We start from the raw sequence: 120585 nt of genomic DNA, 5'->3' as shown, positions 1-120585 counted from the left end.
AGGCATACAGCATCACACATGGGTGCCCAAAGGAGTTTTTCCAAGGGGGTGCAAGAATGCAAGACAAGACCTGACATATCAGTTTATTCAAAGCAGATACTGTATATACATCCATATAAAAGTTGATCAATTATAATTGAGTTACTATCAAGTACTTTATGATGAGCAATATCACTTATCAGTGTTATTACCAAATTATCAATCACTAAAATTATCATAGGGTTGACCTTAAACATTAAAGAAAAAAAAATTATTCATTTTATATCATTAATCCCCAAAATCTAGGAATGGCCAATGCTAGCTGTCTGCCATGATGGTAACTTGCTCAGAACATTAGCAGTATCATTTCAATGGTTAAATAAATACTCTACTGCAGGCAGCGCTTATCAGCTCCAAAACAACCAATCCCGCCTTCAGTGAAGGCTTTCTTTCTATCTAACACCTTTTGGCGACGCACGCTGCACATGCACAATCCATACAAGTACTGTATTCAGTTGACACTGTTGATAGACGCCATGCCTTGACACGTCTCAGCATGGTAAATGACTGCTCTACTTCACAAGTGGAGGCTGGAAGTGTGGAGATCAATAGGGCTTCTAAAATAGCAGGAAACAAATCACACTACTTTACAAGATCCGTCTAGGACAAGGTTGGACCGAAATAATATGCATATTTCTTCTGGAAATGTTGACACTGGCCACATTTTAAACAGGACTGTGACTCCTCAGCAAAATTATCAGTGTTGTAGATATCATTTAACTTTTTTTTTTCCCACATTCAGTAACCAGTTGATATTTCTTCATATTTCCACCAGAACTTGGTTTTGCAAGTGACATGCTTGGTAAACATAAAGGCATTGCAGCAAATTTTTGAAGCATGCTTATAATTGTTAATAATTTTCATGCTCCTATTTTCATTTATGAATAATAATATGAACAGATATTACATACAGTAGTTGTAGGTTATGCATCTAAGCTACTGTGCGGTAACAACATTGCCCCGAGGTTGCCATATGGCAAGGCAGCCTCAGTCTGACTGTGTGAGCCGTGCATGGCATACGCGAGTCACCACTTGTATTTCTCTCATCCATAATAAACGGACTTTAGTGTTACACGGTGTTTCCCTACCCATCACTGCATTCTTCAGGGAACACATGTAACCATCATGGCGCAGTGGCTAGGATCTGTGGACTTACAAGTGTGTAAACAATGCCGAGACAGTTACGTCTGCCGGTGATATGCGTCGACTCATAGTGTGTTGTGTTGTGTTGTGTTGCGCTGTGTTTCGCCGCGATGTGCAGTGTTGGGCCGTCACAGTGCTTTTTAGTGACGGTGGCAGTGTTAGTGTCAGTGTATTAGTGTGTGTCTAGAGCTGAGAGTTGAGCATTGGCCTGTTTTTTGTGGTACCCACGGAGCACGCAGGCGTACACCCTTCTCGTGTGACATCCCGGGAGACACTGACGGTCTTGCCTCGCCCATACGCTCGCTCTGAGACACACACACACACACACACACACACACACACACTCCTCTTGAGACAGAACAGTGGACTCTTATGCTTATTTCTGCGCTGTTTATGTCATATATATATGGTTCGAGCTGTTGAGGCGCCACTTACATACTAAACAGTTGCAGTCACGCACACACAAAAGATGGGCGGTAAGAAGGACAACGTCATAATAGAACCGACTCCCCCTCCTTCCTCCACCTCCAGTGACGGACATTGCCACAATTCTGAGGTGGATGGGCGACGGAAGGCGGCGTAGAGATGGAACTTCAGAGGAGAACCACGAAGGAGGAAAAGTTGCGTTTTGAGGCACTATTGGCGACCCTGGCGCCAGTACACTCCTCCTCCACCACCAAGCGTCCTCCAGGTACTCTTGCCTCCAAACAAACAGCTCCCAAAGCATCTGTTCCTTCGCCCTCACCAGGCGCCACGTTTCAGCTTTTCGGTGGGCGGCGTTGGACAGATTACTCCACGGTGGTGGTCTTGACAGCATGCCTCGAACAAACAGCTCATCCAACTGCGGATGTGTTTGTCGCTGGAGACCCAGAGGGTTTTGGAGCACTGCGTTGCAAGTGCCTCCCGATTCTACCTCTTCAGTGACGGATGTGCTCGACCTTTACAGGAGCATGTTAGGGTCGGAATAACGAGGCTTTGCGTCACGCGCTTTCACCAGCTGCAAGCAGGCGGAGAACGAATCCTTTGACGACTTTTTTGCGCTTGAAGAGTTTGTCGGATCGGCGTCTGCAAGGCGCACGGCGGAATGTGAGAGGCTGGATCAACCACGGGATCTTGGCGGGTGTCAGGCAGGAAGAGTTGGTGCAGCGACTCATCCCCTGAACGCTTCTTCCACCTCCAGGTGGTAGTGACTGAATGTCGGTTAAATGCCGGTACCCAGAGTCCCCACCTCTGCCTTCGGGCCCCTCCTGCTGTGAGCAATCTCTAGTACAAAGGGTAGAAGGCGGCCAACAACGAAGGCTGCCACACGTTCTTCCGCCTCCGCCTAGTGCCTCTGTGGCAGCTGTGGAAAGCAGCATGGCCCCAAGACATGCCCGGCCACGACGCACTGTATGCGTGAATGGATGCGTGAAGGCCACTGGTCTAACACAGACAGGTGCCCTGCACGAGGCCTTAGTGTCAGGCCTGCGTGCGTTATGGACTCGACAAGTGCTGCCGTAACCCAAACCCAAAAAGCCCGAGACAGGGAAAGCGGCGCACTTCCTCGGGGTGGTTATGCAGCCCCTCCAGATGGCCCACGGCCCCAAGCAGCAGGCGGGTCACATCAGGAGGGTGGAATCGCTTCCCTGCGCCCCAGGGCTACCCCTTCCCCACCATCGGCATCGCCGTCCACCTGATGATGTCCGGGTCACATCAGGTGATACCGACACGGCGCTGATCTCACGGTGATTGGGTTGAAGCACCTCTGAAACTGGGCCTCACCAAGACCTGGGACCACCGCCGCAGCTGCAGTACTACAATGAGTTCCCAGATGCCGACGTGTGAGCTCGCTTTCGGCGGAATCACCTACGGCGACAGGTCGTTCACGGATGGATGCGGCGTGCCTTCTCTCGCTATACCCTTGCTGTCGTGGGAGCACTGCAAGGAGTTAGGCGTGGTGCCCAGAGACTTTCTGAGCAGATCCTAGCTGCTCGGTACACCGCCAGCAGGTGTGTGAATCAACGAGGACGCGCCTGGCGCTGCCGCACAGAGCTGCCAGAACGGCTCACTCCCACCCACAGGGCGCTCCCTGCCCAGATCCTGTCGTCATCCTCCTCACGCTCTTAGTTCCTGCACCGCCAAGGCCTTGTGAAGGAGCAGAACTCTGACCACTGTATATTCTGTATTATGTATGCTGTATTATATATTATGTATGTATATGATGTATGTGCTCCATTTATATATATTATTATTCAGCCTAGCTAGCGATGTGGCAATATTATTACCATGTCACATGCTTAATTAATGTGCCTGGCAACATATGGAAGCTGTTAATGTCTCACTTGCCATCGTCGCCTATAGAGCATGACAAGCAGACAGGTTGACGCTACTCCCCTTGTACATATCTCTTATCCATCAACTCGAACCTACAAAATCTATACAGGTGTTTGTGTTCGCTCCTGTATATTGAACTTATTACCCAGAACATGAACAACCACCGGGCCACGACCGTGCCCAGGGCGTAGGCTCGGTATGACGACTGCATCCCGCCCTCTTCAGCGCTGGAGATTGGTGCCCTTGTCGCGTCCAGGACCCGAGGGCGACACGTTGGGACAAGGTGGGCAGCAGTGATGGGCGCGGCCGGTCGCGGGACTGCAAGGTCAGGATGCCGGCGGCCGTGTCTGGTGGAGAACCCCGCTTCCTCCGGCCAGTCCCACCCTGCTGCTGGCCCCTGACGAGGCCAGTCCCCTACACCTCACGAGGATCCGCCCCACAGTGCACCTTGACACTCGGAGCAACTTAGGACTAAGAAGTCCGCCAAGACAAAGACTATGGTGAGGGGGAGGAGATGTAGGTTATGCATCTAAGCTACTGTGCCGAGTAGCAACCTTGTAAATAAGCTACTGTGCCGAGTAGCATTTATATATATAATTACGTGGCAACACTGCACGTGTTATGTGGCAACATTGCCCCGAAGCTGCCATATGGCAAGGCAGTCTCAGTCTGACTGTGTGAGCCGTGCATGGCACACGCTAGTCACCACTTGTATTTCTCCTATCCCTTAATAAACGGACTTCAGTGTTACCCGGTGTTTCCCTACCCATCACCGCATTCTTCAGGGAACACTTGTAACCATCAGTAGTGATTATAGTTATTTGTCGTATTGTACTAGATAAATTGTACGGTTACCCAAATATTGTACAGTATGTACCAGCAAAAAATAAAAATAAAAAACCACACCTACAAATGCAAAGTATTTCTGAAAATTGCTATTAAACTAACTGTAAAATAATGCATACGTGGTCAGTTTTGATGACAAGTGGTCACGGCTTCATCATCACCTAACACCAGGTATACATGGTTTCTCTGTGTTGTCGACATCATGACGGTCTTATCTGAGTCAACCAGCCAAGCCCAGCTTCCAGAGGAATTGTGAGAAGTACCGGCTTAACAAAAGTGTCCGTTACGGGAACATTAAGGAACAAACAATTCACTTAAAAACTTGCAACATTGTACACATGTTGTGAACGTGAATTAAAAAAAGAACATTTATCATTTTCTAGGGAGTGCAAGTGTACTCCATTGCACCTCCCTGCAAATGCCCATGGCCCTCACAGACATACAGTACATCGTCACAGCAGCCTCACAGACCTTCACACCTTTAAACCTGCATCACACTCTCACACTATGTCCAGACAGCTGCATATTTTCATTTGTAAAAAGAAACTGTATTAAAAAAAAAATTATTCACCCAATATTTCTGGGCCTGTCAAGATCTAGGGCTGGGAACAAACACCCTGTTTGCCCCAGCTATAATCCACCACTGGCATCATCACAACACTGATAGACTGTTTAGTTTAAAATTCTCACTCCGACAAAATTGGCCCGGACTATTTTCCGAATTTGTGGCTTCTTTAACCTCGAGCGGTGACCCATAGTGGGGTGGACATCAGCCAGTTCCAGATAAGGATACTCAACTGATTAATGCCCCCTTAGATGTTTATAAACTTCAATAAAGTTACCTATTACTCAACTATAGTGTATACAGGGTATTGATAATATGAAAAAAGTTTATTTAGCCAGAAAAATAGATACAGAGTGGACAATAATAACAAAAATGACATGGCTGAGCCAATTGAGAGCCTGAGCTCTCAATTAGTTAGGCAATTGCAGGCTTTCTAATCTCTCCGGGGAACTGAGGTGCCGTAGTGCAGGCACCAGTATGGTGGCCCTCCTTTGGGCTTTTTCAGTCAACTGACAGTCTCTAGCATATTTTTGGGACCAGACTGGGTGACAGTACTCCAAACACTCAGCACTTTGAGTAATTGTGTCAAGCAGGAGTGGACTGGCATAAAATCATGTTGGCAGAAGTTTACAAGATTGTTTCGTAGTGGATGTTCCCTTATGGCATCTCTTATAATGCTCTCTAGTTCTTTACACACAATGCTGGTCAGACCCACTGGCCTATGATTATTCATGGCACAGCATTGGCCCTGCTTGAATACAGGACTCACATACCGTATATCTCGGCTTATAAGACGGAATTTGAACATTAAAAAAATCTGCCCAAAGTTAGGGGGTGGTCTTAATCACCAAGTATAAAATTCTTACCTCTTAAATATTGTGGTTTAGTGTGTCAAGAGTGGTGATGGAAACATCGTAAGCCACTCACAAGGTCCTACCACTAATTATTTTATACTGAAACTTATGTTTGGCAAGCTGGATTCAAATTAAGATTACCGGTATATTAAAATAATAAAAATGTATTATAAACCTGTCTAACATACCGTAAAAGAACATTATACCCCTGTAATAAACACAGCTATCATCACACACCCCTCCCCACGCCCCCCCCCATTTGCCAGTGAGGAGACAAGAAAGGGAAAGTGACCGCGAGATTGGGCTATTTTTAGCCGTGGAGGTGATCAGTAATGCATATCGGTATATTTACTGATAATAATACTTATCTCCTATAATTAATTTAAAATTTATTTTTTCACAAGGAATATTCAGTAAATGACTGCATTAATTCTTGAAACTACCGACAGTTAAATACAGACGCTTAAGTGACGTCACTAGTGTTTACACTACACCAGCTGGTAACATTTGATGCCATTACTTGAAGTGAAGTGAAGTGAAGTGAAGTGAAGTGAAATGTGTGTGTGTGTGTGTGAAGTACGTACCATAATCTTTTTCACTCAAATCCTAATGAAACACCACAATTAGAATACGGTGGTAGCTGTTGTATAAACAGTGGGAACACACTCCCACCACCGATCGTCTCATGCGAAGCAAGCATATAAATTTAAAAAAATACTTGCAGTGTGTTTAACATGTTACAGTATATTATAAATAAATAAATAAACAAATAAATCAGTAAATCCATTTCAAGTAAATGGAAAAATTTTACTCGACACCGACATTAGTTCCAGTTACTGGTAAATAGCAGACGCTTCAGTGACGTCACTAGTGTTTACACTACACCAGCGGGTAACATTTGATGACATTACTTGAAGTGAATTGGCCTTATTTTAAAAAACCAAGGATGGTTGGTAAAGGACTACTGAGTCAGTGGGTAAGTGTCACATTTGGGGTACTGGTCTTATACAGCAAATAGAGCTCAAAAGCTACTTTTTAAATGGAAATTTGGGGGGCCGTCTTATGCACCCCGACGCCTTATAGGCCGAGATATACGGTAAGCTATTTTCCAGTCACTGGGGACCTTTTCCTCATCCAAGCAACTACAGAACAGGGTCTTGAGGGGCTCAGCAAGCCCAATGCAAAACTTTCTTAGCATTCTGAGATGCACCATGTCTGGCCCAGGGCTCTTGTAAACCTTTAGCTTTGACAATTTGTTTCTTATACACTCTTCTGAGAACACAACATGCATCAGCAGTGTCAAACCGCCTTTTCTCAAATGCAGGACGATTGTTTGCATCCATTCTTGTTACAGCGAGGAAAAAAAATTGGCTAATGCCTCCGCTGTATCCTGATCTGTGTCTGCATAACTACCATCTTCAAGCCTCAGATCGGATACTCCATCACGTTTTTAATTTTGATTTTGTGTAACAGTAGAAAGCGTTTGGATTTTACATGACCTCACTTGCAATCTGCCTCTGTAACTCTCTTTTTAGCCCATCTGCACTGACTTCACTTGGTTCCAGACCAAATATACATCCTCCTGTCCTACTCATCATTTGGTATAACTCACCTCACGAATTTCTGACATTGTAGCACTGCACTGATACCATTGTTTATTATTATACAATTATTTAAAAATAACTAAACAATGATGGAAGAAGTACTACAACAAGTTGAGCTCCATTAGAATATGTACCATAAAAAATTTTCATGGAAAAAATCATAATGATCAAGATGATATAAACAAATCTGAATAAGAAATACGATGTAATGAAATAATAAAATTTATTATCTGAGGATTTAGGGATCTTCTCAGTACTGTACTCCATGAATACACAAGTTTTACAATTCTATACTAAATTACAATTACTGTATGTACAGTGTACAGGTCAAAGATCATTTATCTGAAAACCTTGGGCTGATTACATTTTGGTGTACAGATATTTTCAGTTTTCAAATGTTTAGGCCTACTTACATTACAGTACACTATTCTAAAGGCCCGTCCACACGATCGAGCAGTGCCCGGCGGGCACGCGCTAAATGCCCGTTATCGGGCAAAATTGGTGGGCAAACCAGCGGAGTGCCCATGCCCGTCTTTGAGCGAAATTATGGTCCGCCTGCCTGGTGGTTTGCTGCCGGATATGGAGCGACGACTCTGCCAGACAATCGAAGCTGACCCTGGGACCCTGGCTGTCAGTTTCTCAGTCTCGCCACAACAGTCACCACTGTACCATGTCTAGCCCTCCGTACACCAAAGAACAAAGAAACATTCATTGGTCTAGAGAAGAGACCATGCTGTTAATTGAACTCTATTGCCAGCACCCTTGCCTATGGAATGTCAAAGCGGACTTGTACAGGGAAAGGGACAAACGTACAGCGGCGCTCAATGCGGTTACCTACTAGCTACCAGCGCCCGACTATGACTGCCGCCAACCACCCTCGTGTGTACAACAACACCCAGGCTTTGCCCGAAAGCCCGCTGGGCACTGCTCGATCATGTGGAAGGGGCTTAAGCCTACACCATAAAGGCACTGATCCAGACCTTAATGTAACCAATCCAATTCTTCTATTTACACAACTGCTTCCTGCCTCTTCCATTGAAGATATTTTTACAGTAACCATGATTTTTTTTGGGTATTCTTTTATACAGTACTTTAAGCTTTGGTAATGTTTGGTTTAATTTACTGTTGTAGGATTGTAGATAAAACAGTGAGTACGGTTTTGGCAATGACATTTTCTCACACCTGGTAGCACCACTTTTTCTCGCCACATTTTGTTGTTGCTGGTTCAGTTGTATTTATAACTTTAGAACAATTTTACAGTACATATGATTTTTCCTGGGTAATTTTTGATACTAGTGGCAATAGAGAAGTTTGTGGGTTAAAAGTTAATATGCAAGGACACAGCTGCATACAGGTCAGCAGTCTGGCCCAACCAGCTGCTCAGCAGACACAAACTGCATTTACCTATGCTGTTACCTGGTATGTATTTCATTGCATCACACAATATAGCACGTGTTGAAAATGTAAATTTCCCCAAATAACCGATTTCCTCACAACCAGAATTTACATGATAAACTTGTATTTACACATACAGTACAGCTTTTCAATCATAAGTTATTGATGTAAATTATCTTATCCTTCATTCAAGATATCCATCATTATATGCCTTCATACTTACACACAGCTTTCTGTATTTTAAGACTACACGACCTATATTTTCAGTCTTTGGAATTTGGAGAAAGGATCCACAACCTGTACAAAAAGATTTATGTTTTCAGCCAAGATCTTAGTACAGTACTGTACCCGAACCATAGAGGAAGAGGTAGCCAACAATCAGTTTCTTGTTTAACCTTACAATCCATTGCACATAACCACCTGTTTTTTTTTTTTTGTTTTTACTCTACACAAGTGACAATGATGTAGCTATAATTTACAAAATCAGAGAACTAAAAATGATAAGATTCTCCACATATATTATTACCACCAGTTTCTAATACCTGTACAGTAGGGTAATTGTACTAAATTTTAATTTTGGTGCTAAGTACTTAAACCAAGACTTAACATTAGGAAAATGTTGGGATAGCAATACTACAGGATGTATATACAGTATATATATTGGGGGAAACTTCAAACTAAATATTATCAATATTCCTTGTCATCATTTAGGGTCATTGGGAAGTTTAAACCCGACCATGTCTGCAGTTTCTTTAACCGTCCTCTCACCACGACCGTGGAATTCACTGTGCAGTTCAATATATCTGCAAAGATGATGTGTTTGAATATTAGAGAGATATACAAAGATAGAAAGCTGTTGTTTTGTCATATATATGGTGTACGTGTAATCTTTAATGCAATGATGCGTGCAAATATCCTTATATGTTTAAGAAAAATAATTCTTATCCTTATTCTGAACAAATATGATTATTTCCTTGATACTGGAGCAATTTGGGGATAATACAGTGAAAAATTATTACCGTAGTCATTTTAGACACGCCCAAATAGCCAGTTATTGCCCAGAAGGAGCAGAATTAGTTACTATGCATCTCTTGCTATGTTAGGACTGTGCTGCAACATTCTGTACATCATCATGGGCATCTAAAAGGGGGTTCATTGCACACCCTCTGGAAAATGAGAAAAGTTCTTTTTTTTCTGCAATCCTTGTTCACAATGTGTGTATGATATTACAAGTTTTTAATTGAATTGTTTGTTCTTTAACATTACCACAACAGACACTTGTGGTAAGCCGGTACTTTTTACAACTCCTCTGTGTGTTAGAATTACAATGTCATTGGCAATAGCAACAACTGGTGCCTGAGCCTGGCTGGTTGACTCAGGTCAAACCATCATGATGTCCATATCACAGAGGAACCGTGTATACCTCGTGTTAGATCATGATTAAGTCGTGACTGCTTGTCATCAAAACTGCCTCAGCAATTTTCAGAAATACTTTGCATATCGTAACGTAACTTAACTAATTGTGGGTTGTTCCTTTTTTCTCAATTTTTGATAACTAGTATGATATTTGGGTAACTGCACAATTTTTTTTTTTTTTTTTTTAAACAGGGATTATCCCACCCGGGCACAGGTCACTGACCCATATCGGGGCCTGGAGGGCAAAAACGTAATAATAATTACAATAATAATAATAATAATTAGTTCAAAGCAATTACAATTTATAATACCGTATATACTCGTCTATAACCCCCCTTCGTATATAGGTCGACCCCGATTTTTTGACCAAGAAATCGTTAATTTATGATATTCCTCGTTTATAGGTCGACCCAAGTTTTTGAGGGTAAAGGAACAACAAGGCCTTCACAAAAACACAACATCCTATAAACTTGTTTACCATTTATTATTACGACACTTTACACTGAAAAGCGGGTAGTTTCAACAAAAATATTGTATATTTCCATTCAAGTATTTATTCAAGGCAATTAGGAGGGAATATTATTGTAATACAATAGTTTTTTAACTGAAAACCATTCGAAAAGCGATTACGGTAACATATTTTGAACGAAAGAAAGCAAAAGTCATTGTTTTCGTCACAATTTTATCTCACTTTCCACTGTAATACGTACGTCATTTCAGCAAAAAATATTACATTTCCGTGAATGTATTATATCAACCACAGTATAAATAGAATATCACTAATATAACAGTATTTTAACTGAAAACTATTAAAAAAACGAGTAACATATCTTGAACATCGGAAGGTTTGGTAAAGTCTTTTTTTTTCATCATGTAGTTTATCTTAATTTACATTGAAATACATCACGTTTCGGCGAAACTACTATTTATTTCTGAGAATATGGAAATGTAATATTTTTGCTGAAATGACGTACGTAATATAGTGGAAAGTGTGATAAAATCGTGACAAAAACAATGACTCGCTTTCTTTCGTTGAAAAGATGTTACCGTAATCGCTTTTCGAATGGTTTTCAGTTAAAAACTGTTGTACAGTATTACCCCGCCTAACGCGGTTTCACTTAACGCGTTTTATCATATACGCGGTGCCTCGCCAGAGCTGAACTTTCACTTAACACGGATTTTTTCCACATATACGCGGTGAGTGTCCGGCTCGAGACGCTATTTTTAGATTTGCCCCACCCTGCCTGACTGCCTGTTTTAGCTCATAAAATTCATACAAATTACCCGGCCAGAATATAATTTACATTGCTGGAATTCTTATAATTTGGTGATCATTTTGAATATAAACATCATATTTTTGCATTAGACATACAAATTTTAGATAAAAATTTTTCTCAAATTAACTATGTTATCTTTTGTGCAAAATATATGACATTTATATTCAAAATATTCCTGGTCTTACAAGGAATCCAGCAATGTCAATTATATTATCCTAACTTTAGTTTGAGGTATTATTTATTAAAATTTAGTGGTTATCCCACACATCTCCTTGGGACGGTTGGTGGGGGGAGGGAGGGACCGACCGACCATCTGTTACCCTGTGAAGAATTATTTTTTTTTTTTATTAACTGAAGATATTTGTTTTAGCTCATAAAATTCATACAAATTACCCGGTCTGAATATAATTTACATTGCTGGAATTCTTATAATTTGATGATCATTTTGAATATAAACATCATATTTTTGCATTAGACATACAAATTTTAGATAAAAAATTTCTCAAATTAACTATGTTATCTTTTGTGCAAAATATATGACATTTATATTCAAAATATTCCTGGTCTTACAAGGAATCCAGCAATGTCAATTATATTATCCTAACTTTAATCTGAGGTATTATTTAATACTAAATGTTAAAAACCCTGGAAGGGAGGATTGGTGGGGGGTGGGGGGGAGGGTTGGGACTGACCGCGCGGTTGGAAGAGGGGGGGAGGCAAGGTGGGGTACTTTGATTGACAGATAGTGTTGTGAAGATTATTTTTTTTTTTATTAACTGAAGATATTTGTTTTAGCTCATAAAATTCATACAAATTACCCGGTCAGAATATAATTTACATTGCTGGAATTCTTATAATTTGATGATCATTTTGAATATAAACATCATATATTTTTCATTAAACATACAAATTTTAGATAAAATTTTTTCTCTAGGTAACTATGTTATCTTTTGTGCAAAATATATGACATTTATATTCAAAATATTCCTGGTCTTACAAGGAATCCAGCAATGTCAATTGTATTATCCTAACTTTAGTTTGAGGTATTATTTATTAAAATTTAGTGGTTTTCCCCCAAAAATTTCTCTGAGAGGGAATAGCCAGCGAGTGTAGTGTGAGAGAGGGAGGGAGTTGAGTCCATTATTTGAATGGACATTAACTTGGCGACTGTATTTCTCTTAAGTATTAATTGTGTACATGTACCATCATAAAATTAAGATGTTATTTTTACTACAACATAGGTATGTGCCTTCAAAAAGTGGAGTTTGGGGGTCAGGCCGGTTTCTATTGGAATTAATCCCATATGTTCTGTTGTTCACTTAACGCGGATTTCACTTAACGCGGGACCCTCTGGGTTCAATTGACCGCGTTAAGTGGGGTACAACTGTATTACAATAATATTCTATCCTAATTCACTTGTGATGTAGCAGTTTTTTAACTGAAAACGATTCGAAAAACACGTGTACCGTCTAGCTCAGTGGTTCTCAACCTTGTTTGCCCCATGCACCCCTTTCACCATATGTCAGAATGTCATTCCCCCCTCCTTTCCAAGATTGTCTGCCTCAAAAAGTGCATTCCAAATAATATGCATATAATACTGAAAATCCTTTATTTTTTCCATATTAGTACATATACATTTACAATTTTACATGGATTATTTTTATAGTGGAGTTTTACAAATTAAATGCCAATTGAAAATGTTGATGGATTTATAAAACTTGAATAAAAGTAAAATAGTTTTTTTTATTTAAAATGAATTACTTAACAGACCAAACTGAAGCATAATGCAATAAACAAAAAGTTCAATAGAATACCAGGATATTGTAAATTTGTAATTAATTTTATTCAGATGAAGATTACAGTCAATGAGAAATCTGTGATTGTTTTTTCTTCGCCAATTCTGGGATACGCGGAGGAGTGCTTGAAAGGGCACAACGCAGGTCATTTTCTACCTCTAATCTACTACGTTGCTTCGTTTTAATTTGCAACAGAGTTGAAAAGCCTGACTCACAAAGATATGTCGACACATACGGAAGCAATGCACGGATAGCTCTTTCTGCCACTTTTGGGTAGGAATCGCACATCAAGGGCCAAAATTCTGTGATTGATTTCTCATCGAACATATCTCTTGCTCCCGAATCAGTTTTCCCCCCTGAAAACCTGAATTCCCCCCCTAGGGGGAATTCCCCCCTGGTTGAGAACCACTGCTCTAGATCATGCTGTGTTTACTGAGGGTTACGTTCCCCCAAGAAGCATGCATGCATATATATATATATATATATATATATATATATATATATATATATATATATATATATATATATATATATATATATATATATATATATATATATATATATATATATATACATATATATATATACAGTGGGGTATGCTATAACGAACGGATTCTACTACGAATATTCCTATAAAATTGAGAATGCTATAACGAACAAAACTCCTACAACGAACATTATTTAATTTTTTTTTTTTCTAATTTATTGTTTTTTTATTACAAATATTAATGATATTCTTTATTTCAGGGGTTTAGATGCATATTTATGCACTTTTTTACATTTTTTACAATTTTATATTATATTTTTCAGTGTTAAGTGGTTGTATTTGGGGGCCTGGAACGGATTAATCCTATAACGAGCGAATGCTATAACGAACAAGGTTCTAGAACCAATTAGATTCGTTATAGCATACCCCACTGTATTCATTTTGAAAAATACAGAAGACACCAAACAAATACCAGTACTTCAGTTATTTGCGTGACTCTCCCGCCAAAAAGGACCAAACAGCTGGTACTCTCTCCCTCAGCCCTACCAAAAATAGCCCAATGACATCTTTCTTGTTTATTCTCTTCCAATTTCTCACTTTAACTGGTATTTTTTACTTCATATTGCCTACATCAGATAAACTACAGTAATTGAGGTTAGACACTGTTATAAATTTGATTACCGGGTCCTGGCAGGTGCCGTTAGAACCACCTGACCCTACCAACAGTGTTGCAAGTCAGACAGCATTTTTTTAATCATCCATGTGCACGAGAAAGGATGGATGGATGAAGGCGGCATACAAATATGGCTTAAAAAAGTCTGGAACTTTAGACCAGGGGGACTGCGCAAAGAAAAGGGTCTTTTTGTGTGGGATATGTTTCGGTCACATCTTGTTGACAGTGTTACTGCTGGGATTAGGAAGGAAAACACTGATACAGCTGTGATTCCTGGTGGATTAACAAGTCTTGTCCAACCACTGGATGTTTCCATAAGCAAACCATTTAAAGATGCGGTAAGAGTGAAGTGGAACAACTGGATGATAGAAGGCAATAAGACATACACAAAGGGAGGCAACATCCAAGCTCCATCACTAGCAACATTATGTGAATGGATTGTAGAGGCCTGGGATGCAATCAGACCAGAAATTGTGGTGAAATCTTTTAAGAAATGTGGGATTTCGAATGCTCTTGATGGAACAGAAGACGACTTGTGGGATTATGAGGCTAATGAGAGCATGAATGAGGATGAAGATATTGATGATCCTATGGCTGATGATGGTGTTGATCCATATGACGATGCTGTTCAAGGAGAGGACTGGGAGGAGCTGTTTGGTGCTGCAGATGATAAGGAAAATGATTTTGATGGATTTTAATGAAAATATTCAGAAATATGGTATCGTAGTATTTATTCAAGTCAATTAGGATAGAATATTATTGTAATACAACAGTTTTTTAACTGAAAACCATTCGAAAAGCGATTACGGTAAAATCTTTTGAACGACGAAAGAAAGTGAGTCATTGTTTTCGTCACAATTTTATCCCACTTTCCACTGTAATACGTACGTCATTTCAGCAAAAATATTATATTTCCATATTTACTTCTGAGAATATATTCATTCAGGCACAGTTAAGGTAAAATATACTTGTGATGTAATATTTTAATGAAAATATTTAAAAATAAGGTATCGTATTTTTCTTTTGTTTCAAATTTAATTAACAAAGATTGATGTTTCAAATTTAATTAAAAAAAATTTATGTATCTATAAATAAAATTTTAAAAAAGAATACTTTATGTTTTACATACTCCTGTGCATACCATACCATGCATTTGGCTACTTTGGGCTTGCTATGATGACGCAAGAGATCTGCCCTGGCAACTGTACCGACACTCACAGCGGGTGGTGCGTTGGTGCGTCGTTTCCATTGTTTACTGGTAGTTACTGGTAAATATTTTTCAACCTAACGAAACTATTACCCGTATAGAGGTCGACCCCCAACTTTTTGCCAAAAAATTTGGTCTTAAGAACTCGTGCTATACACGGGTATACAGTGACCCCTCGGTTAACGAACTCAATCCGTTCCAGAAGGTTGTTCGTTAACCGAAAAGTTCGTTAACCGAAACCATTGTTTCAATGGGTTTTGGGTAATTGGTTCCAGCTCACCGAAAATTTCCTAAATTCAACAAAAATGGTAGAAAAGTTCACTTACTTTGAGGTGTGTATGTAGAAGGCTCCTGGATGATGATGATGATGGGAATTAGAATGGGGGTGGAGGAGAAGGAAGAAGAGAAGGCATTGGGGTGGAAGAGAAGTCACCCCATGGCACCATTTCACCCATAAAATTTTAGTTCTCTTGGTGTATTTCAAGATTATTTTCTTTAAATCAACACTGCACTGCATTATATAATGTCAATATGTAAAATATATTTCAAAATGACCAATAATTTGCTTGGAAACACAGAAAAAAAGTGTTTAGTTGAAGAGAGTCTCAAGCAAGATGTTACCTCCAGTGAAAACAGAGAGAGACTAACTCCTGTTTGCTGTGTTAAGAGGCTGGATGGCATGCCAGAAACTAGTTTCTTTACCTTCAATTATGTTCAATAATTGTTAAAATGACTAAAAAAGTTAATATTAAACTTTTAAAATTATTGAATAGTATAAACTTCTTGATATTTACTAAAATAGTAAGGAATTTAAGCCCTAAAACCAATTACTGTATTGGCAGACCGATACTAAAGCTGGTTTCCCGGTCAGTGCAAGCGAAAACATGTTGAGGTCGGTTCGTAAGAAATTTGTTAACCGAATTTTTGTTCATTAACCGAATTGAAGATCCTTATGGAAGGCAGTTCGTTAACCGAAATTTCGTTAACCGAGGCGTTCGTTAAACGAGGGGTCACTGTATACGGTAAATGCAAAATTAAAAGAAGAAATCATAATAAAAATAATAACTCTGATAATAATCATAACAACAACAACAACAATAATAATAATAATAATAATAATAATAATAATAATAATAATAATAATAATAATAATAAAGAACTATAAAGATATGCAAAAATTAAAAAAGATCAACAGTGAGAAACGCTATACTGTATGTACAGTATGTTGAGTTGTCAAAGAAAGGGGAACAATTGAGACCCTGCAATTGTATGTAAATGAGGCAGAAAGTCAGATCAGCAACCTGGAACTTGGTCACAATTTTCGTGATGCCATATGGCAGCAGAGTCTAGTACAATATGACACATTTACGAACAGTATACAATATTCGTTACTACAGGAAGTATTATAATTCATAGATGAAAATAAGAGCAAAAACAAATATACAGTATAGTGGAAATCTCTGAGCTCAGTATCGTTGGGGACAATTTGTATTACTTTTTCTTTAAATTTTAACACACTATTACCAGGGAAATTATTGAGTTATAAGCGTGTTTCGAAGATCTGCTACGATGCCTTCATGTTTACCAAGCATGTCACTTGCAAACCAAGTTGTGGTTGCAATGAGAGAAAATATCAACTGGTTGTTGAATGCATGAAAAATGGCTTAGTAAATTGATATCTATAACACTGATAATTTTGCTGAGGAGTCACAGTCCTGGTTTGAAATATGGAGTGTCAAAATTCCCAGAAGAAAAATGCATATTATTTCGGTCCAACCTTGTCCTAGACGGATCTTGTAAAGTAGTGTGATTTGTTTACTGCTATTTTAGAAGCCCTATTGATCTCCTTCACACTTCCAGCCTCCACTTGTGAAGTAGAGCAGTCATTTACCATGCTGAGACGTGTCAAGACACGGCGTCGATCAACAGTGTCAACTGAATACTTGGCTAGATTGAGCATGTGCAGCGTGTACAGTATTGCCAAAAGGTGTTAGATAGAACAAAAAACTTCATTGAAGACATGATGGATTGTTTTGGAGCAGATAAGCTCCACCTGCAGTATTTATTTAACCATTGAAATGATGCAGCTAATGTTCTGAGCAAGTTACCATCGTGGGAGACAGTTTGCATTGGCCATCCCTAGATTTTGGGATTAATTATATAAAATGAATTATTTTAATTTGTTTTTTAATGTTTTAGGTCAACGCTATGAAAATTTTAGTGATTGATAATTTTGTGATAACACTGATAAATGATATTGCTCATCATAAAGCACTCGATAGTACAGTGATATCTCCGTTAGCCGGAACAATTGGTGCAGAGCACTTCCGGAAATGAGAGATTTCCTGGCAACAAGACGACTCTGTCAAAGCTGGAAAAAATATCCCTCATCCCTGGAATTTTCCGGGAAACGGAAAAATTTTCTCGGAAGTTCCAGAAATTGTCGATTACATTATCTCTCAAACCCGGAAAAATATCCCTCATCCCCGGAATTTTCTGGGCGACGGAAAATTTTTCTCAGTTTCCAGAAAATGCCCAATTTTAAACTCGCAAACCCGGAAAAATCTCCCCATCCCCAGAATTTTCCGGGTACCCGTACCAGGAAAATCGTTCCCAAAGCCGGAATTGTCCGGAAAATTGCAGCTTTGGGAACGATTTTCCGAGAAAATTTCAAATCCGGCTATCGGAGAGTTCCGAGTTTGAGGGATTCCGGCTAATGGAGATATTACTTTAACTCAATTAAATTTGATCATACTTTTATATGGATGTACAGTGGGTCCCCGACTTACTAACGTCTTACTTACGACGCCCGCCAATACGAACTAGCAACCATAAGGCCAATTACTTTAAGAATCCGACGTAAGTACAACTGATTCGTAGTACAGTATTTATGTACAAGAACTAGTTTACGTGGCATAGACGTAAGGCAGAGCGGCGGGTTAGGAGTGAAGCGTTGCCCAGCCATACACCTTGAGGGAGTGTTAGCACGCTTTACCCTCATTGCATTAACGTGTGTGATCTAGTGCAAACTGTAGTTTTTTTTTTGGCTTATTAACTCTCCTTTTTTGCCCTCGTCATGGTTCCCAAATGCAAACCTGATGCAAGTACTGTAATAGTAGTGTATCCAAGAGAAGGAAAACAATTACAATGGAAGTGAAAGTTGATGTAATTAAACGTTCTGAAAAAGGCGAAACACCCTCAGTCATTGGTAAAGCATTGGGCTTCAGTCGGTCAACAGTCGGAACAATTTTGAAAGACAAAAAGAACTTTCTTGAATATGTAAAAGTATCTACACTCAATTGTGATAACAAAACAAGGAAGTGGATTGTTAAGTGAAATGGAAAGATTGTTAGGGATAAGGGTGGAAGATCAAAATCAATGGGATTCACCATCACCTAAACAATCAGTAAAAATTAACTGGCACTTGTCTATTAGAGTACCGTAGCATTATGAATTTATTGAACTAAAAATAATCTACCCTGGTAAGTACAATAGTAATATACAATTCAATACAATACTGTAATTACTTGCCTTCTGCTGGATTCTAAATAGGTGGCACAAGTCTGGGCAAGGTGAGCCATCTCTTCTTGTTCACGGCAATACAGCTCATCTGTGACAGCATTTTGACGGTACTGGTTCATTATGTATGAATAAGTAGGGGAGTGCTGCACCCTCTCGTGTTTGGGGAGAGACCTGCGTAACTCTCTGACAAGGCTTCGCAAGGTATGCATTTTTTTTATTGTGGATGCCATGTCTGGAAAGAAAATATCATAAATTAATTAATTTGTTCACTGCCTCCTCCAAGTTCCTGCAATATATATTGTTTCATAATTGGAAAATTTTAAAAAAAAATTTGGAAAATTTTAATAAAAAGATGTGGATACAAGTACAATACCTAGGTATAACCTCCATTCTTTTGATGGAATCTTCATGTACAGGATTGTATAACTTTTGGAATTTATATTCTAAGAAGAAAAACCAGGAAATTCAATAGAGGGCAACCACGGAAATTACTGTATGTACTGTTGTAGTGGATACTCTCCCCTACAACTGCCGATTTGTCGCTTACCAGCCAACCCACGGCGAGTTCCTCAGACCAATCCTCGCTTTCGGACTGCGCGGTGTTTGGCCAGTTACAGTCTTTCACCTCAGCCAATCGGCAGCGCCGCTCACTTCCGGCAGAATCGTATAAATACCCCCCAGCCTCGCCGTGAAGAGGATTCTACCCAACGCTCTCAAACAGACAAGACCTCCTCTTAACAAGCTCCTCACCACACAGCAACTCCCTAGCACTGCATTGTACATATAATATATATATACAGAGTATATATAGAAAACGCCATTGTGAGTTTCCCTTCTCACCTCCATCCTTAGTGCAAGATCTCCTACACGTACATATGTATGTGAGCCTAACAAAGAGAAAATTGACAACTGGCCACATACAGTAAGCTACACTGTACTAACAAAAATAGGTTATTCTGATGTTTTTCATGGTGTATCATAAGAATCTAACCACACTTAGGACACTTTACAGAAATTTGCAAAACACCATAGGCAACTAACCATGTCAAATTCAAAAGCCTAGACATTTATGTAGGATTACCATGTGACTTCTTAATTGTGCTGCTTAGCGGGTTTTAGTCATGTAACAATGTATCCCACAAACTTATATATTTCTTAAGTGAAATCTTTGTCAATATAACTCAAAAAATATAAATTTGCTATAAGTATCAGAACACATTTGACTTCCTTCAGTTTTCCACAGATGTTCTTTGGATGACAGCTCAGTGACCCCTCCGTTAACGAACTCAATCCGTTCCAGAAGGTCGTTCGTTAACCGAAACCATTGTTTCAATGGGTTTTGGGTAATTGGTTCCAGCTCACCGAAAATTGCCTAAATTCAACAAAAATGGTAGAAAAGTTCACTTACTTTGAGGTGTGTATGTAGAAGGCTCCTGGATGATGATGATGATGATGATGGGATTTAGAATGGGGGTGGAGGAGAAGGAAAAAGAGAAGGCATTGGGGTGGAAGAGAAGTCACCCCATGGCGCCATTTCACCCATAAAATTTTAGCTCTCTTGTAATTCAAGATTATTTTCTTTAAATCAACACTGCACTGCATTTTATATATTGTCAATATGTAAAATATATTTCAAAATGACCAATAATTTGACTTAAACACAGAAAAAAGTGTTTAGTTGAAGAGAGTCTCAAGCAAGATGTTACCTCCAGTGAAAACAGAGACTAACTCCTGTTGCTGTGTTAAGAGGCTGGATGCCGCGCATTAAACTAATACTTACCTTCAATTATGTTCAATAATTGTTAAAATGACTAAAAAATTGAATATTAAACTTTTAAAATTATTGAATAGTATAAACTTCTTGATATTTACTAAAATAGTAAGGAATTTAAGCCCTAGAACCGATTAATGTATTGGCAGACTGATACTAAAGCTGGTTGCCCGGTCAGTGCAAGCGAAAACATGTTGAGGTCGGTTCGTAAGAACTTCGTTAACCGAATTTTTTTTCGTTAACCGAATTGAAGATCCTTATGGAGGGCAGTTCGTTAATCGAAATTACGTTAACCGAGGTGTTCGTTAAACGAGGGGTCACTGTACAGGGTAATTAATAAAAAATTACAACAATGCACAGAACTTAACCAAACCAACCAAAGAAACCTACCTAACCTTACCTAGCTCCTAGCTGAAGCCTTATTAAACAAAAAGTACTTACAGTACTTTGATATCTGGTACCAATAAAAGCAACTTTCTTGAAGTGGCATGGTGTAATTTTACGTTTTATTGTGAACGTGAGAGTACACTTGGACCAAGCGTAAACAAAGAGCAGACGACAATAATCCCCAATGAATTTTTTCATGTACAAAGCACGTAGACATCATTTTAGTATCATATCAGTTTTCCACCATGTTTTACCCTGCATTAGTTTTTCATTTTTCCCCAGGAAAAAATACTATCTCCAATAAAAAATGCAGCAAAATTCATGCAGGAAAAAATGTGGTAACTATATAAAACTAACCCGTGAGCGAAATTGATTGAAAACAATTATAAAAATGCCGGATTTTCATTGTTATATTATCGTGGACACTGTTGTAGTTTGTAGAATGTTAAAAAAAAACGGATATTTTTTAACATAAATGCTACTTAACATTTGTGGTTATGAAGAACAGACCTAACCAACCATACCAAACAAACCCAGGTTAATTTGCATTGTCACACCGTTCTCTGTTAGAAAGTCAAAAATATATTTTTCTTGTGTATGTGTGTGTTTTTAGACCGAATATGACCTTCATTTCTGGCGGAAATTAGCCCTTTTTTTTTTCGTTGGACATTTTCCGAAAAAAATCATGGCAAAAAACACTAGAAAAACCAAACCTAACTGACTCTCACCATATGATGGAATCACCTATTTCTTACCTTATTGGCCTGGTTCTTGTTCATCGTTGCATTTTGGGATTCTTACACAACACCACATATGTTGGTCTTTGCGATATTTACATTCAGTCTTGCTCTTAGTACACTTTACTGAGGTCGGAAGAACACCATGTGATCGAAAAAATGCTTTAGTTCCTTCGTTTTTTCCCCAAAAACTCGCAATCAGCTCCATATACTTTAAGTGACACCTATCGCAGACTTCCATGGTCAGAACTGAACTTGAATTTCGAAATATGAGACCCAAAATAAAACTCGATTTGATTGGGCCAAGTATACTGCGAATTAAACCCAAAATCATTTTAATTGGTTGCAAAAACAAAAACGCTGCGTGACGTGTATGAGAAAGCATGCGCGTGATGATTTATGAAGGAGACGCAGGAGATACGCAGTGTTGGAGGTATTTCGATAATGGAGGAAATTTAATGGAAGAAAATAGAGAAAATTTTGGATATGCTATCTCCGTTATTATACATTTCCGCCGGTAATGTAATAGATGAAAATTATCTTATAATTAGATGTCTTATTCGAATATGATAATAGATTAGTGGTAGGAATGAACGGTGTGTAAACGCAATAATGACCAAACCTACCTAACCTTGCCTAACTTACCGGGTATATTAAACAGAGAGCTACGATATGGTGAAATTTGAGGCATTTCTGGACGTGAGAGATGGCCGCATCGGCGATATGCAGCCCGGCTGGTTAGTCCTATATATTAACCAAAAATGTTTTTCCTGGCAAAATCACTCACAGCACCTAAGTAAACATTTACCAAAAGTGTTTGTAGGAACTTAACCGGTCTTGGCAAAATATCCATTAACTAAATAAACCTCTTGTACCAGAACCTGAGGACAGCCAATGGACCTTTTTCTTTATTTAAGACCCAACATGTGGTAAATATTCGTCCATTGGCTGTCTTCAGGTGTTGGTACGAGAAGAGATTTGTTTGTTTGTTTATTTGTTTATTTATTTATTTATTATTTACTACTCCAATCTGGCCTTCATTTCTTGTGCAAATTGATTGTTGTTTTTTCTTTTTTTTGCAAAAAATTGGCATTTTCATTTTTAACAAACTGCTAATTTGCACAGGAATGGAGGTCAGATTGAGTAAAAACCCCAAAGTGGGTAATCTTCACCACTGATGGCTCGTTAGCTTCTACAGCACTCGACAACTCCGTAATTTACAAAATAATGTTTGATGGCATAAATGTCTTTTAAAAATGCAATTCTTCTTGCATTATATGTGCAATTTACGCGAGTTATTCCCTCCGGCTCCACTTCAGTCCTCACACGTACACCCTTACCGAGCTGTTAGCCTGTTAACTACTGTACTGTTGTTTGGTTGACGTGATCAGCTGAGGCCCAGACGGTCGCTTAGGTCACTTTGTTAAGGCTTACGTTTTCTTTCAAGAGACATGTGATGGAAATATTTGAACGTTTAATTCACTAGATATTTCTTGAATACTTTTTTATATATTTTATCCTTCCACCAATTCTTTTCATAGATAATGCACATATTTCACCGTTGAGAGCAGCAGACCACATTCAGGGCTATTTTATATTATCATCTACTTTGCCTTGTACAACTGGGAGCAAAGTCTGTATTTACCCCGTGTAAGATAACTGGCAAAACTCAAGTTCACCAGTATATTTTATCCTATAAAAATCTCACTTTTTTTCCAATTACCGAGTAGGTTAGGTTGGTAAGATTTTATTTATCCGTTTTTTATATAATTTATAGCTATTTTTATTTTGAAGAACGGTACTATTATCTCCTTCACTATGGTGACGCCTTTAATATTATTTGTTTGCTCCTATGCTTTCAGGCTGGTTCATATTACTGTACCCATCATGTTGCTGTACACTTCCTTTTTATCAATAATAGTTATTCGCCTCTGGTCAGACTGTTATTAACTTGGGCAGTCAGTCACACACTGTTGGTAAGTACTGGGCAACATTGTGACAACTTATTATTCACAAATGGAGGGTCATTAGCACAAAGAACTGGTTTTAGAAACCTGTTCCTTTATCCTAAATTTCTTATGTTGTACATCTTCGCCTTGGCCTACGTCTTTGGTTATCATCATTTAAGGGATAAGGCTGCTTGAGGCAGATACACAAAAGATGGAAGTGGATCATTTGGTGCACTCTATGAGTAACTTATATAAAGAGAACAGAGGTGGTTCTATACACTTAGAAAACTTAACCAACACTGTAGAGGTAAATGCTCAAGCTGGTTAAAAGGTGAAAATAAAGCATGATGAAACACAAGTACTGTACAGTAATAAAAGATGATTCCTCAAGACTTGGGTTGCATATACAGTACTGCAGTATTACTTATATTACCAAACTATATGACAGGAAATTGCCAACAGGATTCCCAGGGGTGTTATTGGGTGTTTAAACCCCCTCCCTCTCTTGGTTGTCCAAGAAAAAAATAATAATATATTGTAGTGGATTCCTCCCCTACAAGCACCGAACCTTCTTGAATTCCCCAGCCTACGCCTCCAGCGCCACCCACGGAGCGGGGATCAACTATCTACCCACACCTACCCCCGCCTTATAAGGCCTGACACCGCTGTGACCAGCCTCTCTTTTCTACCCAGTGCAACCAGCAACTCCTCCGCGCCAGCCTGGTGGCTCCCGCTCCCGCCAGCGACCTTGGCGTCCCTCAAGTCGCGTGTCCCTCCTCTGGGCACCCTCACCACCCAGCTCTCTCTACTCAACGCTTATTACCATGCTACCTACCCAGCAACAAGCTGCATTGTACATCCAATACAATATGTATACAGTGAGCACATTGTGAGTTTCCTTTCTCCATCCCATCCTGAGTGTGAAACACTGGCAACCCCAATCTCACTGACCATACATATATATATATATATAGCATATATATATATATATATATATATATATATATATATATATATATATCACCAGTCCACCCATTATACATATTTGATACCGTGCCCCATCCACACGATCGAGAAAGTTAGTACTGCGGCTTGCCTGCTATCGGGCAAAGCCTGTGTGCTGTTGCACACACGGGTAAGCTAAGGCAGTAGTCGCTGGTAGCAGAGGTGGCTCTGGGCAGTGGCGGGTGCAGTGGACGATCACCAGTGGTGTGGTTTAAATAAACTTAAAAGAATAATTGCTGCTATGTGCAAGAGAACCAAATGCAGAAAAGGAATAAAAAGATAATAAATAAGTATTGGGAAGTCATGCCACGATTTTACGTGAACTGCAAGATGGACATGAGCAAGACTTCACCAATTTCATGAGAATGGACCCCAACACCTTTTACAAACTTCTAGCGAAAGTGGAACCATATGTAAAAAAAACAGGATACCAATACGAGGGAGAGTATATCTGCAGAGGCTCGTCTAGGTGGCAACGCTCATATATCTTTCAACTGGGTGCACCTACACGTCACTTCAGAACGAGGATATCAAAACAAAGTTTGTCTCACATAATACCTGCAACTTGTCAAGCCATGTATGAAGTACTCAAGGAAGATTACTTGCAGGGTCCCAGGGTCAACTTCGTTTGTTCTGGCAGAGTCGTCACTCCATATCCGGCAGCAAACCACCAGGCAGGCGGGCCATGATTTCACTCAACGACGGGCGCAGGCAATCCGCTGGTTTGCCCGATAACGGGCATTTAACGCGTGCCCACCGGGCACTGCTCGATCGTGTGGACGGGCCTTAAACTGTGAACCAGGTTGGAACCTATGCATAATTGTGTGATTAAAACAGTACATTAACCTCAACATCATGAATTGCTCTGGATATGACCCAGATTCCACCACCCAAGGCATTGGCGGTGCAAGTATTTTTTTTCTCAAACGCTTCTACAATCTATCCCTACAGTACTATTATAGTATGGATGATCCAATACCAGTAATTAAAAGCACTAGCTATAGAATCTAACTAACTTTATACTCTTCATATTATATTAAGGAATACTGTACAATAATTATGAGAACTCCTAAGAATTACATCTCCAACTTTTGTGAAAGATGGATAAAGCACAGAAACCTCAAATAATAAGGAAATACAGTAAAAGGGGTACAAGACATGTGTAAAAGTGACAGGAAAGGTCTTGAACATTATGTGGAAATATTCATGTTTAGCAGCTCTAAGAGAAGGGCATTTTGCTGATGGATGAAGAAGACTTTTAACAATGAATGAAAGGGAAAATGTGTGTCAGTATTTGCTCTAGTTTCAAACCATGCTACATTAAGCAAGAAAAGATTTAATATAATTCACACAAAGTACTTACTCATATCCTCAGCTTGCACATGTTGAATACGCCACAGGAAGAATCTTGATCATCCACTCGATGCTTCTTAATATTTGCCGTTACATACCCAAGCGAGTCTTCAGGTACAGTATAACCATTAAATATTAGATACAAAATGCGTCAATTGAGCAGTCAAAAATAATTCATTGTGCTGCATCTATTGTGACACCTCTAGACCTCAGTAGTTCATTTAATCCATTCATGTGTGTTTTTCTCCACTCTCTTGCCTTCACCCATACTATTGAAGCAATGTGTAAAATTTCAGATAGTGGGGAAGGTTATCAAATATGACTGGAAATGTCCAGGTGACCCACAAGCTCCCTCAGAAACCTACGACCCAGTGCCTCTAGGAAATACCGAGGTAAACACATCTAACTTCCATTTATTAATGCATAAAATATAAATTTAACAATGAGCTATTTTCCATTCTTTGCAGAAAAATCCCCTTAGTATCTATTAAAACCTCCTCTCCTATGAGAAAAGAAGACATCCGAGTACTGTAAAACAAGATCTATTTGGTACAGAATAATATTGACTGTGTACATAATTATACATACATCAAGAAGAAACATCAAGGAATAGGTTCATGTTACAGATTTGCTCAATCCATACACCATCACCAGTCTGCTCCTTTTGTTGTAGTGAAATTGGCTTTGTACTCTTTTTTATTATTGTAAAGTGAAAATATGTCAAGGCCTCAAGGGAGCCCTTAGGGAAGCTCTTTAAGAGTGATGTTGGCATTAATTACTGGGCTAACAAGTTAATGTTTTGTATCACAATAAAACTCTGCCTTAAAGTCTTTGCAACCTATAAGCTAAAAACTTGGAAAGAATTTAAAAATTTTCCATTCCTTATCCATGAACTACATTTAACGTGTCAAAAACTTAAGTTTATAGTTTCAACTGTAAAATCTGTAGATAAAGTGCTACCAGCTTTTTTTATTTACCTGTATTTTGTTCTCTTAAATGCTTGCAACAACGGTAACACTATAACAGGGAAGAACAGACTGTGTACGATGTAAAGTCTAGTACTCTGGGCTGTATATCCAAAATGGTATCTGAGTTGGAACTGAGTATACAGTCTAGATTCATAATAGGAAGGAGGAAAATTTTTAAGCACTAGATTGCTGAGCGATGCACATTAATAATGCAACATTTCATAAACTAGAACTTAAAAACGAGAGAAATAAGATGACTTAGATATCAATCTCAATACCAACTCAGTTATGTCAACTATTAAGACAGCTTTTTGTCTCTTCGTCACTGAAAATGATAATAATAATAATAATAATTACGAAAAAATCTACTCTTCCCATAATTGCACCCACAATTTTAAATTCATCTTTACTTGGGACACCATTTACACACTCGCCGATCAAATTTTCACAATTGAAAATACTAGAAACTGGATGACGTTTATCTTGGGGTACCAAATCATTAAAGGGAAAAACAAAATATCTATTATTATTATTAGCCAGGGGATCAAGAGGATACTCCTCTATCTTACTATTGAAAGATAATGAAGTGGGATATCTGCAACAATTTTAATGAACATACTGTAATCCAGTATTGCTGGAAGATACACTCCAAAATAATCTGCAGGTCAAGTGCACAAAATGCCAAATGAACCAACATTAAAATTTTGTGGAACCTCGCAATCCACAAACCCGAGTACAACTCCAGTTATGAACTCTAGACAACCCACGATCTAATGGGTTATTCATTCCTTGACTTTAATGGCCACTTAAAAAGGTGCCCAAAGCTCCTTGCATCACAATGACACAGTGACTGTACATTTGTTAAGTAGCCCATAACCCTGGTAGAGCAATAAGGGCCAATATCACCCATATTACTACAAATGTGACACTTTAGCCACCATTAAACCTGGATTAAGTTCAAATATAATATTTATTTTTCTATGCTTCAAAAAAAGCAAGTATTTGTAACACTCAGGGCCATATTAGAAATCTAGTGCTAATTCAGCATATAGCTAAAATACATTAAAATCTCAAATTAAAAAAATAAATAAAAAATGAAAATAAAAATAAACTCTTGAATACTGTCTCATTAATGAAGGTATTACGGTGCCCCCTTTCATTCTCATTGCCCATTGGTCTTGTGCTTAAAACAGCTGCACTTTACTCAAACCATGTTGGTAAAATGTGGTGGCTCTCTTATGGGTGCAAATGCCCAGTCTTTATGGTAAATGAAGTAGGATTTGGCTTATCAAAACTTCTATTGTAGTTATCACTGTACACTAGGTATATAAATACAACTGGAAGATTTAAAATGGACAGGTTGAGTTTCAGGTCATATAAATGAAGTCTTGTAATAAAATAGTTAATAAATAGCAATTTGATTCCACCACAAAAACTGGGCTCAGGCTCCTCTGCCTAAGCTCCTCTGCGAGGATGGTATTGGGCATGGCAAGAAGTTGTGGGTGGTCACAGAGTAGATGAAGTTGGAGTGTGGATGAGACCACCAGGGGTGGGGATGTGGGGCCGCTCTTCCAACTTGTCATACTCCAGGTGAAACTCCTTTGGAACTTTCCGCCAATTCTGGAGAGAAAAACAAAACAAAACACTTTATTAGTAAAATAACTAACCAATTAGCCGAGTATAAACGGTTGATAAATATTTAATCTCTTCTATACCTTTAAAGACAAAAAAAATGTAGTGTCCACTAACTGCAGACAACCACACAAGTTTCTCAGTAACTATACTTCCATTGCATATTCTAAGTTAATCCACCTCTAAGTTTGAACTTCTTACATATTTAAAATCTCAAATTCCTGGACATAATATTTCTTTGACAGCTTGAAAGTTAGCCACAATGACCTTGGATGGCCTACAGGCTACAGTAGATACTGATCACAGTGAAACCTTGATATACCATCACATACTGTACTGTAGTTTGTTAAGCGAGGTTTCACAACTAATGGATCCTCCATACAATGGAATTTCCTCTCCATATAGTCCATTAATTAGAGGTTTCACAGTTCAGGTAGCTCTAAATCTTTGGCTGAATAACAAACCACTTCAGCCCATAATGATCTGACCAAACCATTCTTAACGAAGCTGAATGAAAAATGTCTTGGAGAAGACAGAAAAAAAACATACAGTACGTCCTATGTTAGTGCACCTTTAATCAAATGACCATAAAATCTAATCTGGTAATTCAAGGACTAATAAGAAGTCTTATAAAGTTTCTGCTTTCCAGACGATTTTTTCTTTAGTCTGCCTTCTAACTTGAGAGGACAGAACTACAGGACAATACATCTTGAATGACTTGTGTATATACTTGTAAATGTAGTTCCCTCAATGTATAGAAAAGGCATACAATTTATAGCAAAAATATCAAGTCTTTGGAGGGGAAAAAATAATATAATAAAAAAATAAAAAAAACACACACACACACACACAGAGTCATGTTCCGGTTAACGTCCTAGATACGTTCTTGGAAACGTGACATTAACCGAAATGGACGTTGTCCGATCATCACATAAACTTTGTCTTTAGACTTACGTGTATGTGGAATACTATATACGTAAATTTACACCCTTACTCTTAAATCACTACTGTAATGTGATACAGGTGATTAATTTTTATCTCTTGTGCAAAATACATGACGTTTATATTAAAATTATTCACTGTTTTACAAGGATTCCAGCAATGCCGGGCAGTTGGGGGAAGAGGGGGGGGAAGAGGGAGGGACAGAGGGAGGGAGCGAGCGAGGGGGCGGAGGGGAGCGGGAGGTGAGGTAGTACGTTTGACAGTTGGCGCCCAAGGTCTAACGCGTGTTTATTTATCAGTTCTTAAGTGACTAAGCTTTTCTCTTATAAAAAGCCAGTGAAATTTCCTAGGTGAATATAATTTACATTGCTGGGATTCTTGTAAGATGTTGATTTATTTAAATATAAACAACCTATAATTCGCACTAGACATAACAATTTTAGTACCGTAATCAAATTAGTACATGTGCACTCCAGCTTTGCACTAAGGTCATTTATTTCTTTTACGTTTCTTTTAGTATGGTGTGTGCATGTAAATGGATGAAAATAAATGAAGAAATTTATGTAAATCTACCCAAAAATACAGTTGAAAAACTTTATATTATAAAATGAACTACAGTATTGTACACTAATGTACTATAATTTTTATCTCGAGCAAAATATATGACGTTTATATTCAAATTAATCTCTGACTTGCAAGGATTTCAGCAATGCAAATTATATTATCCTAACTTTAGTCTGAGATATTATATAAAATAAACACCTTAAACCATAGAGAAATCACCAATCTTTTGTCTGAGAACACAAGGAGGGAGGTAGCCAGCGAGCGTGGGGGAGCAGGAGGTGAGGTGACAGACTGTCTGGTGTTTGTTTATTTATTTGAGATAAGATGTGACAGTTGGCGCTGAAGGCCTGCGTGTTTATTTATCATTACTTAAGAGTGACTAAGCTCTTCTCATAATTTGCCACCCTAATGACCTGGGTGAATATAACTTACATTGCTGGGATTCTTGTAAGATAGTGATTTATTTGAATACCTGTATAAACAATCTATATTTGCAATAGACATAACAATTTTAGTACATGTACAGTACAGGTTTGCACTTAGGTCCATTATTAACCGAGGGACCACTGTATTGCAGTGTACTTTTACTGTACAATATTGACTAAATTCACTAGATAACGTACACAACTAATGGTTGGTAAAACTTGTCAAGTCTGTCAGTATGAGTGGCATGTGTGAGTGCTTGTGTCTCCCATCATAGGAGTCCGTTTTCTCTCGCTTCAGAACTCCTGAGTCCTCTGTTTTCTCTCTTAATCTTTGAGTGCACCAGAGACTTCGTTATTCCTTAGTAATGACACAGAATTTGAAATTGCAACACCAATTGCAACTAGGGTTGCTATTGTTGAGGCAACTAGATATGTCTGATTACAGCAAATGTGTTATTGTCAATTTGTAGGTGAAAGATTTTATCCTCAATAGATGTAGGTTAACATTACACCTGGAGGCAAATGCTTACTAAAGCCTAAGGAAGGATATTCCTTTAACACAATATCTGGCCAGTATGGGAAGGATCATCGTGTTTCCGTCAGGGGGTCGTGGAGTGGTGGTCCAGCAGGCGTCACGGAAGTGTTTTTTTTTTTGGGGGGGGGGGCCACAGACGTATATGCGATCAGACGTTGTTCGGTTGGACGTTAACTGGCGCATGACTGTATATATATAATTTTTTTTCCCTCCAAAGACTTGAGATTTTTGCTTTAAATTGTATACCTTTTCTATACATTGAGGGAACCACATTTACAAGTACAGTATATACACTAGTCATTCACACACACTTCAAATCTAAAGGTAAAAGTTAAGCAGTAAAACAGTTCTTAATATCCACTGTTCATTTAAGCACATACAGTACAGTGGGGTATGCTATAACGAATCTAATTGGTTCTAGAACCTTGTTCGTTATAGCATTCGTTCGTTTTAGGATTAATCCGTTCCAGGCCCCCAAATACAACCACTTAACACTGAAAAATATAATATAAAATTGTAAAAATTGTAACAAAGTGCATAAATATGCATCTAAACCCCTGAAATAAAGAATATCATTAATATTTGTAATAAAAAAACAATAAATTAGAAAAAAAAAAAAAAAAATTAAATAATGTTCGTTGTAGGAGTTTCGTTCGTTATAGCATTCTCAATTTTATAGGTAAAACCGTTCGTTATAGGAATATTCGTAGTAGGATCCGTTCGTTATAGCATACCCCACTGTATACTGTTGGGCTTTAAACAAACTCCACAGCAGCATACTTTTCTTACCTGGGCATCAAAATAAAAATATGTCCCACGCTCATAATTTGGACCCTTATCCACAGGCGCCATCCCCGGTGCTCTGGTTATCCATACACGTTCCTCCTTGTGATATCTCCAGTCCCGGTTATACCTATAAAAAAAATTTAATTGGGAGTGTTGCAAACACATTTTGAAAAATATAATATATTTTAGCAAAAAAAAACAAAAAAAACAATAATAATAATAATTTTACCTGACATTGAGAAACTCGGTTACCATTGTATTATGTGTTTTCAAAAAACAATATATTAAAGATCATACACAAAAAAGCCATAAAAAATATGAAAAGGAAACTTGCTTAGAAACACGTATACAATATATTGTTTAGAAATGGGATATTTTAGCATTGAAGAGAAATGATTAAGGTTTATTCTTTCTTTAGTTTGGACATACTGTACCTAACTACAGAAGTGATTAGTAATAACCTTAACATGAATGTACACTCACAATTCAGATGCAGCAAGTATTTGTAGCAGATCCCCAGCATTAGAGTAGAACATATAAAAGAGGAGGTCTTCCCCATATCTATCAAACTTGACTGGCGCTAACTTGCCTCTGAAAATTGTTTGGTTAAGGTAATTACCTTCATATATTTCTTCCCCAGACAAGTTCTTAATACACAAAACTCTTTGATAAATCAAGACACTAGGGAAAAAAAAATTTATACGTGTATACCGGTAAACATTATTCTCTACAGCTGCACCTCAGAAATCCACAATTAAGTAACCTAGGAGTCTCATAAAACTGACACCTTTTGAGGGGGGCACAGACATATTATTCTGAATGTCTGCTGTCCTGCCCACACTCTTGACAGAAACAGTCATCAGTTGGTTTCACACATGGCATTGCTTTCTCCAAAATTTGTTAATTTATACTAGGTAAAAAATCTCCATAATCAAGTTATTTACAGAATTAAACATACTGTACTTAAAGACAAAGCTATGTTGTAGGACTAACCTCGGTAAGTCAGCCATTTGTTTGTTATTGTTTGTGGTCAGACATCACAAGCATGAAATCTAATCATTATGTTTATTGTAGAAATGCATAAATAAGAAAAGAATCAGGTAAATTTAAATAAAACTAATGTAAGTACTGTACACTAATAATTTCTGACATAATTTACAACTGAGAACTTTTGGCCAAGGCAGCAAGGTTAGATGGCTGCCTTAAACATGACAAAATTTGCTGTCACAGCATCTTTTCCCATTTTCAGAGCAGAAAGACCTGTATGGGGGTCCCTGAGTTACAAACAGATTAAATGTTCCTCAACCCTGTCCATAGGTCAGATTGTTGGCAACTCAGAACCACATTAGTTTCTTAATAAAATATAAATAAAACCCATCCCTACCTGTAAAATCATGACAATCATAACCCATAAATAATGTTAATAATGAGCACTAAAATTATTAATTATGAAAAGTATCTTTGCATATACATATAGCTACACAAACAGGTAGAAGGAAGAGCACTGAAAGATGCATTTAAGAATGAATAATAGAAGACAATGAAATGATAATGGCTATCACTGCAAGGATTGGAAAAAACAAAAATAAATAAATGCCATACCATCAGTTCTCCTACACTAAATATTGGCAATAGGCGGCTGCATTTATGAAAAAAAACCCACCTTACCCTAAAATAATTCCTACAAAAGGTTTCTCAACTGTTTATTGTAGTAACAGGTGTGCTTAATAACATTTCAAAAGTCTACCACATTTCTATGTCCAAGAAATGTGCCAACTCGAGGCTATACATCCTGATGTATATGACAAATTTTCTAGGGGTTTCCATGTAATCCGCTGCAGCAACCAGTGCTGGTCAGGCCTTAACTCTGACCTTGTGATCGAGCAGACACTGATGCGGTCCTTAAAGAGTAGTGGAGGCTTGACTCATGGAAGTGGAATGACTGAAGAAATGTGCGCATTATGGACCATGTCCATACCCATCACATCTGAGTACAACAATGCCATGCAGGAATTCAATGACCTCACCTACACGACCAGCGAGCAACACCGAGAATCAACAGAAGCAAGGATGAAACGAGATCACTCTGACCTGGAAAAGATCAAGGAAAAACTGTCCACATGCATGCCATTTTCTCCAGACCCATCTCTGAGAAACATCATTACTGGTTTAGTTGCCAAAGAGGATGTGAATGTGCATGAGTATGAGACTGTTGGGAATGAGATTATTGAAAAAATGGTTGGAAAACCTGTTTTTGGGATCTCATTCAAATGGAAAGACCGGGCTAAAACCCTCGCACATGAGTCCACCATCAAATTTGCCCAAGGCCGAACCATTGATCCTGCTCTGCTGTTCCAAAGATTTCTGGTTCTGTCAAAAACCCGAGACCTTTCACTGGAAGATGTAATGAGCTATGAGCTGAGCCCATTCCCTACAGCCCTGTTTGAAGCCAAGGAAATCTTTCGTAAAGCTGGCAAGCCCCAAATAGCACATACAGTTGCTGAGTATTCAAGCAAGAAATCAAAAGAAGCTGTCATGGATTCTATCCCACTAACTGAACATTATGTCCTTGACGGTGGTTCCCAGGTTCATCGCTTGCCATGGAAAAAGGGCGACAGTTATGGTGCCATTGCACGGATGTATGCTGACTTTACCATACGCCATTATGGAAAAGCAACCGTAGTTTTTGATGGCTATAGTGAAGGTCCTTCCATCAAAGACAAAACGCATGAGAGACATGAGCAAATTACCCGCCCGATCATCAGCTTCAATGCAAAAACTGAGTTTGTTGGAAGAAAGGATGATTTCCTTTCCAGATCTTGCAACAAACAAGGACTTATTGATCTTGTAACTGAGGAACTACAGAAGAAGGGCTGCACTGTTATCAATGCATTAGGGGATGCTGACATGGACATTGTCAAGGCTGCAATCAAGGCGTCACAGCATCAGCTCACGACCTTGATAGGGGAGGATACAGACCTGCTCATTCTTCTCCTCTACAATGCTGAAGCAAACAGTAGGGGCCTCTATTTTCGTTCGGACAAGTCCACAGTTCCTAAGGTGTACAACATCAGTGAGATGAAACAAGTCCTGGGTAGTGACATGTGTTCTCAGTTGCTGTTTATCCACACTTTCACAGGATGTGACACAACTTCCCACATTTTCAGTGTTGGCAAAAAGTCAGCGTTCCAGAAACTTGTGAATGGTGAATTGACCATTCAGACCTGTGCGAATGCGTTTCTGCTCCCAAATCAAGCAAAGTGTCATAGAGGACCTTGGGAGCAAGGCGATGGCAGTTCTGTTTGGTGGCAAGAGTACCGATTCACTTGCCTCTTTGCACTACAACCTTTTGATCAAGAAAATTGTCTCCGCCAAGTCATTTGTTACCCCAGAAAGTCTCCCTCCTACCAAGTCCTCGACTAAATATCATAGCTTTAGAAAGTATTACCAGATCATGGTGTGGACTGGAAAGGAGAGTGACATGAATGCAGTGGATTGGGGATGGAAACTGGAGGACAATCAGTTTGTGCCAGTTATGACCAAGAAAACTGCTGTGCCAGAAAGCCTCCTGCAGATGATCCACTGTAATTGCATAACTGCCTGCTGAACACGTTGTAGTTGCAGAGGATACGGACTACCATGCACACCCACTTGTGGACCATGTCAAATTGAAAACTGTGAGAATCCACATAAGCAACCTTTACAGGAGGAAGAGTGTGACTATGACTATTTGTAAACCTGGTTCAGATCAAAGGCATTTTTCAGAAATACAGTTGTACCCCACTTAACGCGGTCAATTGAACCCAGAGGGTCCCGCGTTAAGTGAAATCCGCGTTAAGTGAACAACAGAACATATGGGATTAATTCCAATAGAAACCGGCCCGACCCCCAAACTCCACTTTTTGAAGGCACATACCTATGTTGTAGTAAAAATAACATCTTAATTTTATGATGGTACATGCACACAATTAATACTTAAGAGAAATAGAGAAATACAGTCGCCAAGTTAATGTCCATTCAAATAATGGACTCAACTCCCTCCCCCTCTCACACTACACAGCCGGCTAACAGATGGTCGGTCGGTCCCTCCCTCCCCCCCCCACCCCCCACCAACCGTCCCAAGGAGATGTGTGGGATAACCTCAAACTAAAGTTAGGAAAATATAATTGACATTGCTGGATTCCTTGTAAGACCAGGAATATTTTGAATATAAATGTCATATATTTTGGACAAAAGATAACATAGTTACCTAGAGAAAAATTTTTATCTAAAAATTGTAAGTTTAAAGCAAAATATATGATGTTTATATTCAAAATGATCACCAAATTATAAGAATTCCAGCAATGTAAATTATATTCTGACCGGGTAATTTGTATGAATTTTATGAGCTAAAACAAATATCTTCAGTTAATAAAAAAAAAATAATCTTCACGACACTATCTGTCAATCAAAGTACCCCACCTTGCCTCCCCCCCTCTTCCAACCGCGCGGTCAGTCCCAACCCTCCCCCCCACCCCCCACCAATCCTCCCTTCCAGAGTTTTTAACATTTAGTATTAAATAATACCTCAGATTAAAGTTAGGATAATATAATTGACATTGCTGGATTCCTTGTAAGACCAGGAATATTTTGAATATAAATGTCATATATTTTGGACAAAAGATACCATAGTTACCTAGAGAAAAAATTTTATCTAAAAATTGTAAGTTTAAAGCAAAATATATGATGTTTATATTCAAAATGATCACCAAATTATAAGAATTCCAGCAATGTAAATTATATTCTGACCGGGTAATTTGTATGAATTTTATGAGCTAAAACAAATATCTTCAGTTAATAAAAAAAAATAATAATTCTTCACAGGGTAACAGATGGTCGGTCGGTCCCTCCCTCCCCACCCCCCACCAACCGTCCCAAGGAGATGTGTGGGATAACCACTAAATTTTAATAAATAATACCTCAAACTAAAGTTAGGATAATATAATTGACATTGCTGGATTCCTTGTAAGACCAGGAATATTTTGAATATAAATGTCAAATTATGAGAAGAGCTTAGTCACTCTTAAGTAATGATAAATAAACACGCAGGCCTTCAGCGCCAACTGTCACATCATATCTCAAATAAATAAACAAACACCAGACAGTCTGTCACCTCACCTCCCGCTCCCCCACGCTCGCTGGCTACCTCCCTCCTTGTGTTCTCAGACAAAAGATTGGTGATTTCTCTATGGTTTAAGGTGTTTATTTTATATAATATCTCAGACTAAAGTTAGGATAATATAATTTGCATTGCTGAAATCCTTGCAAGTCAGAGATTAATTTGAATATAAACGTCATATATTTTGCTCGAGATAAAAATTATAGTACATTAGTGTACAATATTGTAGTTCATTTTATAATATAAAGTTTTTCAACTGTATTTTTGGGTAGATTTACATAAATTTCTTCATTTATTTTCATCCATATATGATGTTTATATTCAAAATGATCACCAAATTATAAGAATTCCAGCAATGTAAATTATATTCTGGCCTGGTAATTTGTATGAATTTTATGAGCTAAAACAGGCAGTCAGGCAGGGTGGCGGGTGGGGCAAATCTAAAAATAGCGTCTCGGACACTCACCGCGTATATGTGGAAAAAATCCGCGTTAAGTGAAAGTTCAGCTTTGGCAAGGCACCGCGTATATGCGAAAACGCGTTAAGTGAAACCGCGTTAAGTGGGAAAAACTGTATATTATGGAATTTGTTATAACTTTTTACCAGTAATCACTACACAATGTTAAATATGCTAATTGGTTTCCTAGATGCCCAAAACAAGGGGTCAGGCACCAGAATTACCTGTCTAGGATGAATAATGATGGAGTCATTGGCATTTTCATAGTTTGGTGGCCATATTTGTCTGCCATCTTGGATTTTGTAATTCTGTAATCACTTCACTATTATTTTAAATATGTTAACTGGATTCCTAGATCCCCAAAACATGGGGTTAGACAATGAAATTACTTGTCTAAGATGAATTAGAAAGAGTAATGGGCATTTTCATAGTTTGGCGGCCATACTGGTCCTCCATCTTAAATTATGTAATTATGTAACGACTTCACTATAATTTAGATATGCTAATTGGATTCATAGATCCCCAAAACATGGGGTTAGGCACCAAAATTACTTGTCTAGGATGAATAATGAAGGAGTAACGGGCATTTTAAAGATCTGGTGGCTAACTTCAACGCCATCTTGAAAATTAGACCTTTCTTGTAGTCAGAATGTGGTAGACTTTTGATGTTATTAAGCACACCTGATACTACAATAAACAGTTGAGAAACCTTTTGCAGGCAATTTTTTTGGGGTCAAACCATATTTTCAGCCGACTACAAATCAGGGACTATCAGAGTAGAGCTTCCAATAGTGAATGAGTCCAGTTAGCCGACTAAATATATCAAGTAACGTAAATATTATACTGTATTGTATCAAAATTATTTTACAATGAAAGTGTGTTTACAATAATGTTTTATGAAAGTGTAAGGTTTAATGGTCACAACTCTATAGGTGAAGATTAATAATTTGACTTAAATAGATACATCTTTATCATTCATCATTTTTTAAGTTAACTTTAGATAAAATAAGCCCAAACACACCTTATCTGTTGATTTGTAAGATACTCTTGGGGTACGTGGTAGTCAATATCTTGTGGTCTGCACGGTGTCTCTGCCCAGGGGCCGGCAAAATTTGGATAAAGATTTTCTGGAGAATTCAGATTAAGACCTAAAGTAGTGAGATCAGAGCCTAACGCCAGAGAGACAAGGTTGTGGTCCGTTTCCGCTGCTCTGATAAATGTTAGGAGACCCACCATACCAAACTGATCAGTCACCATACCCCCGGGAATGTTGGTCACCTTGCCTGTAGGAAGAACAAAAGCAACATGAAATTAGATAACATTCATTATCTCTTGAAAAGTAAATAGTTTACCCAGATGCCAACCATCATCTCTTGAAAAGTACAGTTGCTCACAGGTATAGTGTTCCACCCCTCAGTGGCCTCACTGAGGGGTGGAACACTATACTTGTGGGCAACTGTACATTCCCTAGTTTAACTACATGTCTTTCAAGAGCTAATACAAGCAATCAAATACTATAAAAAATGTATATCAGAAGACAATTTTGTTACAGTACACACCATCAGGCGACGTCTGAATCCCTCTTTTCTGAGACTGGCTCTTTTCCGCTGCCCGTAATACCAAATCTGATGGGGTGTCTGTGCCCGTCGTAGAATTAGATTTCTTTTCATTATTAGAAAACCCATCATCTGAAAATGGCGAAAAAACTTTCTTTCGGTTATTATATAGTTCACAGGGACTATAGCAAACTACGTATACTGTATTACTAATTTTTTTTAATAAGGACTCATCTTTAATAAAATGCATGCATTACAAAGATCTCCTCAATAACTATGTCTCTCTCTTTCTAACAACAAAACCCCCAAAAATATGCAAGTGGTACAGTATATAATAATCACAAACTGAAAATGTTGGAGTGCAAGAGGTGTCAGGCAGAAAGCAGGCCAGGGTTATGCTCTGGAGGCATGGATAGAGTAGCTGGAAAGTAGAAGAAAAAATATCGGAGACAGACGGTAGGAGGGAGAGGGGAAGACCAATTAAAAGGCTGGAAGGATGGGGTGAAAGATATACAGGTACATATTTGAAATGAGAGGGGGGATAGGGACCATGGAAACAGCAGTGTGAAGGAGTGGGAGAGGGGAGAGGGAGGGAGGAAGAGGCACCCGGGAAACAGCAGTGTGAAGGAGGGAGGGGGAGGGGGGGGAAGTTCGGTGATTTTGGTGGGGAAAGATGCACCGATGATGGGTGATACTGTACTGTATCAGGCTGTGTGAATCAACAGATATTTGGAGCCATCTTGTAGAAGGGGAGTACAGTACTATAACAAAATAAATCTATTACAACAAGAAGAATGAATGAATAACAGTAAATGAAGGGAGATTGTAAATGTATACTGTACTGTACTTGGTCTTGATTCTAGCTACCATGGAATAAGCAGGAGAAACAAAAATACTAAAGTGGGTCAATATTAATTCTCTCATTGAATTACTATCTGAGTTAATCTACAGCAAAAAAGTTATATATTTCTCCTAAATGGTCTGGTAAGTTCTGTTTTCTATCAATGATTAATTTATTTGTACCTAAAAAAAAAAAAAAATATCCTCCAATCTAGCCACAATCACCCCTCCACTCCTAAGTGCATGGGGTGGAGGACAAAGGAAACAGAAAACGCAAGACAGTCAGGAACTGGGTGGGATATGTAGTGTAAGAAGAGAAACACATAACAGCAAGAGGCTAGAGCAGTAATAAGGAGCACTCCACATATTCTTCCTTACATAGACCTTTAACTTGCACAAAAAGAAAAATGTATTGAGTATATGAGTGCTCATCAATCCCCACATTGATTACACTGTTTCACATATATTCCCTGTGTATTGTATTAAACTGACTCATCAAGCTTGTTCATACCAACATAATCATGTTTAAAATGACACTGCACAACTCACAATAGTTTCTCCGACATCACTTAACTTAATTCACCTTTACATTATAGCCTATCCATTTCTTTCTCAAGTCTTCCTCTGAATCTTTACTCTCCAACTAGGTGGTCATACATCTTCCCAACCAATATCTTGCATGCTTTACACTCCATATACTTATAGTATTTCCAAGTAATTTAATCCATTCAGTTCCCCAGAGATTTTTCATGTCCATTCATTCTTCATACCTTCTTACCTTACTCGGTGAATAAGGGAGCAAATGTTCCAGTTACCCAAAATTCTCTAGATTATACGTGAATAATTGTCAGAGGAACGCCACTTACTTTTACCAGTGGGATTCGCTTGAGAACCAGGTAACGCTGGGAAGTCTTCACTGCTCATAGTGAATTCTGAGGTCTCTGGAGTAGGTTGCTTTACCATGCCAACTGTGGAAAAACATTGAAATTTATTATGCTTCAAAATTAAGTTACATATTCCTGTGTGATGAAAAGCTTAAAATAGTCATCTAGTTGCTGCAAGAGGTGAAGTAAGAGATTGGGAGTAAGTACCTCGTTGAGAAAAAAGAAAAGTCAGAACAACATACATGCCTTTGCCAATGATAAAATAAAATCTTATGTATACCTTCAACCATAACTTGCATATTAATAGTTGAATTTCAGTATAATTGTGAAAAATACAGTGACTGATTATGCAAATTATGTGATAGAAAACTAGACAGACCAATGAAATCAAGTATGACCCCCATAACATATACTGGAAAATGCACAACAGATTGTTGTTTAGTGCTGGAAGCCTCTGAATGACCACATCACACATGAGATATCACTCAACTTCCACACTTACAATGGTTTTTAACAATAATGTGTGAAAAGTCTACATTAATGTAATAGGAAATAAAAAAAAAAATTCATAGGATTATGTTTAAGTAATCACTAATCATGATTAAATGTCATGTGATCATGATTGTAAGAGTTTACAATGTAGTCAGCCCTTGAAGACTGAAGCAGAATTTGATAGAATCATCCACTGAGTGTGTGACGAACCCAGTTAATAATGGATTATTCCAGTGACTATGAGAAGAGATCGTGTGTGTGAACGTGAATGAGGAAGCTACACCAAATATCTAATAAACTGATCAACACTGAGCATTATTAATAGATTTAAACCTCTATTTGCAATAAAAAACTTATGATTCAATTTGATACAGTACAGTATCTCATGAGGTGATGATATAACAACTCACCGTAAGGTTGTCTCCCAGCCATTGGGTTTGGTTGAGAGCTATCAGTGTTTCGTGAAGAGAGGGAAGGAAATTCAGATAAATCGAGAGGTGGAGGGGCCGAGTCTCCTCCAAAATTGCTGTGGAGACCCATCATGCTGTTCCCACCCCCACTGCCATATGGTCTCCCCACGAAGCCAGTTAAGCTTCTGTTCCTGGAAAACAAAAGAACAACTTAGTTACCATAGCACTATACTGCACTACACTGATTAATTTAGCCTTCTCTCTTCAAATGTATAATGCTCATGTGTGAAAATCCTCCAAGATTGCAATCTTAGGTCTGTATGACCACGCATCCATGAAGAGGTCCCAGTTATCTATGTTCATCATCTACAGACCAAGCAGGCAAGGTTGTTTACCGTCTGCACTGAGCCAGGCAGATCAGGTTGTTTGCATTTTAAAGACAGCCTAGCAAGCCATGTTGGGTATCCTCTTTAAAGTATCAAGTTTCTTGTTCATCACCTAGAGAAACCCAGGCAAACCATATTGTGCATCAACAACAGTGGCTGTCAGCTAGCCATGTGGTTTATCATCCAGAGACTTTTGTATGTAGGGAAGCAGGACTAAAGTTAAACAGCAACTATCTTTATATGAATTAATAATAACCAAATATTTACACAGTATATGAGGGTGTTAAAGTTTTGATGTGGCCTCTCTTTGAATTACTATTTAATTGACCTGTGCAATCTGCTTAAGAAATTAACATAAAAGCTTGCTTTATTAGTGCAGAATAATCTGTAAACAAACAGATTTTATTTTATTATGGTTCCATATTTTATTGAATTATCATTACCACCTCCTTCTCTACTTTAATCAATTGGTTTTCAAAGCATATAGTAAACCAATGTAAATATTTTCCTGAATTTTTTTATTGCAATCTTTCAGTAATTCAGAAGGAAAATAAAATCAGCTTCCTAATTTTGGTGTCAACATTTGATACTTCTTTGCCTGAAACATTAAACAATTAGCTACCCAAACAATGTTCCACAATTCAATGCCTCCCCAAGTGACTCATGAGTCATAGCACAAACTCACTGGTTACCTCAGGGAGTTGAGACCCTGTCCTTTCAGAAGAGAGCACCTGGAAATCCTGTTTATAATGACCAGTTCCATGCAATGAAAATGGGGGGTCCTGTAGTATATTATGATATCCAAAACAAAAAAAGATTTAAATTCTTACCCAAGGCCTTGCATATGTCTGAGCATTTCACTGACAGCCCGTTGTTGTGTGGCAGCCGTGGCTTGAATACTGTTCGCCATAAATAGCGAGTTGGTGTTGTGTGTTGCTGCCACCGCTGAAGACAGGGCTGCCAGGCTGGGCCCCCCGGAGCTACCTCCACCACTGCTGACGAGGTTACCGACACTCGGACCACTCACGATGCCGCGACTCTCGATGCTTCTGGCAACAGTGCCGCCTAAACTCCCCATAATACCTGTAAGGAAAATAATAACATCACCTATAATGTTCTGCAAAGGACAAGAGGATGGGAGAGAATGGAAACCATGAGACCCATGACTTGTGTGTGTGTTGATGGGTAGAGAAGGCTGGGTGTTTCTCAGTGGTGAGTCCTGTTGGTCAATCATAATAAGACTGATTGTAAAAATGGAACATGTAGAGAGTGTCGGTCATTTTTCTTTTCATATACTTTTGTATAAAGAGAACTGGACAGAAACTTATCAACCAATCAACCATCAATTAATAAATCTAAAAAAATAATTTATATAACACATGGACTTTCTAAATGAGGTGAAGGTTTAAGTTAATGACCTACACTCTCTTAATTACAATACCAAAGGACATGTATAACATATATAACAGAGTAAAGTATTAAACAATGTATATATGAGCCTTAGATGTGGATGACACACCAATAAACTATGTAGCTACATACTTATAATTATGAATTCTGTACTGTACTGTATTCATTATAAATGATGTCTCAATGCACACTACAGTACTTATAAAATATTTTTTTGTGAACAGCAATTAAGGAAACACTAACTGAACACTAAAGTAAAGCTAAACTGCAGTACAGTACAGTCATTCATCTATATATCAACTAAAATAGCAAAAAATTTATCAAGCTTTGACTCGGTGAATACAATACAGTATCTTCAGTACTATATACCTGGATATTCAGGTGTAATGTTAAGCCAAGCAACCTGAATTACATGATACAGTATATAGGCTACATACAATTTGAAGCAAGCTACGGTACATGAATAAATAATGCAAGCAGATAAATATTTTTTTTCTGCGAGTCTCGGCACTATCTTGTTAAATTAATTTTCCTGTACAGTACCATACATTAACGTCTCCCTGTGGTGTATCATGAAAACTTGTTTTTACAGGATATATGGAGGAAAATATACACTGGTCATTCTGCCACTTAAAAATATTTCAGAGGGTATGTAATGGAGTGTCTCATATAAACACACCCTCCCCCTATTCTTAGCCCTCACCTGAGCAGATTCCCCTCCCTCATATATCCACCTGAGTGCATCTTCAATGTTTTGTGATTTGTGAATTAATGCAGTAAAAAAAAAGTAGCTATGTGAAATACAGTACAGTACAGTATAGCTGGATACATAACCTAACACTTACATCTCCAGTTAGTCCCCCTAGATCAAATAAAGTGTAGCTACGTTTCTTTTCTTTTTCTTCAGCTGGGTGTGTATTTTCCACTTATATTTCTTGTAGTTAGTGTGGCCCCTAACATTGGCTTAAATCTAAGAACCTAAACCTACTGCCAAGTATACAAAAGCAGCAAGTGAAGAGCAACTTGCCTAACGTTTCTCCTCCCCAAGCCCTCACACCGGGAGCCCTTTGGTTGCGTGTCGAACGAGATACCACTGTGATGTGAGGCTGCACCAAGGCCTGTAATAAATCCCTGAATTAACCCTGACATGAATTACACAGCTACCAAAAAGAAAAAGTTGAAAAAGATTCAACCCATTTCAAAATTTCCTCAAAGGCTAGATAAGCTAATTAGCAGAATTGCACAATAAGCAGGAGAGAAGAGGATTTAATTAGCTACAAAAATTAAACATTATTTATATATATATATATATATATATATATATATATATATATATATATATATATATATATATATATATATATATATATATACTATAATATATATATATATATATATATTGTATAATTCCAGGTCTGCTGTTTTTTCCTTGTGGTTATCAGCACATACTGTACCTAGATCACGTACAGTGATTTACTTATATATATATATATATATATATATATATATATATATATATATATATATATATATATATATATATATATATATATATATATATATATATATATATATATATATATATATATATATATAAAAACATTACTCTTAATATATCATTACAGCTAAAATATATTATGTAACATCTTTAAACAATTATTTAATTTGGAAGATAATACAGTACAGTACATTTACAGTAATTACAACTAGGATTCACTTCCTGTAAATTTCCTGCTGGTATTGTACAGTAGCTATAACAACTATCTGTGCAGGTGGGGGTCGATATGCTTCAAAATTTTACGTGTGACTAGTGACAGCCCTCATATGCCCAAATTTATCGTCCACGGTCTCATTCTTTCCCACAAAGTTTGCACAGCTAGTTGTTTTAGCTACTGTACATCTACTTAAAACTTTATTTGATCTTACAAGTCTTGATATTTTTCATTCTTACTTCAGTTATCAGTACTGTACAGGTAAATGACCAATTTTAATTCCTAATTATTATGAGTACAGTACATTCTATGTCATGAAACAAAATATAATGTAGAATTACTACCCTATCACTGGAATACTTCACAGGCAAGTGTGCTAAGCATTCCTGCTGAATTTCTTGCAATACCTCCAGTATAGTATGTAGTACATGCACTGTACTGTACATGAAAGCCATAATTTTCTTGAAGTACTAATGCAACTTTAAGAAAACTTTCTAGGTCTCTTCAAGGAACCCTGATGAAGAAGTAACAGCATTGAATGCTGAAGGATTTTATTCTTCTGGTGATGCATTTACTGATTGGTTCAGGAATGTTTTCTTTTGGTAAGAGGATATCTGGTATCTACCAAAACTTGTAACAAACCAATTAAAATCATACAGGAAGAGTTAGTTGTCTTCTATTATTAACTTCTTAAGAGAATAAAAACAGCTTAACATAGCCTTGATGAAATGTACTTAATGTAAAACAATAAATTTAAATATACACTAATGATATGGAAATATTTAATTCATAATAACAGGTGAAAAACTGCACCTCATGACTGAAGCTATGGGTACAGAACACAAAAATATTAAATACAGTACTGTACAGCATTAATGCTTCTTACTGATTATTTATGAAAAGTACAGTACAGTATATTTAATACAGACTGCCTACATCACGTTCAAGATAAAATGTTTGTATTTGCACAAGACTTAAGAAATACAAGTACGGCATAGGTATTCAAAAAATAAATCCAACATTTAAGGGTGAAAGATGGACAGCACATGAAGGGGATCTGCACTCCTGGGCATCCTATAATACAACAGTCAAAAGCTTGCAAGTGTAAAGTAAACACTAATGATATTTTAGTCTAAATCAAAGCTTTGGGATTTCTACATGAAGATTTCCACACTTCCCCTCAATCCTCTCAATAAGAAATTATGTACAATACCGGGAAATATTTTACAGCATTAACTATGCTAAACCATAAAATGAACACCTGAACTGTATGGTCAAGTTTCAGTATACCGAATTACTGATTGTTATTCATTAAGTTTGAGAAGTACAGCATTGCAAGTAGAGGTTCTATTCAAGTGTACGAGCCATGATAATGAGCAAGTTCACGCTGTGCTGTAAATACAGTATCTTTAATCTAAAGAAGACAATCGACCTTAAAAATACAATATATACTCAACTAGAAATTAGACAAGAAGAACAACAAGCATTTAATTAATTTGTATAAAGGAATATTTCCCCTAGAAATGTACTGTAGATTACTACTCATGACTAAACATCCCCAAACTTTAGAACATCACTAAGTAAGAAAATTCAGCAATTCTTATAACCTTTACCAAGACATCCATTACAAACTCCTGTGGGGAAGGAGACGAAGAGGTTAATACCATTACAAGTCCTGCACTCATAATATGGCAATTCTTTTATTTACAAATTAATTTATTGTTGACCAATGGACCAAATTCAATATTGTACCCAATATACAGGTATCACCCCAGAGTGCAGATACCTACCGGTATACCTTGAGCAGACTTTTTCGTTTCAGTATCATCTCAAATGAATCACTGTGCCCTCTATATCTTAGTTAGTGAGCTGTCATTTCAAAACCGTTTTAATATATTTCAAATCAACAAGCACTTGATAAGGCAGTTAAACAGTATGCCATTTTTACAGTACAGTACAGTATTTCATTCTGTAATGATACTACAGTACAGGGTATACAATTTCAAGCTTCTTAACAATCAAAGTTTTCATAAAATACAATTATCACAAATATTGTACAATACCAGTATAATACTGTGTACCAATATCTAAAGGTTAAATACCAAAAAGAATGATGTGAGTGTGTGTGTGTGTGGTGGTGGGGGCAGTTAACCAATTTGAGCCAATGGCAAATTCAAAACTTTTAAATGTCTTGGAAGGCATGCAAAGTGACTGAAGCTAAATAATACTAAACATCTGAAAAGTTTTTAAAGGATGGTCAGATATTACCAAACAGCTTCAACAAATTACTAAACTCTATCTGAAGATTCCCAAAAAAAAAATTGAATCTAGAGATACAGAATGATGCACTGTACAACATTACAACTGAATACTGTAAGAAATTCTGTAGTACATAACAATACTGTATAATAATTTGGTTTTGGTATGAAAAAAAGTGGAGGATAGCTGTAGCAAATGTTATGAAAGTTGTGCACCTAAACTGGCCATGATATAATGATATAAATAGGGATATAAATTATATATATGATAGGTCTGCCTCATGGTGGTATCTCAGCCAAAACTGCCATATATGACATCTGCATCAGGATTACCAAGGTGCGCCAACCTAATTCCTTTGGAGTGCCACAGTGGGAACATGTGCCACCGGTTTGCTATCCCTTTACTTACAGTATGTGTTCCACCAATTTCACCCACAATCCCTTGTGCTTTGCAGCTGAAGTACAACATGAGCATAGCAGCACTATTGTAATTCTGTGATTTTTTTTATTTTTTAAATCATGGATATAAGAACTATTGCAGAAGTAGCTAATTTCTTTTTGAATTTAAAAAATATATTTACCTGTGAATTTTATGTCACAGAGGCAGGCATTTGCAAAGAACAAATACATTTTGCACAGTTGTTCATTTCTAATATAATCACACAGATTTCTATTAAGTTTTGGTAGTGCTTAATGACACAGAGGCACATAAACCAGCTACAGTATTTGACAAACTACAACAGCTTATTCTTTACTGAGAAAATAGTAAATAATATTTATAATTTTCGTAATCTTGTTATTCGTACCTTTTCCTATAAATAGATATCGGACTTCCAAACGCAAAACCTATCTTGATCCATTTTGCTGCTTCATATGTGGAGGACAAGCAAATGCTTCCCAGCAAATGCATGCTTTCACCCATCATTCCATGCAAATGCTTACATTGGTAAAGATTCGTCTTATGTACTCCACGGAAACTACAGTATGCCCGGATATTTTGCGGATGACACCCTGGATGTACCCAAGAATGTCTGCAGGTGGTTTTAAAGTTGCCGGCATTTTCGCAGCCTTGACAGGTAGCCATTCATTCGAGAGACAGTAATTTCCTTTACCTGTATTGTATTTATGTGTGTGTGTAGACACATACACAGAAAACACATACAAATAAATAATAATAGGAAAATCCTCTCACAAATAATCAGAAACAATTTTATTATAAATGTGAATCTACCCTCAAGTCTACTCCGTGATTTATTAATAACAAAGCATGGAGTAGACTTGAGGGTAGACTGTCACATTATTAATAAATTTGTTTCTGATTATTTGTGAGAAGATTTTCCCATTATTATTTATTTGTATGTATTTTGTGTATCTACACACACATACCGTATATACAATACAGGTAAAAGAAATAATTGTCCTGAGGGCAAACACAAAGGGAATATACATTTTGTCTTAAACAAGTAAAAATGTAACCACCCCACCCCCCCGGTCAGCAAATGTTATTTGGGGATTTGGCGATTCGCGGCCATTTTGAGAAGCCAACCCCCATGAATTTGAAGGAAGTGGTGTATTGTACTTGCAAAAATTGGTTTTCATTGTGTATTTTGTGTTTCAAATGAATCTGACCTTCCTTTCCATTGCAAAGGAACCATTTTATCCTAGAAAATCAACTTAACCTTACTTAACTTCCTATCCTAAGGGATCCCCCACCCTGCCATATTAAACAGAAAGTACTTATTTTGATATCTGGTGCCTATAAAAGCAACATTCTTGAAGTGTCATGGAGTAATTTTACGTTTAGTAATTATTGATGACTGACCAGCCGCTAATTTTTCATAGAAAACGATTTTAAAAAGTAGCAAGATCACTGTGTTTTATACTGTAGTGGACACTGTTGTAGTTTGTGCAAGTGTTAAAAAGTGGTTATTTATAATTTTAACCAAACCATCTTTAGTTGATAAGAAAAACAAGTGGGAAAAGCGATGTTAGAAAACTCACCAACCTAATCAAAGAAACCTACCTAACTTCCTAGCAGTGGGACGGATTAAAGGAAGTACAGTCAACCCTCACTTTACGCAGTTAATTCAACCCACGGCGGCCCGCGTAAAGTGAGAAACGCGTAAAGTGAACAACATAACATATGGGATTAATTGAAATAGAGACTGGGCCGACCCCCAAACTCCACTTTTTCAGACACAATACCTACATTGTAGTAAAAATAACTTCTTAATTTTATGATGGTATGCACACACAATTAATAATTAAGAAAATATCAATAATATTAGGTTTTTTAACACTTACATTAATAGAAAAGATGGTTGGGCACACGGGGGTGGGAGGTTGGTTCCGAGGCAGAGGGCAGATTATTGGCCCTCACCTGTATCACTTGTAACAATTGTATCACTATCCACCACAGAGGCTTGCAGGGCCTCTTTGTCAAACCCCTCAAAGTCCATATAAGTCCATATCCTCACTATAATTATCACTATCACTGACTTGGGCCGGCTGTGGTGGGTGGCGGGTGAAGAACTCGGTAATGTTTTGATGACTGGGCGACCTTGTGCGCACCCTGCTCGCGCCGCTTACACAACATGGCGGATGGCGGGAGGTTTGGATCCAAAAGTGGCGCGGCTCGCCAGCCGCTCTCCGCGTAAAGGGGTACACGCACCGCGGAATGTGAGCATTCCGGTTTCGGCAGGGTACCACGTAAACATGGAAACGCGGAATGTGGGACCGCGTAAAGCGAGGGTTGACTGTATTTGCACAAGAAATTATGGTAAATTTGCACAAGTCACCTGGTATTAAATTTTGAGAATTTAATGATTGCAATCAACATATTAGACAATTCTTTGACACTTTTCTTCTATGACATTTCTCTCGCAAATGACTTAACCAAGTCTCCTGACCAGAGGGCTCTGCCCCCTTGGACCCCCTGGCATATATAATTCATTTGTGAAGGAAACTTCGTAGAAGAAAAGTGTTTTAGAATTGTTTTAACTATTGATTGCAACCATAAAGTTCTCAAATTCAATACCAGGTGACATGAAATACTGCAATACAAAAATGATTATCATATCTGAACTCACTGATGAAAATATAGTAAGAAAATGAACATCAAAATAATTAATGCATCAGCTGGTTAGTCGTCAATATTTACCTTACGTTTTTTGGTGGACGTGAGAGTACACTCAGATCGAGCGGGTCGGTTGCAAACAAACAGCAGAAGACAATATGCACCAAAAATGGTAGATACCTAATGTTTGAGGGTAAATATATTAAAAACTAAGCATTTGCACAAGGAATGTTACTCTTGCAGTTAGAAGTCTATTATTCATACAGAAATAGGAAAAACAAAAGCACAAATACTGCAAATCTTTGTCCTTATCTATTATATTCTCAAGGTCAGGAATGTTTTGAATGCATTTGTCAAAAATAGGTAGTTTACATATGCAAGTGTTGTAAAGTATTACCGACATTAAAATGCCAAAGGTTACATGAACCACAGCTTACTTGCCATTTCTTAAGTATAGAGTAGACTCGTAGATTATTTTTGCTCTCCCAACAAATCTGCATTTTGTGAAAAAAAATACCATCTTAAAAAATCACACCAGTATTTAGGCATAATACGCCTACAAGACACCTCCATCCACTTTTCTTAAATATAAAATAATCCTTCTATGGCTCGTTCTGGTGTACAACTCTCATAAGCAATTAGCTACTGTACCAAATTCTCTAGAAGACAAAGTAGATAAATAAAGGAAACCCAATATAACGAACAGTGGTAGAACAGAGTAATGTACTGTAATGGGTACTTTAGTTTCAGTCATCTGGGAATTTTTACTGGTTAGGTTAGGTTAGGTATTCAAATTATGGTTTGCTATTTTTTTTTTTTTGAACGATATGGATATCTAAACAGGGGGATGACCGAAACTAAAATTTTACCTAGTAATGCAGTCTAGTTCTCCTCTAAGCATTCAATGGCAATGGCAGAAGTAATAAAATCCTAAGTGAGTGCTTCTGTTGTTTTTCCAGCTTTTTTGAGGAGACAATAAGCGGTCAGAGCTGTAAGCTATCTAGAAGGTTGATCAGTCACTTCACGTATATAATGCACTTAAAACTATACTTACTAATGCACTTAAGACTATACTTACTAATATTCTGCTAAGTTACTTTCTAAAGACTGATAAGCATATACGTACCTTACTATACCTTGGGATTTTTTTTTTTTCACATTTCACACAGAAAGAAGCTAAGTAAAAACTCCTCAGCTCTACACATCAATTATAGCCACCAGACATTAAGAGCCTTCATCAATCTCTCACAGTACAACACAGTATCTTGGGAGACTTAACTGACCTTGGCTTCATTTGAATATTACCAATGATAACTATAACATTCTCCTCTTTTTTAATATTTCAGAAGATTGAAGGCACATAAAACTTTCTTAATACAGTACATTACAGCACATAAATAACATTAATCATCATAAAATCACAATAAAGAAATACGGCCAAAAACTTTTCAAGGTAAGAGGAATAATAGGATCCAGTTTTGAGGTTAACAAAAGATTAGTTAACCATCCAAATAATCCACCTATGACCTATTTCCCGATATTAACTATGAAACCAGGTCACAACTGCCAAAAGAGTACTTAGGTTATATGACGCTGAACCGGACTGAGAACACCAAACGGGGCAGGAAAAATTCTCAGAGAAAGAGACTTATTTCCCTACTGTTGAGACTTACGAGCCTCGGGTATTGTGAATTATATGCTCTATTATCCATAGTATAGTGTGGTATATCAAAAGGGGTTGAAGGACGCCGTATAAAGGGGTTATTGTCGTCTATAAACAAGAATTGAATATGTAGAGGCTTACACTGACAGACAATCCGAGATCAACAAACCAACTGTGGCCATCTGTGGGAGGCTCAGTCAACCTTACCAGCCGCCACTTTTGAATAACTATTTACTATTTCCTTTCTTCTTATCATAACGCTCTATGATCTTTTTGTAATATATATTTTTTTTCTAATTTAGTTTACTTTGAATCTCAGTTGATTATATAAAACATTATGAGATAGTGTTGTATTTAAATATTGGGTAATTGGCAACAGGTAGCTTCACTGTTATTGAAGTTGTGTCAAAAGTCTTATTGTAAACAAAGACCAATGTTATATCTATATACATATACTGTCATGTATAATACTAATTTAATGCATTTAATTATGTGTGTATTACCAGGCGTGTAAGTACTTATGAGTAAAGTGGTTGAGAAAATTAATGAACACATAGGTCTAATTGGTGTTTAAATTACGCATCCATCAAACCAGAGAAGAAATATTTGTATTTAAATGTAGTACGGTACTTAGCATATAATCCACTAATTTATATAAATCCATTTCGACAAAAAAAAAGGCTATTGCAATTATAATACAGGTAGGTAGTTTGCGACATCAACGGGAAAAACTCAAACGACTGATATTGCTTCCAAACTATCGATCTCCGTATTGATATTCCACAATACTTCTTGATTCATTCAAGTTTTATTAAGATGGAACCAATGACAAAAACTCAAAGCAAAAATTGAGCTCATCTGAAGATTCTCCCTTCCACTCCCCAGCTTAATTCACCCCAAGATTAATCAACCTAACATCTCCACCACCCAAATAGTATTAGGGTGATTAATCTTCAGGTGAAATAAGCTGGGGGTGAGAATCCTCAGGTGATCCCAATATTATAATACAAATAACTAATAACACGGAGACAAATTTGTTAATTCATTCTAAAAGGAAATCCACCGTATCCCCATTCCCTCGACATGGCCACCTCTAGTTTGGGTGGCCATGGCCCTCTTCCCTCGACATGGCCACCTCTAGTTTGGGTGGCCATGGCCTCTTCCCTCGACATGACTACCTCTAGTTTGGGTGGCCATGGCCCTCTTCCCTCGACATGACTACCTCTAGTTTGGGTGGCCATGGCCCTCTTCCCTCGACATGACTACCTCTAGTTTGGGTGGCCATGGCCCTCTTCCCTCGACATGACTACCTCTAGTTTGGATGACCATTAAATAAGGTAAATATTTGATATTGGCACGAAATAAATTAAAGAATCGTATTTTTACAATAACATCTTATAATTACTAATTCAGCTCAGCATGGCGAGTCATCAGTGCCACAGTGCAGGGTTTACGTGTCGTAGGGCGGGTAAGGGGGGAATGTTTATCCCGTTAGGAAAAATGTTTTGGGAATTTTTTTCAAGAAAGTGTTGTGGAACTGGATGATATAAACTGAATATTGTCTTAATTGTCATTATAATTTTGTCGGTGTTAAGAAATAACTATGTAACCTGTACACTGTTTCCCCGGACATACATAGTGCTCACCAATAATACCACGTCTTACCGTTCTGAACCAGGCAATATCTCCAGCGTTTACCTTGACCAATTATTGAAGCTGTACCTCTACTAGGAATTGACGTTTCCTGGAGCACAGAAATGGTGGTCTGTATCTCTGCATAATTTTGGAAAGCAGCAACAAATTCAACGCTTTCAGGTAGCTGTCAATTGTAACAAAATTGAAGAAAAAACTTTGCACAGCAAGCGCAGGTAATGAGTATGACAATGTGGTGTGCTCTGAACAGAAAAAGTCTGTCAACATGATGGGAGAGCTGAGCCCTTGGTGGATATGACACACAATGTTTGTCACGGTGATGAAAGAAAGAGTAAGGATACGGGCTCGGCCCCGGACGTCCTGCACTGCTGCGTCCTAACACAGTATGTTGAAAATTCATTCTTTTGGTTTCTTTAAAACTTTCGTCCCTTGAGTTTTTACTCTCGTCACCTTAGAGATTCAGGTCGAGGTCTTTAGCTCTCCCTCAGTTACACACAATAATCTCTAATACTGTTGGATATATGATTAATGCAGACTGAAATGAAATATATATCAAGATACTCTCATATTGGGAGTTTATTAAGTCAAAAAGACTGTTACCGAACAAACAAATACTTAAATTAGTATGCGGAAAGAAAGTGTAGTGATGTTCATGTGTGTTATAGAACTAAAAGATAAAGTACTGTACAGGGAGTACAACGGGAGCTGCATCTGCAAGGTGGGGTCCGATGGATGTCAAAATGAACAATAAGACTTCTGTTGTCTTGTAGGGCTGTCAAAATCATTCGTCCGTTGTATCATATTGTCTAGCAAAATATTTTTCCGAGGTTTTTGTAGCGAGTGAACCGGATTACACTTCACGACGCGGACTCGTATAACGACAAACACTGAGTTTTTCTTTGTATAGATAAGGTGTTATTTCACTTCTGTTGAAGTGAGTTGCATCATGATAAATGAAGGTAGAGTTAGGAGAGGGAAGTGATGGAGGCCTGATTAATAGTGGAGGTGGAGGGAAGGCCAGCCAGAGGACTCCTGTGGACACTCGTTCTTGTCACAAGACATGGACGACGGTGAGGGAAAGCAGTGATCCCACCGAGGATCTATGACCAACTACTGACCTCCTACATCAAGAAATCCAAACCGGTTACGTAAGAAAAAGATTCATATTTCTAAGTATTAAAACTTGTTTTCCTTTTCTATACCTTAAAATATTTATATTAATTAAGACGATTAATATCCACATATAAAATAACTGCAGTAAGTTACGGTAGAGACATAAGATACCTCTACAGTCCCTTTATCTGAGAACTGACATCACCAAAAGTCTAAACCTCCAAAACCTCAATCCGGGTGAACCAAAGCCTACTGTAGGCCTTGGCCCTAGACAGAAGGTCCACAACCCAGTTCGATCCCAACAGACACTCTCTTTCACTTACTTTTATCCTCTTCACCGCTGATCGGCTCGTTATCCGCTTGGGAGATCGGTCACGTCTCTGTTACTTTACTTTTTCTTTTATCCTCTTCACCATATGATCGGCTCGTTAGCCGCTTGGGAGATCGGTCACGTCTCTGTTACGCACTGTTGGCAAATACTGGGCATGCACCGGCTCCTGAATGCACCTGAACCTGCTCCAGTGTTGGTCAAGTTTGGTCTTGAAAGAGCTCACACTCGGTGCCGTCACAACACTTTCTGGTAGATTGTCCCAAAAGTTCACAACTCTCACTCCTTGTGGGGCGAGCGTCCGCCAGCTCCAAGTAAGGACACTCGACTGAGTAGTGCCCCTTGAGATGCTTATACTTCTCAGTTAGGTCGCCCCTTGCCCGTCTGTAGTATAAGCTAGGCAAGTTCAGGCGCTCCAATCTCTCAGGGTAGTTGAGGTGCCGAAGTGCAGGCACCAGTCTGGTGGCCCTCCTTTGAACATTTTCAACCAACTGACAGTCCCTAGCATATCTCGGGGACCAGACGGGGTGACAGTACTCCAGATGGGGAAGCACTTCACTCTTGAAGACCCAATAATTTATTTGCCTGATTTACCTTCTTCTCGCAATGGCCCGAGAACTTCAGCTCATTGTCAACATACACACCTAGGTCCTTCTCACATTCAGTCTCAAATAGAGCAGTTTCTTCATCCCGTTGGGACACATGATACGCCTCCTTACCGTTGGTGCGCCCCAGGTGCATCCTCTTACACTTCGTGACACTGAATCTCAGCAGTCATTTCTTCGACCATTCTTAGAGCTCACAGAGATCCTTCTGCTCTCGTGGCCAATTGAGTTATCCTGAACCCATTTCTCTGAGCAGTTTGTACACATGTACCCTTGTATGGTGTTTGTGTAGCTCTGATGTCGTGTACACATTCCTAAACACGGGTGGAGTCTGATGAAAAAGAGAAAATACTTAGTTATTGGTTGAGTGAACTCCACCTCGTCGTCACGTACACGAGGTTACTACAAGGTCTTGGAGCACAACACTCCCCCTTAGCAACACACAGAGACAGGAGCAGGAACTATAATTCTCAATTACCGGAAAACGCCACCAGTTTCCCGGGATCAGCGATGCGGCGGCGGGTTTCCCTACTCGAAGAATTATATCCAAGGTCGTCGTGTTACAGCACAACCAGAGAAAAGTGAAGTCTATGATACTTCCCTAAATATTTTCTATCTCAACTGTGTGTCCTCTTTGATGTTACATGGCCGTATCTAGTAAAGGAAGAGTCTTAGTATTTATCTGATGGTATTTTTTTTTATTTAACCAGTTAGCTGCGCTCTTAAAACCGTCATCAGTTCAGAGCAATATTCCTCATACTAAACTTTGTGAGTCAAGACATAGAGGGAGGAATATTCTAAAGCTCTTAAACTGAATCTCTCTTATACATGAACATAACAATACACTCAGTGGGTTTATTTCAACTAAATCATCACTAAGGTCCAAATTGTCATCAGAAATTACACCGAGCTCCTACTATAATTAGGTACTGTATGCTCACGTAGCACCAGTCAGGTCAGATGAACGTTCACTGTCTGTGATTCTTGACCCCGATTGTCTGTTCATAGTTTGTGTATTTCTAGAGTTATGTACAGTATGCATGACCATAACACTAGTGTCGTCATAGTTGTTTATAAGTCTGTCTACATGATTTTAGTTCATATTGGTATATATAAATCTGTTTGATCAAAAATTTATACATTCGCTAAAGAATAATTTACATGATCATCATTTGCATCAAACTATCGTATCTACAGGTATATATATTAGAGTGTATGATTATCGTTTACATAAATTTACACGATCATGATTTTCATTTATGTAAGTCTTCATAATCACCATTTACATTAGAATGCAAGATCATCACTTCTATTGCAACATTGCTCGTGGTGCAGGCCAGGCCGGGCACTTGTCTGACCAACAGAGGGTATCACTGTCCGCCATTACCCTTCACGGAGGTCATAAATCACCCGGGGCACTGTAACAAATACCCACTGACAGGCTGTTCTCATTGGCTGCATGTAACTGTCCGCTGTTCTCATTGGCTGCATGTAACTATCCGCTGTCTTCATTGGCTGCTTACCTCTACAGTGATTCCCAAAACCCTTCCTCTGTAACTGGACAACGTGTAGTTACCGTCATCACAGGTAATTAATTAATATACCTGTACTCGTCTGCATGACCATACCTTAAAATTATAATTGCGCAGTGATAATATCCCTCAAGTCTGCATGACCTTAATTTGTTTATTAATTTAGAATTTAGATTATCAAAAGTAATTATTTGAAAGGAAAGCAATTAACAGACACATAACGCCGTATACTCGTCCAATGATTACAACAATCACTCCACTCAGTGTAATTATGGTATTAAATTACATATAAAATTAATTCCCGTATCATCACAGCCACTAGGGGCCAATATATTGTTGTTATTTTCACAACTGAATCAATATTAATGACGTTTATTACAATTTGCTAACAACTTGATGTACCAGCGCCGGGTCGTTCGTTTTCTGTGGTTCAGAATATGACGGAGACAACCTTACATCATTTCACCTTTTCTCTCTGTTTACCTGTGTTACGCTCATAAACTTATCTTATCAGGCTAGTCAAGCACAAAGAGGCAAACATGCTCGGTGGTGTATGTATGTGTGTGTATGTGTGTGTGTGTGTGGGAAAGCGTGCATTCAAGCAGAAAAGATTAACATATGAAAGGTGGTGTAGCCTCATTGAGTAAACAGATATATATACTCGTCAGAACTAACACAAACAGGGAGGTACAATGAGAGATGAAAATATATTCACTGATGTCCATTAGCTATTTGGCACAAACACACACACACACACACACACACACACACATATGGTCTTCGTGCAGATGCGCCCAATGAGGAAATATTTTCACAGTAAAGGAATAGAAAGGAAATTGGAAAGTAGGAAAAGTTTTCAACCACCAAAATTTGGGAAAGGAGAGGAAATAGCTGAAAAATGCCAGCAAACCATCTGTAGTGAAAGTAGAGTTTACATACATCAAATAGAACCATCTGTGGAAGTAGATTTTATTTATACCAAAAAGAAACATATGAAGTGAAAGTAGAATTAATTAATATCATATAAGAACCATCTTCAATGAAATTATATAAATCAAATTCAACCATATTTAGATGACAGATCCTTCTGTAATGAAAGTAGTGTAGTGACGCATAGTGTTTACCTATTGGCGGCGACAATGTGGGCGTTCTGTCGTCAACTGCATATATGAACAGAAGGATAAAGTGAAAATAAAATAAAGATAAATAATAAATGAAGACGCTAGATTAGTAAATAAATAAGTGACTAAATAACAATACGAGAGAGGTAATAATTAGTCTCTCTACGCTTGGTATAAAAGAGGGTCTCGTGAGCAGTAAACTCTAACCCTCCCACAACATAAATCAAGGTAGAAAACATATTTGTGGTAATTCTTGATATGATTGTGTAATTGTAGTGTAAGTGATTCATTAAAAAAAAATAATGTTTTAGAGTGTAGTGATAAAGGCTGGTGTTGGCGAGTTGCGATAAGACGGGACTGAACTTGATAGCTAAGTGCGTTGGTCCGTAGTGTGATGGGCGTTCAGACGGTCTCTTGTGTTACTGAGTTAATGCTGTGTGTGTGTGTGTGTGTGTGTGTGTGTGTGTGTGTGCAATGGGAGCGAAATATAGCGATTAGAAGACGAATATTAACACTGGGTCAATAAAGTTCCTCAACTGGATGCCAAGAGACAAGAAAATACCCAGAAAAATCCCAATTTCAAATAGAATATATAAAATCTGGGTAACTTAGGGCGCTTAAAGGATAACCTGTGGACACTTAGGGGGAAGACTTCATTCAGGGTGGACACATGACGGTGACGACGATGATGATGACGAGGACGATGATGATGGTGATGACGATGATGGTGATGATGATGGTGATGATGATGATGATGACGAGGTGATGATGATGACGAGGTGATGATGATGATGACGGATGATGATGATGATGATGATGATGATGACGAGGATGATGATGAGGTGATGATGACGAGGTGATGATGATGACGAGGTGGATGACGAGGTGATGATGACGAGGATGATGATGATGGTGATGATGATGATGACGAGGTGATGATGATGACGAGGTGATGATGATGACGATGATGATGATGATGATGACGAGGATGATGATGAGGTGATGATGACGAGGTGATGATGATGACGAGGTGATGATGATGACGAGGTGATGGTGATGACGAGGTGATGATGATGACGAGGATGATGATGAGGTGATGACGAGGTGATGATGATGACGAGAGAGATGATGATGACGAGGTGATGATGATGACGAGGTGATGATGATGACGAGGTGATGATGATGACGAGGGTGATGGTGATGACGAGGTGATGATGATGACGATGATGATGACGAGGTGATGACGAGGTGATGATGATGACGAGGTGATGATGATGACGGGGTGATGATGATGATGATGATGACGATGATGATGATGATGACGAGGTGATGATGATGATGATGATGATGATGACGATGATGATGATGATGAGGTGATGATGATGACGAGGTGATGATGATGACGAGGATGATGATGAGGATGATGACGAGGTGATGATGATGATGACGAGGTGATGATGATGAGGATGATGATGATGATGATGACGAGGTGATGATGATGACGAGGTGATGATGATGACGAGGTGATGATGATGACGAGGTGATGGTGATGACGAGTGATGATGATGACGAGGGATGATGATGAGGTGATGATGATGATGACGAGGTGATGATGATGACGAGGTGATGATGATGACGAGGTGATGATGATGATGATGATGACGATGATGATGATGATGATGATGACGAGGTGATGATGATGAGGTGATGATGACGATGGTGATGATGATGACGAGGATGATGATGACGAGGTGATGATGATAACGAGGTGATGATAACGAGGTGATGATGATGACGAGGTGATGATGATGACGAGGATGATGATGAGGTGATGATGACGAGGTGATGATGATGATGACGAGGTGATGATGATGACGATGATGATGATGATGATGACGAGGATGATGATGAGGTGATGATGACGAGGTGATGATGATGACGAGGATGATGATGAGGTGATGATGACGAGTGATGATGATGACGAGGTGATGATGATGACGAGGATGATGATGAGGTGATGATGACGATGGATGATGATGAGGTGATGATGATGACGAGGATGATGATGAGGTGATGATGACGAGGATGAGATGATGATGATGATGATGACGAGGTGATGATGATGACGAGGATGATGATGAGAGTGATGATGACGAGGTGATGATGACGAGGTGATGATGATGACGAGGTGATGATGACGAGGTGATGGTGATGACGAGGATGATGACGAGGATGATGATGACGAGGACGATGATGATGATGGATGATGATGACGAGAATGATGATGATGACGAGGTGATGATGATGACGAGAATGATGATGATGACGAGGTAATGATGATGACGAGGTGATGATGAAAAGGAGGATGAAAAATTATACACAAATTCACACTCTACGTACACAGCATGGGACTGACCCAAAGCGATGATGATGATGATGATGATGATGATGACGACATCTGTATGCGTGATAATGAGAATGTTGCTAGATGATGGTGATGGTCACTGTGTGTGTGTAAGTCTAGTCACCACTACCACTATCATCATTACTGTATCACCACTACTACTACTGTACCAGCACTAACCTCTCTCTCTCAAACCAACAGCATCAGTTCATCAGGGGTAGAACCAGGCAACATAGAGGTGTCATTGATCTCTCGGGCCACGGCAGTACAGTATACTCCACAAGGTTAAACCTATTGGAAAGTGGCCCTTTACACACCGTCCACCTGCTCCACCTCTTACGCCACCAGTTAGGGGGATTACCGTGCAGTGCCGTATATGTGAGGTTTATTCCCTGCTGATGGTGACTCTCTCTAAGAATATAAGAACGTAAAAATGGAAGAAACTGCAGCGAGTCTATTGTCCCATATTGGGCAGTCCCGTTTACACCCATCCCCTATTGCTCAAATTGCCATCTAACTTATATTTGAAGCTGTCCAGCGTATTCGAGTTAATGATGATGTTTGGTAACCTGTTCCACTCATCCACTGCTCTGTTTCCAAACCAGTGTTTACCTTTCTCGCGCCTAAATCTAAATATGTCTAATTTAAAATCATTGCTCCGAGTTCTTTCCTGGTTGGATAGTTTGAGTACCTTTGTTATATCACCTTTGTTTATCTCTGACTTCCATTTAAACACCTCGATCATATCGCCCCTCACTCTACGTCTCTCGAGGGAGTGCAAATTAAGATGCTTTAGCCTGTCTCTGTACTCAAGGTTGCTAATGCCCGGGATTAGTCTTGTCATCCTATCATATATACTTTCTAGGGATGCGATATCCATTCTGTAGTACGGGGACTAAAGCTGAACTGCCCAATACCTTCTCAATATATCTACCTTCACTTAATACCATTACTCTATTTTCTCAATCCATCAACCAATTTCCAAAACCATTGCCCTATTTTCTCATTTCCTGTCGTTCATTAACCCCTTCTCCCCGCTACAGGTAATTGGTCTACTAAGGATATCGTTCAATCTTTTCCTATTTACACTGTAGGTAAGATGTTACAATGACCATATTTTTGTATTTTTATCCCGGTTCATTAAACTTTGAGTGTTTGAAGTAGGTCAGGTTAGATTAGGGTTGGATAAGTTAGGGTAGGGTAGGGTAGGGTAGGGTAGGGTAGGGTAGGGTAGGGTAGATTATGTTTGGCAAGGGTAGAATAAGTTAGGTTCGGTAAAGGTAAGATAAGTTTGGTTAAGTTAGGATAAGTTGGATTAAGTTAAGTTAGGTTAGGTTAGGTTAGGTCTGGTATAATTAGGAAAGCTGAAATTTTATTACGTTAGATTTGGTTTTGGATACATTAGGCTAAGTTACAGCTACTTAGAGAAAATTCAGTAACGTTAGGGTAGGTTAGGTTAAGTTAAGTGAGGTTGTGTTAAAATAAAATAAATTAAATCAAGTTTGCGTTACCGTCATTTTTTTATAATTATTTCTATATATTTTCCTCCAGTACATAACTTATAGATAAGAAAGTCATACACCTCGTGGTAGTTAGCTGATCCCCACCATGACGTCGCAGCCCAGGTGAAACAGGTTAATTACTGTGGGAAGGAAGAAGGAAACAGCACAGGTGATTGTCAGTGTTTCATACCGGTGTGGAATTGTTGTGGGTATTTTGTGTGTGTGTGTGTGTGTGTGTGTGTGTGTGTGTGTGTGTGTGTGTGTGTGTGTGTGTGTGTGTGTGTGTGTGTGTGTGTGTGACTGACCTAATACAAGTAGATGAATACATACGTGTATATTTAAACATACAGGATAAAGTATATTGACACACACACACACACACACATATATATATATATATATATATATATATATATATATATATATATATATATATAAGGATGGTCGGCCCAAGGGCCACCTAGACGTGAATTTTTAAGGTGTAGAAGCTGTCGCCAACACTACAACCACACCCTAAGTTAACGAGTTGCGTGACCCAGTGTCAAGAAATAGTCCGAGAAAACCGGACAACTCGCCAACTGCACTGGCTAACTATTACCCCGGAACACGACCCGCAAATCGATTAACATCCAGGTCCCCAATTACTACTGGGTAGACATACATACATACATACATACATACATACATACATACGTACACACGTACATAAACATACGTGCATACACACACACACACACACATTACACTGACAGACACACACACACACACACTTACACTCTTTTATACACATAAGCAAACAACTATTCACAAAATACACAAACACACAATTGTATTTGCACTAGACACACAAACACATTCGCGTACGTGTATACATCGACGTAACCCAAACACTTCCTTTGTGTGTGTGTGTGTGTGTGTGTGTGTGTGTGTGGTTCATAAAAGTTCACGTTCCAGTTTAATACGTATAAAGGTCTTGGAAAATGGACAATGTCAAACGTGTGAGTGAGTGTATGTCGGCGTGACGTCAGAGATAGGTGTGGTGACGTCAGAGGGATGTGATGACGTCATTACCGGCGTCACTGTACTTGACTTGACCCAGTGAGAGGAGAATAACCCCGTGACATACTCCTCTTTCTTCTTCTTCTTCTTCTCCTCCTCCTTCTTTTCATCTTCTTCCTCCTCCTGTCCCTTCCTCACCCTCTCTTCCAACCCCTCTTCCTCCTCTCAGTTATTTATCACCTCTTCCTCTTCTCCCTTCTTCACCATTTCCTTCTCAGACTTTCTCCTCCTCCTCCTCCTCACTTCCTCGCCACCTCTTTCACTTTATGTCTGATCTGCGTCTAACATGGGCTGTGGCGTCCGAGATGGTATGTATGTATGTATGTATGTATGTATGTATGCATGTATGTATGTATGTATGTATGTATGTATGTATGTATGTATGTATGTAATTGGGTGCAACAGACATTTCAGAGTTGCAAGACCCAAGGAATACTAATGATAGAAGAAGAAGAAGAAGAAGAAGAAGAAGACATCTGCATAACCATTCCTCCCTGAATCAGAAAAACACGTAAAAAAAAAAAGTTCCTCTGTACATGATGTTGGTCCTGGTAGAGGTGATACACACACACACACACACACACACACACACACACACACACACACAATGTAAACTCCTAGAAAAAGTGCAAAAAAGGGCATGCAAGATTATTCTCTCCCCTTCCTACTCCACATATCAAGAAGTGCTCAACACACTGACCCTCTCGGCTCTCACTGACCATCACCACGACCTCATCTGCAAATTCGGTGAGAAGCTTCTGCACCATCCTCGACACTGGCTCCTATTACCACCCTAGATCCTTCATCCGAGAATTGTTGTTCCACACCACAACCGCATCCAGCCCATACGAGCACGAACTGATCGCTATAAGGACAGCCCAGTCCCAACCATGGTAAAAATTATCAACAACTTGTAATCAACCAGTGCATTCACTCCCTGTCAATCTTACCCTTTTGCACTGTCACTACGTCGAAATGTCCTGTAGTATGACGTTCTCCCCACCTAGTTATTATATATCGTATTTATATCACTTATGTTACTTGTATATTATTTGTCAATCAAGAGACCCATTCCCCACATAACTGTATATTTTCAGCCTTCCGGATGCCATGCTCTTTCAATGAACCGTTAATAATAATTATTATTATTATTATTATTATTATTATTATTATTATTATTATTATTATTATTATTATTTACATCCAGAGACGTTCCCATATTAAGGTTGTGAGAGAACTAGGCAATGGTTCTTACTGGTCAATATAGAATGTAAGAATGTCTACGAAAATAACATCCAACTACAGTACAAATAAAATAAAAAAACAAAGATAAATTTTATTTGATAATGTTTAGAGGAAAAATATATTGAGAATAGTTGTGTGAAAATATTGTCAATTTAATGATCTTTTTGTGCCTCTTAAGTGGTGTTAAATGAACGTATCTCTAGTTAAAGGTGACCACCACTATACCACTTGCTGGCTTAAAAGTCATGGCAAAAGTCATTAACGATGGGTGGAGGGAACCGGTCGGCCCCTCCAAACGAACACGAGTTGTCAACGTGATCTGCTCTGGCTCACCCAGTACACAGGACTTTCGAGATTAACACACACACACACACACACACACACACACACACACACACACACACACACACACACAGTTATTGTTGTGGTTAGTGGATTTGGTTGTGATGTTTTTGTTGAATATGTTATACTTGTTGTTATCATTTTGGTTATTGTTGTTATTGTGACTGTTATTATTATTTTTGTTAATGTTATATACTGTTGTTATTGTCACTTATTATTATTATTAGCATTGCTGTTACTGTTGTTATCCATGTTATTGTTATCAGTGTTATCATCACCCTCGTCAATAACCCGTTCATGGTCTGGGTTAATAACACCTACGTCTTCACTAACGTCACACACACAACCACGAAAGAGAAAGTCACCACTGGCGCCCTGAGGAAGACGCAACACCCCGGGGCATAAAACGAACTCCCGGAAAATACTGTTACTGTGTGTATGTCCTTGAGTAGTGGAGGCGCAGTGCACTCACCTGTATGTATGTCACTAATGAGAGGTGTGGTGATGGAGTGTGCGGGGGTGGGGTGATGGGGTGCGCGAGAGTGGGGTGATGGGGTGCGCGAGTGTGGGGTGATGGAGTGCGCGAGCGGGATGGGGTGCGCGAGAGAGTGGGGTGATGGGGTGCGCGAGAGTGGGGTGATGGGGTGCACGAGTGGGATATAGGTGCGGAAGTGGGTTGATGGGGTACGGTAGTGGGGTGATGGGTTACAGGAGGGTGGGGTGATGGGTTTACAGGAGGGTGGGGTGATGGGGTGAATGTTTTGGGGATTTTTGTCGGGAGATTTTTTACATTCGATATTTTGTTTCCCCGTTAACTGGAGATAAAGACATATTACAGGATTACTTTATGTTTCCTGACTGAGGATGTGAGAGTAACTTACGTAAGCTTAGCATATAATCTCAAAGACGTTTACCTTCACCTTTTCTTGATGTGAGAACGTTTTTAGTTAGCTCATTTAAACCTTTGAGGAAGATGGTTTAAACCTTTGAGGACGATGGTTGAACCCTGCTGGACTCAAAGGACTAAACTACAATACAAGGACAGATTCTCAGAGATTTTAACTTGAAACATTTCCCTTAACTCGAGCTATATAAATATGTCTTAACTCCAACAGCAACATATAGTCTCGCAGGCTCCTTGGTGTCGTATGTTAAAATTTCTCTCTGACTGGTGACGCAAGAACGAGAGGAACTGGTTCACATCACCCACGACACAAAGATGGCGGCCAAAATGTCATGGTGATGATACTAACTAGACTGTGGGGCGCCGGTGGGTAGAGCGGTACCGCTCTTGCCTCGCAAGTTGTTCGGACACACTTCCCAGCCTCCCTTGGTCCCTGTTCACCTAGCAGCAAAGCAGGTACCTGCTGTAAATCGAAAGTTGCGAATTCGTATTCAGGGACAAGTTGTTGGAGCTTCCAATAACTTGCTTAGACATAAGCCATTGGCTCGTCAGGCTTCTACGCCCTTGACTCTTCAGGCTTCTACGGTCCTTAACTCATGAGACATAAAGGCAAGCATGAACTTAGCATGCTTCCCTGTTGGGCGCTGTAAACGCTTCTGCGCTTCACCTGACACAAGGATGTAGGGGGGTGCCCAATAAAAATAAATAAATAAATAAAAACAATAACTAGACTGTGTCATACTTGTCTCTCTGAGGATGGCATTAACTGAGTGTGCACAGTGAGACCTTCATATAACGGACTTCGATCTAACGGACTATACCCTCTTTCATATAGTCCGGTAAAAGTTTTCATATACAACGGACTTCCCTTTATCATATAGTCCGGAAGAAGGTTTCATATTTAACGGATTTTGATCATGTGGACTAATCTCTCATGAATCCGAAACATTTATGGACAGAATAATGCATCTGTGTCTACTGCTTCGGGTTCACGAGTCTCAATCTCGGGTTTGTGGTTCAGGAGAGGCGATAGGAGTTTTGTGGGTGAACTGTACAACACAACGTGAAGTACGGTGAATGATATTACTGTTGACGCTATGGCGGGAAACTGTGATCAGCATTGTATGTAGATGAGGCCAGAGAAAAACCTTGGCGTTATAGTACATGTGAATATTAATGTGTTAAGGTTAAAGTAGGTTACGATCACATGAACTCGGGTCAACCGTCTCTACCGATACGAACCATGTGACTATCATCATAACTAACCTAATTAACTTAACTAACCCAAGTTAAACTCATTAAATTAACCTAACTTCACTTCACTTAACCTTGAAACAGTGACGGCTGATCCCCTATGCCTAACAGCAGTGTGGTTATGACTGTGGGTCCCAGCGGCTGACAGTGGTCTTATACTAATCCTTCGGTATAAAAGGAGGCCGCTATTCCTAAGTGCAAAGTTTGGTGCAGCCGAATGCTCCCCCACCCCATGTGCACAGTCGCAGGTTTGTGTCACAGCCACTTGGTCACCCTCGGTAGTGTTGGCACAGTCTAGTATGTTAACACAGTGAAGGAAGTATTAAAAGTAACAATATCAGTGAGACCAAATATACACTAACTTCCATTATGTTATAACGACAAAATCTTCTCTTATTATCAGCAGTGCGAGGGTCTTATAACTCAGAAAACTTTAATGTACCCAACAGCAACGATCAGCCAGTTCTCTATACATACATTTCCTATATTATATACACGAGGTCTGTCCGGAAAGTATCCAGTCATTTACTATTAAAAAAAATATTGCTTACCTAGGACAATGACTCCTTAGTCCCCTTCAAGGTACTCCCCTTGGGACCTCACACACTTCTCCCAGCGTCCCTTCCACTTTTCAAAACAGTCTGCAAAGTCCTCTTTCGGGATCTCCATCAGCTGCCTCGTCGCATTCTCCTTAATCTCGTCCAGGCCAAACAATAACGATGGAGTACTACATCGAAGTTTTTCGCCGGCTGAGGGATGCGGTAAGAAGAAACGACCGCAGCTGTGGGCAAGTGGTGACTGGCAGCTTCATCATGACAACGCGCCTGCCCATTCTTCACGTCTCGTGCAGGGTTTTTTGGCAAAACATCGCATCACCCAGGTTTCTCAACCCCTCTACGGCCCAGATTTGGCTCCCTGCGACTTCTGGCTTTTCTCAAAGCTAAAATCGCCGTTGAAAGGGAGGAGATTTCAGACCGTGGACGAGATTAAGGAGAATGCGACGAAGCAGCTGATGGAGATCCCGAAAGAGGACTTTGCAGACTGTTTTGAAAAGTGGAAGGGACGCTGGGAGAAGTGTGTGAGGTCCCAAGGGGAGTACCTTGAAGGGGACTAAGGCGTCATTGTCCTAGGTAAGCAATATTTTTTTTAATAGTAAATGACTGGATACTTTCCGGACAGACCTCGTGTATATATATATATATATATATATATATATATATATATATATATATATATATATATATATATATATATATATATATATATATATATATATATATATATATATATATATATATATATATATATATATATATATATATATATATATATATATATATATATATATATATATATATATATACATATATATTATATATATAATATTATATATATATATATATATATATATATATATATATATATATATATATATATATATATATATATATATTCAACAATCAGAGAAGCACTCCACCGGCCACACTCCAATATCGTGTCCCAGAAAGTTGAGGGTCACCCATAGTGTTGTTATGACCGCAATGTATGGAGAGCTCCGTGTAGTGAATAAGTAACTACTATGGTTCACATAATGGCTCACAACACTATTGCGTGATGAAAGCTTCGTGTGATGACCTATTTACAGTTATTTTCTATTCCACACGACACACAACTGACTAAGATGATTCAGTTGCTTCCCACAACCACCTCATCATCATTTGAGCAGCTTCACATATCTTCGTCAGCCCGCGTCTGTTTATGGCGTCGTTAGACCAAACGTAGTAAATATGGTAATAACAAGGAGAGAGAGAGAGAGAGAGAGAGAAGGTGGGGGGAAGGAAAGAGGGGGGTGAATCAATCAGTGTCAGGGTGGGGACTCGGGGAGAGGCAATATAACAGCGGACGGAGACCTCAACGCCACAGTCGGCAGGCAGCAGAGCGGCAACTCGCATCTATCCCGCCCTCGCTAGTGGCCACACAGACTCGCCATTACAAGCTTACACTCTGATAACAACCACCCTTATTCTCCACATGTCATCCCGTCAGGTCACACAACACATCAAGATGGAATTTCTAATACTGCTCGTGTCCGTGATGTCCGTCGCGTCTGCACTAAGAGGGAATTCAATTCTAGGTGAGGTTTACATCTTTTACGAGTTCCTTGACCTTGCTCTGCCTCGCTCTCTGGTTTCTTGTTTCATTCTTTCATATTTATTCGAATAAATTAAACTAATTTTGTATTAATTAATAAATATACTCAGGTAGGCTCAACACAAATGCCTAATATTAAGAACCTTAAACTTATATTACACGATAAACCTGTAAAGATGAAATGGAACCAAGAATTGTTTTTGTCTTCACTGTGTGATTTACTGAGTCTCTTCTCTCCCCTCCCCACCTGTTTGTCGGTGTGTAGAAGACGCTATCACTGAGGGAGTTGACTGCAACGCTCCTCAGGATGTAGGGACGTGCTCAGGGCAGGAAGAAGCCTGGTACTACAACAGCGCTGAGGGAAGCTGCATCTTCTTCGTTTACTCCGGCTGTGGAGGCAGCGGTAACAGGTGAGCTCACTGCAAGCAGAGGACGGACAAAACTTATTCTAGCATAGTCCCTACAGACGCTGTTAAATGGTCGTGCAGGCAATGTGTTAACGGTGTAGGCGTGAGGGGAGAACTGTTCACTGACAACTACAAGTGAGGGAGGATGTGGGTATGGAGGAGTGTGTTGTGTTATGCAGAGATAGTGTAATACTGATGTAGCACTACCCTGAAAGATACCGCCCTTCTGGGTAATGGACGGAGGCCTGGGCAGCATATACAGAGCATGTCAAAAGTTTCAAGAAATAATTTAGATATTAATCAGGTTTCAAGGTCAAAGTTGTGAGGTCAAGGTTACGTCATTACGATATTTTTTAGATACTAATTACTCACAGGAAATAAGGATTAGATAAGAAGATAGTAGTGACGATAGGCGAGAAGTATTAGATAAGAAAATTAATACTGTAATGTGGGCAAATAGATTCGATATACGTTAGGGAAGAATAATTATAGACTGATTATAACGTAACACTGATATATATGAAAGGAGTTTATCAAGGGTGTCAGTCAAGGGTTAAGGGGTACGAGTCAGCTGAGGGTTAAGGGGTACGAGTCAGCTGAGGGTTAAGGGGTACGAGTCAGCTGAGGGTTAAGGGGTACGAGTCAGCTGAGGGTTAAGGGGTACGAGTCAGCTAACAATTAAGGGGTATGAGTCAACTAAAGGTTAAAGGGTACGAGTCAGCTAAGGGTTAAAGGGGTACGAGTCAAATAAAAGTTAAAGGGTACGTGTCAGCTAAAGGTTAAAGGGTACGAGTCAGCTAAGGGTTAAGGATGAGTCAGCCTGTAGAAGGTCCCTGAAACCAAGTGGTCATTGTGTGTGTTTAGGATGAACAACAGACTAGATGAAGATGTCAACAAGTTAGGTAAGAGTTTCTCCTCCCCTACACCTGCCCCTCCCCCCCCTCCCTACCTGCCCCACCCCCTCCGCCTCTTGTTTATGGTCATCTCCTTGTTCAACCATAATTCGACACCCCCCTCTTACCACCACATCCATTTCGAGCACAACCCTCTTCCGTATATGGCGATCTCCTCCCTCACTACCTCCCTTCCTCCCTCACTACCTCCCTCCTCCATCACTACCTCCCTTCATCCCTCACTGCCTCCCTTCCTCCCTCCCTCACATAACCACTTCCCCTCCATTCATTCCCATTAAGTACGACCCACTCCTCTATTTCAATCTTCCCCTATCCTTCCCATCCCACTTCTCTTCAACACCATCTTATACATGATCATCTACCTATTCCTCTCCCCCTTCCTCCCTCAGTAATCACTTCTCTCTCTCCCTCTCCCTCTCTCTCTCTTACAGGTTCGTGAATAGGATGGCGTGTGAACAGGCGTGTGAGAAGTTCAAATGCCCCGACTTGGACTGCCCAGATAGCTGCACGCGAACCTTGGGCTCTGACGGCTGTAAGATCTGCGCCTGTACTAAAGGTTGGTTCCTCTTCCCTTGTCTGGTGGTTTATGTCCTGGAACAGTCTGTTAGGATCCTCGGTAGTCACCCTGCATGTTCTAGCTGGTCCTGGGTATACCGTAGCGAGTGTTGGTGTAGTCTAGTATATACCGCAATAGAGAATAAGAGAAAGTTGATTCTAGCCTAGGCCTGACGACTCACCAGGAGCACTTAATATTGACTCTTTGAATTTTTGATGCGTGCTGTTAGGAAAGATCGTAGTAATCCTCGACTTGGGGTGGGGAAGGACTTCTGTTGTCGTAATTAGTTCCGGAGTGAAGGATAAACCTGAAGAGTGTTTATTGGGTTTCTGGGAGAATTTAATGAATGGTGGTGACGATGAGTGGTGGGGAGGCTCTAGTGATGGAAACAAAAGTCAACGACACGTGGGAAGAAAGTTTTTTGTTGATGGTAAACTGGTCTGAGTAAACTCGGGTGGAGGAGACAATGACCTAGTGTGAAACCCGAGCCCCGGCACTACTGTTGGCGTAAGAAACAGTGAATAAAGTACCAAGATCAAATATAAATCCCAGTTCAGACATCAATTACCGAGTGGTGAGGCGAGAAGAGACGAATAAGATTTTTTTTTTAGATATTTTAGATTTTCCTCTAAAAGAGATTTCATTAGCCAATGTTATCGTCGATGTTATTGTCCAGTCATCACAATGTTGGTCAGAGGTACCTGTTCAGTGACGTCATTGTTTGTTTACCACTCTGGTTTGTGGGAAAGTATGTTAATGATGCTGGATGAATTATTTACTTATGGAAATATACATTACCAGGCTCAAAAATATTATAATTTTATTTTAAGGATATCTCAAACGTAATTAATGAACAAGAAACCTCAGCTTCGTAAGGTCATATCAGTGTAACGTAATAATAACCTCCATTTTTTGTATGCCAAGCACTACTTAACATTCACATTAGACAAATTCACTTGGCATTAAGGACACATTCAAAAGAATATTCCAAAACATATGAGGTATACATTTTTATTAAGAATGTTGTATTGTTATCGTTGTCATATTATGTGTGTATCTGTGTTGACGCTGGTAAGGTGTTGTAAAGTTCACGACGACTAACGGTATTAGTTTGTTTTTCGCTAATCTACTTTCCAATAAATTTTTAGTTATCCAACACAGGAAGAGCGGTGAAACACTATCCCCACCAGGCACACACACACACACACACACACACACACACACACACACACACACACACACGATTCACTTGTCTTTCCTCGATCAATAGTGCATGAACTTAGAGGTCTTGTCGTGCCAGGCCCACTAATGCATCACTTTCTACCTGTGTGTGTGTGTGTGTGTCACCTGTCACTCTCTGTTAATGTTCACGTTTAAACCGTCAAGTAATATAATTTTTTATGAGAATTCAAAACTTTCACTGTTATGTAAAATAGTCACATTATCACACACAAATTATTATCAATTACATCATCCTAGACAATCACAAATATATACGAGAATTATGTATATTCACACTTGGTTAAGAGGTTCAAATTTGGCCCAATAATATTTTTAGAACCTTAGTATGTAAAGGAGACGCTAACAGTGTTTATGCCGCCAAAAATCGCAAATATTTACATTTTAAAAGTTCACAGATCTTAAAAGTTCATAGGTATCATTACGTGTGTTCCTGGTCGCTTAAAATACACACTATAACGTCTCCTACACACACTAAGGTTCCAAAAATAGTGTTTTATTTGGTTTCGTCTCTAGCTAAATTATATATCCACTAAATGAAATTCAACTCTTCCTTTGCAATATCGTGTATATGTGTACGAACATCATAGAAAACAAACTTGGAAGGAATGTGAGGGATATTTTCTTCAAATTTATAAGTTGTTTTCAAGTGTAGAGACCAATGTAGCATACGATTGATTCTTAAATGTTTTAATAGTTGAATCACCATAAGATACAAAAACAATATTTATCACTCTTAATTTAATCATACTTCAAGATAAAGTTCACTCAACTATCACTTATCTTTTTCTTGGTTACCTGAATAGTGTGAAATGTTAGATTAATATGAGGATAACGACGACTGTTGACGCTATAGGCTAGGCTAACAGTGGCGCGTGTGAGTTATGTCGACGGGACGGACTATTAGAAAATGAAAGTGGTTTAGCATCGTACATTACTGAGTTGGATGAGATGTAACAAAAAATCAATAAAAATACAGTATCATTTATTACAGCTCCTACTTAATGCTTCCAACTTGTATGAACTAAATGATATATTATAACGATAGCTTATGAGCAGATGAGAAAAATGGACATCATAAATTATACGTTAATATGCTCCAAATATGCCCCCCTATCACACCACCGTAACCTTTGAACTGATGTAGGTTAACGAAGTCTCTTACACTTTTTTTGCCTGAGCCGTTCGTTCATAGTGGGCGTGGGTCGTGGTAAGTCGTGTGGAGAATGGTAAATGACTTGACCCCATTATTTTGTACAGTACCTGTCATGGTACTACAAGTGACCACCTCCATTATTCTCGTCATCGTTATTGTTACAGAAAATATGGTTGATGGAAAACATAACACAACATACTATGCCTGTACAGTATATGTATGACACTTTAAGACATTCGATTGAGTTAAATGTTCAGACAGAGGACAAGTCCCTAAGTGAATCAAAATATAATCAACAGCCTATGGAACGAATGAACTGTTCGTAGATCTCTTTGGTAAGTAAAAATTAAGCAGTACTTGCTGCATTGTTGCTTTTAGTGTACTTATGATGATTAACGAATAAACAGAGATATAAACAAGAAATTTGTATGTTTTCTTCAGAAATTGCAAGACAATAGTACGTTGAATTTATATTCATTCGCTAGCAACCCTAAAGAAATTACTGTACTTACAATGCACCACAATATATAATATACACTAGTATTTTTGTATCTGATCCAATTGAATACGATAAAAAGTTAAAAGTCATCATTATACACTCATTGTTGTTATAAAGTGTAGGCAGGGAGTGAGGGCGGAGGGAGAGTGGTTTGTTTGGTGAATCATGAGAGTTGGGGCTACGACTTTCACCTGGTGCTGGACTTCCCCCGCCCGGTTGACGTTCACGCTAGGTTAAGAGTCATTCCCCGCCCACCAGTGTTACTATAGTTGCGTAACTCTTCCTCCTTATCAGGAATGTGACTGCTGACCCTGTACATACGTACAGTTAATGTAGTGTTATATACAAGCTTAGATGAGTAAACAAATTGTGTGTGTATATATATATATATATATATATATATATATATATATATATATATATATATATATATATATATATATATATATATATACTGTATATATATATAAACTAGGTATCTACTTTTTTTACTCTAGTCTGGCTGTCAAAGAAAACTATTTTTATTATTATTATTATTATTATTATTATTATTATTATTATTAAATAACGTTATTCATAAATTACTGACAGTAAGCCATATTCATGCATCATAATGTAAATATCTTCATGAAAGTGTCTTTCGCTTTGAATAACAACTGAATTAATGCATTAGACTGGAACTGTCCGCGTTCGGTGGCCGATACCAATTTGGGGAAAATTAGAAAAACGGTGGTTATAACCCCAAGGGAGGTGGGGTGTCATAGCCGCACTATAAACTGGGTATACTGTACCTGATAGCTGTTTCCATGGTGACTACCAGGGCTGGCTTCGTCCCCTGTCATGTTGTCGGTCACCCTGCATCCAGTATCACTTTCTCCTTGTCAACCCGTCTGTGACTTTTTCCCTGTTGAGTCAGGAAAGCTGGAATTAACAAATCATGAGCCTCTTAGATATCGGGGCGTTATGAATCCTCCCCATCATGAGACTTTTCTTCATAAAGAGTCACACGAGCGGCTGAGTCTATAAACAATTAAACCTATTATAGTTGGTGCTGTTGGATCGATGAGCCTTTTTTTTATATTATAACTTTCAAAACGCCTTCATAAATCTCTATTGTACTTGGTAATATGAATAATATATAATTCAAGAATAAAAACTTATCCACTAATATTAACTGTAAATACAAAAATAAAGTGTGAATTTAAACTATCATTTAGTCTAGACGCTGAGAGTGGCGACGATTCTGGTACCAAAGACTACAGAGAATTTAAACCGACCAAAAATAATTTAAATCCCTCTAAATTACCTTCAAAGATAAGGCCAAATTTTTACGAACTCTGAGATCCACTGATACGCTCGAAAAAATTTCATCTCGTACGATATTTGGAGATTACACTTTGACCCCCTTACATGTTTACAAGCGACCAGGTTGAGTAAGTATGTATAAGAGGGGGGGGGGAGGGTCACTGCTAATATGGAAAGTGGGAGGTGGAAAGGGAGAGAGAGAGAGAGGAAGGGTGGGGGGAGGGAGGGAAGGACAAACTCAGCGTTGATGGAAAGCCCCAAACATTCACCCCGAGCAGGCTGTGTGAGTGTAGGCTTTCCTCTCCCCCATGATGGCCGTGTTTACATAGGTACACAAAGTGAGAGGCGCTTGCTTCTCAGTCACAACAGGCTCCACACACACACACACACACACAGTTTAATTATACCACTCATATTAAATTGTTAAGCATATACATCGTTATATTGCGTTAGTGATAGTATAATATAATATAATATAATATAATATAATAAGAATAAATTTGTTACTACGACTACAAATAACACCATAACAATGATACTATTACTACTAGTACTACTGATAATAATGGTAATTGTGTACATTTTGGTGATAAATCATAATAATACTTTTACAGATAAAGGGGAAAATATCAAAAGACAGACGAGTGATATAAGATACCGTAGTCTGTGAATGGAGAATATACAAATAAATTAGTTGGTGGTGGCCAGCATGTGCAGGTAAAGTCATCAGGTGTTCCTACCCAGGACCACGTGCCTGACACGTAAAAAAGGTCACATTTAATCAAGGCAAAAAAAGGGAGTTCGTGTTGAAGTGAGCCGAGTAAATGTCTGCCAAGTTTTTATTATCTGGTCCAGAACCTAAGGAGAAACGATTGACTATTAAATGTTTCCTAAAAGAAGGACCGAGTAAAACAACGCCTCCCTTCCTTTAGTGATATATTTAACGTGAAGAAATTAATAACTTGCATGCTTGCTGGGAGTATTCGTAATTTACAAATAAAAACATGGAAATATCTGTAAGAGACGAGATCATTTTTAACGAAGAGAACAATTAGACACAGGCATAAATGCCAGGGCATTAGAGGAATAATTAAGACTAATGTATATACTACTGATGGTAGATGACAACAGTGGAGTAGTAGTTGAGGTGAGGAGTAACGGGAGGGTAGGGAGCCTCAGGTGGCCATGATTAGAAAGTGTTGAGGAAGGTGACTGACCCACGAGTGCTGGCTGGCGCCAATAGGGTGCCGATCATGTTTTGTAGTTATATTTAGGCATGAAAATACATCCCACTCCCACTACATGTTTTATGCTGTTCCCATAAAGACACTATATTATATATCTTTGAAATGTCGACATAAAATGTCGAGGTTCTTTATATACACCAGAACCTGTAATGCACAGTACACATGCAGATCAAGATTTACTGACTTAAGAAATATTTTCAAATTTCATTCAGCTTGGTTGACTGTCACTAGGGAACCTGAGATATTAACACTCTTACATTATGACGCCTCTAAAGGTCAGTTTCCTGACACCAACACGGTAGTGGTGGTGAAGGTGTCTGGACCGAGGAAAAATGCTTTACTCGTGAGCGGGTTCAGCATGTTAGCACGTGATGGGAGCCCAGATTCTGCCTATATTTGACGCCTGCCGCTCACACCATCTCTTTAACACAGATTACTTTCACAGATTCATAGCGGAATATAACCTAACCTGATTCTTGGGTTCATTAATCTTAAGGAACTTGAGCAGTTACAGAAATACTTGCAATAATAACTAACTTGTTGGTCTAGATGCCGAAAACTATTACACCAAATTATCTACTCACTAATATTAAATACACTGTCAAGAAAAAAGAGCAATTAGAGATAACAATATACAGTATCAACCTCAAACACTAATACAAGACTATAACAGTGTTGTCCAGAATCCCAACTCACAAAGCTTCTGTATTTTGATTTTGTCTCTTAACAGGTGCTACCTGAAGCAGAGTCTCGGTGTAATTATTGTGCTATTTTAGGCCTTAGTTTCCATGTTTTAGCTCATGTTAATCAGGTAGATGCGTTCTTACATCAACTGTTGCTAGAAAAATTCGACTCAAGACATTTGAAAAAGCGGACATATACATTAGCCTCTACATTGACTAGCATGGTCTATAATTCAGTGTTTCTCAAACTGGGGGCCATGGCCCCCAAGGGGGTCACGGCAAGATTTTAGGGGGGCCATGGCCGGCTAGTGTGAGTAGTATATGTTTGGAGAAAACGTTGAAACCCTGATTCAACTTTTATTTGTTACTTTGCCTTGTTAGGGGAGAAATCTTTTTATTTTGTCTTTTTTTTTCATTGTGTGTAATCATAATACCCATACGGTACAGATTACAGTACATTGTATGGTGCAGCAGCTAATAGTATTTCATTTCCAAGGGATTCGCTCAGATTGCACGATTTTAGTTCCTGTTCAGACGAACTCTTTGATCTCAGAACTATTCTGCTGCCAGAGACCTCTATGAGGAAAAATCTGACTGTCTTCTGGTGCTCAATGTATCAGTCATATCCAAAAGTTAGTGAGGTCGCACCCTTCTTCAAATAGAGAATAAAAGCCGAAACCGGTTACATGTGGACCCCGACATGAGATGTGCTTTATCAGTGGCTCAACCTCGAATCAGTCGACTGACTGAAAGGAAACAATGTCATCCATCCCATTGAACTGTCACAAAATATGCATTCTGTTTGATGATTGAAAACATTAAAATAAAGGAAGAGAACCAAAACAGTTTATTTTCATCATTATTTGTGAGGGACTTGGGAGAGAACTGAAGGGGGCCACGAGGAGGTTGAGAGTTCCTCGCGGGGGGAATGAAGTGAAATTTTTTGAGAAATACTGGTCTATATACACGCTGAATCCATGTGAACTCCCCGTGTACTCGTACCTATCTAGCTGGCGACTCAATGATCACTGAATAGCCCAAGGTGTGGCGCCAGTTTTATGGTTGGAGTGGCAGAGGGTTTTGTGAACAATGATCAATGGTTGGTCAGCAAGGCCAGCGGGAGTGTACAAGGAACTTTCATCATGTGAGACTTGGTGGGAGCGGTGATGGTAGTGTTGCTAAGCTAGGAGTAAGGCTAGGCTGTATGTCGTCGACCTCCTCCCACCCCTCTCACATTCGCACCAGCCAGGCGCCAGTGAATGAAAGTACTCTAGCGTATAACCTCGCTTAACCTGACGAATTAGTATGTTAATGACTTGGCTAAATTTACAGATATAGACAAAAAAATATTCTTTCATAATTTACAGATATAGACAAAAAATATTCTTTCATTCTTTCAAGCTAGACGTTCTTTCCCATAGGGGCTTGACGGGTTAAAACACAAACACAAAGTGACAGAATCTTATTCCTTGTCTCTCCTTATTCACTCTAACTGTTGTGACTGATGTGTTCATCCACGATGTTTCCCAACAAAATATGGCCGAAGGGAAGTACCACATTAGAGCATCTGTTACGGCAGGAAAAGTAAATAAACAATGTTTTAGTATTTACGGTTAGATTGGGAACGACAATTGTGAGGGTTGCCATAGTTCGCTTGATAAACCATTGCTGTGTTGTGTGTCTGTGAGGGCAGAACTTGACGCTGGGAATATGGGTACAAAGCAATTCTACTCCCCCCCCCCTCCCCCCTATAGTACTGTACTAACTGAGCAATGCATGGAATGATATGATTACCTAAGGACCGCTGTGTTGAGGTGGATAGTACAGTAGTTGTTTGTTGCTATCATGGGTTACTGATGTTGGGGAAAGTGAACACACACACACTATACACACACACACACACACACTATACACACACACACACACACACACACACACACACACACGATATATATATATATATATATATATATATATATATACAGAAACACGCACACAACACACATACATACACACACATACGTGTATACACAAAACACACACACACACACACACACAAAATATAAATAAATGAATATTAAACTTAGAAGGAATACGGCTAAAATTAAGTGTGGTAACTATCGCCAATAACACCACAGTAAGCCTTAAAGTAACATTTGACATACACGATCATATAAAACCGCTAACACTGCTGCTGTTGCCTTAGAAGATAATGCTAAATTTGTGTCACAGCGTCAATGAGCGATAAGCGTGTTTACTTATCTTATTAGTGGACATTCTACAGAGGGCAACCTTGAGAATCTCGTCTTGTATTGAAGCTAAAGTGAGCGAAATTTTGAGAGGTCCATATTGACATACAGTAGCAAAGGTATTTAAACTAGTTAAATTCATTCTGAGGTTACCAGTTAAGGGAATATTTTACGTATGGGCGTTTGAGAATCCGTCTTTGTATTGTAGGTTAAAGAGAGCTTGTTAGTAACGCCTTTACATATCTTAACCTAACCTCACCTCACCTTACTTAATATGACCTAAACTAACATTCTCAGACTAGGGGTGACGTGATGTAGTGAGGTGGTGGAGTAGTGAGGTGGAGAAGTGAAGTGGTGAAGTATTGAAGTGGTGAAATAGTGGAGTAGTGAGGTGGTGGTGCAGTAGTGAGGTAGTGGAGTGGTGGTGTACTGAGTGGGTGGAGTAGTGAGGTTGTCCTGCGGTGTGAAAGTTGGAGGTACTAGTGGTGTGCCTTCCTTCCTCCCCTTCTCTCCTGCTGACCTGGTTATGTTGTCCTCTATAGTCCTGAGGTGCTTATTGTGGAGGGAGAGAGAGAGAGAGAGAGAGAGAGAGATTGTTATTATCCCTTTAGGTACTTCAACTATAAGGGTTGCTAATAATTTCTACAGTTAAGAACATATACCAACTATTTTAAAAGAATCTGTTGATGTTATTTTGATGTATTTATGTACTTCAGTGACTTAAGAACATTTCTCTATTTTTTTTGTACTTAACCACAACTCTATAAAAATTAAGAAACATGTCTTAACCTTCCCGAATTCTGTTAACACGCGTTACTATCTGTTACAGCTGAAGCGTCTGTTGTGTGTGGGGAGCCTCTGAAGCGAGGGTACTGCCGCGCCCTCCACCATAAATGGGCCTGGGTGAGTGAGAATCGTCGCTGTGAGCAGTTTGTCTATGGCGGCTGTGGAGGCAACGAGAATAGCTTCGAGACGGAGGAGATGTGCCGGGAGGTGTGCTCTGGTGTGTAAGGGGCCAGTAGCTGTGTGTGTGGTGGGGGGGGGGGAGATGAACGGCACCCTGAACTCAACAGATCATTGAGTATCAATGTGTTCCAGCCAAAATGAAGAGCGGACAGTTCCTACAAAAAACCTGAGGTGGTATTTATTTCGACGAGGACAAATTTAGTTTTCTTATTCGTAGAGGTAGGGAGAGCTAGAGATGACTTCTGTAGTGTTGTTACCTTACGACACAACTTGGGTGACGTGTCCTTTCTGGTACAACTGCTATAATATGTGAGGAATATCAATAGCGGGAACACACGAGACCAGACACCGTCCACCACACACTAAGACGAGACATTAAATTACCAGCTGTCAATACCTTCTGTCTGTCTTTTCAACCGTCACTTTTATCACATTATTAGAGTTCATATGTTCATTATTTATGATATTACAGCATAGAACAGCGGTTGTTCTTCCTAGTACCTAGTTGCTTATTCACAAGTTAAACTGATTAAAAAGAAGGAACAGGAGATAAAGTTGACTCCATACACACAGGGGAAACGGACAGAGGGTAGAGCAGTAGTTCTAAGGTGTCAGTGGGTGGGACTGTGTGTGGTTTGTGTACACTCGCTCCACAGAGGGGTCATATTATCTCACACAAAATCGTAAAGAGACTTTTTGGAGCGAGTACAATCGGTTGACCACGTTTAAGCTAATGGTAAATCGCCCTTTTCACTTGTTTAAGGTTTGTTGGGTACCAAACAATGCCAGACATTGACTCGTTGATCACTGATAGATTAAGATATAATACGCTTTACTTGTACGTGTTGTGGAGGGATCAGTGATGGTCCTCACAACACAAACATGTTTACCAATGTTTACAAAGTTATCAATGTTACCATGTATGAGGGGGGTGAAGTTGTTAATTCTCAGCCTGTTGTATGATTACCTTAGGAAATATTTAATAATAATTTATTTATCAAATATTATCACACAGGGTAAACAGTAGCCTATGATCCTGACGTGTCTGGATGAGCGCCAACACTGTTTAACCCTAACAATTTTACTCCTCTTCAAAATGTATTTCCTTATTCTTTGAGTTATTTGTTAGCGGTGATTTGAGCCCTACGATCCGTTGGGCAGTACTGCGCGCTACTTGTGCACCATCAGCCGATACACATAAACAAGCAAGATGGTCGAAGCCTCTTTCATCGAATATTTTTTTTTATGATCATTTACTGGTTGTTGAAAGAGTCATAGCTGAGAGAAATTACATTTTTGGGAGGGAAGATGAGGACATGAGACGCTATCGACAATGAAGCCCTGCGAAGGTGGAGAGATATGTGGAAGCCATAATCCTGTACAATGACAAAGAATTTAAGTAGCAATTTTGTATGAGACGGTCAACTATAGAGATTGGTAATTATAAAATAAAACCCATTTTGGGCCCGCATGGACGATATTAAAATAATGCAACTGATTTATTGGAAAAACTTTAAATTGGCGGTTGCTTACAAAACTGTATCCCTCTCAGAGCCCAGGGGACCTACAGTACAGTGATCTCTTCTCAAACCTTTCCCACAACAGCTATTTACTTAACTAAACTAGCCTAAGGTTAACAATCGGTAGTGACCATGCACAGAACTCTATGTTGATTTTTATATCATATACAGAATGTGGGTAAATCTACATACAGTAATTATTTGATTTTTAGAACAGCACCACTGCCTCAACATTGTTTACTTCACGTGAAAAATTTTCTCGTCCACATATCCAGTCCATTTCCCTAAAAATGGAGCAACTATTTACTGAATCACGTTGTTATTATATTGTAGAACATTAAATATACTTACTGAAGAACTTTTGGTGCTCTACAATGCCATCACAAGATCAAAACGTTCTTTACAAGCAGAACACTGAATGAACGTTGTCGAAGCAGCAGCCATCTTCGTTGCGAAAAATAAAGACTATTCGGTACTGCAACACGGTGTTCTGTAGCCGAGCACACGCTATGTAGCACATGTATTGCCCAACGGGATCTCAAGGCTGGCGGTTGCAGCATCTAAACACGGGCGTTAGAACAAGTCTTACCAGGGCTCGGTGGACGCTGCGCCCCCTTCTTTTCTCAGGAGTGAGGGAAGCTGCTTAGTTTAGTTAATTATATTATTTATGCATATTGTTGTTTTAATTTAAGGTTTAAGAACTATTTTAGATGAAAATTTTTCTTGTTGACAATGTTATTATTATCGCACTGCTTGTGAGATATTAATGCACAGCTTGTAGTCATAACATGTGATAATGAAAACTGTTCCCCTGTTGTCACATACAAGGACAACAGATAGGGTCACGACGGCTCTGATTGGCTTCTTGAATTACTTCTGGTGATACAAACACAACACCTGGCAGCTGTAAATAATGCCCCTATTGCTCTGGAAAAAAGAAATACTGTATTCAGTGTATTATAGATTTCTAATTACTACAAAAAAGATACATAATGTGCGCTTTGTTTTTCTACCGCACGTCCATTTGGTTGACAACGTGAAAGTCGGCTCAACACAACTCTCGGCCCAGGAGGGATATTACGAGCCAAGCACACCGAGTACTAAGCCTCTATCATTGTGATCGGCACTGCATTTGACTATCTTCACTTATCTACCTGTAAAGTTAAGTACTCATTAGTAGCTGGGTCAACTTGGGGTGTGAACCAGTAATCCTCAAGGCAGAGATCGAGTCCAATATCTACTCGGTCGACGTACAAACCATTTACTATCCTGATACATACATGAATAATGTATCTATAAGCGTAGCACTAAAAATAACTACAAATTTCTTATATGAGGCAGATTTAACTCCCACACAATAATCTCTGCTAGCCAGTTGTAATGTCACAGCCAATCAGACGTCGTCATTGTGCCAGAGTCCGCCAGTTGTGAGGGGGAGGGACCAGTTTAGTGATAATGTGGGTGAAGTTACCAATTCTGAAAACCATGTTCAATAGTTGAATAAAGCTCATGAAATATTATATTAGTTTTTATTATTCACAGCACTTATTTCCTAAAGGTCCTTACTACAACACAATATAATCATTATGTCTAATTCATACATGTTCATAAATATTTCTCATTATTATACTTTACTGTATACAAACACACCTTCAGTAGACAGTACTAACATAAATACCCCCTGTACACACAACGCATGAACACTTACATTATGGTATAAAACTTGGTATAAATATCATCATTTTGTAAAAAAAAATATATAAATAAATAAATAAATATAAAAAATAAATTGCCTTTTTAGGTTGCATCAGCAGCTCAATGGCCGCCTTGGTTTACACAACAAACTCTTCCAGTCTACACTCCTACTAGTCTTTTATTTTATTTCTTTATTTTCAACTCCTGCTAAATTACATTACGTTTTCAAAGACTCGTTTCTGTCCACTGGTGATCAAAGCTCTCCAGTAATGCATTTCAACTTTTCAAATCATACGCAAGAAAGCTTCTTTGTTGACAATTTTTCCTGCAGTTTGTTGCATTTTACTAGGCTGAGACACTCTTTGGAAAGTCCATTACCTCAAATATATCATATTTTATGCTCTCAACATTTTATTGTATGTAAACACTCGCTCTAAAAAGTATCTTCACGGAGAAGGTCGATGAATTTCAAAATGAACACTGCGACTCCTGTTGTCTCGGTAGGGTTGTCAAAATCCTTCATCCGTTGTGTCATATTGTCTCACACAAAATCGTACAGATACTTTTTGGAGAGTGTGTTTTCTGCCCGAAGAGAAGCTCCAAGACTATACCTGTGATGTTACCTGTGATTATTGCCAAGAACACCTGAGGACAACATCACAATATAAGTTACATCACACTAGAGTCCCTGGATGGTCCTGAAACCCTGATTGTGTCATTTCTTGCGTTCACTAATGACACAACACGACCCTGGGGGACTGCTGGACATCGGTAAACAAACTGAACGAGAACCACACATCACCCCAGAGAGATTGACAAGACTCTTAGAATTTCGTTCAATATTGCACACAATACTAAGTTTTCTTTTAACATTCTCTTATTTACTGTAATTCTAGAATCTTGTACACGCTCAAACTCTCACAGGTTAGGTTGGGTTACCACTCTACTTATAACTAAAGATCTAAGACCGTCCTTAACCGTCTGAACATTAAAGGCCAAGAGATACAAACAATACCCAACATGGCTTCAGAATCACACCAACACTCTACCTTTAGCATAACACGTACATTTAAACACTAGTCAGGGTATACCATTAGGGGCTCTGTGACTAGTGATTGTTCCCTCTGAGAGATTCATTAATTGAGGTGTAGTAGAGGTATACTGAGCCCTGTACGAGTCAGTCCAGTGGTCAGGTGATGTGTGGACTGAGCCAGTCAGCCCTGTACGAGTCAGTCCAGTGGTCAGGTGATGTGTGTACTGCGCCAGCCAGCCAGTCAGCCCTGAACGAGTCAGTCCAGTGGTCAGGTGATGTGTGTACTGCGCCAGCCAGCCAGCCCTGTATGAGTGAGTCAGAGAGTGGCCAGGTAATGTGTGTGGTAGCGGTGGTAGTGTGTCGGAAGGTAACTGCTGCCCAATAGAAATACATAAGAAAGATAGATCGATCTCTCTGTTGACCGGGGAAGAAATAGAGGTGACAAAGGGCACTGTATCTCACTGTCAGGCCCTGTATCTCACTATAAGGTACTGTCAGGTCTTGTATCAGACTGTAAGGCACTGTCAGGCCATGAATCTCACTGTAGGGCACTATCAGGCCCTGTATCTCACTGTAAGGCACTGTCAGTCCCTGTATCTCACTGTAGGGCACTGTCAGACCTTATATCTCACTGTAGGACACTGTCAGAGCCTGTATCTCACTGTAAGGCACTGTCAGGCCCTGAATCTCACTGTAGGGCACTGACAGTCCCTGAATCTCACTGTATGACACTGTATCTCACTGTAAGACACTGTCAGGCCCCGTACCTCATTGTAAGGCACTGTCAGGGCCTGCATCTCACTGTAAGGCACTGTCAGGGCCTGCATCTCACTGTAAGGCACTGTCAGGGCCTGCATCTCACTGTAAGGCACTGTCAGGTCCCGCATCTCATTGTAAGGCACTGTTAGGACCTATATCTCACTTTAGGGCACTGTCAGGGCCTGCATCTCACTGTAAGGCACTGTCAGGCCCTGAATCTCACTGTAGGGCACTGTCAGGCCCTGAATCTCACTGTAGGGCACTGTATCTCACTGTAAAGCACTGTCAGGCCCCGTATCTCATGTAAGGCACTGTCAGGACCTGTATCTCACTGTAGAGCACTATCAGGCCCTGTATCTCACTGTAAGGCACTGTCAGGGCCTGCTTCTCACTGTAAGGTACTGTCTGGCCATGTAAGGCATTGCCAGGTTTTGTATCTCACTGTAAAGCACTGCCAGGGCCTGTATATCACTGCACGGCACTGTCAGGGCCTGCTTCTCACTGTAAGGTACTGTCTGGCTATGTAAGGCACTGCCAGGTTTTGTATCTCACTGTAAAGCACTGCCAGGGCCTGTATATCACTGTACGGTACTGCCAGGGCCTGTATCTCACTGTAAGTTACTATCTGGCCATGTAAGGCACTGCCAGGTTTTGTATCTCACTGTAAAGCACTGCCAGGCCCTGTATCTCACTATCAGACACTGTATCTCACTGTACCATGGGCAGGTAGTAGAGACGAACGAAGACACTGTAACTCATTGCATCTCACTGTACCACGGGACAGGTGAACTAGGGCGCCGTGTCTCGCTGCTCCCCAGGGATGAAGTAGAGGCGGGCGGAGAGGTAGGTGCCAGGATCATTCGGGTCGTCACTTAGGAAGAACTGCTCACACAACTCCTCAAACACCTCTCGAGTCAGGACACGGCGACCCTGAGGTAGGAGGATGAAGTAGAGCTTAGAGACTTCATAAACCACACCTCCACCAATGCTCTTAAATGGATATAAAAGAGAGAGAGAGAGAGAGAGAGAGAGAGAGAGAAATAATTATCGTATACGTATCATCGGCACAATCTTCTCATAGCCTGACCAAACTGATAGATGTTGTTCTTACATGAGGGGGTAATTCATAAACATGTTGAATTTTTTTCCCCTACGAGTTAAGGAAAACCTGACACGTCCGTACATTGAACTGTGATTACCTGTTATCTTGTCATCCTCGAACCAATACTGTGGACTTACCTGACGACCTCTTCCTCCCACACTAACAGCAGTATTTACGAGCCTGACGAGAACACACATTAAACCCAAGATGCTGTTCCTCCCACACGAACAACATAAACTTATATACCTGACCTACAATTATCTATTCATTTGGTAAGTGTTAAGCTGCCGGGTATGACACTTCATGAGGTGAAAGTGAATTGTAGAAATTGGACAAAATATTGAAACACATTATTATCTGTACCTGTATTTCTGTGTGTGTGTGTGTGTGTGTGTGTGTGTGTGTGTGTGTGTGTGTATCAAAATTCATCGCCATTGTGAGGCAACTCCACGTTGGCATGAACGGCCGTGTCCTGCACAATGACACCCAGTCTGAGTTTTTCCCCATCCAAACGGGGGTAAAACAAGGGTGTGTACTGGCACCAGCTCTCTTTTCCATTTTCTTGGCTGCCTTCCTTACTCGTGCCAGTGCCAATTTAGCCAGCGGGGTAGACATCCGGATGAAGGGTCTTTTCAACATAAGAAGACTCCAGGCAGGAACAAAGGTGTCGGCAGCTTCCATTACTGAACTTCAGTATGTAGACGACCTCACCCTTGTCGCTCACACTGAAAGTGACCTACAGGTAGTCCTGAACACCTACACGTATGCCCACTTCGGCCTCGAGGTGAATGTACGTAAGACTCAGATTCTCTTTCAGCCTGCCCCAGGTTCAGCCACACCTCAACCATCCATCCAGCTTAACGGTACTACCCTCTCTAATGTTACCCACTTTCGGTATCTTGGCTCCCACCTGTCCACCACCGCGGACATCGATGAAGAGATTCAACATCGGATCAGATTTGCATCTCAAGCCTTTGGTAGACTCCGTACCCGTGTCTTCAGCTGTAGGGAGCTGAAATTATCGACAAAGTTGCACGTATATCGAGCAGTGGTCCTCCCCACCCTGCTATATGGCAGCGAGACATGGGTCACATACAGGAGGCACCTGATGGCACTTGAAAACTTTCATCAACGTAGTCTACGTTCCATCTTAACACAAACCTGAAAAAGTGCCAAATCGGCCCACTCACCAGGGAGACGATTACTCCACACCGTAACGCTTGGAGGATCACCACACGAGAAGGTGTCAATACTTTCGAGTTAGCCCGACTGTAAACCGAGGCAGACAAGCGCCAACGCCAGAAAGACGCTACAGCTGCCCCTCTGCGCTTGATATAACCCTCCACATGTGCAACATCTGTGATCAACCCTGCCGGTCCCGTATCGGCTTCTTTAGTCTCCTCAGAACTCACCAACGAAGGTGACATCCTTAATAGCTCATATCATTATATCATAGCTGAATGATCATCATACTCGATTCCGAGTGACAGCAAAGTAGTAGTAGTAGTAGTAGTAGTAGTAGTAGTAGTAGTAGTAGTAGTAGTATGTGTGTGTGTGTGTGTGTGTGTGTTATAGTGTAGATTTGAGACTGGACATAGTATGATGCCCATGATGATGATGATGATGATAAATATTCTGACTGTAGACACAATAAATGACAACAGAAATAACAACAACAACAATAAGGAAGAGGAAGAGGGGGAGGAAAGAGGGAGTTTTAGTTGCATGTATTTAAGAGTTCCCGGCGCACGAGGCAGGTGGAGGTGTGTGGAGGTCCTTAACACAGAGGTCAACCAAGTTCATGTCGCCCCGGGCCACTGCACTTCCCTCTGGCGTGAGTGAGTGAGTTAGTTAGTGAGTTGAGTGAGTGAGTGAGTGAAAAAATCACCCACAGCGACTCGATCTTCCATGTACTAAGTTGCTAAATAATGATGAAAGTGTCAAGAGAATTTTGTCCCTAACTTATACACAAAGGTAATAAGAAATACCCATTGATACTCATCTTCACACTTCACTTCACTAACCTCAGGTGTTAAATTCCGTCAAAGTATTTCGATAATGTCACTGAACTTTCTTGGCCAACAGATAATGATGTGATAAGGTCAATAGTCTTGAAGTAAATGTTTTTTTTTTTTTTTTTTTAGTTTCGTCATGTGGTGGAGAGGTCAAACTATTTTATATAGTGACAGGTCAACTCCCGTTCCTGTGTGTTAATGATGATGTTTTATGTAAACTTTCCTTATCTTTGTCTGTTTATATCTGTTTACATCTCTGTCTCTCTCTGTTTGCACCTGACTCTTTATTTACATGTGTCTCGTTGTTTACATCTCTGTGTATCTTTCTCGTTGTTTACATTTCTGTCTCTTTCCGTTTACATCTTCTCTCTTATTGTTTACATCTTTGTTTCTCGTTGTTTACATCTGTCTCTTTCTGTTTACATCTTTGTCTATCATTGCTTACATCTTTGTCTCTTTCTCTTTGTTTACATCTCTGTCTCTCACCACCATCTTCGTGTCTCGTATACAGAGATTAGAAAGTCATATTTTATTTAATTGTTCCGCTACCACTTCTTGACAGCTCCCTGGCGTGCTTGTGGCCTACCGGAGTAATTTACCTGCCTGCCTGCCTACCTACCCAGTCCCCAGCGGCGTCACACTCTCACCTCTCTCACCACCTTTCACACACACCAGGTCGCTAACCCTCTCAGTCCTCTTTTATCGTCGAGTTACTGAGAAATTTTCACGTGTGTGTGTGTGAGGATCGCTCTGTCGTGTCTTGTCAGGAATAATTCTAGTCTCTCCGTGTTGAACCTTTCTTAATGATGTTATATCATTCTGTAGGTTTGGTCTTCATGCTTGTATTCAGTAGACCAGGTGGGGACGTCCGAGAGATTTACAATGTTGAAGGAGCATTTTCTTATCATTATATTCCAAGGTGCAATTTAGGATTCCTAGAGTTTGGTTGTTTGGTTGGCTTCCTTTGTTGTTCTGCTTTAAGTGTTTAGTCGTGTTTAAGGTTATTGTGCCCCACAAGCAAAGTCACACTTTGCTGAATTCAAAAAGTATTTGCCAGTCGTGCAATCATTTAAGAAGTTCGTGCACATCGTTTTGCACGGATGGGATATCTTTGCGACTCACCACCTTCCCATATATCTTTATGTCGTCCGCAGTCGTGAATATGTGGATCGATATATTTTCATCAACATTGTTAATGTAGATCACAAACAGGGCGAGTCCGAGGATAGATCCTTGTGGTACTTCATCAAGAACTCTTCGAGGCAGTGTTTAATTCACTCCAATATTTTACTTGTGATGCCATGTGCCGGGATCTTAGAGGCTGGCCGTGCATGTGAAACTTTGTCGAATGCCTTCCAAAAATCCATGTACAACACATCTTCCGGTAAACTTTGGTACACGTAGTCTGTCACCGTTTCAAGGAAAGTGTACAAACATGTCAGACAAGAGTTTCTCTCCATGAAACCATGTTGACATGCTGGAGACTGTGTTCTGTATGGTGTTGGATGATGGCGTCCCTCAAAACTGCCTCAAAAAGTTTGTAAATATGTGAAGTTAGCTGATTGACCTATAGTTTTCTGCCGAACTCTCTCTACCTTACTGGGTGTAACGTTAACCGATATCCAGACATTAGACTTTTCTTTGATCTAAAGGTTTTCTGAATAGTATCTGTTTCCTTCCAAGACACAAAAATAGAGGGAAGAAAAATGCGTCTTGTCGTTACTATTATCAACCTCACACTAAATCAGGATCACACAGACGACTTGTCATCTTCGCAGAGACGCCACAAATAAATATTAAATGCTCCTTCTTGAGAACACCGCAGGCAAGTCAAGAGATTTTTTTTTTAACAGTGGAACATAACAGCGGCAGATGTCCTGAAGGAGCAACAACACACTACAATAACAACATCGAAGGCGTAAACTTTTATCACAGGTTCGCCCTCACACACACAATTGTCACCAGACCTTAACCTTCTCACTCTGGTGAACAGTATTGTGTGGCAGGTGAATCAGTCCTTCTTTGAGGCTCACGAGAATCACCACTTTGTTTATAAACATTGTATGAGGCCAGTGAGTCTAGTGAAACTACTCTACCGTAACCAGCAGCGGACGATACACGCCAGCGACCACATCATGTCTGTGGTGAGGGGGTGGGGAATGGGAGGGAGGGGGGAGGTGTAGGTACAAACCCCAGCTAATCCAGCCAAACATAATCTTGCCTTACCCTATCTGATATAATCTTACTTTTCCTACCTTACCTAACTTGACAGTATGAGAGGACTGAGGAAGATTTGAGTTGGTAGAATTTTGTTCAATGTTGTAATTAATTAGTGGTATTTTATTTCAGTGTTTCATTTAAATAGGATTTGGACCAGCAAGATTTAATTCACGGTGGGAAGGGGGGACTTTCCCGGGTAAAGTGGCAGAGAAAGTTAAGGGAGACAGTGTTTGTTCGTCCTGACCTCTGCTGGGGAACCCCCGAGCCCTCACACGGACACACCTCACTGGTAATCCCTTGAACGAGTGATTTTGACGAATAAGGCAAGGTGAGGGGGAGAGGTGAAGGGGAAAGAGGGAGGTAAGGTTAAGAAGGGAGGGAGAAAGAGAGAGAGGGAGGGAGGGAGGGAGGGAGGTAAAGAGAGGGAAGGTTCTGTGCGACATACCTGAACACACACACACACACACTATATTTCTGTCAGCAATATAAAAAGGTAATCACACTGACCCTGACCTTCCATTGACCTTCCCATAAAATTATATCACTTATTTTTATAGCCAACGTCAAGCCCGTAGGACAAGTTTCATTACAAGCAGTCATGTCATGTTTGAGGTGTACTACTCACAGACAGACAGACGAATAATACAAAACGCAACAGAGTGGTATAATTGGTTCCCTGGTTCCTATAAGCGAAGGTTACTGACAATAATCGTACGAACAAAGATTAAGAGATTGTCAATACTGATTACTGTGTGATAGTGAATATGGAGGTGATAAGGTGTCATAGATAGTGACATAGTAGTTTATTAACAATACTACTACTACTGGCAATGTGGGGGTGTTGTAGGGGAGAATTGATGAAGTGGGAGGTGCAGTGTGGGAGGTGTAGTGTGGGAGGTGTAGTGTGGAAGGTGTAGTGTGGGAGGTGTAGTGTGGGAGGTATAATGAGGGAGTTATAGTGAGGGGAGTTATGAGTGAACAGAGAGTAACAGCACAAGACTCTCGCTACCTTAGCCATCAGAAACCAGGATTTCTTAGCATCCTGTTCACTCGCTCCATACTGTGTCATCATGTAGACAAACTCATCCTCGTCCAACACCCCGTCACCTGTGGGAGGAGGGAAAAACACAGATGACTATATATTGTCGTTATTCATCACACACATCGTATACAGCACTGTACATACAATCTCTCAGTATCTTCACATTTTCCTACACATACCAATAGTTAATGATGCTACAAACAGTAGGAATCGAGGATATTTTTCCGTATTAGCACCCAACTCACGCACAACACAACTATTGGTCCTACCACTTACCGTATGCAATTCTAAGCAACTTTTCTTCTATAAACATCCGTCGGAAATTACTCCTTGTCGAAATATTGAATTTTTTACGTAAATAATTTTGTCGGTCACGGAGTGTGGGTGGCCAAAGCGCATGTCCTAGCAGGTGCATTGTGGGAGAGCTGCAGCTAATGAATTAAGATTATTAAAAATCAGCCAATCATCATCTTCCTTGAGGCGACAGCCCGACAGATTTGATTTTGAAAAGTCAATCCTTGTCTAGCCATGTCTGTGTGTACGCTGCGACTGGAACTATTTTGCTGCCTTTTCCGAATTCTATGAGAATAACAACAGGGTTTTAAACTTTCTTCATGAGCAATGTTTTTTGCCCAGGTATCCTCCTTAGTGACCAACGCATAATAAAGACTGAGTGCGACGCAGCCTCCTATCCCTGCCTCTGTAGACGAGCACGATCCTCAACCTCAGTTCGGGTCTTCATCAGAGTAAATGGTAGGCAGAACAATAGTTAATTTTCGATTGGGTTAGGTTAGTTTGGGCTAGGTTAGGGGGGAGGGGGGTTAATAACTCAGAAACGGGTGATTTCCGACAGAAATTTAATGTTAGAATCACACTAAAAACCTTAGGAAAAAGAACATTTTAACATTTTAAGCTTCGGAGGGCGTTGGGTATTAATCATGAAATTTACCGAATCAAAAGTATTGGTGACTGGTACTGTATTTTTAGGGATCCTTGTAGGGTTTGTAGTTTAAGGAAGATTATACTTTAGTTAACCATGAAAAAGTTGCCATGAGAAAGAATGGCGAAGACCGAAATATTTTACAGAAAACGCAGACGTAATGTTTTTGTGAACGGGATGACTATGACAAATATTTCAGGCGCGTTGAAAATAGTCGTATGTTAGATTGATATAATTAACGGAAGAAATAAAATAAAGGTAATGGAATAAATAATGTTTCTTTATTCTTTTCCATATTTTATGACCTGTATTAATATAACCAAACTCCACCCCGGCGACTTTTCCTTCTCTTCCTATCTTATCTAGACTTTCACTTTCTTCCTCACTTATTTTCGCATTTCTACTTTCTTAATATTCTCCTCATTCTCTGCTTTCACCTCCTCCGTGTATTATTATTACTCCTCGTACATCCTCTCCTCTTTCTCTTCCTTCTTTATCCTTTTCTTCTCTTCAATCCTCTGCTTCACCTCCTCTATCCTCTTCCCCCTTTCTCTACATTTTCATTTACCTCCTTTATCTCTCCTCTATCCTTTCCTCTTCTTCTATCCCCTCCCTCTTCCTCTCCCCACTCCTCCTCTATATCTTGCTCTATCCCTTTCTCTTCCTCCTCCTCCACCCTGCTCAACACCTAACCTACCTGCAGCATCAAGCATCATAAACTTGTAGTAGAAGTAATCTCTCATCCATTCAGGTGGTTTTCGTATGATCTTCTCAGGGTTCACCTTCAGCTGGGTACTCTCCTCCGGGGGGCTGTTCCTGGACTGCTTCTCTATCTCCTCCCACAGCATCATCTGCAAGTAGGAAGACCTTTTAACACTCTCTCTCTCTCTCTCTCTCTCTCTCTCTCTCTCTCTCTCCTTTTTAACCTACCCTACACCCTGGTGACTCCTTAACCTACCCTCCACCCCGTGTGACACCCTCCAGCCTACCCCTCCCACCCTGGTGACTCCTTAACCTACCCACTCACCCTGGTGACTCTTTAACCCTCTCCCTCCACCTAGTGACTCCTTAACCTACCCACTCCCACCCTGGTGACTCTTTAACCTACCCCTCCACCCTGTTGACTCCTTAACCTACCCTCCCACCCTGGTGACTCCTTAACTACCCACTCACCCTGGTGACTCTTTTAGCCTACCCCACTCCCACCTGAGTGACTCCTTAACCTACCCTCCCACCTGGTGACTCCTTAACCTACCCACTCCACCCCTGGTGACTCTTTAACCTACCCACTCCACCCTAGTGACTCCTTAACCTACCCTCCACCTAGTGACTCCTTAACCTACCCTCCACCCCTAGTGACTCCTTAACCTACCACTCCACCTGGTGACTCCTTCTTCCCTACCCCACTCCACCTGGTGACTCTTTAACCTACCCCTCCACCCTGATGACTCCTTAACCTACCACTCCCACCCTGGTGACTCCTTAACCTACCCCTCCCACCCTGTGACTCTTGCTGCCCTACCACTCACCTGGTGGCTCATAACCTGCCCCTCCACCCTGGTGGCTCTTTAACCTACCACTCCACCTAGTGACTCCTTAACCTACTGCACTCACCCTGGTGACTCATGTGCTTACCCCTCCCACCCCTAGTGACTCATAACCTACCACTCCACCCTAGTAGCTCCTTAACCTACCCCTCACCTGGTGACTCTTTAACCTACCCTCACCCTGAGCTCCTTAACCTACTCCCACCCTGGCAGCTCACTTAACACCTCCACCTGGTGACTCTTTAACACCCCTCCACCCTAGTAGCTCCTTAGCCCTCCACCCATTTGGCTCCTTAACCTACCCTCCCACCCTGGTGACTCTTTAACTACCCTCCCACCCTGGTGACTCCTTAACCTACCACTCCACCCCTGAGTGACTCCTTAACCTACCCCTCCCCACCTGGTGACTCTTTAACCCACCACTCCACCCTAGTGACTCCTTAACCTACCACTCCACCCTGGTGACTCCTTAACCCTACCCTCCCACCCTAGTGACTCCTTAGCCTACCCTCCACCTAGTGGCTCCTTAACCTACCACTCCACCCTGGTGACTCCTTAACCACCCTCCACCTAGTGACTCTTAACCTACCCCTCCACCTAGCTCCTTAACCCACCACTCCACCCTGGTGACTCCTTAACCTACCCCTCCCACCCTGGTGACTCCTTAACCTACCCCTCCACCTAGTGACTCCTTAACCTACCCTCCCACCCTGGTGACTCCTTAACCTACCCCTCCACCCCTAGTGACTCCTTAACCTACCCTCACCTGGTGACTCCTTAACACCTACCCACTCCACCCTGGTGACTCCTTAACCTACCCACCCCACCCTGGTGACTCCTTAACCTACCCCACTCCACCCTAGTGACTCCTTAACCTACCACTCCACCCTGGTGACTCCTTAACCCTACCACTCCACCCTGGTGACTCCTTAACTACCACTCCACCCTGGTGACTCCTTAACCCACCCACTCCACCCTGGTGACTCATAACCTACCCCTCCCACCTAGTGACTCCTTAACCTACCACTCCCACCTGGTGACTCCTTAGCCTACCCACTCCACCCTAGTGACTCCTTAACCTACCACTCCACCTGGTGACTCCTTAACCTACCCTCCCACCTGGTGACCCTTAACCTACCCCTCCCACCCCTGGTGACTCCTTAACCTACCCCTCCACCCTAGTGACTCCTTAACCCACCACTCCCACCCTGGTGACTCCTTAACCTACCCTCCACCTGAGCTGTAACCTACCACTCCACCTGGTGACTCCTTAACCTACCCACCCCTAGTGACTTGCTCATCCTGGTCTTCGTCGACGTGCCTCCTGACGGCTAGCCAAATGTTCTTCATAAGGGCGAAGAGCCTCAGAATTTAGAGGATCATCTTCCCGCCAGCCACACCGTCGGCGCAGTCGATCCCCACATAGCACCAGGTCCGAGTGTTCAACACCCCATCATGGTTCATATCTGGGGGTGGGAGGTGTTAGTGGGTAGAGAGTGTTAGGGAATTAAGAAGTGTTATGAGGTGTTAAGAAGTGTTAGTGGATGTTAGGATTGTTAAGAGTGTTGAGAGATTGATAAGAGAATGGGTGTTAGAGGGTGTTAGAGTGTGTTAGTGGGTGTTAGAGGGTGATAGTGAATGTTAAGTAGAGGTGTTAAAGAGAATGTTGAGTGGGTGTTAGAGTGTTAGAGGGTGTTAGTGGAGTGTCAAATGTTAGAGGAGTGTTGAGTGAGAATGTTAGAAGAATAATTAGTGGGTGTTAGAAGTGTTAAGAGTGTTAGAGGGTGATGAGTGGGTGATAGTGGGTGTTAAGAGTGTTAGAGGGTGTTAAGAGAGTGTTAGTGGGTGTTAGAGGGTGTTAGAGGGTGTTAGTGGGTGTTAAGAGTGTTAGAGGGTGTTAGTGGGTGTTAGAGGGTGTTAGAGGGTGTTAGTGGGTGTTAGAGGGTGTTAAGAGTGTTAGAGGGTGTTAGAGGGTGATAGTGGGAGTTAGAGGGTGTTAAGAGAGTGTTAGTGGGTGTTAGAGGGTGTTAAAAGAGTGTTACAAAGTATTAGTGGGTGGTAGAAGGTATTTAAAAGATTGGGATGTGGCTTCTAGATGGTAAGGGCTGTGATGTGATAAAGATGTGTAGATGATGTGTTACAGAGGCATCATGGTGCATCAGTCAGTCGAGGATGGAGATGAGAGCAACACTTTCTCTGCCACACTCAGAATAACGTGACAGTTGAGTCGCTTTTAAAAAGGGCGATACATTCCCGATTTATTTAAAGAATTATACAAAATGATAAATAAATAAAATTACTAAACAAAAAATAAATTAAAAACCCCAGAATCATATAAACACACAATGTAAAAAAACAAAAAACAATCAGCTGCTCTTACGTGAAATAATCTCCAGCGGAAAATCAAATAAACCCCATCCTAAGTACAATGCATTTTCAAAGTAAATCTCGCTTAAAAGCCACGTACTGTTACAGTTATAATGTCATTTTTAAAAGCGATTCCACTGTCACATTACTCTGAGTATGGCAGAGAAAATGTTGCTCCCTCATTCATTATAAATAAACCTTATTATACAACAACACCTATGATAAACCAACCCTATTTTTCTCAGTATTAAATAACATTCTTATTAAATTATTTCCTCACTTACAAAATAACAATTATAATACTTCAACCCCCCCCCTCTCTTATTATAAAACTACCCCCCCCTTTTCTCTCTCATCATAAAACAATCACCTCTTCACCATCATAAAGCAACCTCCTCCTCCCCGTCATAAAAACTACCCCCTCTATCATCATAAAACAACCCTTCCTCCCTGTCATAAAATCATTCTCCTCTCTCTCCCTCATCATAAAACTACCCCCCATCATCATAAAACCACCCCTCCTCCCGTCATAAAACTACCCTCCTCTCTCCCTCATCATAAAGAACCCTCCTCCCGTCATAAACTACCTCTCATCATCATAAAAACAACCCCTTCCTCCCCTGTCATAAAATCCATTCCTCCTCTCTCCTCATCATAAAACTACCCCTCCCCTCATCATAGCTAGAACCCCCTCCTCCTGTCATAAAACTACCCTCTCTATCATCATAAAAACAACCCCTCCATCATAAAACAACCCCCTCCCCCGTCATCATAAAACTACCCCACTCAGTCATAAACTACTCCCTCTCTCCCCATTTTAAACAACAGGTGAGCCCTACAGTCGGGCCAGGAGAGTCAAGACAAAAGCCGGATTTAAAGAAGAAAGAACTGCAAGGGGGGGACCAGGCATGAAACGTCAGGTCCTCTTTACATCTACAGTTCCATTTCAGAAAGGTTGTGGCTGGGGGAACTAAAAGCCTTGGAAATATGAAGCTACTGTGGGAGGAGGGGGGGGGAGGAGGGAGGGGGAGGGAGGGGAAGGAGGGGAAGAAAGTAGGAGGTAAAAAAAGGAGTAGAGGAAGAGGGAGGAGGAGAAGAAGGGGGAACAGGGAGAAGAAGGGAAGTAGGAACAGGGATATGGAGGAAAGAGTGAAGGAGAAGAAGGAGATAGGAAGAGTAGAAGGAATTAGGAAAGGACGAGATGGGAAAGAGAGAAGTGAGGAGGAAGAGGAGCAGGAGGAGGGGAGAAAAGGGAGCGGAATGAGGAAAAGGAGTGAGGAAAGAAGGAAAAAATGGAGGGGCAAATGAGAAAGGAGGACAGCAGGGGGGAAGGGGGGAAATTTCAGGGAATGAGATCGAAGAGAGAGAGGGAAAGAAGGAGTGACTAGAGAGGTGAATGAGAGGGTATGAGGAAGTGAGAGAAGAAGAGAGAAAAAGGGGAGTTATTAGGGACGGAATGAGTGAGAGAAGTAGAGGGAATGAGGCTGAAGGAAGGTAAGGGAAGGAGTGGAGTAGGATGGAGGAGAAAATGGAAAGGAGGGAGGAATAAAAGGGAAGAGGAGGGAGTAAGTGCGTAAGTGGTGTCGCGAGAGGGGAAGGGATGGATGGAGGGAGGGGAGGGAGGGAGGAGGGAGGAGGGAGAGGAGTGGTGAGTGAGGGAGGGTGTGAGGGAGGGTGTCAAGGAGGGAAGGTGAGAGGGAGCAGAAAGAGGGAGGAGGGAGTGAGGAGGGGGGGAGGAGGGAGGGAGGAGGAGGGAGGAGGAGGGAGGAAGGGTGAGTGCCAGCGCGAATCAAAAGAAAAGGTGGGCCATTGTTTTATTCCAAGCCGACTTCATTGTGGACTAAATGGCCGTCCTTAATTGTGTATTCTGACTGGGTTTCGCTACTCCAGGGAATTTCTACGACTGGGCCTGAGTTATATACTGCGTGTGGCGGCTGTGTGTGTGTGTGTGTGTGTGTGTGTGTGTGTGGCGGCATTCGTAAGGATTCGTTTGGGAGATATATATAAATATATATATATATATATATATATATATATATATATATATATATATATATATATATATATATATATATATAAAAAAGCAGACACACGGTTGTATGTATGAAGCGGCTCTATAGGCACTTGTATGTATGTATGTATGAATGTACTCATATATACAGTATGTATGTATGCAATTATGTATCTTCGTATGAATGTCTACGTATATGAAAGTACGAGAGCAAGTACAGTATGTAAATATTTTTACACTCTTATATATACAACTTAATGTGCATTTATGCGTGTACGTATATACTGTGTAGGTGGAGGAGGAGCACAGACACACGCTGGTACACAGGTGTGATTCAGCCTCTCTCACCGTCAGAATCACCTACATAAGCTCTGTATGTGTTTATGAGTACATATTTACCTCACTATTTATTCTCACTTACATGATTGCACACACACACACACACACACACACACACACACACACACACACACACACACACACGTCCCTGCTGGGGCGAGAGGAATACATTAATATGTTTAGATTTGCTTTTAACGTCACTGGGAAGATGTGTGGATGTTGACATAATAATGTGAGGAATGTGTACTTAATTTTGTAGTGATAATAGTGTCTTCGTGAACCATGGTACACCGGACAACTCACCAACTGCACTGGTTAACCATATACCTCCCCCTAACACGATCCACCGAATGCTTTTACACCCAGGTTCCCAATTACTGCTGGGTCGACAGGTGCAAATGGCGTAAACAAATTGATGTTTTGCCAAGTAAGGATGAATTTTGTTTTTATTACCCTAACTTAAGGGAAATTAGGTTAGATTGGGTTGCTCAGGTTAGGTTAGGTTAGGTTAGGTTAGTAGTGATACAGTTAATGTATGGCCTTTTACTATGTAGTACATGATTATCAACCAAAAACTATCACATTCACAACTGTCTTTTATTAGTGCGACAGATACTGTAGCTCTACAAATATACACACACTATTGTTCAAGTTAATGGTCTAATGTTTGTATGTTAAAGACCAGTTTATATGATCTGTCTTGTTTACCTTCATAGTTAATTATTATGTGTTGTTTACTATATCCAGGTGTAATGTGTGTGTGTGTGTGTGTGTGTGTGTGTGTGTGTGTGTGTGTGTGCGTATATGTTTGAATGTGCATGTGCAGCACTGTTTGTATGAAAGTGTGTATGTAAGTGGAGGAGGAGTACACACACACACACACACACACACACACACACACACACACACACACACACCAGGTAAGAGTGGCCGCCATCTCAGGGACTTACCGAGGAAGGTGTTGAACTCGAAGAGGAGTTTCTCTCTCCTGAAGGAGGAGATGAGGGACTCGGAACGGTCGACACAGGGACTGAAGAACTGAGACACCCACGACCACAACTGCACACAATACTCCACACACATTACGACGCCCATACACGCCTCATCAACCTTTAAAATATCCCTGTGAAATAACAAAAAACTAATGAAATGATTATTAGATAAGAAGATAGATAACTAAATACATTAATCGATAGATAGTTCTCTTTAATGTCGGATACAATTATTTCACGCTACATTTACCTCCACGTCACCACACACAAGGAGACAATCACGATACATCGGTTGAGAGGAAAAAAAAAGTGAACATTACGCCACAACACTTTAATTTCCTGGCTCACCTGCACCCGCTTCGACATGGCCAGGCCCAGGCAGCAGGTTCCGCCAGCAAAGTCCTCTGACGTGTGTCTTGATTCCGGGTGGGCAGAGACGGGAGAAGGAGGAGAGGACCACCCACCCACCCCAGGTCTTCCGTAGTTCCTCTTTAGGCCAGGAGATTGTGCCACCACTCTTGCTCAGTCAGTCGTAATGTGTTGAGGAGATCGCCCACTAACTTTGAAAACCACAGTAATAACCCGAAATAGCACTGGGGGGGTCTTATCGCTAGTTGCTGCCGCTCAAGTTTCTCGGTACTTTTCGGTGGAGCGGAGTGGAACTGAACGATGGCGGCAATTCACTACGTAAGGCTGTCTACTTCGTCGTGCATCTTCAGCAGAACTCAAAAGCCTCTAGTCTTCCTTCTTACAACACGAGAAATAGATATATCTACTCTTAGCAGGAACGTCCTCTTAGATAACAGGAGAAGGATAACACGAGCGACCATACTACAAGATTTCTAACTTGAAATCCGGTATATGATAACAAGGAGCGCGACTGACTACCTTATCATTCACACACCGGAACCCCGAGTAAGATAAGAGAGACGGGTAGAAAATGTTATCATTCACCCGACGACAAAATAAAAAAAACAAAAAATCGCTGCAAAGTTTGGCGAGTGTGAGGTGTAGCCGACAGCACCTTGGTGACGCTCTTGCTGTGAGTCTAAACTGGCGACAAACAAAGAACTCGCTGTTTCGCCTTTAGTAAAAAATATCTATAAAACGAAATAGAATAAATAATTAGAACCCCTGTACTTCTTATCTTGTTACTCAGGATTGAAATAAAAGTCAGATAACAATAATACTGTTCCGACCTTCCTTTCGCCGCTTACCCAGCTTCCACCACTGGTTACCTGCGGCCAGGGTCGTATATACAGAAGCAGTAGATATCTCACAAGTGTCGTCAAAATACCATTGGCTATCCCGCCAGTCTCCGGTAATTTCCCGACGATCGGTATCAGTGTACAGACAAACAACAGGCAGGTAGATTTCCACCAGGTCACAGAAACACACACTTGTGTACTGTAGTCTTCTTATTAAACAGTAATTCTTCACAACACTGTTAACAGGGTAATGTCTTCACAGCTGGACTTCTCACTTGGAATATACAGTATAGTCGGCATACTACTAGTGTACAATTCATTAGTCTTTTTGTTTTTATATTGCTCACAACAATTCCACAATACTTGCACAACAATTATCTTCACTTGTTCTACTAGGCTTATTCTTTACACTGAGCAGAAACGGTTCACTACTGACTCCTTTGCTGCTCGAGGGTGTTTATACGTCTCGTCAGACGCCTCAAGCACCACCCAGACACACCTGGGAGGTTCTAACATGTTCTACTCTGATTGAGGCTTACAATAATACGTAAATCATAAAAAAATGATGCCATACATTCTAGAATAATCTTACATAAGTAATACATCAATATATACAAGGAAATATCCCTAAATTTACCAAAATAACTGTTGCTTGGGACAGAAAATTATCAAAACACCTAAATTACAAACATTATAATACTCACATTATGCCTTGGCATAACAATATCACTTTTCTCGTCAGAGATGTTGATGTGGTCTTGGCAACACTGTAATTCTCACAATTTACAATAAACCATTAAACTGTGAGACTGTATATAAGTCATACAACCTTCTATCTTTCAGAATTTTTATACTTGTTCTGAATATTAATATTTACATTGTGGTCCTTCTATTGTACATCGTCTCCTCCCGGAGCCCAAACAACATTCACAACTAAAGAAAAATAATTAATATTCACACTAAACGAACTATATAACATAAATCAAGCCGAGGATTATTATACAATATCTTTCGAATAAAATAAACTAACAATCAAATCACGTAAAGTAGAATTTTTAGAATCATAAAGTTGTTTGATTTGTGAATGTTCTTCGAGTACTCAAACGTTCAACACACTAGCAGCCAGTAGTCTATGAACGATAATTAATTGGCATATATAGTCGATTTGAGGATTGATTTGAGGATTCGATTACCTTATCAAGGATTCTAATACCATGTTTAGAATGCCAATGCTACTCTTTAAGGATTCGATTTTTTTTATGGATTCGAATAGTTTACTGAGGATAGCAGTATTTTAAGTGTTCAAACATTACTGTAGATGTTCAAAAGCTATACCAAGGTTTCGAATACCATTTTAAGATTTCCAGTGCCATTCCAAGGACCGAAGCACCGTTATAAACAAGGCTTCGAAAAAAAAGGTAGATGAAAAAGAAAAATGTCTCACTCAAACACACACACACACTATCTGTCCCTTACTGTTTCGTCACCGTCACCCTCACCTTCACCAGTCACTCGTACTCACATATAACCTGTCTTTACAAAACTTTTCGCTCTTCAGAGTTATTAATATTATTAAAATATGAGTTTTCCTTACAGTAGTGCCAACCTCCGTGATGATGGTGGTGGGCCTCTTGTGGGCCACCACGCTGGTGAAGGAAGGCCTGCTGCAGCACCGAAGACGGTTGCAGACGGCCCTCTATAGCCTCCAGAAACACCGGCGTCACACCGGCCAGGTGCAGAAAATGGCAAGGTGGTGACTAACCCAAACCCAGACATGGGAGAAGGAGGACTCATGGGCGTCGGTCGCCCTAAAGTGGAAGGTCCACGGCTTTGGGTGGTGGTGGGAAGAGGAGGAGGAGGCAGGTGAAGAGGGCCCCCAAGGTGACGATGATCTCGGGTGGGCGGTAACTCCTTAACACTGCCACCAACTCTACCTCCAAGTCGTGAGCCTCCAAGAGAGGCTAGTGTGGGAGGTGAAGCGGCAGCGTGAGGAGGATAACGTGCTGAAGGTGATGGTGGGGGTGATGGGAGCCGTGACGATGCTGGTGATGCCCTTTGTGGAGCACGTGACTCTGAGGGTCTTGGCACTGGTCACCCGGGGCCTTATGAAGCTCTTGGTGCTAGTCACCCGGGGCCTTATGAGGCTCTTGGTGCAAGTCACCCGGGGCCTTATGAGGCTCTTGGTGCTAGTAACCCGGGGCCTTATGAGGCTCTTGGTGCAAGTCACCCGGGGCCTTATGAGGCTCTTGGTGCAAGTCACCAGGGGCCATATGAGGCTCTTGGTGCTAGTAACCCGGGGCCTTATGAGGCTCTTGGTGATAGTCACCCGAAGCTTTAAGAGGCTCGTCACCCGGGTCTGAAAGCACCTGGTGTGTGGAGGAGGCATACCCCCACGGGTGGGTGGAGGGGGTATACCCCCCACGGGTGGGTGGAGGGGGTACACCCCCCATGGGTGTGTTATTATTACAATGTTGTTATTGTTATTATTATCATCATCATTATTAATTTATTATTTTATTTTAATTTGTTTATTTTTTTATTATAAATTATATTTACTATGAATTATTATTACATTTTCGCCCCCCAGGCCCCGATGTGTGTCAGTGACCTGTGCCCGTAAAAATAAACTGGGTCATCAAGAGCTGTGATCGGTGTTCTGTGATCAATAATGTGTCCCTGAGTGTCAATGGAGGCACGTGAACCTGCACCTCAATCTGTAACCTGCTCTTATATACACCCAGCTTGCCTGTCAGCCTTCCCACTCATTCACACACAGTCTGCCCACCCGCAAACATGTACATACAAACTCACACACACCCCCCACACACACCTCCCTCTCACACCCCTACATTCACCCCCCACACACACCTCCCCCTCACTCCCCCACACTCACCTCCCACCCACACACCCAGAGGGGCCGTCATCTCGGGTTACCTTATAAGCTCCTTTGGTGTTCATTGAGTGAGGGCGAGGCTGTATGGTTTCGCCACCACCGCCAGGAAGCCAAAACCCTTCACCTCGCCTCGCCTCGCCCATACACCGTTCTTTATCGCCATTAGCTTGAAGGTATACTTAGATAGTGTCCGTGGATGTGTATGTCAGGTTAATCTGTTCATGGTCGTAATTTCACCTTGAAGATATACCTGCATTGTTTACCCTGAATATACTTTACCTTCATCTTGTTCTTGGTTGTCTAGTAAAGTTCACGTCATCTAGATCACTGTTGTATATTCCCTGGTGTTTATCTAGTCACCCGGGGCCTTATGAGGCTCTTGGTATAAGCTTAGCACATAGATATACATATTGATGTAAAACTAACTACTTGTGTATGAGTGAATGAATGAATGATTGAATGAATGAATGAATGAATGAATGAATGTATAACTTTATTTAGACGAGTATGACACTGAAGGTATTGTAATATATCCGTGAGTGTGTGTGTGTGGAGGGAAGGAGAGAGTGAGTGCATAGATGGAAGAGAGAGAGAGAGAGTGAGTGCATAGATGGATGAGAGAGAGAGTGAGTGCATAGATGGATGAGAGAGAGAGAGAGGGGGGGGTGTTATGACCAGGCGACAACTCCTGCCTTGCATGAAAAGGAGCTTAAGTTAAAAGTGCTTTTGTCCTCCTGTTCTACATCCGCCCAAAAAATGAAAACTGCATCAACACAATGGCGGAGAGTTTTTACCTACTGTGTGTGTGTGTGTGTGTGTGTGTGTGTGTGTGTGTGTGTGTGTATGATGTGTGTGTATGATTTGTGTGCATGGTGTGTGTGTGTATAGTGTGCGTGTATGATGTGTGTGCGTGTATGATGTGTGTGCATGGGTGTGTGTGTGTGTGTGTGTGTAGGTCCTCTGGCGGACCCTCAGCCGTTTTGGCTGCCCACCAAAATTCATTGTCATCGTGAGGCAGCTCCACGATGGCATGTGTCCTGTACAATGGCAACCAGTCTGAGTTCTTCCCCATCCAAACGGGGGTAAAACAAGGGTGTGTACTGGCACCAACTTTCTTTTCCATTTCTTGGCTGCCTTCCTTACTCGTACCAATGCCAATTTAGCCGGCGGGCTGGACATTCAGTCCCGGATGAAGACTCCAGGCAGGAACAAAGGTGCCGGCAGCCTCCTTACTGAACTTCAGTATGCAGATGACCTCACCCTTGTCGCTCACACTGAACGCGACCTACAGGAGATCCTGAACACCTTTGCAGATGCGCATGCACACTTTGGCCTCGAGATGAATGTAAGTAAGACTCAGATTCTCTTTCACCCTGCCCCTGGTTCAGCCACACCTCCATCCTCACTCCAGTTTAACGGTACTACCCTCTCTAATGTTACCCACTTTCAGTATCTTGGCTTCCACCTGTCCACCACTGCGGACATCGATGAAGAGATTCAGCATCGGATCAGATGTGCATCAAAAGTCTTTGGCAGACTCCGTACCCGTGTCTTCAGCTGTAGGGAGCTGAAATTATTTGCAAAGTTGCACATATATTGAGCAGTGGTCCTCTCCACCCTGTTGTATGGCAGCGAAACATGGGTCATATACAGGAGGGCCCTCGAGGCACTTAAACGCTTTCACCAACGTATTCTACGTTCCATTCTGCGAGTTTGCTGGGAAGACAATAGAACAAATGCCAGTATTCTCGCTGACACCAACTATAGGAGCATCGAGGCTACCATTATCAATGAACAACTACGTTGGACTGGCCATGATACCCGCATGGACGACAGTAGACTGCCAACGCAGCTACTTTACAGTCACCCAACGAATAGTAAACGTAACGCTGGCGGGCAACTGATAAGGAATAAGTGTAGTCTTAAGACAAACCTGAAATCGACCCCTTCACATGGGAAACGATTACTCCACACCGTAACGCTTGGAGGAGCACCACACAAGAAGGTGTCAATACTTTCGAGTTAACCCGACTGCATAACGAGGCAGACAAGCGCCAACGCCGGAAAGACGCTGCCACCGCCACTCCCACACTAGATGTAGCCCCCCACAGTGCAACATCTGTGGACGGCCTTGCCGGTCCCGTATCGGCCTCTCTAGTCACCTCAGAACTCACCAACGTAGATGGCGGCCTTAATATTTCATATCATAGTATCATAGCTGAATGATCGTCATACTCGATTCCGAGAGACAGCAAAGCAGTAGTATTGTATATGATATGATGTGTGTGTGTATGTGTGTGTTTTAATTTCTCGGTTGTCTTCTCTCTGCAGTCGGGTAGACGTTGGATGTGTACATAGACGGGAGGAAGACGAGACAGAGGCGGGAAGAAGACGAGACAGAGGCGGGATGAAGACAAGACAGATGCGGGATGAAGACAAGACAGATGCGTGATGAAGAGTCAGAGGCGCGGTGAAGACAAGACAGATGCGGGATGAAGACAAGACAGATGCGGGATGAAGAGTCAGAGGCACGGTGAAGACAAGACAGATGCGGGATGAAGACAAGACAGATGCGGGATGAAGAGTCAGAGGCGCGGTGAAGACAAGACAGATGCGGGATGAAGACAAGACAGATGCGGGATGAAGAGGCAGAGGCTGGAGGAAGACGAGACAGAGGCGGGAGGAAGACAAGACAGAGGCGGGAGGAAGATAAGACAGAGGCGGGAGGAAGACGAGACAGAGACGTTGTGGCGGAGTAATATTACACTTCGGAGTTAATACAATTATTGTTTAATCAGCAGGAGCCCACGAGTGCCAGGTGATGTTGGCACTACACTGAGGCACCAGGTGATGTTGGCACTACACTGAGGCACCAGGTGATGTTGGCACTACACTGAGGCACCAGGTGATGTTGGCACTACACTGAGGCACCAGGTGATGTTGGCACTACACTGAGGCACCAGGTGATGTTGGCACTACACTGAGGCACCAGGTGATGTTGGCACACTGAGGCACCAGGTGATGTTGGCACTACACTGAGGCACCGGGTGATGTTGGCACTACACTGAGGCACCAGGTGATGTTGGCACTGAGGCACCAGGTGATGTTGGCACCACTGGAGTGATGTTGGCACTACACTGAGGCACCAGGTGATGTTGGCACTACACTGAGGCACCAGGTGATGTTGGCACTACACTGAGGCACCAGGTGATGTTGGCAATACACTGAGGCACCGGGTGATGTTGGCACTACACTGAGGCACCAGGTGATGTTGGCACTACACTGAGGCACCGGTGATTGGCACTACACTGAGGCACCAGGTTATGTTGACACTACACTGAGGCACCGGGTGATGTTGGCACTACACTGAGGCACCAGGTGATGTTGGCACTACACTGAGGCACCAGGTGATGTTGGCACTACACTGAGGCACCGGGTGATGTTGGCACACACTGAGGCTCCAGGTGATGTTGGCACTACACTGAGGCACCGGGTGATGTTGGCACTACACTGAGGCACCAGGTGATGTTGGCACTCACCAGGTGATGGCACTACACTGGGCACCGGCACCTGGGGCACCAGGTGATGTTGGCACTACACTGGGGCACCGGTGATGTTGGCACTACACTGAGGCACCAGGTGATGTGGCACTACACTGAGGCACCAGGTGATGTTGGCACTACACTGAGGCACCGGTGATGTTGGCACTACACTGAGGCACCAGATGATGTTGGCACACACTGAGGCACCAGGTGATGTTGGCACTACACTGAGGCACCGGGTGATGTTGGCACTACACTGGGGCACCAGGTGATGTTGGCACTACACTGAGGCACCAGGTGATGTTGGCACCACTGAGGCACCAGGTGATGTTGGCACTGAGGCACCGGGTGATGTTGGCACTACACTGAGGCACCAGGTGATGTTGGCACTACACTGAGGCACCGGGTGATGTTGGCACTACACTGAGGCACCAGGTGATGTTGGCTACACTGAGGCACCGGGTGATGTTGGCACTGCACTGAGGCTGATGCTGGCACTACACTGAGGCACCAGGTGATGTACACTGAGGCACCAGGTGATGTTGGCACACTGAGGCACCGGGTGATGTTGGCACTACACTGAGGCACCAGGTGATGTTGGCACTACACTGAGGCACCGGGTGATGTTGGCACTACACTGAGGCACCAGGTGATGTGACACTACACTGGGTGATGTTGGCACTGAGGCACCAGGTGATGTTGGCACTACACTGAGGCACCAGGTGATGCTGGCACTACACTGAGGCACCGGGTGATGTTGGCACTACACTGAGGCACCAGGTGATGTTGGCACTCACTGAGGCACCGGGTGATGTTGGCACTACACTGAGGCACCGGGTGATGTTGGCACTACACTGAGGCACCAGGTGATGGCACTACACTGAGGCACCGGGTGACTACACTGAGGCACCAGGTGATGGCACTACACTGAGGCACCGGGTGATGTTGGCACTACACTGAGGCACCAGGTGATGTTGGCACTACACTGGGCGCAGGTGATGTTGGCAACACTGAGGCACCGGGTGATGTTGGCACTACACTGAGGCACCAGGTGATGTTGGCACTACACTGAGGCAACACTGAGGCACTGTGCACTGCACACTGGACACCACACTGAGGGGCACCGGGTGATGTTGGCACACTGACACTACACTGAGGCACCAGGTGATGTTGGCACTACACTGAGGCACCAGGTGATGTTGGCACTACACTGAGGCACCAGGTGATGTTGGCACTACACTGAGGCACCAGGTGATGTTGGCACTACACTGAGGCACTGATGTTGGCACTACACTGAGGCACCGGGTGATGTTGGCACTACACTGAGGCACCGGGTGATGTTGGCACTGATGTTGGCACTACTGAGGCACCAGGTGATGTTGGCACTACACTGAGGCACCGGGTGATGTTGGCACTACACTGAGGCACCAGGTGATGTTGGCACTGAGGCACCGGGTGATGTTGGCACTACACTGAGGCACCGGGCTGTGACACACTGAGGCACCGGGTGATGTTGGCACTACACTGTGTTGGCACTACACTGACACCGGGTGATGTTGGCACTACACTGAGGCACCGGGTGATGTTGGCACTACACTGAGGCACCTGATGTTGGCTGAGGCATGTTGGCACTACACTGAGGCACCGGGTGATGTTGGCACTACACTGAGGCACCGGGAGATGTTGGCACACTGAGGCACCAGGAGATGTTGGCACTACACTGAGGCACCCAGGTGATGTTGGCACTACACTGAGGCACCAGGTGATGTTGGCACTACACTGAGGCACCAGGTGATGTTGGCACTACACTGAGACACCTATTATTAGAACGGTAAAATCAAGAGCGTCCTGTACTTCCTCTTTTCATATTTCCTCCTTTTCTTCCTCCTCGTTTTCTTCCTCCTCTTCTTCCTTCCGTTTATCTCCCTTTTCATTTTTTTATCCTTTTTTCAATTCTTATTTTCTTTCTCTTCTCTGTATCCTCCTCATCTTAGTCAACCTTTTCCTCCCCCTTCTTTTCCTATTCTTTTTCCTCCTCCTTCTACTTACCCTTCCTCCCACATTCCCCATTACTCTAATCTCTTCCTTACCCTTCATCCCCACACCTCTATAATTCCCACTCCCCCCACTCCCTCCCACTCCCCCACTCCCTCCCACTCCCCATCATCTCCCACTCACCTCCATCGTCGTTGCCATCGTCAGTATCAGTGTAGGCTGAGGGTACCATCATCGCCTCTCCCCTCACGTAATAGTGTTGTATCCTGCAGAAATGATCGTTTACTCAACCAAGACACCAAACCTATGCTCTTATTTCCGTCCCTTGAGACTGACGGATCACTGGCGATTAAAGTGATACACCCCCTCCCTCTCTCCCTCGCTTCTTTCCCTCTATCACCTTTCCTTTCCCTTCCCTTCCTTTCCCTTTTACCTTTCCTTCTCCTTCTTTTCTCTTCTTCTTCTCCTTCTTCCTTTTACCTACCCTTCTCTCCTCTTTCTTTCATCTTTCCTTCTTCACCTTCTCTTCCTCTTCCTTCTACCTTTCCTTCTCCCCTCCTCTTTTTCCTTTCTTTATTCTTCCCCTTATTCTCTCCATCCTCTTCACCTTCCTTCTACCTTTCCTTCTCCCCTCTTCTCTTCACCGTCCTTCTACCTTTCCTTCTCCCCTCTTCTCTTCACCTTCCTTCTCCCTTTCCTTCTCCCCTCTCCTCTTCACCTTCCTTCTACCTTTCCTTCTCCCCTCTCCTCTTCTCCTTCCTTGCAGTCCTTCATAATATTAAAAAAAAAATTACTTGGAACAGATAATCATTCTTACCAGATAAAAAATAAATAAATATATATCTACTTCACTCGACTCGTTTAGATTTTAATGAGACAGCTTCATTGTTTCACTGGTTCACGCTACTGCTTCACCCTCAGCTATGAAATGAAGCGAGATGTCTCATTTGAATCACCTGATGAAGCAATTTTAATACATCGTATGTGTGTGCGTGTGTGTGTGTGTGTGTGTGTGTGTGTGTGTGTTTCTATCTTTCTCGACGCCATGCACTACAAACACAACACACACTATCATCACAAACACAACACACACTATCATCACAAACACAACACACTCAGGTATCGTCACAAACGCAACACACTATCATCACAAACACAACACACTCAGGTATCGTCACAAACACAACACACTCTACCATCACAAACACAACACACTCAACCATCACAAACACAACACACTCAGCCATCACAAACACAACACACTCAATCATCACAAACACAACACACTCAATCATCACAAACACAACACACTCAACCATCACAAACACAACACACTCAATCATCACAAACACAATACACTCTATCATCACAAACACAACACACTCAACCATCACAAACACAACAAACAGAAACCTTGAATACAATTCTTATTTCTTGACTCAGTACAGTTCGAAAGAGGGGGTTATCCACACCCTCCACTTCATCCAACAATACCCTCCACTTCCCTCCACTCTTAACTTCCATCCTCAGCACTCCACTTCCTCAGCACTCCACTTCCTCAGCACTCCACCCTCCACTTCATCCACCAATACCCTCCACTTCCCTCCTCTCCATCCCCCAATACCCTCCACTCCCCCCCATTCACCTCACTACCTCCCCCACCCTCCATTTAACTAACTATTTCAACTACCCTCCCCTTCCAATTAGTTAAGTGAGCAGTATTAGTTAACTTATCTCCTATATGTATATTTCCTGTCGTTATTACTCTGTACATTTATTTCGTTTTTGTTCGTTTCATTAGCACAGGTGATATCATTAACACAGGTGATATCATTAACACAGGCGATATCGTTAACACAGGTGATATCATTAACCATTAGCACAGGTGATATCATTAGCACAGGTGATATCATTAACACAGGCGATATCGTTAACACAGGTGATATCATTAACCATTAGCACAGGTGATATCATTAGCACAGGTGATATTAACACAGGCGATATCGTTAACACAGGTGATATCATTAACCATTAGCACAGGTGGTGATATTAACACAGGCGATATCGTTAACACAGGTGATATCATTAACCATTAGCACAGGTGTAATATCAATAATACACTAGTAATTTCAACAATAAAAAGAATGTCAAGAACTATTGTAACGTCTTTGAAGTGCATGTATTACCGTGAACACTGTCAGTAATATAAAACTCACTCGTTATATCACCATCACTCCTGAAACACAAACAGTGGTAATAAGAGCAGTGAAACCCGGCACACCAACACAGTCTATAGTGAAGAAGGGTTGAGCCTCTACTCTGTGGCCGCTACCTTGCCTTACCTGCCACACATAATCACCTTCACTGCTCGAGTTGTGTGTGGCTGTTGTCTGGAAATCTTAATAAATGCATCTAGACGTGTTGGTTATAACGGAGAGGAGGATATCAAACCAGCTCATTAGCCAGTTGAGTTGTTGGTGACCGCTGGCAGGAACTGTAGAGTTTGATCATAAAGTGGAGGAGTTGAACACACAGGTGGCGGCGGCTGTGGTGATGGATCACGTCTTGACCTGTTACCACTCTTACCTACAACACTCCCATTTTCTCTCACAATATTTTACATTCTCTCGCAGCCAAATGTTGGGAGTCAGAATTTGGGGTTGAGAATACTGAAAGATTCTTATGATAAATAGTGACCTGACTGAAGAACGAGAACTGGCATCACACTGACTCACTTGAACCTCTACAAAGATCTTAACTGAAACGACGTTGAGTTTTACTGAAAAATTACCCCCAAGACACACATTACTACTTAGCTGTTACTCAGTATGACGATCATCCAGCTGTGATACAATGGTACGTTATTAAGGATGTCACCTTCGTTGGTGAGCTCTGAGGTGACTCGGAGACCGATAAAGGGGCCTGCAGGGTCGTCCACAGATGCTGCACGTGTGTAGGGCTACTTCTAGTGCGGGAGGGGCTCGATATACGCACAACTTTGTAGGTAATTTCAGCTCCCTGCACCTCATTACACAGGTATACTGTTGCTAAAGTTATAACACGCACATCTGATGCTATGCTGGATCTCTTCATCGATGTCCGCGGTGGTGGACACAGGTGGGATCCAAGGTACTGGAGATTATTAGCGTAGTACCATTAACCTGGATGGTGGAGGCGTGGCTGTGACAGAATCTGTGTCTTGCACGGGTCACCTCAAGGCAGTGTGTGGTTGCGCTTCTGCCCAAGTGTTCAGGATCTATTTTACATTTTGTTCAGTGTGAGCGACGAGGTAAGTCGTCTGCACACTGAAGTTCACTATACAGATACACAATGTTGTATACACACACACTGTATTATTATGTACACACTCATTGATGTATACATATACAATGATGTCTTCATACACATTCATGTATACACACTGCTGTATACTCAAGTGGCTCACGGGTGTAGTGGCTCAGAGTAAAGATTACTAACAGCGTCTACACAGGTGTGAGATGATGGCTGTATTACTCATGACGATACACACACACACACACACACACACACACACGTCCATTGCCTTCTCCTCCACTTCTTTCCTCAATTTTATCCCTCCTACATTTTTCACTTATTTCACCTCCTCCTCCTCCCCAAAGCCTCTTCTTCATATTCTCTCCTCTTATATCTCCTTCTCCCTTCATTCTCTTCCACTATCCCCACCACTATCCTCTCCACCCCATCATCCACCAGAGAGAGAGAGACAGAGGTAATTAGACTTAACACATTATACACCGATAGCTCACAACTGACCCTCGATAACAACATATCCGGCAGATGTCACAACACTCAAGAACAACAACACACCTTGGTCTCCCTCGTCTCCACAACCCCTCACCACCAAACTACCCCCTTTAACCACAATCAACCACAATGCGATATATATATATTTCCCCCCCTTTCTATTAATCCCATTTAAATCTGTTTTGTATTTAAGAGAACAAATTAAGAAAAAATCTCAAGGAAAATTTTTAATCTGTTTATTTTTATTTTTTTGTTATTTCATCATCACAGTTCTTGAATATTGTTTAGGGTTTAGTCTTTTTTTTTGGAGTTAGTTGAGTTAGAATATTTGTATTAAGAACATAAGGGGATAATTTTATTTAATTTTATTTACTCCTTCCCTCTCCCCCCCTCCTCCTTTCCCTCACCCTCCTCCTCCCCTCTTCCACACCCTCCCATGATAACACACCTGCTGTCAATAACACAGTATACAGTATATTTGGATTTGTGTACATATGACTCTCTCTCTCTCCATATCACATATCAGCATCACTACTACTGCCACTACTACTACTACTACTATTATCACTACCACCGCCAACACTACTACTACTATCATTTCTACCACCACAACTGCCATCACCACTAATTGCCACAACCATCACCACGAGCACAAATACTACCACAACCACTAGAAACCAACACCACTACCACGACCACTACCAGTGCTACCACCATAACCCATTGCACTACCTACTACCATCACCACAACTACCACCATCACCGCAACTGCCACTACCCACAAAATTAATGGCATTACTACCACACGCAGTTCTATAATCCTTCAAATTGTTTAGTTTTTTTTTTTAATTAACAAGTACTAAATAAATGTTTGTTTGTTTTTTAAATTAAATGCCGGATTTTGTTCAAAGTAAAGAAGCAGTTGTTTGTTTTTCTCGTCTATAATCACTTTAGTTTTCTTTCTATTCTGAAACACTAAATCAGCCAAATCAGTCGTTTGTTTTAGTCGCTGTGAGAAAAAAAAATTACCTGGGTTTTAAAATATAAACTTTTCTCTTCACTAACTGGCGGGCAACTAACACAGCAGCCAGTGGGAGGACCTCAGCCCAGGGTACCAACACTTGTGTGAGCTAAATGATTAGTTAACTGTATCACTTCATACAAGAACTTTTCTCTAAATATTTCATCATTAACTCAGTGTTAAAGAATAATTAAAAGCCGTAACAGAATTAATATCAAGGTAACAAAAATAGGGGGGAGGGGGGGGAGGGGGCGGATTTAACAAATTTAATCAAAATTTTAAAAGAACATGAACTCCCTCAACGATTAATATGACCCGGCTCATTACACTTACATGCCACAGATAATGACAAGGTTGAAAATTCCGCCGAAACCCAGTGAAAATTAACCTTTACCCGCCTTCACCACTTAGGTCCCACCTGCCCGTGCAACTTCCAAACTACCACTCGGTAAATTGGTGAGCGTTGGGTGGATTAAATGCCCCAGAAATTACGTTGGAGCAAACACTTGCGCCAATCCGTTATAATCAATGATGCCGGGGCCAATTATCCGCGGGCGGGGAGAATACCCAACCTCACCTGTACCTCCGCTTTTTATTTAATTTTAAACATTTTGACGAGCAAGTTTGGGGGCTTCTAAAACACTGCGCTGCTCCCTGATTGAATTTAAGGCTTTAATTAATGAGGGGGAATGGATTGGAACGTTGTCAGCTTCTTCAATAAACTGTACTTTACTGTTTATCTAATGAGACAAACTTGATAATGAATATTTCCTGCTGGGACGCGACGCTCTAGTCCACCTACTGTTGTTGTTCAAGGAATACTGTCAAAAAAAACTCCAATAACGAGTTAAAATTTGACTGGGAATTAACTCGCTCTTACATCCAGAAACCAGATGGACTTATGGATAAAATACTCTATCAGTTTAATATCCTCGAATAAGTTTAAGATGGTAACTTATAAAGAATGAAGGAAAAAGTATAGAGAAAAAACAAAAATATGAAACAGACGCAGGAAAAACCAGATTATAGTTACACTAATAATAAACCAAACTGTAGTATGTTAAAAATAGACGAGGAATCAGTACCGCTAATTATCATTCTTTTATCATTATTATTTCGAGAACAACACTGGCCCTTCAGATTTATAATAATAATAATAATAATAATAATAAGAAGAAGAATAATAAGCGTAAAGAAAAAAGTATTGAGAATAAGACAATGAATGACAATACGTTTTAAAGGAAATCAACAAAAATATAGAGAAAATAAAAAGATAAACCGAAAAAGACAGGAAAGGGAATAACGATAATGACAAGAATTAAAAGAAAATACTACTACTAATAATAAAAATAGTTGTGTTTATAAGATAAGTGTTTTATAAAGAGATAACATAAAGCTTTGGTTTTGTAATTCGTAGGTGACAGGTGAAAGAAACTTGGGTAGGTTTCTAAGACACATTACTAGAGAAAGTGATACAGCTTCAGTATTTTGCATAATAACAACTAAGTGTGAGGAGAGCGACACTGAACCAGGTGTGTTTTACTGAGTCAGGTTACCCTTCGCTGTCACATTTAGTTAAAGTCAACAAAAAATTTTCTTTCACATGTGGTGTGAAATAGCGATCCTCACTTACGACCCATTATGATCACTGTTATAACCAACACTAATACACCACAGATAATACAAGAGACTTGATATGAAATGTAAACATGATGCGATCAGTGCTGGGGAAATGTTGACATATCAGTTTCTCAGGCAAGATGTAATGTGTATGATGAAGTTTAATTGAGGATGGTGGCACACGATCTGTATGGGACAAACACTAGATTCAGAGTGCCAAGTTACTCGTTGGCGGTCGAGATGGCGCTGGAACAGGCCAATTGCCTAGGAATTTTTATTATAACGTATTTGTGTATCAAATGTCAAAAATGTAAGCTGTTCCATAAAGTATCTATCTGTCCTTTTCTATCGTCTATCTAATTTGTGTGTCTGGAGAGTGCTACTAGTAATTTATTGCTAATATATATACTGAATACAAATAATGGGATATATTTTAATATAATAAAACCTTTTCAATATATTATAATGTAAACATCATCATCCGTTAATTATTTCTTATAGTGAGAAAGACAAAACAAGAAGGACAGTTTGGGTTGGTGTCTGTCCGTCAGGCAACTCACAATAAGTCTTGAACGATATTACCCCAACAACCACCCACAATAGTGTAATAAATAATAAACATATATTTTCTTCATATATATATATATATATATATATATATATATATATATATATATATATATATATATATATATATATATATATATATATATATATCATGTAAATCCACAATGAAAACGTGGATAAGATAAATGTTGATAAAATCACTCGGGAAAATGGAAACAACGGAGCACCTTAGCTTTCGTCTTTATTCAAGACATCTTTAGAGGCAACTGGATACATGGGACAGAGAGAGGCTTAAATATACAGGGTGACCTTAAAAACATGAGGTCAGGTCATAATGATGTCATCCCACACCAACACACGTAGGAGCTTAAGAAGGGGTGACGTGACTAGTCAGGTCAGGTCAAAATAAGGGACCCACTATATAACTATCATACATCTAGAAAACGATTAGTGTGAATCATTGAGTGTGTGGGTAGGTGTTTGTTTGGCGTGAGTGTGTGGGTAGTGAGTATGTGACGTGAGTGTTTGTGTAGGTGTTTGGCGTGAGTGTGTGGGTAGGTGTTTGGCGTGAGTGTGTGTGTAGGTGTTTGGCGTGAGTGTGTGGGTAGTGAGTATGTGACGTGAGTGTTTGTGTAGGTGTTTAGCGTGGGGTGTGAGGTAGTGAGTATGTGACGTGAGTGTGTGGTAGGTGTTTGGCGTGGTGTGTGGGTAGGTGTTTGGCGTGAGTGTTTGTGTGAGTGTTTGGCGTGAGTGTGTGGGTAGTGGTATGTGAGTGTTTGTGTAGGTGTTGGCGTGAGTGTGTGGGTAGGTGTTTGGCGTGAGTGTGTGGGTAGTGAGTATGTGACGTGAGTGCTTGTGTGGGTGTTTGGCGTGAGTATGTGGGTAGTGAGTATGTGACGTGTTTGTTAGGTGTTTGGCGTGAGTGTGTGGGTAGTGGTATGTGACGTGAGTGTTTGGGTAGGTGTTTGGCGTGGTGTGTGGGTGAGTAGTGTGTGACGTGAGTGTTTGTGTAGGTGTTTGGCGTGAGTGTGTGGGTAGTGGTATGTGACGTGAGTGTTTGTGTAGGTGTTTGGCGTGAGTGTGTGGGTAGTGGTATGTGACGTGGTGTGTGTGTGGGTGTTTGGCGTGGTGTGTGGGTGGGTGTTTGGCGTGAGTGTGTGTGGGTAGTGGTATGTGACGTGTGAGTGTGTGGGTAGGTGTTTGGCGTGAGTGTGTGAGTAGGTGTTTGGCGTGAGTGTGTGGGTGGTAATTTGTGGCGTAGTGTTTGTGTAGGTGTTTGGCGTGGTGTTTGTGTAGGTGTTTGGCGTGAGTGTGGGTAGTGGTTGTGACGTGAGTGTTTGTGTAGGTGTTTGGCGTGAGTGTGTGGAAGTGAGTATGTGACGTAGTGTTTGTGTAGGTGTTTGGCGTGAGTGTGGGTGATGGTATGTGACGTGAGTGTTTGTGTAGGTGTTTGGCGTGAGTGTGTGGGGTGGTATGTGACGTGAGTGTTTGTGTAGGTGTTTGGCGTGAGTGTGTGGGTAGTGGTATGTGACGTGAGTGTTTGTGGGTGTTTGGCGTGTGAGTGTGTGGGTAGGTGTTTGACGTGAGTGTTTGTGTAGGTGTTTGGCGTGAGTGTGTGGGTAGGTGTTTGGCGTGAGTGTGTGGGTAGTGAGTATGTGACGTGAGTGTTTGTGTGGGTGTTTGGCGTGAGTGTGTGGGTAGTGAGTATGTGACGTGAGTGTTTGTGGGTGTTTGGCGTGAGTGTGTGAGTGGGTGTTTGGCGTGAGTGTGGGTAGTGAGTATGTGACGTGAGTGTTTGTGTGGGTGTTTGGCGTGAGTGTGTGGGTAGGTGTTTGGCGTGAGTGTGTGGGTAGTGGTATGTGACGTGGTGTTTGTGTGGGTGTTTGGCGTGTGTGAGTAGGTGTTTGGCGTGAGTGTGTGGGTGGTGGTGTGTGACGTGGTGTTTGTGTAGGTGTTTGGCGTGGTGTGTGGTAGGTGTTTGGCGTGAGTGTGTGGGTAGTGAGTATGTGACGTGAGTGTTGTGTGGGGTGTTTGGCGTGGTGTGTGGGTAGTGAGTATGTGACGTGAGTGTTTGTGTAGGTGTTTGGCGTGAGTGTGTGGGTAGTGAGTATGTGACGTGAGTGTTTGTGTAGGTGTTTGGCGTGAGTGTGTGGGTAGTATGTGACGTGAGTGTTTGTGTAGGTGTTTGGTGTGGTGTGTGGGTGGTGGTATGTGACGTAGTGTTTGGCGTGAGTGTGTGGGTAATGTGACGTGAGTGTTTGTGTAGGTGTTTGGCGTGAGTGTGTGGGTAGTGAGCATGTGACGTGGTGTTTGTGTAGGTGTTTGGCGTGGAGTGTGTGGGTGGTATGTGACGTGAGTGTTTGTGTGGGTGTTTGGCGTGGTGTGTGGGTGGTGATTATGTGACGTGGGTGTTTGTGTAGGTGTTTGGCGTGGTGTGTGGGGAGTGGTGTGACGTGAGTGTTTGTGTAGGTGTTTGGCGTGAGTGTGTGGGTAGTATGTGACGTGAGTGTTTGTGTAGGTGTTTGGCGTGAGTGTGTGGGTAGTATGTGACGTGAGTGTTTGTGTGGGTGTTTGGCGTGAGTGTGTGGGTATTGTATGTGACGTGAGTGTTTGTGTAGGTGTTTGGCGTGAGTGTGGGTAGTGGTGTGTGACGTGGTGATTTGTGGTGTTTGGCGTGGTGTGTGTGTAGTGGTATGTGACGTGAGTGTTTGGTGTAGGTGTTTGGCGTGAGTGTGTGAGTGGTGGTATGTGACGTGAGTGTTTGTGTAGGTGTTTGGCGTGGTGGTGTGGGTAGTGTATGTGACGTGAGTGTTTGTGTAGGTGTTGCGTGAGTGTGTGGGTAGTGAGTATGTGACGTGAGTGTGCGTGTAGGTGTATGTGAAGTGAGTGTGTGGGTAGTGAGTATGTGACGTGAGTGTGCGTGTAGGTGTTTGGCGTGAGTGTGTGGGTAGTGAGTATGTGACGTGAGTGTGTGTGTGTAGGTGTGTGTGGCGTGGTGTGTGTTTAAGTGTGTGTGTTGACTAGTGTGTTAGTGTGTGTGTGACGTGAGTGTGTGTTTAAGTGTGTTGTGACGTGAGTGTTTGTGTAGGTGTTTGGCGTGAGTGTGTGGGTAGTGGTATGTGACGTGAGTGTTTGTGTGTTTGGCGTGAGTGTGTGGGTAGTGAGCATGACGTGAGTGTTTGTGTAGGTGTTTGGCGTGGTGTGTGGGTATGGTGTGTGACGTGAGTGTTTGTGTAGGTGTTTGGCGTGAGTGTGGGTAGTGAGCATGTGACGTGAGTGTTTGTGTAGGTGTTTGGCGTGGTGTGTGGGTGAGTGAGTATGTGACGTGAGTGTTTGTGTAGGTGTTTGGTGTGTGGGTATGTGACGTGAGTGTTTGTGGTTGGCGTGAGTGTGTGGGTAGGGTATGTGACGTGAGTGTGTGTGTAGGTGTTTGGCGTGAGTGTGTGG

At 40.8% G+C, this 120585-nt stretch overlaps 4 protein-coding genes across 7 annotated transcripts; 1 reads left to right on the top strand and 3 right to left on the bottom strand.

The window, feature by feature from the left end:
* Positions 1 to 7573: 7573 nt before the first annotated feature.
* On the bottom strand, positions 7574 to 23500 carry LOC121870370 (protein FMC1 homolog). 2 transcript variants are annotated; one of them, XM_042372171.1, is made up of 3 exons: positions 23373 to 23500; positions 19147 to 19369; positions 7574 to 9562 (listed from the first exon to the last, which is right to left on the bottom strand). In XM_042372171.1, exons 2-3 carry the CDS (start codon positions 19365 to 19367, stop codon positions 9463 to 9465), a joined length of 321 nt encoding a protein of 106 aa, XP_042228105.1. In that variant the 5' UTR covers positions 19368 to 19369; positions 23373 to 23500; the 3' UTR covers positions 7574 to 9462. The 2 variants fall into 2 exon arrangements, with proteins under 2 accessions (XP_042228105.1, XP_042228104.1); XM_042372170.1 differs by lacking the exon at positions 23373 to 23500 and adding an exon at positions 19511 to 19562.
* Positions 23501 to 26865: 3365 nt separating this feature from the next.
* On the bottom strand, positions 26866 to 52663 carry LOC121870369 (CCR4-NOT transcription complex subunit 2-like). Of its 3 annotated transcripts, none has more exons than XM_042372166.1 (10): positions 51272 to 51324; positions 44812 to 44902; positions 43205 to 43457; positions 41989 to 42179; positions 41069 to 41170; positions 39366 to 39512; positions 38828 to 39089; positions 32675 to 32782; positions 32195 to 32318; positions 26866 to 28927 (listed from the first exon to the last, which is right to left on the bottom strand). In XM_042372166.1, the coding sequence occupies exons 1-10, from the start codon at positions 51272 to 51274 to the stop codon at positions 28814 to 28816; spliced, it is 1395 nt and encodes a 464-aa protein (XP_042228100.1). In that variant the 5' UTR covers positions 51275 to 51324; the 3' UTR covers positions 26866 to 28813. The 3 variants fall into 3 exon arrangements, with proteins under 3 accessions (XP_042228100.1, XP_042228101.1, XP_042228103.1); XM_042372167.1 differs by having other exon boundaries at positions 39366 to 39494; XM_042372169.1 differs by lacking the exons at positions 44812 to 44902; positions 51272 to 51324 and adding an exon at positions 52635 to 52663.
* Positions 52664 to 69488: 16825 nt separating this feature from the next.
* Positions 69489 to 83967, top strand: LOC121870367 (boophilin-H2-like). Its single transcript, XM_042372164.1, has 4 exons — positions 69489 to 69689; positions 69972 to 70116; positions 71459 to 71583; positions 80791 to 83967. Exons 1-4 carry the CDS (start codon positions 69587 to 69589, stop codon positions 80970 to 80972), a joined length of 555 nt encoding a protein of 184 aa, XP_042228098.1. The 5' UTR covers positions 69489 to 69586; the 3' UTR covers positions 80973 to 83967.
* Positions 83968 to 83978: 11 nt separating this feature from the next.
* LOC121870368 lies at positions 83979 to 95862 on the bottom strand. Its single transcript, XM_042372165.1, has 4 exons — positions 95854 to 95862; positions 93951 to 94104; positions 92281 to 92378; positions 83979 to 86864 (listed from the first exon to the last, which is right to left on the bottom strand). Exons 2-4 carry the CDS (start codon positions 94102 to 94104, stop codon positions 86724 to 86726), a joined length of 393 nt encoding a protein of 130 aa, XP_042228099.1. The 5' UTR covers positions 95854 to 95862; the 3' UTR covers positions 83979 to 86723.
* Positions 95863 to 120585: the final 24723 nt, after the last annotated feature.

The sequence above is a fragment of the Homarus americanus genome, unplaced genomic scaffold, assembly GCF_018991925.1.
Source record: "Homarus americanus isolate GMGI-L3 unplaced genomic scaffold, GMGI_Hamer_2.0 scaffold40856, whole genome shotgun sequence".
Classification (NCBI taxonomy): Eukaryota; Metazoa; Arthropoda; class Malacostraca; order Decapoda; family Nephropidae; genus Homarus; species Homarus americanus.
Note: the sequence above shows the minus strand (reverse complement) of the source record. Positions and strands in the feature narration are given on the sequence as shown.

Excerpts from the sequence above, each read along its gene's own strand:
- LOC121870370 (XM_042372170.1), bottom strand. The coding sequence starts at position 19,547 with ATGAAGATTCCATCAAAAGAATGGAGGTTATACCTAG. Across the intron at positions 19,370-19,510 it reads AGAATGGAGGTTATACCTAG|ACATGGCATCCACAATAAAA; the intron begins GTATTGTACTTG and ends TTTTCTTTCCAG. Across the intron at positions 9,563-19,146 it reads TATTTAGAATCCAGCAGAAG|ATATATTGAACTGCACAGTG; the intron begins GCAAGTAATTAC and ends TCATCTTTGCAG.
- LOC121870367 (XM_042372164.1), top strand. The coding sequence starts at position 69,587 with ATGTCATCCCGTCAGGTCACACAACACATCAAGATGGAATTTCTAATA. Across the intron at positions 70,117-71,458 it reads TGTGGAGGCAGCGGTAACAG|GTTCGTGAATAGGATGGCGT; the intron begins GTGAGCTCACTG and ends TCTCTCTTACAG. Across the intron at positions 71,584-80,790 it reads GATCTGCGCCTGTACTAAAG|CTGAAGCGTCTGTTGTGTGT; the intron begins GTTGGTTCCTCT and ends TATCTGTTACAG.
- LOC121870368 (XM_042372165.1), bottom strand. The coding sequence starts at position 94,104 with ATGATGCTGTGGGAGGAGATAGAGAAGCAGTCCAGGAACAGCCCCCCG. Across the intron at positions 92,379-93,950 it reads TATGATGCTTGATGCTGCAG|GTGACGGGGTGTTGGACGAG; the intron begins GTAGGTTAGGTG and ends CTCCTCCCACAG. Across the intron at positions 86,865-92,280 it reads CCTGGTTTCTGATGGCTAAG|GGTCGCCGTGTCCTGACTCG; the intron begins GTAGCGAGAGTC and ends CTCCTACCTCAG.
- LOC121870369 (XM_042372166.1), bottom strand. Across the intron at positions 41,171-41,988 it reads GGCTGGGAGACAACCTTACG|TTGGCATGGTAAAGCAACCT; the intron begins GTGAGTTGTTAT and ends GTTTTTCCACAG. Across the intron at positions 39,090-39,365 it reads GATTCAGACGTCGCCTGATG|GCAAGGTGACCAACATTCCC; the intron begins GTGTGTACTGTA and ends TTCTTCCTACAG.